General features: G+C 38.4%; 1 protein-coding gene across 1 annotated transcript; it reads left to right on the top strand.

Moving 5' to 3' along the window:
- The first annotated feature begins 88,570 nt into the window (after nucleotides 1–88,570).
- Nucleotides 88,571–141,354, top strand: MTPN (myotrophin). Its single transcript, XM_081038476.1, has 4 exons — nucleotides 88,571–88,931; nucleotides 119,895–120,008; nucleotides 120,874–120,957; nucleotides 138,130–141,354. The coding sequence occupies exons 1-4, from the start codon at nucleotides 88,860–88,862 to the stop codon at nucleotides 138,214–138,216; spliced, it is 357 nt and encodes a 118-aa protein (XP_080894602.1). The 5' UTR covers nucleotides 88,571–88,859; the 3' UTR covers nucleotides 138,217–141,354.
- The last annotated feature ends 2,825 nt before the right edge of the window (nucleotides 141,355–144,179 follow it).

Raw genomic sequence — 144,179 nt, 5'->3', positions numbered from 1 at the left:
CTCTAATGCCATCTGTGATTTGCATGGCAAGAACCATCTCACTGCTCCAGAATCTAATTCCTGCCATGGAAATTGGTTTTTAAAAAGCCCCTGAAAACTATAGAATTTGCTATCTTTTTGTGATCATATATACTTTTTCAGATTGATGTTTGATGCTCAGCAAGGACTAAAGTTTTCTTCTAGATTGACTCCTTGGATGGGAAGAAATTCAGATGCCACATGAGTGAGGCCAGGAAAAGAGAAACATGGGAAAACATTCTAAAACATACCAAATCATAAAAATTTGTAGCTTGTTAGTACCCCTTGTTTTAAACATGGAAACTCTGGGGACGGCCGGTTAGCTCAGTTGGTTAGAGTGCAAGCTCTTAACAACAAGGTTGCCGGTTCGATTCCCACATGGGCCAGTGAACTGTGCCCTCCACAACTAGATTGTAAAACACTGACTTGAGCTTGGAGCTGAGCCACCAGTGAGAGGCTGGTTCGTTCATTGGTTAGAGCGAGGTGCTCATAACACCAAGGTCGCCAGTTCGATTCCCACATGGGCCAGTGAGCTGCACACCCCACAACTAGATTGAAAAACGACTTGACATCCTGAAAAAACACACTGTTCCCCTAAATTCCCCAATTAAAATAAAAGAAAAGAGAAGGAATGAAATAACAAAGAGCAGAAATCAATGAAATTGAAAACACGAAAAAAATAGGGAAAATTAATGAAACTAAAATTATTCAAAAATAATCAATAAAACTGATAAGCTTCTAGCAAGGTAGATAAAGATGAAAAAGGAGACAATGCATAAATCACCAACATCAACAATGAAGCAGGATTATCACAAGAGATCCTATAGTTAATAAAAATAAATAAATAATAACTAAAAATAAACATGGAAACTCTGACATTTTGTTTCTAGGAGCCAATTCCTAGTCGACTGGTGGTGAAACCCCTCAGGAAAGGTAGGAAATAACGGTGTGTGCAACTGTCTCTCCCACCTCACACATCCCAGGAGAGGGCATTAGTTACTGCAGAATGCGACAGGAGAAGAAACGTGTCCTTTCCTGCTGTTGACAAATGGATCTTATAAGATGCCCTGTTTTCTTTTGAAGCCAATGTCTAGTAATTAACCCTTCCAATTGGCAGTGTCTTTTCCACACTTCTAGTCAAGAGACGTTTCACCTTTCTAAGAGCTGGGACTTCAGCAATCTTCTGCTAATGATACTTTTTGTTTCCGTTCCCACTTGCTAAAATACTTTCCTCTGATTTAGTGACCCGAGCAGGGATATTAGGAAAAGAGGAAAAAAATCATTCAGAAACTCATTAAAATATCTCAGCACAAAATGAGAGTGGCACGCATGACGAGCTTGAAAACACTGGAAAGGAATAATAAAGATCTCAGAGTCATTATCGCTGCTGTCAGTCTGGTTTCAATCAATCATAGACTTTGGAAAAAGAAAAAAAGTCAGCGTGGATTTTCAAAAAACAGTAGGAGCTACTAACTAGATGCTCTGTCTACCAAGAAATGATCTTTAAGGAGAAATCCACCCTCATCTTTATAAATTCAAATGCTATTAGTATGAAAAGTAAAATTGACTTCTGTTTTTTGCTGAAACGAATTCTGATATAGGCTTACAAGTACCATATCCCTGAAATGTGTCCACCTGGAGTTTTAAAGTCACCTGTTTAATCTCTGGTGAGATTAAGGGACCTCTGAATGAAGACAGTGGGATTTTCATCTCAGATGAATCACTTACATGTTTGACCTAAGTCAATCAGTTATCCTGTGGGAACTTTTCAGTGTTCCCATCCATGAAGGGTACACTTAACCACTTAGATTGCTGTGAGGATATTAGGAATCAATAGCATCTTTTTTATTTTAACCAAGAAAATCAAGGGCTTTTTTCAGCATTATTGAAATATAAATGACATATAAAACTGTAATATATTTAAAGTGTACATTGTGATGATTTGATATACATATACATTGTAAAAAGACTTCCACCATCTACTTAATTAACACATCCATCTCCTCACATATTTATTTTTTTTAGTGAGAACATTTAAATTATATTCTCTTAGCAAATTTCAATTATACAAAACAGTGTTATCCACTGTAGTCACCATGTTTTACATCAGATCCTCAGACCTTATTCATCTTATAAGTGAAAGCTTGTACCCTTTCACCAATCTCTCCCTATTTCCCCCATGTCCCAGCCCCTGACAACCACTTTTCTATTCTCTGTTTCTGTTTTACTTTTATAAAGATTCCACATGTAAGTGATACCATGCAGTATTTGTCTCTCCCTAACTTATTGTACTTAGCATAATGTGTTCAGGTTTCATCCATTGTTGTCAGAAATGGCAGGATTTCCTTTCTCCTGATGGCTGAATAAAATTCCACCATATGTACCGGAGATGCCAAAAAAATGTACACATTTTAGGAGATGTTATCTATTACTTTTCTAAGTTGAATTGAATTATGGTAGCAATGGGTAGTATGATGTTCGCTGAAAAGATGGCGTTAATCAGATGAATGCTAGTGTCATTCATTGTATTGCAATTTTAATACAGTGTTTTCCTTTCTTAAAATGTGTATATATATTTTTTGGCACCCTCTGTATATCTCATATCTTCTGTTAATGGATATTTGGGTTGTTTCCATGTCTTGGCTATCGTGAAGAATGCCGCAGTGAACAAACATAGGAGTGTAGTTAGACCTTCAGTATCCTGTTTCCATTTCGTCTGGATATATACCCAGAGTAGGATTGCTGGATCATATGGTAAATTCTTTAAAATAAAGGCAATTGTCCTTATGATCTCAGGTCAGTTGTCATGTCTTCAAAAATACATCCCTGACTACCAGTTTTCATGCACACTCCATCCCACACCAACCCCAGCTTCTATGCACGATACATTCTGAGAACAGCACTTATTTTCCTTCATAGCACATAACAGTTTGTAGTTACAATTTATGTATTGATGGCATTCCTCTAGTCTAAACTCCATGAGGGCAGAAAACTGTGCACTTTGTTTATGGCTATATCTCATTCATGTGCTCAGCACAATGCCTGGTATCAATAAAAGTTTTAAGCCTTCGATCTGGAAGGAAAGATGTTCAGAATCCTGATAAATATATGTTCAAAGAACCAATTCTTTCTTTTTTTCTTTCCTAGGTTTATACCATGGAAACAATGGCCAAAAATCCATCAAAACAGATCAACACAAGCCTGTCACTGCGGACTCCCTGATGAGCAATGTGACATCTGGGGCTCCCAAGCTGGCCTTGCCTATCCTGTATCCTGCAGGACTTACTATTTATTATTTTTCTTAGAAAAATCAAAGCTCATGAATTTTCATTCTAGGAAGGCCTTCCTTTGCTTATCCTAAAATAGAGAAAAGCAGCTCTGCCTCACCTATGCAATTCTGTCTTCAAGCTTTTCATATGTACATTATACTTAGCCATTCTAGTCTCTCTCTCTTTCGTTCCTACAATAAATAGATACATGCATCCATTGTTTTTTAACCAGCGAGGATTCAATACGTAATGTGTCTAAAAGAACTATTTTTGTAAAATGAGTAAGCTTTATTTATTCTGTCATACATACTGAAGCAGCCAACTCATTTTCTCAGCTAATTAAAAAATGAGATGGTAAATTGTAAAAATCCTATTTATTTGGTATCAAGAAAAATATTCAGATTGTCAATTGATCATTTTTTTAGGTAATAGAACCAGCTTGATGATATATTTTCATAATCTTGAAATAGAACAATTACTCTGGAATTATCTGGGGAAAAATGATTCTTTTCTAATCAACTTGTCTAATGACACAGTTGTCTGAACATTTCATTTTTCAGTCAGTTATTTTGACAACACTTGTTTTAGTCATCACCTTTAAACAGAGGATTCATGTTGGTTACTGGTCTTTCATTTGCCTAATCATTCATTCAGCCAACCTTTATGGACCGTCTGCAATAGATCAAGGACAATGCTACTATTCCATGGGCCTCGAGAACCCCTTTATGAAAGCAGAGTCCCCCTTTGACCAGAGAGCCTCCACTTTTACCCATTTTGTGTAGAACCTGAGTGCTTCCAAATTAGCATCTTTTTTATCACTTTAATTTTTCAATTGCAGATGACATTCATTAGTATTATATATTAGTTTCAGGTGAACAGCATTGTGGTTAGACATTTACATGATTTACGAATTATCTAGTCTTTCAAGCATGATTTTGTTCTTAACATCCAAATAAAATGAGCCAAACTTCCGTCTTATGAATAGGAAAACTAGTCACTGTCCCAATATTGCTGAAGATACCCTGGATGTGCTGAGATGTCGTGGTTGATTCTATTCTCCTTGAATTCCAAATGGCGGTTCCCCTTTCTACCTGATCACTCCTGGATGCCTCTCTCCTGCTTCTGTAGAAGTTGTCCTCTCCATAAGCAGCCATCCACCTAACGGGGACACAGTCGGCTGCTTGCAATCCCCAAGGCAGCTTGCAAACAAGACAGGTAATAGACTATTCAGCTTTACTGAATCCAAGGATATCCTAAGGGAATGATAATGGAAAAGAAAAATAAAAATCAAAAGCAATATTACTACTCCTGGAAGGGGTGGGGCTGTTGGGCCTCATTCCCAGTTAACCTCTGGGTAACCCTGCAAACCAAGAAAACTTCTTTTGCTGCATAATGATTCTCTCTTTACTCACTCCTTCCCTTCAGGCCGTGCTTCAACCTTGCCTTCACATAACCTCTTAATTGTTTTCTCAAACAAACAACAAAAAAATTCTTCTTCTAAGGTGAATTCTGACACAATTCTTAAAACGTAGAAACAATTGCAGTCAACATTTTGCCCCAATATTTGGATTTTCCATGTACTCTCTACATCTTTCATATTCTACTGTGATTTTGCTTAAACAAAGATTTATTGTCCTAAAAATAATAATAGCCATAATTCAACAGGCGTCATTGAAGGTTTCAGAAGAAGGAAGTGTGATAAAACTATACTTAAGAAAGATCAGTCTGCCTGAGGGGAGTTGTCCTGAAAACGAGTTTACTTTTGAGACAACATAACACTTTTATTTCTGGATGGTTTTAAGTTATCTCTTCATTGATTCTAAGAGATTTGGAGTGCAAACTCTTAGTGGGTATATGCAAATATAGTTTTACTTTAAGGACTTATGTGCAATAAACACTTAACATGACGCTAGGTCAACCCTATTTTAGTTGAACTGCTTTGTCCTAAATTAAGTGTTTATTTCTTAAGCAGAATTCTGTGAGAATGTTCCTGTTTCTTTCTCAGATAGCTCCCACCAGATCGCTGCTGAGCCCTAATTAGTAAGAAAGAAAAAAAGATATGGTTTTATTCATATGCCATATTATTTCCTTTAAAATCCTCTCTATAGCACACTGCTTTTACTATGTCAAAGCCCCTGAACAGAAAGCCAAAACTGCAATCACCTTGACATGTGGGCTATAGACAAGAAATGTACGCGATGGATGACTAACCACTTTTCACCCACAGAGCCAGGTGAAGAGAGAATAATTAGTGCTATTATTATCTCCATTTTATAGAAAGAAGGCATGGAGAGGTTAACAAATTAGTTAGGGTAATGTAGTAAGTGGGAGAGTAAGATTTTAAACCCAGATAATTGGTGTTAAGATTAGCAACATGACAACATCTAAATCGAAAGTAAACAGTTTAATCTACCACCTTGACATTGTCAATTTTGCAGAATTTTGAAGTTGTTTCAATGGACTGAATTGCTTTCTTTTTATCTAAGCAACATAATCATTATGAATAAAGTTATCACATAAAAGGCAAAACATAAAAATTACATAGATTTTGCAAATTGAATCATTTTTCATTCCTGGATAACTAAGTTCAGTTAAATAAGCATACAAGTGTATGAAATTCAAGCATTTGGATTTTGTATAACACAGGTCAATATTTATTGGAATAAGATTCGTGATATGAGTAAGCCCATTTTCCCAAACAAAGAAAAAAGGTATAGACTGAATTATCCTCCCATCAAGTCTTTGGAACAACATCCATTTTTTATTTTCTTGTTGAGAATTAAATCTGTATAAGGAAGGCATCATTTCTTCCCTTCCTCCGGTCTCCCATTAGCACATGGGGGTCTTTTAGGAAAGGTTCTGTGTGTTTTAACAGCCACCCTGCTCACAAGTACCACACTATCCCAAGAGAAGCTCATCAACCCTTCTGATTTCCACCTTCTCACTCCTCAACTCCTTTAATATTTTTGTATAGTCATGTATCTCACACAATTGCATTTTCTGTGAGCAAAAGTAATCAAAATATTCAATCAGTCTCTTTTCTTTTTCTCAATGCATTTTACTAAGTAACAATCATCATCAATGATATTATTAAAAGTAGATTCAATCTCTCCAACAAATGGAAGTATATGCAGAAGTCATTCTATTCAGAAGACTTGGTAATGGTAATAGGAATGGCCCTAAAACATAGGTTGCTCCCCCAGCTTTTAGAGGACAGAGGCCAGGGCTCCTACCTTGCTATTCCCAGTATCTACACATCTGGAGTTCTCAAAAATGTTGGTTGGAATTAATTCATTAGAAATGTGAACCCCAAAGCTAATAAACAGATAAGGTTCTTTGTGCTGCCAAACTTGAATCTGGTTACTAGATGTGTCCTGTTATGACTTCTAATTCTGGGGGAGCTTGATATTTATAACTAGAGAAAGAGGAGAGAGAGAAAAAAAAAATAGGCATAGGGTGGGATGATTGTGGAATCCTGGACAGGTGATAAACATGAAAAGAGCTAAAGCAGGGCGGAGAAAAATAAGAACATGGAAGACTCAGGGACACTGGAAGAAGTGCCACCAAAAATAAATGTGCTTGATGTGATGTTTTTCCTTTCTGTCTCTTTTCATTTGGACGGTTGTAACCATAGATGAGGTGGCTTAAAAAACAGACATTGATTTCTCACAGTTCTGGAGGCTGAGGAGTCCAAGATCAAGGCCCTAGCAGATTAGGTGTCTGGTGAGAGCTCCCTTCCTGATTCATAGAAAATGCCTTCCTGCTGTTCTCCCATGAATGAAGGAGGACAGGAGGAGCTCTCTGGGGTCTCTTTTATCAGGGCACTAATCCCATTCACGAGGGCTCCACCCTCAGGACCTAGTCACCTCCCAAAGTCCCTACCTCCTAATAGCATCACTTTGGGGTTTAGGATTTCAATATATGAATTGGGGGAGGAAGGATACAAACATTCAGTCCAAAACAAACCTTAACCTAGGCTTCCTTCCTAAGCTAAAGCAGAAAATAGTTTTACTGGCTATTTCCTCCTCCACACGTCAGCACTCTCTCCTCTCCTTTATACTCTGCCTTCAGCTTGAGATCTGTTGGATTATTATCACTTGTGTTTTAAAAGTATGGGTTTAAAATGCCCGTTCGGTCCATTTTCATTAAGCTATTCTCATAGAGCAGGTGTCTCAAGAAAGCATCTGTCCATTCCTTATGTAAAGAACACAATGAGTGCACATCTTAAAAGAGAAGAATAAAGTAGTTTGGATCAAGGAGCAGGACAGGTTTGTAAATGTGGATTTGACCCATAAACATGAAGCCCACTGTCAGCAAAATGTTCCATTCATCGTAGTACTGGAACAACTTGACTCTGTGATGTACTCCAAATCATGCCATGGTGAGGAGCAAAAATTCATTAGCTTCATAAACTGCAAAAATGATCTCAATATAAACAAAGTCTTAGAGCATGCGTTGAGGCTACAATTCCCAGAACTTGAAGTTCTTGAATTTTTTTATTGCTTCTTTTCTTTTCCTCCCCAACTTGACACTTAGCATAAAAACATGTAACTGACCCAAACAAGGATGAATTGAGTTATTGTAAGATATGAAGTTTGTATTCCTTCCTGTTCTTAAATATTTCTCCTTCCTTCCCTCCTTTTATTTTGACATTTTTTTTACTGTGGAATATAACATTCATAAAGAAGTATATACACATAATGTTTATACACATACATACAGTTTAAAGAATAATAAGACACACATTGGTGTAATTCAGCTTCCTTCCTCTCTTAATGGAATTTTTATAACACCTACTGGACTATTTGGGAAATAAAAATGAAAGCATTAAGTCTAAAGGAAAAAAAATACATTTAAGCCATCTGAGAAATAAAGTTAAGAAAAGTTCTTAAGACTGGAGAATGTTTCCTTTTTTAAGTTGAAAAAGAATTAAAATAGGCCCCAGTTGCCTGCTTTGACTGTACCCCCTTTTTTTCCTTTCTCTCTTCTTTTCCTCCCCCCCCCCTTTTTTTCCCTCTCCTGTCTATCTCCCCTTTCTCTGAATCTCAAATGGCAGTAGATAGTAAACAGACAATCCCCAAAGCAGATGGCTCTCTAAAGAGCAGTGCTGACAACTGCAATCATGAGAGTGGACAAACGATTCCGAGAAAGAGATACGAAGACACGAAATCTTCCCCTATGGTTCCAACCACACGTTTTATAGCAGTTTCAGTAAAAGGAAACTGCAACCTGAGATGAGCCCACAGTCACATACATACATACCTGATACTTCTGGTCCTATTAAAACTCCCACCCTTCTTATGCTAAGGATGTTACTAACCACCAGAGCCTCTCTACTGCTGTCAGCTGAACAGAGCCTTTAACCTCTATTTGAGTCGCCTGAACTCTTACATCCTTGCAAATTTAACGTTCAAACATCCACGTTTTCACCATTTCATCTTTACTTTCACCTGGAAGACACACAGCTTTCCAGCAAGGATGGGATTGCCCTCACAGACAGGTGGGACACCCAAGCTGGAAAATGTCTCAGCAGCCACGAGCTTTGCCAGTAGAGGGCAGGGGAGAGGTTAGAAGTAATACCCTGTCACTCCCTTACCCTGTCACTCCCTTACCCTGTCACGCAACTGTTGTGCGCTCTATCATCATTCGAATTTTCCTAACTTCATCTTTGGAAATGTCCCACCCCGAGAGGAAGGCCTCTCACTCCTCCAACAGGCCTTTGCTCTCCCCTGTCTCCCTGTCATCCAGAAAGAAAAGCAGCCATCAAGGGACTCTCTGGGGCGGTGTGGACTGCTGACCTCGCTGTGGAGCCAATCCAGATCCACGTGATGTGACCTCATTCCCTCGGGAGAAGAGCAGAATCGGAGAACGTGCGTAGTTTCCTACATTCATAGAGTATTAGAGTTCATGGCGCTCTGGAGATTATTTAACCAAATTCCTGCATTCCACCCATAACCATTCTGAAACTCAGATCACTGAACTGACCTGCCCAAAGCCGCAGAAATAGTGTCAAGGCTGAAATTAGAATCTGATATCCGTCCCAGACACTTATACTGAATATTGACTAGTCATGGTGATAATAATGTAAATATAATAACAACAATAAGAACGTCTATTGAGTACTCACTAGGTGCCGGGCACTATTCTACAAACTACATACATTAATTCCCTTAATCCTTACCAAAACCTCATAGACAAGAGATCATTATTATTTCTACTTTACAGAGGAAGAAACTGAAACTCAGATTAAGGAAGAGCTAGTGAGTGGTAGAGCCAGAATTTGATTCCAGGAAGTCTTATTTCAGACCTAAAACTTATAAAAACCACTGACATTTTCACTGCTCTGTGGTAAAAGGATGTGGTAATAAGGATGTGCCTTGCATTTTTCTTAAAGCTAGATTTATTTCATTTAAAATACTATCCTTTATAATATTCGGTACTTCCTATTTTAGAATATTAAAAAAGCCGCTTCTTTTATGAGAAAATAGTGAGAGTACATGGTAGTTGTTGCTGTTTTATGATTTTCATTTTTTAATAAAAATATATTTTGGAAGTTGTTTATGTATATGAAATTGCAAAGTCTGGAAGCCACTTCCTTGCATTATCTGCCTCCTGAAGGGATTCTGGGAGAAAATGCTCAATTGCTTTCATCCTTCTGCTGCAGGGTTCTCCTGCAAAGGAGGGTGGAGGGTGGAGGGGTGGGGAATCAGTAAAATTTATTGTACACCTTGTATTCGAGGACTTTTGATTGCAAGTAAATCACTTTAAGTAAAAATGAGCATATACTGGTTAATTTAGCTGAAACATTGGGGGATCAGTAATTCAAATTGTTTTAAATTATATCTCTTGGTTTCGCTGTCTACCATATATTGGCTTAATTCTGAGGCTCCCTGGAGGCAAAATGGCTGCCAACAGCTTCGGTCCTTCTCTATGTTCAAGTCAAGAGAGGGAGAAGGTATTTCTCCCCAGTAGCTCCCACACTGGTTTGTGCTTCAGTTGGACTAACTTATGTCATTCCCTGAAGGCATCACTACAGCCGGGGTTAGATTTAAGCTACTCATCCAGTTTTAAGTCATACACTATATACCTGAAGCTCCAAAGGCAGCACTTTCTCTGAGGCAGGAAGAAGATGATTCCCAAAGGGGAAAATTAGATATTGTTGTCAAAAGAATGGATGCTTGAGGATCGAGCCAGCAAATCTTCATTATTCAATGAATATATGTCATTCACAGGGCTCGTCATCCATCACTTCATTTAACTCTCCTAACAATCTTACTAGGCAAATAATAATTTACCAGTGAGGAAACGGAGGCTCAGAGAAGCCAAGAAACACACCAAAGATCAGACTATTAGTAACTTGAAAGATCCAGGAATCATCCACTATTTTGACCAACTCCAAAGCCCATGCTTTTGATTTTTTATTTTATAATTTGCATATCCTACCCATTCCTTTACTATTAAAACAGGAGATAAAATAAGCCACCCTGTGTATTTCAATTATGGCTCGGTCCAGGAGCTCAATAGCTACCTTTCCTAGGCATGGTCCTACAAAGGGGTAAAGCTCTAGAGACTGCTGACTGCTCCCCTTTCCCTTTACACCAAGAATAACAATTTTTTAAATATCTGTTCCTGTTTTCACCACAGTTGAAAGGGCTAAGATAAGAGATACTGATTATGTTTCACCTCTGGGTTGATGAAAAAATAGAATCCAAAACAATTCTAGAGGGATGTTCATAAAATAAGAGAACAACATTTCTTCTCAATTTGAGTTAGAATTTAACAAAGTGGTAAAGAGCCATGTCTCACAGAATACATTTAGGAGAGAAACTTGCCTCCCTAAGTGTCCAAGAAGTACGAGGGAAGCGAAGAATTGCACCACTCACACCATATATTCAAGAACAGTTTTCCCAGTCTCAGAGACATAGAGGAAAAACGGAGGATTGCTAGATGGGAGTGGGGATGGGTGTAAGGGGAAAGGCGAGGGGATTTGAAAACACAATCGGTAACCACAAGATTGCCATGGGGATATGAAAGTCAATTTTTGAAATATAATCAATAATGTTGTAAAGATTTGGTAGGGTATCCGATGGACACGTGTCCCATTAGGGAGACCACCTCAGGGATGGTGTAGATGCCTGATCACTGCACTGTACACCTGAAGCTGAAGCTGAATAATAATGAATGTCAACTACAATTACATATATATATATATAGTCACAAGAAGTGGAGTACAGCATAGGGAATAGAGACAGTAGGAATGTAATGGCTGTATGCGATGTCAGAGGGGTGGTAGATTGGTTATCACTTTGTGAGGGGTATAAATGATAAATGTCTAACAATTACCGTACTTTGTACACATGAAACTCATTTAAAATTTTTTTTAAAAAAGAACACTTTTCCGATTTGCTCTAGAGCAAATACAGTAATCACAATCACTCACTACAGTTCCAGGAAACCCTTCTTGAAACAGTAAATCTGTCCAATCAAAATGAAGTGTTCAGAGTTGTAAAGAGTATTTAATGCTTTACGCAAAACAAAAGGCAAAACTATCATCTGCAGCTCCAGACGCCACCAGGCACACAGAGACTCAGGTAATACATAAGACTGCTTTCCGAAAGTGCACAGGTATGGCTGCATTTCATATGGAAGCGATCTGAGATCATTCATCTCCAGATCTGCTCAATATTAAAGGGTAATTTTCACAATTTTCCAAGGAAAAGGTTCATATTTGAAGGAAAAACTAGTAGTCATCAAATAAAAATAATTGGAGGTTTTCATATTAATATAAAAGCAAACAAGTCAGGTTAAATCTCTGCTGTCACCTGCTATTGGGCAGGAGTACACAGCCCACCATAGACAAAGCTCTGTCCTGTGCCCGCTCAGCCATCAGGTCACACTATCTGATGTGATTCCAGAACGAAGGCTTGAGTTCATGCCTTCCTCCTTCTCTCCTTCTCTGTACCCCCCATGCCTCTAAGCACAGATAAGAACTATGTCCACTGGACATTTTAGCTCTAGTCACACACGTTACATGGCTCCATGTTCACATCTCCTTAATTTCCATTTCTTTATGGTCTGAAGAAGGCCATCCCCGCTTGAGCCTAAACTATGTTCACCACTGAATTCAGTTAGGTGTGGCCATGTCTGGTAAACTAATGGGCCATTTGCCAAGAAAGAATTGAGGGAAGAAAGACGAAGCACTTTTCGAGACAAAGCACATCCCAAGAGAAGAAGAGGCAGCCGACCACAACAACCGTGATCCAATTTTACAAAGCATTGGCTCCCTGAAAGCTCCTGGATATGGGCAGGATTGGCTGTGCCTGCTTGGAGACAGCAGGAGTGATGGCAGCTCCCAGCAGCAGGGGTCAAGGTACCCAGTGGGAGAGGGGGATATAGTGCTCAGTAGACTTTCAAGGTGCAGGTACCTCTAAGTAATGGTGCTGCACGGTGCTGGGGTGAAATTGCAAGAACAATGTGACAGCTAACCAGAGTCTTGATCAGACACTGGCTTATCAGTGTACAGGGACTCTGAAATGCCTGTACAGGAAGGAAAAAGAGCAGGGAGCCATCATCCCACACTGGGTACTAGCATAACAGAGATTATATAAAATGAAGGTATCAGGTGACTTCCTTAATACCTTCCAGTTCCAAATCTGAACGGTGATATGAGTCTAACTAGCTAATGGTCGGGAGAAGAAACCTTGCCTTACCCTGCCCCCGAACCTCCGCCCTCAATCTTCACCAGTAGCAAGGGAAGACTCCACAGGCAGGGACAAAGGCACTCACTGCTGAATAGGACACTCTTCCCTCCTCCTAGAAGGTTCAGGGTGCTACTGCTGCTCCAACTGACTTCCTGCTCAAGCTCTGCCCACCCCCATAAGGTGGCCTCTTCCCCAGACTGGATCTTCCCCTACCCATCACCTCCCAGCCCTGCCATGGACATCCCAGTGCATTCCTGAGAAGCCCCAGGAAAAGGGGCACCCCCATCTCTCATCTATTCCATTTACAGCACGTGCCTCCAGCCCTTTCTCTGGGTTGAGTGGTTCCTTGCTTAGCCTAGTGGCACCTGGGCAGCACTACGCTCCTGCCCCTCCCTTCATCTCTGTGTGGTCCCTTCTGTGCCCTCAGGGGCACAGGGGACTAGGGTGAGTGTGGCCCCATCCTATTCTTCTTCTTTATACCTTATACTACAGCCCCTTCTTACTCTGCTGGGGATAGCTATTCCTACAAGCCTCCTTGCTCTGAAATTCCCGGACTAGTAGTAGCCAAGTCTCCACATCCCACACACTTAAGAAAGCATGTGTCAGGCTCACCTACATCTTTCTTGTCCTGCTCTGCATCCCTCCAAGGTCAGTACAGAGTGGTCCTGCAGGTTCTAGAGTGCACAATACATACCTCAGGGAGAGGATACAGGTCACTCCTCTCAGATGTCCCCAACCCTATGACTGATTCTCCTTGGAGGGCCTTCGCTTGTCTTCTTGGGGAAGAGACAACGTCCCACAGTGAAGAGAGGGGAAAACCTCTTAGCTGGGCCCTCATGATACCCTCCATCTCAAACTCTCCTGAGGACCTCTTAGTAAACAAACCAGAAGGACCCCCAGTGGGCGTGACTCTTTGGAAACTTCAGGATGGCGGGTACTTTGTTGTTCTTGTCTTCAGCTTCATGCCTTTGCTATAATTCCAGCACAAAATCTTTCTCAATATGTTTTCATAAAGTTCAATGAATTGATGAGAACTAAACTGCATGAAAAAAAAAAAACTCTGGCACTGTGCCCGTTCTCCATGCACCATCAGTCACATCCCAGCCCTCCACCTATAAGGACCTTCCCACTTAGGGATAAACCTCACCCATAGTCAACTGGCACCAGTACAGTGAGACCTCCAACCATTTAGGGAGGAAGATTTAGTGTGTTTGTAAGCCAATATAACAATATATTTCATATGGTACCTTAACATCTAGAGAGAATAAGAATAACATGTACACAGACAGTGGCATGACTTACAACACTAGCCCTTATTCTTACAACCTTATTTCACGGAAATTGAGAACCATAAATTTCCAAATTGCACAGAACATTGTCAATCACTTAAGACCTCCAGTAACTTAAAGCGATTCCATAGCCCAGTGAAGAGCAATGCTTTTCTATTCCTAAATATTCTAAATTCCTAAAAGCAAGTTCTAAAATACCTTCCCAATGACATTTTTTGCTCATTTTTGCTAAAGGTTGTTGGAAGTCATCCAAACTCGATCTATAAGCCAGAAAGAAATTTCATGTTAATGGTAAGCCTGATGCATTCTGGGTATGAATATACTCGGAACTGACCATTTGTTAAGTTTCAGTTCATCACACAGGGGATGACATTCTTCCCTGAAATGTTCTTTCATTTTACATGTATCATCTTAGGGAATTTTATAGTTTGGCATAATCTGACACCCAGAAAAGTGCACGAGTGCCAAAATATTTCAGACACCATGTTGGTTACAAATACAATGTAGGCTTCTTGTTTATTTAAAAATAAATACAAAAGGTCAGAACCTATAGCAAATAGCTTTCTTAGCTTGTCTGACACCCTTGTAGACATTCTGTTGATAATCTGCAATTAGAACATGATTCATTTGCCCGTGATGGTAACGTGGGGGCCCCTATTTGTGCTTCTCTTAGCTACCTCCTAAGGAGATGGAAACATGCAGCTTCCAAATTAGAGTATAAAACCACCCCCTCAGAGGATGTTTTCAGAAGCCTAGATATTTTTTTTTTGTCTTCAAATTGTGTGCTAATGAAGGCAGTTCTCAGTAAGATCCCAGCCCCACAACATACCAAGGTTAGCCTAACACCAGGTCACTCCCTATATGGCAGTGCAAAAGTGGCCAACAAATCTTTCATGAACTTGTTTGTGCTGTTGAAGTCATTACTGCTGCTGTTTGTCCTATATTACGACACTGGCAAGCTTGGTGCCCAGCACCTGATAATTTCAAGATACTAATGCTTGGTTCAGTGCACCAGCCCCCGACTATAAGGCAGCTATGCTTGACCCTGCAGAGAGAAGAGACACAAAGGCAGGAAATATTGACTCCTAAATATGAACGGTTCAAAGTAATCAAGTACAATTTGAAATAAAGTCTTTCTTTCACTTTATACACTTACAGACAGTAGCACTGAGTTTACCTGTATGTGATGTAAAGTTGGGAAGGTGGATCAGGGCTATGGAATGAAGGACAGTGAATGCTGGGATAGGATGATGGACTCCACCCTTTAGTCACTAGGGAATCGCAGAAGGGTTGGGTGCCCAGTGATGTGACATGCTTAAGGGGATATTTTAGGAAGACCACTCTACCACCAATAATAGGATGGATAAAGAGGGAGAAAACCGAATGAGGGAGACCAATTAAGAGGCAATTAGGGTAGTCCAGAATAGAGATGGCAAGACATTGAGTACTGAGAGCAACAACCCCGGGAATGGAAAATAACTGTAACCATTGAAGACGAACAAGTTATGGAAGGAAGACTGAAAGTCGAGGTTTCAAGCCGAGTCAGAGAGAAATAGGGAAGTCAGGACGAGAATGTGCTTGAAAATTAGAGAAGACAGTTTTGCCATGGTTAGTGTGAGGTTATGGTGAAACAGCTGGGGAAATAGTTCACTAGGCAGCTGGAAATATGAGTCTGGGGCTCAATGGGAAAGAGTAGAGGTACCCAAATCAGATCTTTCCTATTCTCAAAATTGGAGAGGATTTACAAACAGGTCAGTAGTCACCAGACTCAGATCCTGAAAGCAAGAGTTATATCTCAATCATCTTTGGCAGGAATATCACAGAAGGGAAGCTCTGGTTATTATTGCATTTTTTTTTTCAGGTGGCATACGATTTTGATGTCTCGGTATTGGTGATGTCCACTTGATGAGATTATATCTACTTCACTCTAAAGTGCCTCTTTTTTTTTTCTGTCCTATAGTTAATAAGTACTTTTGTGGGGATTTTGAAATAAATTTCTCATTGCTCATCACATTTTCAAGGTGTTCATTGGGGAACCACTAAGAGTCTACATGTGTTGTGTTGTAAACTGTTACCATCACTAGTGGATGTGACAATGATGCCCAAATGTCCACTTCTTGGCTCGCAGGCCATCTCAGTGGAGTGAGCTAAGAAATATATGTGTGCCTGCAATACATACACACATTTAAATCCATATTGATTTCTATATATGTGTATGTTGAGCACCTTCAATTCCAGTTCAGCCACTACAGGATTCTTCCTAGGTTTGTCCTTCTCTACTTCGTAATTCTCTCCCTCACTCTGACAGTGGGATGTTTAGCTCCTAAATATCCTTATTATTATTTTTTTTAATCCAGAGCTCAGACTAGGTGAGATAACTTCCTCTCCCTGCAATGGTAGACTGTTTTCTAGATCCCACTTACATTAAGGGTACAAGTTCTTTGAGGGTTTTTACTTTATGCGAGTGACTCATTTACAATGCCTCATGTGACTTCCGGGGTGAGAAACTCTCACCCCAACCTATCCCCATATCAAGGACAGATACATCAGTATCTAACTAACACTCTGGTTTGGGTTCTTTCTTCATGTCTGATACCTGACACATTTTTCTTGTGACCAGAACTATGTATTTAAAATTATTTTATCTAGTATTTCTATGTATTTGTAGTGGGAGGTTTTGGATGTTGCTTTAGTCCACCTCTTCTCAAATGTCAATTCCCTGCTAGAGCAGGCACCTCTTATGTGCCACTTAAGATGGTTTCAGCTGCACTGCCCCCGCAGTACGGACAAGTGCTGCTTGGATTCTGACCCACTTCATCAGGCACAACTTGGCAAGTTTTCTGAAATCCCTCCCATTTTCCTCTAAATAAGGAAAACAGATTGGGCAATTGCTCTTCAATAATGGCAATGGCGTTAATAACAACCTCTAAGGTTTTTCACACATTTCCATGTTCTTTTACATGTACATCTTATTCCACGTCCATAACCACACCGGCTCTCGTTAGCTGGCTCTACCCTATGTCCTCCAGCTCGTATCAGAGCTCACAAAACCAACATTGATCCAGACATCCTTGCCACACAGCTTGAATACCACCTCACTTTCCTGTCTGGACACCAGACCTTCTCATTGTTTCCAGTTTTAGTCTACACTCCAGATTCTAACCTGACCTTCTTCTAAGTAATTATACTATCTTTATCCTACCTGTAGGATGGCAAGGAAAGATGTTCCCTGTCTTTGAAGGAAAGTTGACAGAAGCCAGGGCCTACCAGTTGCAGAATCAATGGGAATTTTTTTTTTTAAGTCAATGGGAATTTTTTTTTTTCACAAACTTTATTTCAACAGTAATTATGCTTAATGATTTGTCAGCTTAAAAACAGTTTTCCAATATATTTTTGGTAACTTAAACCTTTAGATTTATAATAAATTAACTAGTAGATATTTATCAAACACATGTCATTTCTAAGTAAGATAAAATACTGAAACAATTACTCAGCTTAAGTTTAAGTTACAAACACACACATGGTGTGATCAAAAAATACAATGAATGTTTAAATTTTTAAAAATTTATTACAGTAAAAAGACACATCGCCATTAATCCCCTTCAAATTACTCCTTTTCCCCCTCGCTTTGAATACTCTTATCCCATCTTTCTTGCCATTTTCTGAAGCAGTTCTGGAAGACCTCTTTCGTGTCTTTAGTTGTGCTGTTGTGGCTGCCTCGATGTCCTGAATCGATTCAAAACATTTACCTTTCATGGTCATTTTGACTTTGGGGGAGAGCCAGAAGTCTCATAGTGCCAGGTCTGGTGGATGAGGACACACCATAATGTTTTCCTTTGTGTGAGTTTCTTTTTTATTAGTTTCAGGTGCACAAGACAAAGTAATACTTAGATGTTTATCATTTATATCCCTCACACTGTCGACCCCCCTCCCCCATCCACTATCTCTCTGACATCGCACTGAGCCATCACATTTCCACTGTCTCCACTCCCAATGCCATACTCCGCCACTTGTAAGTATATACATACATATATATACATATATATATAATTATAGTTGGCATTCATTATTGTTCAGCTTCAGGTGTACATTGAAGTGATCAGGCATCTACATCTTCCCTGAGGTGGTCTCCCAAATGGGACACTTTTAAAAGTACATATTCTTGATGAAAACAAATTTAGATTTCTGAAACAGAACCCCCAGGACGACATCAAGTAAATTAGAACAAATTTTACTCACCATTACATGCCAGCATGCAGTAACTACAATGACCAGAAACTCAAGCAGTGGACTTCCCATCCATACACACATGTACACACACACACTCTGAATCTTAACGCTATGTACTAGCTATACATAAGAATTTCCTGAATACATTCTTAACAGTATGTACAAACTCCATTATCTATTAGCCCATCACCTTTCACTTGAGGGACAGTCCAACCTCTAAGAGAGTGAAGAATATACTATGCTTAAAGCAGTTCTGCTGATGATGTAGATACTCCTACATTCTTACACACACACACACACACACACACACACACACACACACACACACACACGCAGCACCCAAAAACTACTTTCTGACCAGGCCTCATGATTTCCATACTTCCCCCACCTCTAAGTCACTTTTCTTTCACTTGCGTTGAGAAACTGAAGGTCTTAGATCCCAATACAGATACAGATGGTGGGTCTGGCTGTATCATATTGTATCATGGATGTGTAGATATCTTCAGAATTGTTCCACAGACAAAAGTAGAGTTAGAGTTTCTGAGAGCAGAAAGTCATTATAGTTTTACATTCAGCTGGATGTCAGACTGGTCCAAGAAATCATCACAGAGTAGGGAAGAGAAATATGCAGGGCACAGTTGAAGGCAGAAATCTGAGAGAAATAAAGTTTTCTTATTCGTGTCCTAACCATTTCCCTGATTTCAACAATCCAGTAACTGCTATATGAAAAAAATACCAAAAGGCAAGAGAAGGAAAGAGGAAGAAACCAGAAAGAAAGGGAGAGAGAGGAAAGGATACAAGACATAAGTAAGCAGGTGAACCAATTTAATTACTGAAGTAGGAAGAAGTCAAGGCAAAAAGTCATTAAATTAGACTATGGATCATTTTACATTAATTAAAGTGCAACTCACAATAACATTATATCAGCTGTGAACCTAATAAATTAAATAGTATCACAGACATTAGGAAAAATGGAGGTAGGGCAAACGTAATCTTCCAAAACTTATTCTGAAAATATTAGCCGGAAGAGGTCAATAACCACAGAAGAAAGTGAAGGTTATGAAATAATTGTTTTCCATAATAGGCCTAAGTTAAAATATTTTATAGTGACATATCCAAATTCTTGAAGGAACAGATAATTCTCAGGCTGCAAAATTTTTTTTAAGGCATAGAAAATAGTTCAAAGTGATCCAATTCATTTTATGAGCTTAGCACAACCAACTATGATTCCATCATAACCAACTCTGACACCAAAATCTAACAAAAATAGTTTTAAACAAGAAAATAATTAAGAGGGTAAGATGAGCAGGGTGGTAGATGAGGGTAAATGGGATCAAACGTATGGTGATGGAGGGAGAACTGACTCTGGGTGGTGAACACATAATGTGATTTATAGATGATGTAATACAGAATTGTATACCTGAAATTTATGTAACTTTACTAACAATTGTCCCCCCAATAAACTTTAATTTAAAAAAAAGAAAGAAAATTATACACTGGTCTCATTTTTAGTATGCTCACTTTAAATAAAATACTAGTAAATTCAATTCAGTTGAACTTAAAAAAAATAATCCACTGTGATCAAATGAAATGTATCCCAAAAATGCAAAACATGATTCAATATTAGGAAATAAAAAGTATCCACTTTCACTGAAATTGGCAGTAAAAACACTCATTCTCTATTCAAAAGAAAAAAAAAAGTATCAAACTGATAAGCTGCTAAGAAATAAGCCATAAAATCATGATGATATATGCAGAATAGATAGGCATTTAATAAAATTTCAAGCTCATCCCTAATGATATATCTTAAAACTAAAGATGATACACTTAATAATGAAATGTTAGAAATATCACCATTAAAATGAGAAGCAAAGTACGTGATACCCAATATCATCATTATTTGACATTCTGGAAGTTTTAACTGATGTGAGGCATAGAACAGAAATAAGAGCCATAAATCTTAGAAAAGAGGAATCTCTCTTTGCAAATAAGAAATGGTAACATACCTAAAAATTTAAAGGGGATCAAGTGAAAATCTATTGGAACATAAACATGTAAAAATCTACCACCTTTATGTATAGCAATAATAACCAGTTAGAAAATATAATCAAAGAATATTTCCCTTTGCTATTACAGCAACAAAAACAAAAAAAAATCTAACACCTAGGAATGAACTTTTAAAAAGTAGGACTTACATGAAAAAGAACTAAACTTCACTAAAAGACTTTGCAGTATAAAACGTGCATTAAAAAATAAGAAATTAAAAGCACCCCTTGACCTATTAGTAAACCAAACACATAATCATTCATTAAAGAGAAAAAACAAACTCCCAAAAATATTTTTTAGAAAATAAACCTCATTAGTAATCAAAGAAATGCAAATTAAACTAAAAATGACACCATTTTTTTTACCTAGAAAACTAAAGGAGGATTTTTGTTTGTCCGACTAATTCTGTTTTTAACAGAACTACTCAATACTGGCCAATAGTGAGATAAAATAGATACCTGGTTAGGTGCTTTCACACAGTGCTGGCGCCAGTATAATTGGAATAGTGTTTCTGCAAAGCAATTTGGACATATAAATCATTAGTTTTATTTATGATATACATTTGCATTTACTAACTCTCCTAGAAATCCTTAGGAAATTTTTGGATATATCAACAAGGGTTTTGTTCCAAGATGCTCATAGCAACTTGATAGCAAATAAAAGGGAGGAGCGGGGAGAATATCTTATTTATACATTAGAAAAATGGTTAAGCACATTATATTTTATACATCATTTTTAATGGTCGTGTAACATTTCCGTGTATATACTTACCATTAAAAATAATGTCTACAAAGAGTTTTTAATTCCATTGGGAACTACTTACTACATATTGTTGAACAAAACAATCAGGATATAAAATTGTATCAATAGTGGAAGTTCAACACATTTTTTAAAAATTAAAACACAAGGATCAAACATAAATGTGTCCAAGCATTGTGAAAACTAGCTGTCTCTTGGTGTTGCAATTAAAGGTAATTTTTCAGCTTTTGGCTATTAAAATTTTAAGAACACGTAGTAATACTTAAAAAAGAAAAATATGTAACAAACATTCATGACCTGGGGTTGGTAGAAGGATAGGCCTTTGTGTGTCCTTAACTCTTCGAAAATTGCACATAATTTTTTGTGACTGAGTTTGCCTGGAGAGAGAATGATAATTTTCAAAAGGTTCCAAAATCCCAGAATTACTAAAACCCACTGATTGAAAATTTTTTAGACAGTGGTTTAAAAGAGTCATAAATATACATCAATCATGTTCCACATTCACAGTAAAAGGTATATGATATTTTAAATATCATTAAAAAAACTAAATCAGCAAACATTTTCCTGTTTGATAATCAAGTGAAAAGACTCAAAATATTTAAGAATATCTTTCTCATTTGAATTATCACTACTACTAAAACTATTACTCCATAAATATTTATTGACCACCTATATGAGCAAAATGCCATGAAGCATGAAAAGTTTTTTCAGATAAGAACTCCTGGTCCAAAAAACAGTGAAATAAGGAAAATGTACTACATCCTCATGTGATGATTTGTTTATTTATGTATGTATATGTGAGTGCACATGCAAGTATTGAGATGTTTATTGTTATTCATGCCTTACCTTGTCCAAAAATATATTGAAGGAAGCTTACCAAAACACATATAACAACATAAAATGAAATTTTAAATAAGTAGGTGAGTCAATTGGGACAAAGGCTGAAATGAAGTAGAAAAAGTAAGACAAAGCCAAGAGTCAGGTCAGTACTCCCAGTTCATGCCAAAGGTTTAAGTTTCCTTGTAGCCTAAACAAAGAAGTAAACATGATCTGTTACATGATTCTTGTTGCTCAGCGATAAAAAGAAACCAGTTACTCAGGAGAAGCCCAACTATTGCTAGTTCTACCACCAAAAGGAAAGTTCTCCCATGGGTCCTAATAAAGAGGACACTGTGTAATATAATGAACAACATCTTCACAGGATGAAAGCAGGAGTGACACCCTGATGTAAAATATTCAGCAAAATATGTGGGCCTCACGAGACATCGTTGGGGAAGATCACATTTAAGATCACAACTCCCCATCCCCCTTCCAACCTTTAATTGTGCCCATATCACTTATCATCGACTTGCATTTTACCTTTTTTTTTCATCTATCTTCCCCCCACTAACTTAAATATAAGTTCAGTGAAGGTAGAGATTTTTGTCTGTTTCATTCTTCAGCCTTCGCAGAATTTGAAAGAATATCTGGCATGTAGAAATTGCTCAATATATATTTATTGAATGAATGAATGAACTCATGAATTATCGTCCCATAATAAATAATAAGTACTATCATTATTTTTATTACCAACATATTACTATTAGCAGGATTCACAAAACTCTTTTATATAATATTCTTCAAGGTAAACAAAGGATAAAAATTCAAACAATTTATTAAAGGCAATTCTATGAAAGTCAAAACAGTATGGTATAAGAATGTAGCTTTCAGTAGTCACGACATGAATTTCATGACTAAAGTATAGGTATAAGTATAGATTTGATAATTATAAGAAGCCTCAAGTTGGGGTTATGTTTCTTGAAAGTACTTAGGGAAGAAGGATTCTATGTTCCTACGAAGTGTACAGCTCTATAGCTTTCTTCCGCTAAGTTGGGTTAGAAATTAGAACAAGGAGTCTAAAAACATGACATACGCCTGAAAAGAAGTGTTGATACCTGCAGGGACAGGCTAAGAGATAACCTCCAGCTAAAGCCAAGATACTTCTCAAAAGATTTGGTGTCCATGTGAATATAAAGACAATTAAATGATGATGGCCCCAAATGTTTATGCTCTAATTTAATAGCCAGTAAAATTTTAGTCTAGAAAAAATTTAGAGCAGTATACCCAGACAATATCTTAGTAAACCTCCCATAAAGTAGCATAAACTTTCAGTGTATTATAATTGTCGAATATACACTTAAATAGCAAATAAGTTTACCAGCTGGATAGGGATATTTTTCATAAGAGACTTAACTATCAAATAGAACTTTAGTTTGATAACAATTGTTCTGTAGCTATTCCTTCTGGAACTATTATATAACGGAATCAGTTGTCAAGTTGGTCCTGGTTGCTGACAATTAAACCATATACTTGGTGTCTAGAAGAATATCTTTTTTTTTCTCTTGGGGGTTGGGGAAGGGGAGACTATTCATTTAGGTCATCTTGAAGTTGCATCTTTTTTTTTTAAGTGAGAGAAAAGAAGCACAGAACCTCCCAGTTCTATCTCCACCAAGTACTATTATTTGATTCATAAAAGACATGCTCGTCTACCTGACTCCCACACTGACAACTAACAGGGATGCAAAATGGGAAGTGATTTTTAAAAACAAAAAATGTTGTCAAGTGCAGTACAGATCCCCCTCCTCACCTCTACTTGGGACAACTCTGAAGGGTCATCCAAGTTTCAGAGCTCCCCTTGGGGTCAACCGAAGTTTATCATTGATTCTGTATTTTAGCCCAACTTCTCTTTCTGCCCAAGATTGCTTCCTTCCCTACACTAGTCATTAATGACAAAGAGCACTCCCTAATAAACTTCTGGCACATAATCTCCCTCCCTCTTAGTCCACTTCCCTGGAAACTTGACCTGGGACAGTGCCCTAAGAATGGATAAAGAGCAGTTTGGCTGTAACATAAGGTGAATGACAAAATGAAATGGGATGCAGTCTTCAGAAAAAGGTTCAGGTCAAGTATATACAGGCTACAGTTAAAAGTCGTGAGGCAGACTAATTCATAAAACACACTTCGTGTTATAATTCGCAAGTAAGTACAGAGGATGCCAAAAACATGTATACACATTTTAAGCACAGAAGACTGTATTATAAATTGTAATACTCAATATATACCGATAACAAAAGATGAATATAAATCACGTCTGACTTCTGCAATGACAAGAGATGCTCAAAGTGGTTATTCAGGTCTTTACTCTGAATGCTGGTACAAATCATGTCTTCTATCTCATAATTCATTACTTCACATGTTTTCAAAAGTGTTTATCCCCCCAAAATGATTCCATTAGTGGGCTTCCAGGAAGATGTCCCTCAGTGTTCCCGTGGCTTGATATACTTTATGAAATCAGCCACTTTCTCCCTAAGGGCATTCTTATCCCAGGTTGAGGAACATAGCACAGCCTTTAAGAGATCTGTTTCCCTCCTTTCTCTCTAAGGAGAGTCTTGTCAGCCTTTCTTGAGTCCAGGATCACGTTCTCCCTCTAGTTTTCTCCTAGCCAAAAGTTTCTGCTTATATGAAGAAGAAAATTTAAAAAAATAAAAAAACAAAACTGTGATTGCAGGGCTTCTTAATTCTCCATTACTATTCTACACCAATTACAGGCTTGTTTAATAGGCATACAATGCCTGAGGTCAATGTAAAAACCTCTTATCTAGGTTGCCCTAGCAACACTTGGAAACTAGATTCAAAACTTGTATTGATACCAGGTCAAAAGCTGAAACATTTCATAAAACAGAGCTATCATTACTACATAACTTGGGTCACTTTCCCCTCAAGTTATTGTCTGCCACTTGCCCACACATAGAAGTTCATCTCCCACTTTTGTGAAGTTCGACACGTCCTGAGCTAGAAAAGAGCACAATTATGAATTCCAAATTATCTATGAAAAAACCATAATATAAAAAGTCCAGGTTCCCTTATTACTCCTTTAAGTTCCCAAATGTTACCACGTTGCCCTCTGAAAAAAGGGCCATTCATCCCTGCCCCTCACTTTCTCTTACTAAATCAAATCTCTATTAGACTGGTTTCATTTGGCTGCTGTAACAAATTACCACACTTTAGTGACTTAAACAACACACATGTATTATGCTACAGTTCTGGAGGTCAAAAGTCCAGCTTGGTCTCACTATGTTAAAATCAAGGTGTCGGCAGGACTGCATCCTTCCCTTCTATAGAGTATAATTGATAATCCATTTCCTTGCCTTTTTCAGCTCTGAAGGCTGTCCACGTTTTTGGTTCATGGCCCACTTCCTCTATGTTCAAAGCCAGCAACACAGCATCTCTCTATCCCTTCTTCCATCATCACATCTCTTTCTGATCACAGCCCAAAAATGTTCTTCTAAGGACATGTGTGATAAGATTAACCCCCCACATATATAACCCACGATAATCTTCCCATCTCAAGGTCATTAACTAAATGACCTTGAAAAATCCTGTTTTCCAAGTAAGGTAACATATTCACAAGTTCTTGGGGCTGGGGGGTTGGGGGTAGGCCGTTATTCTATATACCACATTTACCCATAACAAAATATTCTTCTCCATCCTGGGGTAAATTATTAACACAGACTCAAAAATATTTGGAGAGCTTGAAAAATAAACATCAGTGCTTCAGATAGAAAAAAATACATGAAGTTTACAGTGCGCCATCCCAAGCTCCGCTTCCTACAAGGTTTTCTTCCCTGTAAAAAATGTTGGTTAGATGACCAGGATATAATCTCTCCTTGTAGAAACCCATCCCCAACATTCTGCATGTGTTAATGCAATTTCTAACAGTGTACCAACGAATCCTGAATGCTACCAGTTGTTCCATGAAGGCTAAATCTATGTAGAATTAACAAATTTTATTATTACCTGTAGAATTTTTCTGAAGATGAAAAAGCAAGAGTGTTCATAGACTGTGAAATGAGTCCTGTGCTGAACTGAATGGTGTGTAACTGTCTCATCTACAGGAAAATTCTTCAAAATGTTAAGATAATTCTAATTTCAAAGTTTGAGCTATGGATGTGGCTTATTTTGATATGAAATAAATTTCTGTCATCACCCTGTCAATGCAATATTTATATTCCTCATCAAGTTGAAGTAGTAGAGGGACATCTTTCTTCTGAAGCAGATAGAAATGAAGAATGCTTATACCTCTGGTAATTTGCAAAATGTTAAGATAATCTTCCATGTGGAATATCATGAGAGTCCTAGAAAAATAAATAATACAATATTTATCTTATGAGGGGAATAGTCGTCTATGTACTTTTCATGATATAAAAGATATTCTGTTCCAAACTCACTTCCAAACTCTGTGCCTTTTTCAAATTTCATGAGAAATCTATATGCAAATTCTTAATCAGGAGGCAGCTTTTGCAAATAAATATAACCAAGATTTATTTGTTCACCTTCCTCTGTGCAAATCTATCATGCCTATTTGATTTTCTAAAAGATTTTAGAAAATAAACCTATGTGGGCATTTTGGACGTTTTTAATACAAAGTTATGAGCAATTATTTCCAATAGACATCAGACACCTCCTCCTCTGAACATGTCCGTGGCACTCCACCATCACCACACGCCTGCAAGGATTATCAGGAAGCTAATATAAACAGTAAAAATGAGTCTCAGAGAGGAGCTGATAAAGAAAAGTGTCAGAAAAAAGGAAAGTCACCGGGAAAAATGAACATGAATGTCACTCTAAAAACATCAATGCCTAGAGCAGAGCCTGGCATGCAGTCGGCACTCAGGAGACAACTATTGAATGGTGAGGTTCTTTGTTTTCTATTGAACAATTTTTCACTACACCCGTAAGCAACCTACCACACAACGTCCAGACATGGCAATGTGCGTGGAAAAGGAGTTGGTGAGGTGGGTAGCTGGAGACCTGTAGTCTGGTCACTGCTCTGACACAATTAAATGTCTGATTTGGGGAAAGTTGCTTCAATATCCTGATCTCTGATTCCTCAGTTGAAAAATGAGGGGATTAGACTAGGATCTGTAAGGTTTCTTCAAGTGCAAATTTTATGATTCTCAGGACACAAGAAGGGATGTAGTTATTAGGATACTGTGTCTTGGCCTTAGCTGGCAATCAGGTTTGGCCCTTCTTTCTTTACAGTCTCTGTGGCTGTGACTTCTGACCCTATCCTACAGCTAGTTCCAGCCCTACCTTACTTTCTCCAATCCCAAGGTCACCACCATCAATAAGGTTAGTGACTGGCCTTCACAGGGACCTACAGAAAACTTCTCTCCCCTCAACTCATATTCTCAAAGGTTTTTATGATGTGCATTTTGGACCTATGGTTTTGTTGGTGTTGTGATTATTTTGGTTTGTTTGGTTGGTTTGGCTTGGTATGGAAATGATCCTGCCAGTAAATACATACCTTTTTTTTTTTTCAGTATGATAATAATGAAATCAAGAAACCCAGGCAGATTTAGCTTCTCTGTGTTCTATACATAGACACGGAACTCGAATCGGAGCTACCTATCTCATTAACTGTTAGGGATTCATCATCAGAAGACCAAGGGAAAGAATTCAGGCATAAACCAAAATCTATCCTGGAGAAAAAGGTTCCAAAGAATATTCTCCATTGTTGAAGGTGAGTTCTAGCAGCTGCACAGAAAAGGAAGTACATTTTTCTCATTTCTTCTCTTTTACTTAACCCAGCACCAAAACAGCAGGTACCTAACAAACAGACTGAAAAAAAATCACATATCATAATAGGGCCAAATTCAAGAAAAGAATACATTTATGTAAGCCAGTTCCCGAACATTCAGCTTTTGGTAACAGATAGAAAAGCTCCCGAATGTTTTACCCTAAAACTCCCAAGACACAAATACACAAAAGTCATGTTTAAGAATCCTCACTAAAGGTGATTAACCCAGTCCTTCGATCCAGATTGTCCCTGAGAGATGATCAAGAGAACTCATCACTAACATACCTTTTTTAATGATGCTTTTAAAGGAAACCAGACAAGCAGATGAGTGGTTGCACCCAGGTCCACCATTCGCCTCATTTTTTCTGATCAGCCAGTAACCATTATAAACACTCAATAAACAACATTGTTTCCTTAGGGAGGAAATACAATGGGAAGAAAACAAGCTCTTATTTTATGTATATGACTCTTTCTAAACAAATTCGAGAAGCAAAATCCTTGGTTCATTAGTTTTAAAATCTGCTGAAATGTTCAATTAGTGGCAAAGTACTTTTAAGTCTAATTTATCAACACAGAATCTAAGTATGTAAATTTAAGGAGACCTAAGTCAATAAGGTTGACTCTCCACTAAATTAGTAATCAATGAGTTTTTCCAGAATTAAAAATGACTAAAATCAAGGCGTTTTCAAGAAAATACTGTGATGGATATCAAATAATCATTATTGTGCCAACCCAAATTCTCTTGGGTTCTGCCTTCTGCCTGAGCAGAAAACTCATATACGTTTTCTCTACATACAATTTTGCACAGGGTCATGAAGCTGAAGCTTTCCCATAGATTAAGGTGCTAAATCTTATTTGATGCAATGATTCTCCAAGAACATTGAGGGATTTAAATCAGTGGTCCAGATACCCTGGGACTTTGTTTGCTGGAGCAAAACAAAAGTAAGATTTTGAAACCATCTAACTTTGATTTTACAAAATGACCTCCTTCAGGTCCTTATTATATTTTAAAGGGAATAATTAACTGAAAGAATGAAATAAATTGCTCCTCATTAGATAATGAAGGGCATTTTGCATTAAGCAACAATAAATGAAACCTTGTGTAATAAGTGAAAACAATGGTAACTTTAAATTAATTTCTAGAATAAACCAATGTGAGAGGGGAACGCCCTGAAGTAATGTGATACCAAATTGGTATTTAGAATCCACAAATTTTATAGAGGGTGCATCAGTGCAGACATTGGGTATTTTCCTGTATCCAGCCTCAGCTTACATTTGAGTTTACTGTCATAGAATGGAAAGGGAAGGTTTTAGTATCCCGAACAGACTACTGAATTGGGCCAAATACAAAGCAACCTCAAACTCATGGCAAACACAAGTACAAATTCATTTCATTAGGTTACTTTACTTCTTCGCCAAATCAATCTGAAATAAGGCACAATCGCAACGGGACTTGATGGAGGGTGATTCTAAGTGTTAAAAGAGAGGTCAGCTCAAAATAGGGAAGGACTGGGCGGCCAGCAGGCATCATGGGAACTGAGGTTATCATGGGTGCTGAGGGCCGTAAAGAAGGTAGATAATAAAGATCAGCTTTCCCCAAATCCTTCCTGGGGCTGGTTCCACATGGAATGTTTCCAAATCTTCCTTTTGCTTCACCCCCACCAGCCTCCCTTTCCTAAAGTTTAATTTAGAAGTTATTTTCTAGCAACACTTGTATGAGGAGTAAGGAGGCACACCCTTCTCTTCTTCTATTACGTATCTGATACTCATTTGTGTAGACTGAAGCCTTAGAAGCCATCTTGGATCATGCAGATGAAAACATAATCTAAGTTTAGTGAGACCTAGAAGCCTTGGTCCCTGAGGGCTTCAGAGAGCTACATACCAGGCCTGCACTACTGACTTCTCTTATTTTACAGAAGAAAGAAATAATGTCTGTATTGTTTAGGACTCTTTCATATTGGAATTTAATGTTATGCAAAACCTAATCCAAACTGATACATTGAAACAAAATTGTATGCACAACACACACACACACAACATCACACAACAAAACAACAAAAAAAGCCCTTATTCCCTTAGGTTGTTCAGCCAACTTTTCCACTCACCAGTTGCCTGACTTTCCTAAACCCAGATGACACAGCTCTGCTACATTTAAGTAATGTTTACCACAAACAGAGCCCCTGAGAAATCATCTTCAATAGCATTGTCGAAAGCAATTTTCCAGCATCTGATTTTGGTGTAAATCATTAAGATTTTTGCTTCGGCATGCTGCAATTACAGCTAAGCAGGGCTGCAGCTTGGAATTAATCAATACATAGCAACCAGGTCAATTTCAAAGGACTTATTAGTTCCAGCAGGAGATGATGGCAAGGACAGGTGAGCGAGTGGCACTAAAACTTAACCAGCAGATAAAGAGTTGCTATTTTCCCTAAGCAGGTATAATAACATCTAAATAACATTAACCCTGGATTTAAAGGGACAATTGTGCAGCAAGGTGAAACCCTGATATTTATTTGCAAAACACAATCTGTAGTCTTTTGAATAACTGCAGGAAAGAAGGTTTTGTGGTAGGAGCTCCATGAAATATAAAAAAATGAACTAAGATACACAGTAGTAGACAAAATGGAGTTTGGGAAAGGGTGGTGATGATCAAGAACGTCATGACCGAGGCAGCTGGTTGGCTCAGTTGGTTAGAGCATGATGCTCATTCACACCAGGGTTGCCAGTTTGATCCCCGCATGGGCCAGTGTGAGCTGCGCCCTCCACAACTAGATTGAAACAACTACTCGACTTGGAGCTGCTGGGTCCTGGAAAAGCACACTTAAAATAAATTTTAAAGGTTAAAAAAACAAAACCATCGTGACAGTAAATAACCAATACGTGAGAAATTCAGCACATCCCATCCAGTTCCCCTCTTCCCTGGGGACCTGAGTGGCCCCAGAAGTTATGTTAATATTTGCCAGTGATTTTGAAAGTCTCTTTTGAAAACGAGGGATAAGGAGTGAGAGGAAGGCAGCGTTGCCTTCTAATTACGGTACTCCCCACTGAACACTTCACTGACTCAGTCCATGCTGAAAACTAAGGCCCAACCTCACCTCCTCACTGGTTTCTTATCCACTGTCTCCACTATCAAAAGTATCAAAATAAAACCCACATGTTTATTATGATTACAAAGCACGTCCACACATATCTTTTGACGCTAGTAACAATGCCAGTGAGGAAACTGAGTCCCAGAGTTCCATTTAATTCACAACCATCATTGAGTGATTAGATTTTTTTGCCAAGAGTCTGTTCCAGGTGCTGAAGGTGCAGGACAAGTTTGCTGATGGAAAGTGAGAAGGAAGGAAGCGAGGTAAAAGGAAAACAGAGGCCGCATGAGCAATGACAGAAGCCAAAGAGTATAAGGCACACTTGACAAGAGTTGTTTGGTTTGGATAAATGTCGTTCATCTAGAGGAGAGGTCAGGATGGAAAAAGAAGTGGGGTCCATATGATAGAAGAAAGCCTCGAATGCCAGGCATAGAAATTGTGTTTGGATTCCACGGTACTATGAAGTCAGGGAATACGAGGTCTGACAATTAAGTTCTTGAACTTGTTACAATGATGTTGCTAACTTTTTTGAGATCAGAGGGATTATTCATTATGGATTTGTACCAACTAGACCAACAGATAACCAAGTTTACTAGTTGGAAGTGCTGAAAAGTCTACATGAAAAAGTTAGACGACCTGAACTTTTCGCCAACAATTCATGGTTCTTGCATCACAACGCACCAGCTCACACAGCACTGTCTGGGAGGGAGTTTTTAGCCAGTAAACAAATAACTGTATTGGAACACCCTCCCTACTCACCTGATCTGGCCCCCAGTGACTTCTTTCTTTACCTGAAGGTAAAGGAATATTGAAAGAAAGACATTTTGATGACATTCAGGACATCTGGGGTAATAAGACCACAGTTCTGATGGTCATTCCAGAAAAAGTTCCAAAATTGCTCTGAAGGATGGACTAGGTGCTGCCATTGGTGCATAGCTTCCCAAGGGGAGTACTTCGAAGGTGACCCTAGTGATATTCAGCAATGAGGTATGCAGCACTTTTTCTAGGATGAGTTCATGAACTTAATTGTCAGACCTCGTATATCTGTGCAGTTAATCACACACCTTCAGAATTGGCTTTAAGAAAACTGCTCTGATAACGACAGGTAGGTTATAAGTCCGTGGAGAAGCGTGAGACTAGGCAGAAAGTTGGAGGGGGGGGAAGATTATGAGGTGACAAGTATAATTTTCTCTGTCACACACGTATATAGCCACATTATTTTGTTTACGAGCAAAGCTATTTCTAAACTGAGGTTTCCTTTCCTTTTGAATGATAATCATGACAGGCTCTGTTCCTGCGTGCAAAGCCTACGCAGAGCCTGACAGTTTGCGAAGCCCATGTGCACATCACTTAAGGGACCCTAATCCTTCTCTAGCAGCTGCCCGGCATCACCACAAAACAAATATGTGTGACTGTTGACAGAAAGCAATAACCCTTCCTACAGCTGTTGAATAAATTGCCTATTAGCAGTCCCACACCATAATTCATGTCAGATCATGTAGATTCAGCCCTTATAAATGACTGGAAAAATCTTATCATTAAATGAAGTTCTATACCAAACCCCTGAGCTTTTTCTTATTATTTCCTAAAGCTGTTCCTCCTTCCGGCTCATCCCTGAACTTCCTGAGAGCTGGCAGAATCAAAGATAAGCAAAAAGTTCATACTCTCTGTATATCATTCCTCTGGGGAAGGACCCCTTGGCTCCTTAGGATTTATATTTTAGAATGACAATTTAAATACAGATTTTTAACTCCCATGTTAACGAACCAAGAAAGAGGTTTGACTTGATTAAAATACTGATGCGTAAGTTTAATACTTACCATTTTTCTTCTGTAGCATGAACTCAGCTAAGTAGGACGGTATTGAAGGGATATTTTTAATGAACTGTCAGGTCATAAATGAGGTCTTCAAGAAAGTTTAGTTTCATTGATCAGTTTTCTAAGCCTTAATGGAACAGAATTCTGCCACTTTTTAAATAGTATTTTTAACCACATCTCTTACCAGTATAAGCCCATAAACGGATGGGACATATCACTACTTGATCTTGTGGGGCTGGGGGATGGGGGATGCAGGACAGTAGGAGACAGGAGATGAAATGTAGGATTTGCAGTCAAGCTGACCGGTGTTCCGCCATTTGGGGTTGGGAAGATGTCCTAAGCATTTTGGGCCTCAGTCTCATCATTTACGAGTATAAAGTGGGGGTTGTTGCCCTGATATGAAATGAGATAGCAGTTGGGCAGAGCCCAAAACACAGAATTCTGTCACACAGTGGACATGGGTTCCTCACTCCTGCCCTGCGGGCATCTCAGTTTGCCATTTATTTATTGAAGTTGTACAAATCACTTCACCAGTCTGGTCCTCAATTCCGTCCCTTGGAAAAATGAGAAAGGTTAGATTAGATGATCTAGGCACGTTCTAGTCCTAAAAACGATGTCTTTCCAGTCCTCCTCAAAGCATCACAACCACTAGGTAATGTGGATACAAACACTGTAAGTGGCGGGAAACAGTAATAGGTGGCTCAAAAACAAAAGTAGATAGCAAATAGTATGAGAAGATAAAAAGCCTGAGAGAAGGGGGAAAAGCAAATGGAATTGAGCTATTTCTTCTTTCCTTCTCCTGCCTACACATAGGCCATCACTTCAAGGAAAAGAGAGAAAAGAAGATGAAGGGTGGGCAGTAGGAGGATGTTATCGGGGTGTGGTGAGGAATAGAAAAAAAAATCAAGCAGGAAATTAAACAGAAGATACACTACATATACCTTAAATACTATGTAAAGTGTACCCTATAACACAGAATATATACAAAAATTCTATATTAGAAGCAGCAGACCCTCTTAGTTGCAACCCCAAAAGGCCAACATTTTTTCTTCTCTTTTCATACTGAAAGCCCTTATAGTCATGAATGCAAGCTCTGGATTTGAATACAAATAATTCTCTCAAGCAAATGCAGTTCGAACGCCAGTTGAGCTTATCACAATAACTAGGCAATCTAGCAGACAAAGAGGATGAATGTCATTTGGGTTCCCCAGCTGCCAGAAGCAGACTGTTGGTGAAAGATTTTAAAAATCACAAGGGCCATCCATCCCCACTTCTTAGGACGCAGGCCTTCCTTCACTGTGCACAACAATATTCCTGGGAATTTAGCAAGAGGCAAGCCTAGATCCCAGGCAGCATTCAAGCAAAATATACGTGGTATTCTCCAAAAAAAGTTCACCAAAGCCATTCTTGGCATATTATTGGTCTAGTACAGACAATTCAAAAGGGAACCTGTTAGTTACACAGAACTCAAGTATAACAATTACAGTAAGGCCAAGTAACCAAAGAAAGCAAGAGTTACTCTTACCTTCAACCCAACCAGGAAAAGGCTAAAACCATGTTGATAACATGCTTCCAGAACTTAAGCCAAAACATGTACGGAACTCGGTGGCTTATAAAAAATCCCTAAAAATTACTTGTCTAGTCATATTATAGAGGTACTTCATAATCCTCTGCCTCCTGCCATTATTTTCATACCTCTCTCTACCAAGTAGCTTTGTCAGTAGTTGTGCTTTGTTTTGCTTTAGTTTTACATGAACTCACATAGTCTGCTACTTCTGTTTTTGCCTTTTGCTATTTGTGAGTCTGAATTTTTTGCAGTGAAACTTCAGTCTGCAATCCTGCCTCTGATCGCAGCTGATTCTGCTACAGACCTCTCTCTGCAGATACAGGCTTTTCCCAGCTCCCTATCTAGTAGGACTGGAGCCGAAGGATTTTCAGGTGTCTGCACTCTGCCACGTGGAGAGGCCTGGCTTCGCTGCATTGGGGCACTGTGGGAGAGTCTGCAAGGTCAAAATTACATTCCTAATAATACTTAGGACTCGCTCACTATTGAAACGTGCACTGATGATACAAAAGCAATAGTTGATACAACTGCTGACTTAGCACAAAACAAGGCCATGTCACCAAATTTGACTACTAGTTGCTATATTCTTTACCATCTTGTACTAACAGGGTTTTGTTTGTTTTGTTTTGTTTTGTTTTGTTTTGTTTTAACGCCAGATTCATTTTTAAATGTCCCTGATGAATGAGTATAATTACTGATTTCATTACATCTCAACTCTGAGTACATGTCTTTTTGACATTCAGTGTGACAAATAGGAAGTACAGAGAAAGCCCTCACTATGTTCAGAAGCACCCTGTTGTCTCAAAAAAAAGCGCTTTTGTAAATGTTTGAGTTGTGAGCTGAATTAGCCACTTTTCCCATGGAACACTAGTTTAACTTGGGACAACTGAGAGATAAACTATAGTTATGCAGACGTGGCAGATATTTTCTAAAAAATGAACAAAGGGAGCCTGTCACTTCAAGGAGGACCATGGATAGTGTTGGTTCCCAGTGATAATATTTGAGCTTTCAGGCAAAAAATAGAATTTCAGAAAACTTGAATTCACTGAGTTTAATACTTCCCATTTCTTAATTTTTTTTTTCTGATAAGGTCAGTGGTGATATTGATGAATAAGATTTTTTTATATTGCATAATGAAATGTGTAGATATTTGGAAAATTTATATATAACTCATTGAATCAATATTTTCCAGATCACCAATGCATGATGTTATAAAATCATGCATGTGTAAAAGAGCCATTTAAACTGCAAGACAGGCCAATATATTTTAATGTCATAGAGCAGGAAACGTTCACTAATGTGGTTTTTAGACTTCACATTGCAAATAACCTTTAAGGAAGCACAACTTGTCCAGTTTGGGTATAGTATCGAAGAAAAATAACCACAATCATCTGAAAAAGTTCTAAACATTACTTCTCTCATTTTCAACTACTTATCAGTGTGAGGCCAGATTTTCTTTATATACCTTGATCAAAAATATAACTGCAACAAATTGAATGCAGAGTCTGTGCCCTCAACTGTTGGCCTGACTCCCCAGCTCCTAGGTCACCCACCCTTCCCCCAGGAGCCTCCTCACTTGTATTTGCTGTAAAGGCCCTCTATATCCTGTATTGACCACTTTCCTTTGACCATTTAGTCAATAATTCAGCAACACTTGGCATTAACTATTGTCATTATTGCCGTTAATCTGAGGCACAGGTAATTCCCATTAACCTGGCTGGTAAGTGGCCGCACAGAGACCCAAACCAAGGTAGACAGAAACCAGCCACCCACCTATCACATTTCACTGTTTCTGTTCTGGAACACTTGGCAGTTGAGAGACATAGTGTATCTTTAGTCCAGAGTGGGTTTTTTTGGTTTTGAGATAAACTCTCTTCTCTAAACTAGCTCAAAAGACCTCTTGTCTCACTGTTAGTTCCTTGAAACTGAAATTTATCTTTCTAATCTTGCCAGTAAACTGAAATATGGGCTGAATTGTGATTCCCCCCAAACTCATATGTTGGAACCCTAAACCCTAATGTGATGGTATTTGAGGGTGGGGCCTTTGGGTGATAATTAGGTTCAGATGAGGTCATCAGGGTGGGGCCCTCATGAAAAGATCAGTGCTTGTATAAGAGACACCAGAGAGCTCGTTTCTTCTCTCTTGCTCCTCGCATGCGCAGAGGAAAGGCCATCAGCAACCCAAACAGGGAGTCTCACCAGATACCAACCCCGCCGGCACCTTGATCTTGGACTTCCAGTCTTCAGAACGGTGAGAAATAATTTCTTATTGTTTAAGCCACCTAGCCTGTGGTATTCTGTTAGGGAAGCCTAAGCTGATTAAAACATGAGCACAGTTTTATTTTTTTATTAATTCTTGACCTCGCTCGACCTGCAATGAAGGTGTCTCATGGTTCAGTTTTTCTCAGTAACGCATGACTAACCAATGCTGGCCTGAAAATGGATAAGAGCTGATAGAGGACGCCGTCTCGATGTCTCAATAGAGTGGCTGTCCTTCCCCTGTAGGTCTTCAGGCTCTGAAAGAGCCACAGCACTGGTCCCAGTCACAGAAAGCCAGGAGAGATTCACCGTTAGTGTTTTTACGTGCATGTCACATTCCTGCTGCTTTTAATCTGTCTGTTTTTCAACCTCCATATTCTCCTAAATTTCTTGGGAAACATGTAATGATATTTAACTTTAATTCCAAGGCAACAATGGATTTTGCTGATTAGAAATGGAAGCTGCTTGATGCAGTACCTTAATCCTCTTTGTAAACAGCCCCTGGGGCTCTCTGCAGCTGTAAATCATAAAAACAAAAGCAGGACTTAAAAAATACACCTGCGCTCTGAATAATTATCTAAAGTGTAACACATCAGGTTTAAACAGTAATATGAAAGCATTGTTGGGATAAATGAGGCATTAGCAGTATAAGTCTCAGTTATGGGTTACTCTTTTCCAATGTTATAGGAACAACTCTGAAGGGAGAAATTAACCCGTACCTGTCAATTCTTCGCCAGAAGATAGACACAGACAACAGACACAAGGAACCTTCTGCTTTTGTTACAAAAAGCAACATGCCCACTGTCTCCATAGCTCCTGTGTTACCTGCACTTAGAACATTCTTTGCTTTCTCTTCTCTAAATGTATAACCACACATGCAATTCTTCACCACTATATTGTGAGCTCTATGAGGACAGGCCTGCTGTTTATTTTTGTCACAATCGTGCTCCTAGCCTAGGGTGATGGATGATTGTGGGGACAAAGTCCCAGAGAGCAGTTTCCAGGCTCTCAGCCTCACGTGGAAAGGTGCTGGCTTGGGTAGTAGATGGCCATCAGCTGTCACTGGTTAGCCATTAGCCACTGATGTAACTGCCGTGGCTGAGCTAGCAAGCGCGGATTACGGTTAGCACTGGGTTGGTTGTTTGGCAGAGAAGTGGACGGAGGATTGTGGATCATGTGGCACCTGCTTCCTGTGTCTCCAACCCAGCCGCCAGCAAGTGGTATGAACCGCCCATCCATGGCTCCGTGGGTGTTCCTTTTTGGCCTCGCCATATCCTGCATTCTTATGCAGAGAGCAGGACCAGAGACCCCCCCATAACACCCCGCATGACAGTGATCCCAGGTTGCTTGTGATCCCCCCAATTCATATGTGGAAGCCTTAAACCGCAATACAACATTCATTTGGAGACAGAGCCTCTGGGCGGTAATTAGGTTCAGATGAATTTCCCAGTTTCAGCAATAAGTCTTGCATCCCAGAAACCCCCTCAGTTGGTCCCCGTACTCTAGCACCTAGTTCCATCAACGGGTTTTAAATAAAGGAACAGCCATAAGAAGTCGCACATGTCATTCCTAAAAGAAATACCATGAATGAAGGATAGAACGTCGCTGTTAAAGTGACTGTGGAGCTAGATAGCCTGGGTTCAACTCCAGGCACTGCCATTTACCAGCTGTGTGAACTTGGGTTACTTATCTGTGTCTCTGTGTCCTCATCTGTAAAATGGAAATTAATGGTAGCAACCACAAAGGGCTGTTTGAAAATCCAGGTAGTTAATATATGGAATGCATTTAGAACAGTACCCAGTGCATGTGGTTAAAGATTATGAAAACATAGGAATTGGCCCATAGATGTCAGTTTATTTAAATTAGTATGGGCAGGAATAACCCTAAGCCAAATGGCAAACTAGGCAAAATTATTCTTCAATTTCTTTTTTTTTTTAATTAATTAAATTTATTGGGGTGACAATTGTTAGTAAATTTACATAGATTTCAAGTGTACAATTCTGTATTATATCATCTATAAATCCCATTGTGTGTTCACCACCCAGAGTCACTTCTTCCATCACCATATATTTGATCCCCCTTACCCTATTCACCCACCCTCCCTCCCCCTTACCCTCTGGTAACCACTAAATTACTGTCTGTGTCTATGAGTTTTGTTTCTCATTTGTTTGTCTTGTTCTTTTGTTGTTTTTGGTTTATATACCACATATCAGTGAAATCATAGGGTTCTCTGCTTTTTCTGTCTGACTTATTTCACTTAGCATTATACTCTCAAGATCCATCCATGTTGTCACAAATGCTCCTATATCATCTTTCCTTAATGCCAAATAGTATTCCATTGTGTATATGTACCACACCTTCTTTATCCATTCATCTATAGAAGGACATTTTGGTTGTTTCCATGTCTTGGCCACCGTAAACAAAGCTGCAATGAACATTGGAGTACACGTGTCTCTATAGAGAAATGCTTTCAGATTTTTTGGGTAGATACCCAGGAGAGTGATTGCTGGGTCGTATGGTAATTTTATTCGTAATTTATTGAGGAACCTCCACACTGCCTTCCATAGTGGCTGCACCAGTCTGCATTCCCACCAACAATGTATGAGAGTTCCTTTTTCTCCACAGCCTCTCCAACACTTGTTACTATTTGTCTTGTTGATGAAAGCCATTCTGACTGGGGTGAGGTGATATCTCATTGTGGTTTTCATTTGCATTTCTCTGATGATTAGCGATGTTGAGCATTTTTTCATATGTCTATTTGCCATTTGTATATCCTCTTTGGAGAAATGTCTCTTCAGGTCCTCTGTCCATTTTTCAATTGGGTTGTTTGTTTTTTTGTTGTTGAGTTTCATGAGTTCCTTGTATATTTTGGATATTAGCCCCTTATCAGAGGCACTGTTTGCGAAAATCTCCTCCCATTCAGTTGGTTGCCTCATTATTTTGTCAATAGTTTCTTTTGCTGTGCAGAAGCTTTTCAGTTTCATATAATCCCATTCGTTTATTTTAGTTTTTACTTCCATTGCCTTTGGAGTCAAATTCATAAAATGCTCTTTGAACCCAAGGTCCATAAGTTTAGTACCTATGTTTTCTTCAATGCAGTTTATTGTGTCAGGTCTTATGCTTAAGTCTTTGATCCATTTTGAATTAATTTTGGTACATGGTGACAGATAGCAGTCCAGTTTCATTCTTTTGCACGTAGCTATCCAATTCTGCCAGCACCATTTATTGAAGAGGCTGTCTTTCTTCCATTGTATGTTTTTAGCTTCTTTGTCAAAAATTATCTGTCCATATTTATGTGGTTTTATTTCTGGGTTCTCAATTCTATTCCATTGGTCTATGTGTCTGTTTTTCCGCCAATACCAAGCTGTTTTGATTATTGTAGCCCTGTAGTACAAGCAAAAATCAGGGAGTGTGATACCTCCAGTATTGTTCTTTTTTTTTTATATTGCTTTGGCTATTTGGGGTCTTTTGTGGTTCCAAACAAATCTGATGATTTTTTGTTCTGTTTCTTTAAAAAATGCCATTGGGATTTTGATGGGGATTGCATTAAATCTGTATATGGCTTTGGGTAATATGGCTATTTTAACTATGTTGATTCTTCCAATCCATGAGCACGGAATGTCTTTCCATTTCTTTGTGTCTTCTTCAATTTCTTTCAAAAATGTTTTATAGTTTTCAGCATATAAATCCTTCACATCCTTGGTTAAGTTTATTTCTAGGTATTTTATTCTTTTTGCGGCAATTGCAAAAGGAATTGTTTTTTCTATCTCTTTTTCTGAGATTTCATTGTTGGTATATAGGAAAGCAATGGACTTTTGTACTATTCTTCAATTTCTTTCACCTCGGTTCCTAGGCTTGACTCAAACCAGAGTGTCAAGGCACCAAGTGCCTTCTTCCTGGGTGTTCAATATAAGCTCTCGCTAACTGAGCCCCCATTGTAGAGCACAGTACTCTTCCTCTCTAATAGGGTGGCACATTCTCTGGACTTGTCCCTTCTTTGCTCATCAACATGCAGTCTGCATCTGCCACTTCCTTTGCTCCGTTACGGAACTGAGTTGTTGGTTGCTGATGAATTCATTTGTGATGAAATGGTTGCTCCCCACCCTACCTCACCTCCTATCCATGGCGATTTAATATTCAGAGGGAAATCTCAGAAACCTCCTCTTTTAATCTAGGGGAACTAATCTCTAATGATTGGGAGTTGAGGCTATGTGGGAGGGAGGAGAGAATTCGGGAACAGGGTCATTTCAATGGCATCTCACAAATCACCATGAGGACAACTGCCTGATCTATGGAGAATTTGTTTTCCTGGATGCTCTCACTACAGATTTTTGCTTTGAAACACATTCATCACTAGTTATCTACATACCTATGCTGATTATGTTGGAAAGCTGAAAACAGATGAAAACGACTCTTACATTTGAGTAGAGGTGCAAGGGAAAGAAGCCCAAAGAGATATTTGGAGGGAACTGAAGCTACCAATACACCACTTCTTTATCAGGGTGAATTTCTGGATGCGGACAACGCCTAAAGAGAGATGATTGAAGGTGAAGCTCAGGATAAATGACAAACACCTCCACTTTGACCTTCACCTTTACCTGGGAAAGGAGTCTTAGAAATGCCCAGCCAGACACAAAATTATGAAATAACCCAAGATTAATTGATAATTTCCCTTTCACTGCTGACTCCCTCTCCTTTTATAGCCTGGTCTCATGCATTAGATATCAGCCAGACCCACCCAGACGACCCTCTTAAATCTATCCTCCTCTATGGTATCTCCAACTTCTAACAGTCAGCTGTTTGCTAGGGTGAGCTCAGCCATGCATATGTCTCCTGTTACGTAGAAGGCTAGCCCAGGCTTCATGTGGCTGCTCGAGTCCCCAAGAGCAAAAGGATGGCAAGGCCTAATGTACAGGTGTTTTGCAAATCTCTGCTTGTGTCATTTTTGCTACTGTCCCTTTGACCTAGGTGAGTCCCATAGCCTAGCCCAGATGTAAGGAGTAGAGAAAGATTCTACTTCTTGATGGGACGGGCTACAAGAGGTACTGCAAGGGGTATGGATATAGGTAGCAAAGGAATTCGTGACCATCTTTGCAATCTCCCACAGACAAAATGCCTTGTATAGATATCTGAGGAGCTTCCATAAGATGTCTGAGCACCATTAAAGTCGGAGGTGCCAGGTAGCTTGCTAGATAATCGAATGACAGGCTAGCTCTCAATGGACACAAGGTAATTCCTAAGTTTTGCTTGCTAAGTAAGTTTAGGAAGCAAAACGTGTAGCTTTTACCTTTGATCAGTTAGAAATTTTTGTTGAAAGATAAGGAAAAGGTTTTTACAAAATCCAAAAATACATTTGTTACCTTAAATTGTTCAGATGTGTTATCATTTTTTCCTTGCCATCATTGATGTAGTAGTATTAATTACTAAAATGGGTATCTTCTACTTCTGAGTATATGTTTTCACACAAACACATTCTTCAAGGTTCAGCCTAGAGATGTTAACTATAATCAATCCAGGAAACCATTTTAAGCTAAGCTGTCATTTCCTTCCACCAAAGACCAATTAATTGCCAGCCTGAAGACTACACAAGGAAAATATTAATAGCAATAATTACTGCTTCCACATGAAAGCAAACCATTTTTCCAAGTAAATTATGGGTCAAAATTAGTCATTTTAATTTCAGTAATAATTCATAAAATTCTTTGTAAAATACACTTTATTAAATTCTACTTTATAAAAAAAATTTTTTTCTAATAAAGGAGGGAATTATAAATAACCTCAGGGGAGAAACAGTGCCTTGAATTCATTAAATTGAAAGCAGCATTTCTGACTGCTGAATAAAATTTAGTCTGTTCAATAAAGCCCAGAGAGGCTGGGGGGGCATTGCCATGACATTGAAATAATTCTTGTGCTATTGTAATTGCATTTATTTCTTATTAAATGGCTACATACTTCTAAAATTTTGTTAGACCCTGTGTGTAATGAGGATCAAAGAATTAAGATTTGAAACTCTGCCTTCCGGGAGGTGACTGAGAGGACCTCGGGTGGTGGTGACAATCCATACCCCATATATAAAAGTCACCACAATCAGCTGGAGCAAGACTCAGAAAGTTCCTATTAGAAATGCAGTCACCATCTCAGGACTCAGGGCAGTGCCTGACATAAATAAGTATATGAATGGTAGGACAATTAAGTTTGCGAATTTAGTTGTCCGACTTTATATCTCTCTAGCATCCATATAAAAGGAGAACAACTCAGTTTCTTGCCAGCCACAGGACAACTGCCTCTGAGCCTTCTGGAGAGACATCTCTCCAAAGCAGGGCTCCTATTTTAGGTACCCTCTCTCACCATGGAATCCAAGAGGAGAACTCCTTTTCGGGCAGAGCATAAGGGAAATTTCAGGTATAAGCAAACTCTGGGTTCCCCTCCTCATGTCCAGAGGCAGATTAACTGTACAGTGAGATAGTACAGAGCTAAAGGGAGGGTGACCATGTCATTTATCATCCAAAACAGGATATTTTTGCTTATACTAGGACAATAGGCATAAACCAAGGCTGCCCCCAGTTTGGGCAACTTCTATATGGGAGAACTAATAATTTATCTGATGACTTAGGAAGATTTTTTTTTTCTGGCCTTATGAGAGAAACTGATCAGTCCGAGGTATGACAAAACAGAAGTAGGTCTAACCTATCACAGGGCCTCTTTCAGCCCCCTGCATCCCTAGCAGACTGTCACGAGCTCCACATACAGTATTGACCCTCTGTTTCAAGTAAGCAAGTGCAGCTCCAGGTGCCAACCAGGCACTGTCTCTGTGACTTGGGGAGAAATCAGAAAAACATGGGAGGTTCTTCATTTCCATCGTGGTTCTTCTACTCCCAGTGTGAGGCACTAGTGGGAGAAAGATGATTTGTGGTGTTCCCATCTAACACCAAGGCTCCACGGGGCCAAAATGGTGGCTTGGCATAAGTGTTCAGATACTAAAATGCTCTCTGAGGAGTCTCAAGAATTCTGACCTTCCCTCCTCACTGTACAGACCTGGGGGTCTTTTCGATATTTGTCTTCCTGTTCGTGTCATAGTTCCTTCCCTGTCCCTTTGATCTGAAAGCATTTATCTGTATCTTGCTGGGGTCAGCTCTTGCCCTCACAGGCACGGAGCATCTCCGTTACATTAACTATTCCCCTAGCTTTCCTCCAGCCTTTGTGTGTTGACCTCTGGGGGCTCAGACAACAGAAAAGACTGCACTGTGGTTTTACACCTCTCTCCCTTTCAAGACAAGAGAAGGATTAGAATCTTAGTCTTTTTTTAATTATTATAGAACTTGTTTTTATCTAGGCACTTAAAGGGAGGAAAATCACACTCCCTCCTGCCCTAAGTGAAGGCTTACAGCACAGATGACAGTTGAAAGATCTTAGAGAGGCTCAATAAGTATTAAAGTATTAGTTTTATCTCAGTTGAAACAGAACTGACTCATGTCTTCTGCATGCTGAGTTTCTTTTCTCTTGCAACGGTACCAAATAGTACTGTATAAAAACAGGTGTACTGACATGACGCAAATACCATGAACCCTTTATGGCTAATATTCTGTCACTGTCAGACACCAAGGATACTGACCCTGTCCCTCATACTAACACTGGCCATTTGAGATAATACTTTCTTTACCCCTTTCCTTCTCTCTGCTCTCCAGTCACCTTAAATTCTTAAGGGTCAGCCCCTTCCTTTCATCTCCACTTACTCCACCCTGGCTACTAAGCTCTTGACCTCATATTAGCATTGGAGCAGAGCCTTCTGCCTGGGCTCCCAGTCTTCAGTCAGTCTCCCCCCTCTCCTCTCAGTCCTACCCACCAGTCAGATTAACCTTCTCAAAACAGTCGCCTGAAACATCCCATCACCCTGGTTACAATCTTGAGAGGTTCCTTCTTGCCTTGGAGAGAGTGTCCAAATGCATCAGATCTGCCAAAATCTGATGTCAATCCAATTCCCCATCATATCCCTTACTAGTCACTCCTCTCCCTGAAACCGGTCATGGAGATCCCTACATTCCCACTGTGGGTTTGGACTGCTTTTCACCAGGAATGCTCCCTCCTCTTCCAATGTTTTTCCCAGCTAGGTTAGAGTCAAAGTGGTGGCAATTGTTGGTTTTGAAGATGAAGGGGGCCCACAGGCCAAGGAATGCAGACAGCCTCTAGAAGTTGGAAAAGGCAATAGATGGAATCTCCCCTAGAGCCTCTAAGAGGGAACACAGCCCCGCCACAACTTGATTTTAGCCCAGAAACATCCATTTCAAACTTCTGACCTCCAGGACATAGGATAATGTGATATTGGTTTAAGCCTCTGGTTTGTTGGAATTTGTTAGAGCAGCATATCCTAGTTACTTACCACGAGGCAGCTTATCCTCTGCTAAGACCTTAACCTTCATTAGTTCACTCTGTCCCACAGCTTTACGGGGTATTTATTACTATTACTCCCAGTTTACAGGTAAGGATGTGGATCCTTAGGAAAGTTACCCAAGGTGTCACACACACACACACACACACACACACACACACACACACACACACACAGTTTGTAAGTGGGGGAGCCACATAACAAATTCAGGATACTTATGCCAAATCCTACGCAATTAATTCATCCTTTCAAACTTTTCTCAAATGTGAATAAAGAAAGGTTCACGAGATAACAATGATAGAAGGAGAGAAAGAAGCAGCATTGCTACCTCTTAGCTGGCAGACTCACAGGAAAGGAAGAAGTTATTGCTCGTTTCAGTAGATCTTACATAAAAAGAACAGGCTGTGCCCCACTAGAGCCTGGGCAATCAGGCAGCTTCTTGGAACTCTCTCTCATAGTTTCTCCCTTTTGTACTTGCACTTTCTTTAAAAAAAAAAAAAATCTCTTTATCTTTCTGTAGGCTATGGGAATAAGGGAAGGGGAGGACTGAGGTGACGTTCCTCTAGGCGGGAGTTTGACTCTTTCCTTTGCTTGACAACCTTCCCCTATCAGGCAGAGGATCCCAGGCTTGAGGAAATGGAAGGTTCCTGCCACGTATCGCTGCAGATTTCGATTTTAGTCCAAAACAAGCCTTCCCTGATCGTCCTCACCCAATTGTATCACGTCTTTCAACCTCTCAGCACTGAAAATCCCTCCTTCAGAATACTGTCACTGTGACACAGGTACTTATGGGGTTATTTAACTAAGAGGTCTCCCCAGCCTCTGTGAATTACGGGTGAGGTCTACCTTGGTTCCCATTCTACCCTCCAGGAGTCATCCTTGAGTTCTTGCCTCCCTAAAACCCCCCACATAGTTTCTTATCAGCAAATCCAATCAACTCTACCTCCTAATTTATGTCCTGAATCCTTCTACTACACTCTATCTTCATCGTTATCATCAGTGGCCAACCCTTCATCACCTCTCATTTGGGTCATTGTCACAGCATCCTGCTATCTAAAATGCCTCTCTGCACAGTAGCCACAGAGCACAATGACAATAAACCCACATTTGTAACCTGATTTCCAAATGACTGCAAAATCTGACCACTGCCTTCCTTTCCAACCTCATGCCATGTCAACCTCTTGTTTGGTACTTTTTTCTGCTCATCTGAGAGGTCAAGCATATCCCAGCCTTAGCGCCTTTGCCCTCATGGTCTCTGCCTGGAATGCACTGTCTACCTGCCCCCACACTTTCCTGCACATAGCTGATTCCTTCTCAGCATTCAAATATCAGCAAATGTTTCCTCCTCTGATGTCACAATCTAAAGTAGCCACCTAGTCACTCCCTGTCGTATTCCCCTTTATAAATTTTCTGCATGGAACTAACTACCATATGATGTTTTTCTTACTTATATATTTCTTTGTTGATTGACTTCTTTCATTTAAATTAAGCTTCATGAGAACAGTGACATGGTCCTTCTTGTCTCCGCTGTATCCCAGGGATGAGAACAAGGTACTCACTAAATGTTCATTGAATAAACATGTGAATGCGGGACTTCCTGGCACTTTGCCCGATACATTGTGTGTTTTCAGCAAGTATTGGTTGAATGAAAGAATGCATAGCAATTTGGTTTTAAGTTATTAAAAGCTTATGCATTTTCTATTCATTTGATGACAGTTAACAGCTTAAATCGTTTTGAATTCTGATTTCAAAGCACTAACTTGACATTGTCAAACAACTTCACTTTGAGCAATGAAAAACTGAAAGCTAGCTGACTTTGGTTCCCTATTTTACACGTTCTGAGGTCTACTTAGCTGATAGAAGCACAAATGTACTTGTAAAAGGCCTTCCTAATGATCCCTTACATTTGTAGTATTTACCAGATATTTGAGAAAAACTATGGTTTTTAGTTTTCTGCGTCTATTGAGATAATCACATGATTTGTAGCTGACATGTTGTTAATGTGGTATATCACATTGATGGGTTTGCAGATGTTGAACAATCCTTGAATCCCTAGAATAAATCCCATTTGATCATGGTGTATGATCCTTTTCGTTGTTTTGTTGAATTTGTTTTGCTAGTATTGAGGATTTTTATCTATGTTCATCAGGGATATTGGCCTGTAATTTTTTTTTTCTTATGGTATCCTTGTCTAGTTCTGTTATCAGGGTTATGCTGGCCTCAAAGTGAGTTTGGATGCATTCCCTCGTCTATTTTTTGGAAAAGTTTGAGAAAGATTGGTATTAATTCTTCTTTGAATGTTTGGTAGAATTCACTAGTGAAGCCATCTGGTCCTGGACTTTCTTTATACATCTTTAGTACTACATACAGTCTGCCTTATACTGAGGCACACAAATTTTTTTTTAAATAAAAATGTCAATTTCAGGAATTTTAAGTAACTGGCCTTCTGGTCACACCTCCTTACAGTCTAGTCCATATGGAAAATACCTGATATTTCAATGCCATGCTGACACCCACCTAAACAGAGCTAGCTAAGCTTCTTCTAAAACTTCCCTGAGGGCAGCAGAGAGTGAACAGTTTGGATTTCAAACAACTCTTGAGTGAAACATACTTTTTATAAAGACAGTGTCAATAGGGAGCTGAGACGATGACAAAGCTAGTTATAAAAATCGGCACAATAACTCTAACTTGAAAGTAGATTTCCTCTACTAAACAAAAATGCAAAAGAGTCACCCAAAATTCAATTTCACTGTTTACAAAGAGCCATAACTATAAAATGATCAAATTAAGGTTTACTAAAATTTAAAAAGTGAACAACAAAAACAGAATGGCATAAAATAAAACATGATGAAATAGACATAGTAAATAAAAAGACAACAATAAAATGGTAAACCAAGGGTATTAAAAACAATGCAAATGGACAATAGGTGAAAGAATATTCCAGAAGAATTAAGTAGTATGAGGATAGTTTTACAATAAACAAATCAATTAGGGAATACCAGAAAGAAAATAAAATTAGGAACGGTTCTAGAAATTCACAAGCGCAGTGATTAATACCTCATTGAGAAGTAAATAGTAAGTAGGGTCCCTTGTAGCAAGATGAATGGTGGTTCTCCCCAAACTGGAAGTCACTGATGCAGTTTCATGAGGCTTGATAACCCCAAACAGTCATCCCTAAACAGATGCAGGTGCTGCATAGAGGATCTCAAAGCAAGGTCTGTGAAACATTGTTCCAACTGCTAATCAAAGCCAAAAAATGACATCATGGACAACACAACTTCAGTCGCCAGCCAACTTCTTGGCAGACTGCTTGGGGAGGGAAAACAAGGCTCTAACAGTCATCTGTTAGAGGTCTGGATCCCCAGCCTGAAGCACAGAGCCTGAGAGAAACTCTGTTGAACCTGATAGCCCTGAATCATACCATAAACTTCAAGCCTTAAGAAAAGCGCATGCTAACAACATAATTAAGCAGTCCCTTTAATCTCAAAACACTTCTCCGACTTGGTTCTCTTCCTCAATGTGCATCATGGAACTCATCTTACCTCAAGCTATGAAAGCCCTGTTCCTTCAGGTTCAAGACCTAAGTGAGTCGTGAGGATAGAAATTGGAGGTGGACCAAGGCCATATACTGGAATTAAGCGGGGCCAGGGCATCATACTTGGCTGTTGTGTTTCAAAGTGCAGTCTTGGGGCCACCTTCCTCACAATCTCTAGGGGTGCTACTTCCAAGGGAGATTCCTGGGCCCCATTACGGACCGAACATACTAGAATCTCTAAGGTGCAGCCCAGAAGTCTGCATTTTGAAACAACATCTCTCCCCTCAAGTGATTGGTACACTCATTTGCATGAGAGATTTACTGACTTCGAAGGAAAGTAGAATTAGGAGAAACCGGGAGTGAATAAGCCAAAAATGTTTACTCTGGGCAGGAGCAACGATGGAAAGCAGAGATTATGGGTAAATCTAGCAGGGACTCAAGAGACAAGGCCACAAAAACAGGAAGGTAATGTTAGAGCCTCAATACATTTTCTGGACCTACTAGCACCTTTTTGGAAGAGCTGCAGTCCCCTTTCCCCTATAGGCATGGCTCTGCCCCTATTAGAGGCATGGTATGCTGACAGATACAGCTCCTTACTAATGCAATTGTAAATCTTGTTTCAACTGTTTAAAAAAAACCAAAGACACTAAAATGAAAGCATCTCTAAACTAGAGTAGAGTGGCTGTCTTAATCTTGAAGGAACGCAGCACCCCAATCAAATCCACATCAGAGGGAAAGCAAAGAGTCCTTGTGAGCTGGACAGGGGAGCTGTTAGCCTGACAGAGTGCAGTTAAATGTTAACAGAACAAACGGTACTGAACAGAGCCTGAAGTCTCAACAACAACCTGAGAACCTCCTTTCCCAATTTATAGCCTATTTAAAAGGTCTCACCGCCACATACCCCTAATTTTGTGCTCAATTCTTCTAAAGACCTGGGTCTCTCACACTTCTTGAACCCTGTCAGTATTTCTTAAATCCACTAATTTTAATAGAGTACAATTAGCTGGAATCGTAGATCTAGGCGTTTCCAAGGCAGTCAATGCCGTGTGGCTGTACTTTAAGGAAGAATGCAGCTACCAACATGTGTTTACAAAAAAGTATCTCTGTATGTCACACCACCTCATGCTAGGGATTCAAATAAAAGTGGTCCCAACACCCCCTTTCACACACACTTCTTACCCAAGTGTCTGTTTGTTATGAGGAGGAAGAGGGATGAGAAATGTTAGAGTTGCAGTTGGTGAGGGCAATCTTAACTGGTTTCAGGTTGTCACAGAACATCATCAGTGGAGCATTGGCGACATCTCCCCACAAACTCACTTATTTTTTTTCTATGGTGGGTGGAATGATTTATATGACTAGTGAGTACCTCAGCCTCACTTCTTATGCCTCTACCTGCCCACAGAGCGCTCTAGTCTGATCCTTTACGTCCTCAGGGTTGCAGAAAAGTCCCCTGTTTTCCAGTCCTGCCTACAACTGGGTAGGTGAGTCTCCCTATTTTGGGGTAAGGTACTCAGGGAGTTCACTTTTGCTATGTGCCTAAGCCACATTCTCCAAACCAGCCTTTATTACTACTAAAGGGGATAGTTACAATCCCATTTGCCTTATTCTTTATCTTTTAATTCTTTCAAAACTCCATGCACAGACATTAAAGTGGAATCATATGTGTTTGTTGCCCTCAATTCTCCAATATATGGTCTCTACTTTCAGTTTAGGAAAGAACACTGACCCCTCTGGACAGAGAAATAGAGGGCTCCCCTCCGACCAACCGCATTGGTTCAGACTCAGGGGGAGAACAGCGTGCCAGCATGGCTACATTACTTATATTTCAGAGTGACTTGGGAGAAAAAGGAAAACAAACCCACACTGTACCAGTTGCACAGGATTTATGTAGCACGTATGTAAGGATTACTCTTGGATTGTAGTTGCCGTCGCTCCATGAGCTATCTTCTATTTCTGGTTCTGAGTGGACCAAATAGAGGTATCCTGTTTGCCATTTCCACAGCGTTTGATATTTTATCACCTCCATACCTTTGCACATGCTGTCCTCGCTGGAATGGCCTCTTTCCTGGCCCCAACAGGGGTCCAATAGAAAACTCTTGCTTATACTTCAAGAGTTAGTTCAAACTTCACTTCAACTGAATCTTTTCAGACAGAGTTAAATACTTCTTTGTGCTACTGTAACATCTTACGTATACCTCTATTAAGTGCTATGGTTATTTTTTTCCATGTCATTTCCTTTCTTTCGATTCCTACCCTATCAGACTGAGTACTCTGGAAAGCATAAACTGTCTTCTTTGTACTCTTTATAATCCCCAACCCCTAATCCAGTGCCTGGTACGTGGTAACATGTAATAAATATGTGAAGAAACAGGCAGCTGAACAAAAGAAGAGAGAGGAGACAGGAAGACACAGATACAGAGTCAGATAGAAGAGCAGAGAGAATTAGAAACAAAGACACACAGAGAGACCAAAAAAGGAGGGGGAAGGTCTGAAGGGGAAAAATGGAAGAAAAGAAAGATTACATCATAAACATAACTACATAGTGCTCTTGCTTCTACAAAACTATTTGCTAAATTCTTACTGAACGCGATAGTTATCAATGGGAGAAAACTAGACAGCAAAACTGGGGACAGTGACCAATGCAAGTGGCTACGAAGCAAGGCAGTTGCTTGAAAATGTCTAGGCTCTGAGTAGACCTCCAGAGCTGTGCTTTTATTGCTACTCAAAGTATAGGGGAACAGACAGTTTACTTGCTGAAATTATTCATAACCCTCCCACGCATGGAAGCTTTCTTCTTCAGCTGTGTTGTGAGTAAATAACTTGTCTGCTTGCAACAAATAGCATCTCCCAAGCCTTCTTAATGGCTCTCATTGTTTAAATAAAGAAAGCAGCTTAAATGGATTCCTTCTTAATTTTGACCTCTAAACCACGTGGCCTGGTTGTGGGATTTTTAGGAGGTCGTTTAAACCTTAATGTTTGCATCGTAAGCCTTTTTTTTTTTTCCGTAGGCACGCCATAAATCTGCAGGATGAACTATGATTCACTCCCGTAGGTGTTCGTATGTGATTATATAAGCATTGCCAATAATGAAAAAAAAATTCCTAGAAATGATTGCAAAGAACAAATAAATGTAGCTATATTATTTTTTCAATTACAGTTGACATTCAATATTATACTAGTTTCGGGGGTATAGCCTAATGTACAAATGCGGTTAGACATTTATATTAAAAAAAGCAGCTGTATCTTTAAAACTCTTATGTCTCAGTATGATAAAAGATGGTCTGTGCATAGAGGAATCATTTATAATAGCTAGTAAGCAAATAAACATTTTTAGATGATTAACCAGTTAGGTTATCATGTACCAAACAGAAAAAACACACAAAACAAAACATAGCCACATAAATAACTAATTAGAATTTCTCCTTTCTACACTGTTTCCTCCAAAGAGTTAGGTTATTTCTTTGCATAGTAGGGAGGCCCGTGATACATACAAAGCATTTCCTATGTCTACTTTGGTGTGTCCCTATTAGGCAGTCAAGTCCTAGAGGTGAAGGACCAAAGTAATTTCTTGGTTAGCATTTAGGACAACAGCATATGTAAATAGGCTATTAATGTTTCTTTCTTGGTGATAGTGGTGGTGGTTTTGTGGTGCTGGGTTTTTGCTATTGTTGTTTTGTTTCCAACTCCATCAACCAACATTTACTGAGTACCTCCACTTTGGCAAATGCTGTGCTAAGCCCTGAAGAAATGTTTTAAAAAATAAAATTCAGGCCCTATTTTCAAGGATCTCGCAGGTTAGTGGATTTGGGTGGTGCTACAAGTATACAGATACAGACATTCTGTCATCTATTAGCCGAGGTCCCCATAGCGCCTACAGGGGACTTAACAGAGAATGAGCATAGGGGTCCCATCTGCCATCCTCTACCTCTCACTTTCCCATTGAAGCTTGTATCATTGGGTTCATACCACTCTTTCAACTCTTATTTTACTTGCCTTTGTATCAGTGCCATATGTCTATCTCAATATCCTCTAAGTAGATCATAAGTGTCTTGAGTATAAAATTAGGTCTTATTTGGTGTTATCCAGAACAGGGAGCCCAGTGCCTAGATTCATAAACCATTTTGTCTCATCTTCCCATTGGCATCATGAGTTCTTTGAAAACGTGAACTATGTCTGATATTTTTTGGTGGTAGCCAAATACTCCAGCATAGTACAAATTCCGTTGCATTCTCTTAGGAGAGAATTGTTGAATGAACTGATAGGAATATCAACTACCCAGAACAGAAGCACTTTGTCTGTTAGCCTAATCCCCTTCTCTTCTGGCTATGGAATTTCGTTCTGCTATTTTGTTTGTTCCTCTATTAATAAGAATGGTTTTATCTATCTCAAAGTATATTATAAAAGTGAAGCACTTTGAAATTGTTTGTACAGTTCTTGACACAGAGATCATGGCAGTGTGGTAGATGTTATATAATGTAACTCTCAAAACTAGAGAAGTAATCTCAGGGTGTAAGGACAGCTTTAACTCTTACTTTGAGGGGTGAGAGCAATGAAACCCTTATCCTCTGGCCTTAATTGTGTATTCTCTATCAAAAGTGCTTGATTGGTCAATTTTATTTGTGGAAACTAAAGGAATTTGCCAGGGTCTATGTGAGAGCATTGCCAAACAGTGCTTTTAGCTTAGGGATCATGAATGGGCCCGTTCATGAACTCATATATGTTCATCCAAAGGTACATGTATGCATGTATATGCAATTTTCTATCCAATGATTACACAGTGTTGATTTAGATGCTCAAGGAATCAGTGGCTCAAAATGCAATTAAGGACTCCTGCTATTGAATAATCTTAGGATAAGTTCTGCTTTTCCCTGAAAGTCAGTGGAGAGAATGTTCTTCCATGAATTAAAGTATCCAGGAAGATCTTTGCACCTAGAGTGAATATCAAACTTAATAAAACCAGGGAATGGTTAAAAACAAAACAACAACAAAAGAGAGACCTGAGAAAGAAGAGGCATATCTTATACCCAGAGGCACAAAATAGCAACATGCCCTATGAAACAAATGAGTGCCAATGATTAAAACCTGCCACACGCTCAGTTTAACACCTAGGCTTGCAATATGTTAGAAAGAAATGTCACAGCAATTAATAAGCTTTTACCCCCTGCCCATATTCATTAGGAGAAAAATAAACAGAAGTTTAGCAATTATCAAAATCAGAGAGCAGAGTTTTGTTAGTGCTGCAAGAAATTCCGAGGGAAACATACTTCTTTTTTAATGAAATTGCACCAGCAGCCAAATGATAATGTAAGGAAAATTTTGTGGCATTCAAGAATATTGTTTCAGGGAGCCAGCTCCATAAGTCTGATTTCAACCATCTCAGGTTTCAGAGGCTCCTAAAACACCACTTTTATAGAGTCCTCTGTTAGCTTTCCTATTTATAAACTACCCAGCTATTTTCTTAATTAAAAATGTACCACCACTTTCTCTGCCATTCAACTGATCAGAGAATATCTTACCTACAGAAAGGAAAAGATTGTTGAAAAACTGCCTTTATATAAACTGTCGCCGAATGTCTTATTCATTCATAAAGCCAATTGAGCCAGGCACTGTAATAGGTGCTAACGATAGAAATGCAAATAAGATAGACATTGACCCTGACATCAGGGAGCTTGCAATCTGGAAGAGAAAAAAGATAAGGGGTCGGAGGGAAGTCAAATAAATAAAACAGTTTCGTAGTTGTGTGCTATGTTGAACACTATTTGAGAAATAAGCAAGAAGCTTACATATAGAATAACAGTATAGAATAGAATTACGTATAGAATAATATTCTATTACGTATAGAATAACCTTATGTTAGATAGTCAAGAAAGACCTCTATTAAGAAATATCACTTAAGTTGAGACTAAAAGATGAAAGAGCTATGGGCACACATACGGTGAGAAAAGGAGAATCCAAGTTTGAGAAAACAGCAAAGACTAAGAAGAAGGGAAGACCATGGCATTTTTGAGAATGGGAAAAAGTATGGTGAATTCCCTCCATTGAAGGGGAGAAAGGCAAGAAGAAGGGACAGGATCATGCAAGTCCTGGAGGCTACATATGGTTAGGAGTTCAGAGTTTGTTCTGTTACTGAAATAAAAGGGAACTTGTTTGCCTGTGGTACCAAAGCCAAACGAGATATGAACGTGGGTTTGCAACAAAGATAGTAAAGATTTAAGGAAATGGTGCCAAGCCCAGAGACACAGGTAAGCTACGGCTCAAAGACCTGGCTTTCTAATGGCCTCTAGGGGATGGGTATACAGGGAAAAGATCATCAGTCATGGTAGCTAAGGGAGCTGGGGTCGTGGGCTCTGCTGTTTAGTTAGGGCCGGGTAGGAGGCAGCTGATCATAGCATCAGACAGTCATGGCGTCTGTCTGTCTGGTTCTGAGGCGATGTTGCCGGTAGGGTCGGTCCACCTTCATGGGTCTGGAGCTAAAATAAGATGTTATCTTTAGTTTAACTCTGTTTCTGTGATCAACAGATGTGAGGCTGTGTCCCCAAGACTGTTTGATGCTGACCAGAATCCCATGTCCTGAGGGCTTGATGATTAAGGGAGTGGTTGTACGAGGGTAGAAGGATAGAGACAGAAAAGAAGCAAGTGAGTCATGGTGCTATTAGACAAGGCCAGTTGGAATCACGGAGACAAAAAAGAAAAAGTTATTTTAAAGAAGTGAAGTTTTCTTATAGTTACTGTTCTGGCTATAATGGTAAGTCACTGAGGGTTTTCAGCAGCAGGTGACTTGATACAATTTCTGTTTTAAGAGTGTCACCTGGAATTATAGTGTGTTAATATGGGAAGACTAGAAGATGTTGACCTGGAATAAGTGGTAGCAGTGGAATCGGAGAACAGAAAGGACACTGAGACATATTTAAGAAATAGAATTAACAGAATTTTCTGATAGACTAGACCTGGGCGAGAGGAGAAAGAAAGGAGTCAAGTATTAGGCCTTTTGTTGAAGAAACTGAGAGGATGGCAAGCTATTTACTGAGGTTAATTTGCAGAAGGTGTCAAGAATCCGTTTGGAATTTGTTCATCTTGCCATGTCTGTGCTACATTCATGTGGAAAGGTCTGGTAGGCAGCTCAAGCTACAGTTTTGAAGTTCAGATGAGAGATTAGGGCTGGAGGCATTAATTTGGTCTTCAGCATTACAATGGTATTTCAATCTCTTAAAAAAGGATGAGATTCACATAGCGAGAAAATTTGTAAAGGGAAAAAGGGGGAAAAAAACAACCTTACAAGCACTCCCCAAAACAATCAGAGGACTAGTGGAGGAGGGGAAGCAAGCAAGCGTCTAAGGGATAATTATTGAAGTGGGATGAAAAATAAGTTAAGTGAGGACCTCAGAAAAAGGAATGCTCTTTCTTCTAACCGTGTTGCCCCGAAAATAAGACCGGGTCTTATATTAAGTTTTGCTCCAAAAGATACATTTGGTTTATGTTCAGGGGATGTCCTCCTGAAAAATCATGGTAGGGCTTATTTTCCAGTTAGGTCTTGTTGTCAGGGAAACATGGTAGTTCTCAATGTAATGCTTCAGAAGGCCTGGATAGAAGTCCATTTGTTGATTTGACTTAAAACATACCTTAAACCAGTGTTTTCCAATCTTTCACATCAAGACCTTGCAGGAAATAACATGTTTTATGGCATAGTGGGCAAAATAGAGGTATTTGGAGCCCTGCTGCTCATGGCCTGAGGTTTCCAGCTGCAGAATCCCAAAGCATGTGGATGTAATGCTGTTGGCTCTTCTGGTTAAAAAACAACTTGAAAACAACTTGAGCTAACTTGAGCAAAAAATGTGTAGAACTTATTTTAACACTATAGGGGTAACTTAGGAAACAGGACTGGAATCAGTCAGATCTGGGAAAGGACCGGAACAGAAATGGAAATTCATTGAGTGACAAGGGTTCTTCTCTCTGCATGTCTCATTGCTGCTTCTCTTGGTAACCTGCCTGCTTTGTTATTTTTCTCTTGGCATAATAGCCCTCTCTGATGCTCTATATGCCTGGCATGCTGTCATCCCTCCCAAGTTCAGAGAGTCTGTCTCTATGTCCCAATTCCAGATTCCTGGGGAAGGGACTCTGGCCCAACTTGAACCAGGGGTGCAGGCCTGGTCTGATCAACTGAGGCCAGAGGAGTGGTGTTACATTGTGAAAAATGGCTGCCAGAAAGGTGTTATGAGCTAGACACACATTCCAAAAAGAGATTGCTGTATTCAACATGAAATTTTTAGTCATCTTGACATTACATTATATTATATTATATTATATTATATTATATTATATTATAATATTATATTCTAAGACATCATCCATTCTAAAAAGCATCAATTTACTGGCAACTCTTCCAGAAAAAGTAAATACCATACTAAATATATCTGTATGATTTAAGAGCCTACAAAGTTTGCATTTGTCCATACCATCGCATACCACTTTCTGATCCAGTATTAATATGACCATCAACACTTCACTTTATGCTTATTTTACAAAATATAAATATAATTCTGAGATCCTTTTGGATCATAAAGATACGCTAAATTTCATTGCCCATGCCCATTATCTTGATAGACACAGCAATTTTGGGATTGGTGATGTAATTCAAAAGCATAACAAAGAATCTAGAATTTTGTCTACATTTCTGCTTTGATTACGCTTATAGGATTTTTAATTGAATTACCTGTCACTGGAATTTAAACTGCTTTGCTTGAAAGTCATCTAAAAGCTTTTATCTGATGTCCAGAGCTAGAGTGATAGGCCTTCCTTAATTGGTGATAGTCACCTTTCTTCTAGCTTTGAAAGTTCTATGATGTATCCTGCAAAACATGGTCTTCTCTGATGTCTTTAATTGCATTGTCTGATGTGTGAAAGGCAGTCTCCTGCATACACAATAAGTTTTTGGTAAGATTTTGAAAACATGTCCCAATTTCAGAAATGTCAAAATGTGGAAAATGTATATCTTGCCATCAAGCAAATATATAGTAGTCTTTTATTGAGATAATATGATAGACCTTTTTATAATAACTAAGTGCTTCACAGGGTTTAATTTATTTAATCCTCACAGCAATCTAGCAAGCTACAGCTCGTATGCCCATTGTATAAAGGAAAAAACAGAGATTGTAAGATTAGGTCATTTCCCCACGACCACTGAGCTAGTAAATAACTGAGCCAGGATTTGAGGCCAGCCCATCCGACTCCAAATCCCTTGGGTTTAATCAGTGTATCAAAAGGCTTTCTAATTAATTGTGTAGTAGCAAAAGCCATTAGATAAGATTAATTAATAAGCTAAATGATAAGATTAATTAATCATATGAATTAGTCCATCTTGCTATTATTCAATTAGCTGAGCTATCGCTGTTTCTCCAGGAAATGCAGACAAGCTACTTAATAAGTAGGTATTGTATATGTCAATATCACTTCTGCTACCAAATTGGATAAATTACTACTCACATGTACTTGATTTTCTCGTCTTTAAATTCATGGAACCATTTCAAGTGACAATACTAATAAGTGGGGAAACAACTTGCAGTTAAGGTTTTATGAGGTACTGAGCTCTTTCCCTCACCGCCGCTAGTCCTGGCGACCAATGCCCAGTATACCTGAGCAGTTACAGGACAATACCATCCTCACCGTCACACTCACAGGAAAAGAGACAGAGCAGATGAACGAGAAAAGTGTCCTGTTACATTCGATCCCTGATCCTTTCACATTGGGATTCCCCCTCTGGAAATGGTGCCAAAGGGTAGATAGTACAGGACAGCAAGGTGTCACCTCAAAATGTTGAAGGACAGCCCCATTCCCTGCAGCTTTTCTAAGGAACATTAATATCAGTGAGAAGCTTATGTCCTTGATTAGGAAACAGTGATGCCCTCTCCTAACCTGCCAGGATTTGGGGAGAATGCCTTATTCTAGCTGTAGCCAATAGCAAACTTCTTGCTTATTGAGTAATAGTAGACAAATAAAGCTCACAATTAATATTATAATTACAACAAGAGGAAAACTAGCTCATTCAGGGCACCATCGAGCTCATAGGATTTCCTTCTCTGATGCTGAGAAACCCACCCTGAAAAAGCCTCGTTGACTTTCCAAAGGCTGTGGTTGGCTTTTTTAAAAAGATTATTTAATGAACTGAAAACGAGAAACCCATGATTATCGTTTAGAGAACTAAATAGAAGACACAGAAACCTTCACAATGTGGGTTTTTAATGTGTTTGCCTTGGTTCTCATTTCCTTCTATTACTTTCAGGCTCAGAGATTGCTCTAATTCGCCATCAGTGTAGTTTCTTTCCCGTTGACCTTATTTTCACTGCCCTGCTGCCAGTCAGGTTCGTCTGTGTGGCTTTTAGGTTAAAATCGGTCACCATCTGGTTGCTTATCCTTTTCACGCATTCATTTTTTTTCGTTCATTTGTGCTACAAATGAATTAGTGCCACTTCAAACAGACACTAGCTCTATTTAATAACAAACAGAAAATTCAGTTCTATTAGTCCCCACAATGACAGTTGGCTTCTGAGTTCCTCTTGGCGTACCTTGAGAATACAATCTAAATCTGTCCCTCCTTATGTCATCATTACTGCTCTTCCAGGAGAACGTCAGCACTTGGAGGATTGTGGATTTGGGCAGGGGTCAAATCTGGTCCCAATTCAATTCACTTATTAGGTCTGAGACCAGAAACAAGTCTGATCCATTTTCCAAGTCTCAGTTACTAAATGGGAAAATCACATCTAGTATCTCCAGGGTGGTTCTCAGGCAGTTGAAACTAGTTATTGTAAGTAAAGGAATGCAAAAGAGGCAGTCAGTAAATATTACTCTCCAAGGCCACACCCCTCTCCTATTCACATATTCATCTTATTTACATTGTGTTACATATTCCGTCTATCTAGTGAGTACCTATTATGTACTAGGCAGCCACCCATTCTTCATGTATTATTGGTGACAAAACCTTTTTTATTTTCTTTGTGTTAAATTTTCTAATTTGGAAGTGAAACAATTGTATGGGTATGTATACCTGTTTAGTAATTTTCAGGCCACATTTCACATACACTATCACATTTACCTCTTACAACAACCTTGAGATACAGTGTTATTACTCCTATTTTGGAGGTGAAGAAATCAATTCTTTATCTGAAGATTAATCTGAAGAGTAATATGTGAAAAGGGGCTTCAACTCCATATGCTCTTCCCATTATCCCAATATTGAAGAATTACTACAAATATTTTGCAAACAAATTCGCAAACATAGTAGGATATAAAAACAGTATGTGCAATTGCTAACCGATGCATGCACTGAAGTTGCCCTTATTTTTTATTTGTTAGATGTTCAGTCGTGAGCAGTTGGGCATCTTCTATAGGGAGCAGTTGAGTCTAAATTTTGAAAAGCAAGATCGCCACTAATTCATCGCTTTCAAGGGGCTAGTTAGCAGTATATTTTGTTAAGCATCAGTAGGCCAGAGGACTTTATGAAAGTAACAGAATACAATTATTACCATATACATCCATTTGTTGTGTCTGTATTGTATTTATCTACTGACAAAGCCTTTTCCCCCAGTGTCAGCACTATGTCTTTAATGTAATTTTAGAAGAGAATTGTATTCTCCTCTGACTCATACATCATTAACAAAATGACTAGTAAAGATTTAATTCTCAATGACAAGCACAAAATAGTCCTACATGTTAGCCTATTTCAAGCCCATCTAGTTCAACAACGAGGCTGACAGTGATATATTTCAGCAGGATGGGCCAAGACATAGAAGACCTTGTAAGTTCCCCCTTCTGTCATATTTCAGGTTGTATTTTTCTTTTAGATGTTCAACTTTTGTCTTGTCTTCACATCATAAAATCAAGTGACCAGTTTTAAAGCCAATTTTCTAAGGGAGGTGTGACTTTGAAATTAATACTTCACTACCAAAGTGGAAAGCCTTCACAAACTTGGCCAAAAAAGTTTCCCTCGCTTTTTTGGGGGGGCTGGGGGGAAAGTTTCGCTCTGCAAACCCGTGGTTTGCCTTCACTCAAGATTCCAAATAACTTCATTTGGGGATAGAAGAGGAGCCTTATATAACTTGTTGGCAGTTGGCAATGCTTTTGGGTCCTTTATTTGGCGGGGAGAGTTGGTAAAATGATGACACTATTTTTGGAACATAAGTAACTGCCTTTTAGAGTGAAAGGGTAACAGGATAGAAATGTAAATTTTCAGGCATAGCCCCAGGACCTTAACCAGGAGAGTAATGGAATGTTCCATTGGCCAAGTGACCCATTGTAATTTATAAAGAGTTGCAGAAGGCACTGAACATGGGCAGCTCTATTAAAACAGGTTTGTCCTTGGACCGAGGAGGCCCAGAGAGCCTTTCAGAATGCCTGAGGTAAGAACTTGTTATAACAAAAGACTGAAAGGACAGAAAGCAGAGGCCCATGAGAGCCTAGGTGTCTTAATAAAGATATCGATTTCTGATGTATTTAGGAATTATAATAAAGATGAATATATACAAAAATAAAAAGTTCCCCTCATTTCCTCGATCAGGTTTCCTGGGGCAACCAGCCTGCTTTATTCTCTTCCACCCTAGTAAATAGTCAACAATATAGCATATCCTAAACGTCACAATATAAAGACCTGTCTTAGTCTGCTCAGGCTACTGTAACAAAATACCATAGACTGGGTGGATGAAATAACAGACATTGGGAAGTCCAAGATCAGGTGCTGGCATGGTCAGGTTCTGGTGAGAGATCTCTTTGTGGCCTACAGATGGCCACCTCCTTGCTGTGTCCTCACATGGCAGAGAAAGAGTGTGCAAATTCTTAGGTCTCTTCTTATAAGGGCATCAATTTCATCATGAGGTCTCTACCTTCATGACCTCATATGAACCTGATTATCTCCTAAAGGCCCCACCTCCAAAATCCATCATAGTGGGGGGTTAGGACTTCAACATATGAATTGGGGGGGTGGGAGGTACATAAACATTCAGTTCATAATAGTGCCCTCATCACGTATGATGTAATCTGTCTAAAAGGCTTTAGATTGCTGCACATCTCACTGGCTTGTATGTAATCCTAACCATAGCTAAGGTATCATTTTGTTCATCATAATAGCAACAAAAAGCCAGGGTATGAATAGGGAGGGAGAGTAGAAGAAGGGAATAAGTTAGGATAATAAAAAGAATAGATAATTATGAGCCCAGGGACCTGGGATCTTGTACAAGCTCTGCTACTAACTCTATGATCTGAAATAACATCATTTCCTTGGGCTGCATCTTGCTTACCAGAAAAATGAGTGAGGCAGAACAATCGCCGAAGTATCACTAGCTTTAATAAATAAGTAAAGAATGTATGATGTATGAATAATGTATATCCTGAGATCATTAAGGAAACACACCATAAGCATCATAGAGAAAAACTTGACAGAATGAATGTGAACAAAGCAGGTGGCTGAAATGGTTATTTTGCTAGCTTATCTCTCTGTTTCTAAAGGGAATGAACCTAAGTGAGATCAACTAAACTACCCTATTTAGAACAGATTAATTCTTTATCCTAAAATATTACTTTCTAATCTATAATACTATACAAATAACATTTGTCATTTGTTGGATGGCTACCCGGTGCCGGACACTTTATATACTTAGCTCATGTAATCCTTAAATACCCCTGCAAAGCAGATCTCATCATTTCCTTCTTCTTTGCATTCCAGTCACACTGATTTTCTGACCATCCCTCAGATATGACAAGCTCACTCCCACATTTCCTGGCTCATCATGCATTTGGCTTCTTCTCTTTATGTGGGTCTCAGTGCAAATGCCACGTATCCTCAGAGTTTCCCCCTGGTCACCCTGGCTAAAGTGCCACCCAGTCACTTTCAGTTCCATTGCCCTGTATGCTTTATACCACTTATCATGGTGTGAAATTATGTGTATTCTCTTTCTCCGTGCCCCACCCTTACTACACTGTGAGGTCTAGGAAAGCAAGTACTTAGCTTGCTCACATCTGGTTCCTCAGCAATTGGAACAATGCCAGCTGAGTTAATAGATGTTGAATAAATGAATGTCATCCCCACTTTAAAAATACAGAAACTGTGGCCCAGATAGGTTTGATGACTTTCCCAAGGTCACACACTAAACAGGTAGATCTAGGATTCAAGTCCAAGGTCGCCTAGCCCCAAAATCCTTGATCTTTCCAGTATTTCCCAAATTGGCAGGTGTCTGACTGCTCTCTACAAGAGTTGCTTTTAGTTTTGTGTTTTTGTTTTTATGATAGTCTAAAAGTAAGAATGTTCAGAATGATATTGAGTATCGATCGCTCTATCACTTTACAAATGACTACTGCTCCACAATCCTAGGGTCTGCATTTGCTTTAGATTTGCCATTGTGTTAACACTGTCTAAGCAAACACATAAACGAGGTTTTTTTCCCCCAAGTGAAAACTAACTGATATCATGATGCACTGTAGGAAATAAACATTTTTTTTAAATTAATTTTATTGGGGTGACAATTGTTAGTAAATTTACATAGATTTCAGGTGTACAATTCTGTATTGCATCGTCTATAAATCCCATTGTGTGATCACCACCCAGAGTCAGTTCTTCCATCACCATATATTAGATCCCCTTTACCCTCATCACCCACCCCCCACCCCCTTACCCTCTGGTAACCACTAAATTATTGTCTGTGTCTATGAGTTTTTGTTTCTCATTTGTTTGTCTTGTTCTTTTTGGTTTATATACCACATATCAGTGAAATCATAGGGTTCTCTGCTTGGAAATAAACATTTTACAAGAGTTCAAATGGGGGAAAAAATGGTGGGATAATTGAATTGTCGCTTAGCTAGTGATGACTGAAACATACCAAATTCACAGGAACCTGTATCATAGCATGTAGCACTGTGACACAACAAGCAGATTTGTCTGAAAATGGTCCTGAAAAATCACTGTGGGTCACAAGCCAGTTGGAACTGCACCAAACAGAATTTTGTAGCCATCTACCCTCCCCCAGCCGGAAAATCTGTGTCCAAACCTAACTCCACGTGAACCCCAATGTCCCCTGGTAGCTGGGTTTCCCAGACAACTCTTTTAGCACTGGAAGCAAAATCCAGATATTCCAAGAGCTTAAATTATCCATTTGTCGCCCTTCTAACCTAGCCACTTTGTTGTGTTTATTCTATGAAAAGGTAAAGCAACAGGGGACAAAGAACCTTCCCTCAAATATACATTCACAGCATGTCTAGCAAAGCTCGCTAGTTCCAACCCATCTCCCTCCATAAGCAACCATATGTCCTTCTCCATGCTGACTGTGACCTTGTAAGTGTCCCCCAATAAAGCCTGTTCCCTATTTATTCTGGCTGGCGTTGTGAAATTATTTTTGAGCTCTATTCCAAGTCAGATAGTGATAATAAAACGATCCATCTTGAATAACGTGGTAGCCACAAAGAAATTTACTCTGAACAAGTACTATATTCACATGATGAAAGGTGATTTGGTTTATAACAAACCAGCATTAAATAAAAACCAAAAAAGTGGGTAAAATCCATAACTCTTAGAATACATATATATATATATATATATATATATATAATAATCCACATATTTATAGGCATGTATAATATATACACATTGAGAGAGAGCATGTACTTTCTCCAAAATGATACTGCTCATTTCTCTTGATTCTGATGTTTACATATCCAATGTTTTCAATGTAAAGAAATCCCATTCTAAGAGAGTTCTGTATTTTACCCAGTCTTTTGCCTCTTATATTTGAGTTCTATAAATACAGAACTCTTATATTTGAGTGCTATTGGTTTTATAGGTTGTTTATGTTTAGTGTGTGAATTTGATTTGGATTGTAATTATACTATAAGAGTTATAAGCATACAGTGTTTATATCTGGTTCTATATTCGTATTTAATCAACATTTTAACAAAATCACTTAAATCAACACTTGGGGTTGAAAGACATTGTTGTATTTGTGAGTTCTAGGCTCTGCTCAAGCCCAGGTCAGTCACTCCAAGACTTTGACAAGCACATTTTTGTTTTCCCATGGAAAGAACTACCGAAGAGGGGGCATCTGGGCAAAAATAAGTTTCTGTTGTACTATAGTAGCTATTAACTAAGTAGCATTTTGAACACTTGGGTTTGAGAAAGCCTGACTAAGGAGGATGTTACTCACCTTCCAATATTAGAAAGTGTACTTTAGGCTGACTTTCCCTATAGAGTCATGAGTTGTACTGAATCACACGGGCTCCCTTTGTTGCCCTAGAGATTAATGGGAAGATCCCTTGGTATAAAGCTTTTCTTAACCCTACACTGCTTAGACAAACTCTGAACTTGTCAAAATGAAAGACCCACCTGGAATATGGGAAGGGAGGAGACATACTACGATACTGTGTCCTTACTAAAGGACTCAGAATGGTCCCTTGAGTTTCCTTATAGTCAAGTAGTCCCAGGCCTACTCTATGGCACTAACATTGCATTCAGGTAAGAAACTTATGACACTGAGAGTTACATCAGACACCAGAATCAAACCAACTAGTAGCATAAAGAGGTAGGATAACGTCTCTGGACACACTCAGTTTTCTCTCCTTCTTTGGAGTTGGTCCCATTTCCACTTCTCCATCTGCCTTGAGGGAGCTCTTGACAAACATATGATCCCTTGGAAATTACGCCATAATAACTGCATCTCTAGTCAAGTTAAATTGGGTTCATTTGTTTTCCATAAACCATCTGAGCTTTTATGTTTTCCAACAAGCATAATTCATAAATTCATTTGCTCTCGAGGTTCTCAATAAAATTTAATTTCTATGGTTTAATGAATTGGCTTATAGCAACATTCTGAAGCGATCAAATCTCGCCATCGATCATCTCGTGGCATGCTGTGTTCACCTCACTGCCTACCTATGTTCATTCTTCCAGAAAATTACTAATGAAGTCAAAGTTCCAGGAGAGAACAATATTTCAGTATTTAATCCCACTATTGTTTGTAACTTGAAACAAATGCAGTAATTTTTTTATAAAGAAGGAGCCAACTATAATATTAGTATACCACATTATCAAAATGTATATGTCAAGTGCAATTTTAAAAACCTGATTAAATTCCAAATATTATCAAATATATTAATGCTTACATATAGTTTAAATCAAGCAACCATTTTGCACTCTTTTAGGAAAAGGTTTATATAATTGATTTCCTGTTTTGTGTTGAATTAGACTAAATGGACCAGGAGAAATCTCAGAGGAACTGTTCAGACACCTTAGGTAAGAGCTAAAAAATAGAACTATACTCGTCAGTGTTTATTAGAAAACATTTCCCTTAAGGTTTTGAAGAGAATCATTTGAAGAGCAATAGCAGTTTAGCTATTATTGAAATAAGGTTTCATTAAAGTGAGAGAGAAAAACAAAATGTACCAAAGACATGGAATTTAAAAGGAACTTTGAGTAAAATTTAAATTTAATTTTATGTCACAGTTCATGGGATTGTTAAGACTTCCACTCAAGTTTCAGTCATGACTGAAAATATGATAATAGGATTCTGATGACCAACCATACGCTTCTCCCCTCTGACCCATCACAGGCTTCCCTCCCTGCTCATACCCTTCATTTGGAAAGGTCTGTGGGAGAAGACTCTGTCTTCATACCTTCTTTCAGCGTGTGGACATGTTAAGAAACACCAAAGTGTGTTTGTGAGGTTTTTATTTCTGTGTACCCAATGAGCTTCCTGAAAGAAATTAAGATGTAACATGTTAAGATGTAACAGTTAGGGAAGGGGAAAAGACAAAGGCTCTAGTATGAGAGAGGAAAAAAAAACAACCTCACCCAAAGATAAATTTAAGTATTTCTAAGAGGGGATATATGTGTGTGTGTGTGTGTGTGTGTGTGTGTGTATTCACATATATATGGGTATATATACATATATACACACCCATATATATTTATACACACACACACATATATATCATAATCCACATATTTATAGGCATGTATAATATACACATTGAGAGAGCATGTACTTCAAAAAGAGTCTGCTCATTTCTCTTGATTCTGGTGTTTACATATCCAATGTTTTCAATGTAAAGAAATCCCATTCTAAGAGTTCTGTATTTTACCCGGTCTTTTGCCACTTACTGATTTATGGCTAGTATTATACTGAAACAATTTTTCTCTTTTGCACTTAATCTCAGCTCCCTCCACAGCATCTATTCAACATTTCTTCACCCCATCAAATGCACAAAAAAATTTATTGAAATAACCTTATATTTAGTGAAACAGGAAGACCAAAGAAAAACAAAATGTTGAATGAGAGGGTGGTTATTTTGTACGAACCAACATCCCTGCTAAATTCTGTGCATGTGCAGCTATGCTTCGAGGATCGTGCTTGCACAGGACTTCTGACCGTTGGCACATAACTGAAGATGGTTAGCAGGGAGGCAGTGGAAGTTTGTTTGCAGTTCCCTGGCCTCCCTTTTCTTATTTCTTTCCTTCCTCTCTGCCTCACAGCCTTCATGTTTTTGTTCCTCCTGCTCTTGGGGGAAGGGTCCATCCCCCAGTAAAACCAGAAGCCACTTGGTGGCACTCACTCACTCCCATCTGATATGCATTAGTAAATGTGAGTCCAGGTTCATTCTGCAAGCTTTTACAATGTAAACTTTTATAAAAATTAAGAAAAGAAAGGCTTTGTTTCCTTTTAAAGGTTTTGGGAAGCGTAGGAAAAGCCTCCATAGTCACAATGGTAAAACATATATAGTATTCTTTAAGGATACATATTTTCATATCCAAGTATATACAGTAAACACAGTAGCTGCTTATGGTGGTGGAAGAGGTAAGTTAAATACCTATTTCTTTCTAAAAAAGCAAAAGGGAATTGTTGATTGTATTCGTCTCCTTTTACTGCTATAACAAATAACCAAGATTTAGTAGCTTAAAACAACACAAATTTAATTCTCTTATAGTTCTGGAGGTCAAAAAGCCAAAATGGGTCTCACTTGGCTAAAACCAGGTGTGGGCAGAGCTGTGTTCTTTCTGGAGGTTCTAGAGGGGAATCCATTCCTTGTCCTTTCCTGTTTCTAGAGACAGCCAGCCTTCCTTGTCTGGTGTTCATCTTCCCTCTTCAAAGCCAGCAATCTCATAACTCTGCCCTCTGCTTCTGTCATCACATCTCCTCTGATTCTCCTCCCTCCTTTTATTTATAAGGACCCTTGTGATCACACTTGATCATCCCAGATAATCCCTCCATCTCAAGATCCTTAATTTAATCATGTCTGCAAAATCCCTTTAGCCACGTAAGGTAACATATTCTCTAGTTGCAATAATTAGGGTGTATGAGTTCAGAACGAGTCACCTCCAAGATATGCCTGTATGGTATGCGGCTTATTTTTTTTTTTTGACTGACAAGTTCTTTTATTATGTCTGTTTATTTTAGTTTTTTGTGTGACACAAGTAATAAACACACACACACATATTCATTTTCTTTGGAAAATGAGAAGATGCCGATAAGCAAAAAAAGAAACAAAGTACAGATCCCAGAGAGTCACTGTTCACTTTTTGGTGAATAATAATTCAAACTTTTTTTTTGGCATTATATCACATGTAAATGTACATTATATATGTATATATAATGTTTTGCAATGTGTTTTCACTTTACAATATACAATGAGCATCTTCCCATGCAAATGAATAAAACATCCTGTTAAACGAATGAGATTGGGTCAAAAGACGAGATGTTGGTACCAAGAGTCATGTGTAAATTAAAGGAACATTGCAGGATTGGAGTAAAATGTTAGCAAATATTTAGCAAGAAAATGGTATGCGGCTTATTTTGAGCTAAAGACAACACAGACCCTGCAGATTCAAGAGAAACCCTCCCCTTTTCCTCAACTATCTCGAAGAATTTTAATTAGGGGCCTTGCCCGTAATAAGATTATTAGAGATCATCGTTTTAACCTACAGATATAGCAGGGCAAACTACTAATTACTGAACATGTGCTGTCCTTGCAATGACCTGAAGCCCTCAGGTGCTTTACCTCAACCCAAGCTCAAAGTGTTATATATACCTCATTTTTCCTTTCTATGAACCTCTAATGTATGTGGGGTTGCTGTGCACATGAAATTAAATTTGGTTTTCTCTTGTCATGTTGACTTGATTATTCAACCAGCCAAAAGAACCAGAGGAGGGAAGGGGAAATTTTTTCATTTCTCCACAAGCATATGGACATCTTTGAGGGTACAGTGCAAATTATTAGGTTGGTGAAAACGTAATTGAAGTTTTTGCAATTCTTTTTAACCTTTTACACTGCAATTACTTTTGCACCCACGTAATACTTTGCCTACCACAGTGATGAAGGGAGAAAGAGTACAGTAGAGCAAGAGAAAGATGAGTTAACAACCAGAAATAATAGGGCACTTTTTAACTCAACTCTATGCAAGAAATTCCTTGTTTCACCAGAGTACAATCCCGGGATTCTCAGCTTTAGCTGCACATTACAATCACCTAAGAAGCTTTAAAACCTTCCAATCCCCAGCCCACACCCTAGACCAATTAAATCAGAATCTCTGATGGTGGAAAACATCAGGAATTTTTCATGTTCCTTGGATAATTCCATTATGCAGCCAAGTTTGAAAAACCCTGCTATAGGCATTTGGTCATTAGCGAAGGGCTCTTCCTATGGGTTTTGATTAAAGAGGAAGTATGCCTAATGGGTGAAGGGACCTGGTGCTGTCCTGGTTGGTTGTCCCCTACTTCCAGATACTTTTCAACCCTGCACTATTTCCTCCATTCCCTGCTGAAAGGCACCCTCCTATTCCCTCTCTCCAAGTTCTGTCCCCTCATTCAGACCTGAGTCTCCAAGCTACGAGGATCCAGTACACCATTTGTCTCACTGAGTTCTTAACCCTACCTCATTATAGAAGCTGCTGCCTAAATCTCTTCCCAAAGTGCTTTTGCTTTCTGGAAAGATCATTTCTGCTTACTCGGCTTGATCTCTCTTTTAGCCCTCTAGTACCCAGAGTATCCAGAGCAGAGCAGTTGCAGAAACACTTAGATGTTGATTACAGGTCCCTGGATGGAAGTGAGGATATGGAATGAAATACAGCAAGAAGAGGTGCACAGGAACTAAAAACTGAGAGGTGAGCTTTGAGACTGAGAGAGAAGACAGTGTGTGTGTTAAGCTGCATGTGTCAAAAGTATTAGTGGTTTTTGTTTTGAATAACTAATGCAAAGAAAAGCTGTAACATTTTGTCTTGACTCCATGAAAACTAATACCAAGTAATTTTCATAAATTGCTTACATTTGCATAATTATGTAGCATGAAGATTATATATGGTGTATATATATCATTTTGTGCTGCAAGATGATGTGTGTGTATATCAGATTATAAATTTTATTTAATACTGATGCTTTCTGCTGCTTTTACTCATGTTAGAGGTTATAGGTTATAGATTTGTAACATCAGAAATTTTGGTTGAGTTTGGAAGTTCATTGTTTGATGATCTACAACATATCCAATTAATGCAAATTCAGTTCTGCCCTATCCAGTGATTCTTCACAGAGCTTTTTACAATATTCTGTCCAATAAGGTACCACCCTTTTTCTGTGACCTGGTCCAGAAACAGAAGTGATTAACTGAAATATTTTCAATACACTGTGCATAGCTCTAGACTAGAAGAGTGTATGTATATAAGATCCATTCTTCCAGCAGGGGGCTCTCTCACCATTAGAAGTATTGATGGGGAAAGTGTATAAAAAATTATCCACTCAGTTGTTCATTCATTCATTTACTCATTCACCTAAATATTGTGGAGTTCCTACTAACTGCCAAATTCTTCTACTTTCCAGGGACAGAGTAGGGAGGTCTTTGTCCTTATGGAACTTAGAATCTGATATCTAATTTTCAGCTACCTCTACTGGACATAATCATTGTTTCCTAAGTAAAGGCTGTTATTACTAGGACATTCTTTTGGAGAGTGAGTGTTCTGGTTGCCGAGAACGTAAGTACTTTGGAAAAACTTTGAGTACACATTACATTTGATTTTGCTCTCCTCTGTGCTTTAAGGGATGTATTTCCTCCTGGAAGTGAAAGAGAAATTGCATATGTCTCTCCTGAAATGCAGCCAATGCTGGATTCTGAGTAGTAGAAGCCTTTTATGCCAACAATTTCACACTCCTTGTCTTAGAATCCATTATTCTAAAAGCGATGAGGGAATTAGAAAGCAATGTCAAGATGCAGAGACCATAAACATCATCTAAAGCAATGGTAGTCAAATGGTTTTATACAAGGACCAATTCCAGAAAAATCAAGATTTTCCAAGTACATTTTTGTTTTCCTTCCCTCCAAATAAAAATGACATCATTGCATCTTATGAGATAAAACCATTCTTACAACTTGGATTATGCCCGTTAATGAATTTTTTAAGTGTGAGTGAGAAGATTTGTACTGTTTTATGAACCACTGAAACATTAACATCTGAACGTATTTGAGAGGTAAAACATGATGGCAGCTTCTAATGTTTCTTCTTTACATTTCAGGCTGGATGCGGCCCAACGGCCAAGGCATGTACACCATTGATCTAGTGTCCATCTCATTTTGCAGATGAGGGATTTAGAACCCAGAGAGGAGGTAAGACTTGTCCGTGTCACACAGTGAGTTCTCAGGGCTTTATTTTTGTTGTTTTTTTCAGGATTCGTTCTTAAAGATTGTGAATCATAGCACCTCAGAGTTAAAATGAATCTTAGGAAGTCAACCAGTCCAACGTTCTGCCCAAAGTGGAAGCCATTTCTGTAGCACCCCTGACAAGGCGTCATGCAAGCATTCACAGATTACTACTTGCCTTCCACCCCTCAAAAGGACCCACTCCATCCTGAGAATTCTCATCCTATAAAAGTTGTACTTCGGACCCAAAGGTAACTTCTCATTGTTTCTAATTTTGTTGTCTGCCTCTATATAAAGGGTGGCACTGCAGTTATTGAAGAACAGTGATCGTAACTCCATGTCTCTTTTACAAACTCAACATTTTTCATGATTTTTGAGCCATTTTCCATAGGCTATAGTTTCCTCCTGATATCCTCTGATTCCATTTGGATCCTAAAATGTGATGTCAAATGTGGAGTTATTTCAGATGAATCTGGCAAGCAGTGAATACAGCGGGATGTACACAGATGCAAAGTATGTCATTTCCCACAAAACGTATTTTATCTGTGGATGAAAGAAGAAAGAGTGCTCCCTCTGAGCGACTAAAAGAAAAACTGCCTTTCGTGCCATTTCAACCTATAAAAGACTTTTTCCGTTTAGCCAGCTCTCCAATCTAAAGAATGAGTTTATTTAGAAAAGAAAAATCCAGACATTTCATTCATATGATAGCAATTTGAGTCACACCAGAAATTCCAAGCACTGCTCCCTTCACCCCAAAGTCTTAGTGCCTGGGCTCGAGGTGAACTGGTTCCAGTTGCATCAATGAACGCCTAGAGGTTCAGTGCTCTCTTGGCGATATTATATTATCATGAAGCACATATTCTCCAGTCCAGAGATGTAACTATCAGGGCTCTTTGAGTTCAAATTATAAGCATACCAAGAGACCCACCAAGGACTCAATAACAATACGTATTGCTTCCCTTAATAAATAATACATGGATATATTTATGCAAATCAATGACGACAAACTACCCATTGCAACAATTTCAAAATAACGTCCAGTTCCTAAAACGAGTTTAGCTAATTGACCATGGTAAAAACGAATCCAGTCCTCAGTCCTGCTGAAACTCTTTATGACACTTTGAGCCGCTCAGCAGTCACTCAAAACAATCCCAGATTGAGGCCAGAAAGTCACTATCAGCAGATGCTCAGAATTTCATATTAGCCCCCAATTTACAGGTATTGCCCTCTGCGTCTTTTCAGCCAGAAACCAGCCACATGCTCTCATGATTGTCAGTGTGTCAGAGGAGAGTTTCAGACGTTTAGAGTGAACACATTCCCTGGGTCGGAAATAAGTTGACTTATGCAAACTATGGCACAAACTGTTGGAATTAGAATCCTCAGAAAATTTAGAAGTCACGTTACTAATACTTGTCTCTGTTTGGGTGTGGGCCACGTTCTACCTACAGAGACTGTGTCTTCATGTGTAAGCTATTAAAATATTTCACACACACATCGTCTTCTTTTCTTTGGAGGCATTTTAGTCCCTCAAATGGGATTTTAAGATAATAGATTGTAATATACCTGATGCAATTTGTTGTGTACCTTTACATAAACTATTTCATTCTGCCTTCATTAAAAAAAAAAGTATCTTCACATCCGTACTTCATCTGTCCACATTCTGCAGATGAGGAAACTGAGTTTTAGAAAAGTGAATTCACTTGTCCGTGTTTGCTTAGCTAAGAGGTGACAGAACTGGGAATGGATCCCAGGTCTGCCTCCAGAGTTTATGCAAAGTGCCACACTTCTCAGAGTATGCTTCTCATTAAAGAAGAGAGGACATGTGCTATGGCTCTATATCTTCTACCTAGAAAGAGTAAAATGTACCTGGGCTGCAAAGGACTCATTTCACCGTTGGCAATTTTCTTAAACATCAAACCAAATATCTACCTATTTCCTAAACACTTATTATTGCAAATCCTAAAATCATCTTAAACGCAATGTTAAGATCCAAATCCATTAGCTTTTCTTAATCTATTATCTTTTTTTCCCCATTAGTTCTATGTGAAGGCAGCTTCGTGTAATAAAAATTGTACAGATTTGGAAGCCAGAAAACTGGATTCAAATTCCAACCCCATCATCCACTATTGTGGGTAAGTTTATCCTTGGAATCTATTCCCTCAACACTAAAATGAAAATGATTTTATCAACTTCCTAGAATTTTTACAAGTATTAAATGAGAACAATATATGTGAAAAATATTTCTCAAAATCTTATGCAAACATTATAATTATTACTGTTTTGTGTTTATTGATGTAGTTTTCCATGTTAGTCATAATATGTAGCCATCTGAAATAGTTTCATATTTCCACCTTTATTATGACTAAACAATAATAAGATGTCAACAGAATGAAGGACTTTCCAAGTGTTAATTTTCATAGTTTGCCAAACATATGAAAATGCTGGAAGTCTCATGTTCCTATCACTTTAGTTTACTTGCTCTAACACGTACAGAGAAGAATGAATTTAGCTAAGAATGACTTTATATTAACTTCTCTAACATAAAGCACTTAACTTCTGTAATATCTGTGAAGAGAGTAATAGGCACGGAAATGTGTAATTGCTTTTAAAGAAATATTTGTTTTCAATTTAGGTTTCAGGGTAATGTGGAGAACTAATTTATATTATTTTAAATGGCCTTTAGTAAAACTCGCAGCATCAGTAATAGATTAGGAAATAGAAGCATAGTCACAGAAAAAAGAAAATGAATTTTTAAAAGCACTGGACCTTCAACGCTATCATTATTTCATAAACCGTAATGAAGACCACAACAGTCTATTATTGAAGTAAGATGATCAATCCCATTTTGAAGTATTTCTACATACAGTTAGATGTACTCTGTTATAACATTTTTAAATGTAGCTTTTAATCCAAGGGTTTTTTTTATAACCAAGAAATAAAATGCATATGTGTTCACTTTGATGGTAACTTATCATTGATTTTTTTTCACCCCTGTACCTTTTTCGTCTCTGAAAACAAAATTATGTTTAGGAAGTGCTATTCAGTTTACCCCTGCAGGGTCCTTCCCAGCCCTCCAGTCTGACCCATGTGTTTGGGTGCCTCACACCGTCTCCTCTGATGTCACGCTCATCCTGAACTATATTCTCAGAATGTCCTTACTGGCAGTCTGCTGTTATTTGCGGTGTGCCTCTCTTAGTCTGGCTGTACCCCAGCTGTGTGCCTTGTACATCCAGTTATCTGCAGGCCAAAGTGCTCCCTTCATGGAGCTTATGAAAGGCCAGGCGGACAGGATGTCAGCAGTCTTCCTCCTTGAAAGAAAAATCTGGCTTTGAAAATAGTCTTAGAACGCTCCGAGTCCAAAAGCAGACCTGCCAAGTGGTTCTTAGTACAATCATTTGTGCACGTGGTCATTCATGTAAAGGCGGTGCAGCCAAGTGGTAGAAAGCATGGTCTCTAAAACAACATTCCATTCCCAACTCTGCCCCTTATTCACTGTGTGACCTTGAGTGACTTACTTAACCTCTCTGAGCCTCAGTTTCTTCATCTATAAAATGTGGGAAATGACTATTTCTATCATATTCTGACATAGTCTATCAGAATATGTGTGAAGTGCTTCCACGGTGCCTGGTGCATACCATATGCCCAATGTGTTTCCTATTAGTATCACTGTCATTTTTGTTATTATTTTTTCATTCAATATTTACTGCTAGTGCTCTCTGCTAGTGCTGTTACGTTAGGCATTATAATACAACACTGAGCAAAGCAGACCACAAACAGCCCTCATGGAGTCCACAGAGAGACAAACATAAACCAAATAATCTCCCAAATGAATAGTAATAAGCACACTATACATGCATGAAGGGTGGCTATACCCCTAAAAATCATGGGCCTATCTACCAGATTTCTTCATGTCTGCAGTCGCTCTGTTTTTCCCAGGTGTCAGAAAGGAGTCTGCCGGATGAGTGCAGTCAGTGAACCAGGACTGACTTGCTTGTCTGATTCCTTTGTGCCCTGTTTTCAAGAAAAGCCCTGGTTCCCACTCTTCCCCATCTTGTTTTTGAACAGCTCTGTTAAACAGTACAATCCACATTTCATGCTTTCACCAGCACTGAGCTGCCCCTTTGAAACTCAGCCCAGGCCCTGATTCTGTTTCAGTCAGCAGTACTCAAGAGCTCTGCCACATCAATGGCAGTTAAGTCTTGTTGTTGGACATATTACTCCAACTTCTGCTTCCCCACGTTGCCCATATTTCTGCTACCTTGTACTCCACCCACTTCAGAGTACCTGGATCCGCCTCAACTACTTATTAGCTGGGTGAGTTTTAACAAGTTACTCAACCTTTTTCAGTCTTTGTCATCTTATCTATAAAATGAGAATAAATATATGCAATAGAGTTGAGTGGCTTAAATAAGATATAACCTCTTAAATAACTTTTAGTATCCAACAGTCAACAAATAAACTCCTTTACCCAACAAATATTTATCCCCAGGCACTGAGGATATTTACCCAACAAGTACTTATCCCCAAACACTGATAACACAAGGGTTAAAAAAAAAAAAAGATATAAATTGGTTACTTCGTTTGTGAAGATTATATTCTATCAGGAGAGGCAGCTAAAAAGTAAAATAATTTAAATTGGAGTAAGTGCTATTTGGGAAACAAAAAAAATCGCTGAGCTAGGAAAACAAGGCAGACTTACTATAGGTAGAATGGTCAAGCTAGGGGGGAAAGAGGCCACCAGAGGAAGGCGTATGTGCAAATGTCCTGAGGTGAGAAAGATTATATGTCTGAGGGCCTGAAAGACCACAGTGGCTAGACCCTGGTGAGCCAGGGGTGTTGTGGCACAAGATGAGATTGGAGAGGTGAACCTTCTGGGCTTCCATGTTGCATGGTTTAGAATTTTCTTGTAATTTAATTCCTCTCTTTCCTACCACCAACACTAGCCCCCAGTTTTGCTTTTTAAATAACAGACAGATACTGCTGCACAAAAGTCTAGTCGATCTCCCTCTTAGGAATGAATCTTTTTAGTGCTAACCCAGTTCTTCATGAAATAAAAAGAGAAAGGGAGAGAAGAACAATGTGATATGCGTCGTGTTCTTCCGTTTTCTACCTCCTCTTCAAATGTTGGCGTGCCCTGGGGGCTCAGTTCTATCTCTGCGCTTCCCCTACTGCTCTCCCTCCCCCCATAATCTCCTTTAGTCCCATGACTTTAGGGAGCATTTGTCTGCCAGGGGCTCCATTTTATATCTCAGGCTCTGACTTCACAGAACTCCAGAAACATAGCGAAGGACCCACTTTACCTCCCTACCTCGATGTCCAAAAGGCATCTCATATTTAACACGACCAGAAGAGAGCCATTCATTTGTGCCCTCTAGACCTGTTTTTCCCCCAGTCTTCCCTATCCCTACCACCATCCAACCTTTTCTTCAAATCAAAATCGTAGATACAATCCTTGACTCCTCCATTTCTCATGCCCTCCCCCATGCAATCCATCAAGTCCTGTCAGCAGTGCCTCTAAAATAGACCCCTTGTCTATTTCTCAATCTCAACCACCCTCCCTCTCTCCAGGTCAATCTGTAATCACCTAGGCTACGGCAATAGTCTCCTGAGTAGTCTACCTATGTCTCCCAACAAGCAGTTGTTGGCTGTTACCCCCAACAATCAATTCTCCACACACCAGTCAAAGTGGTTTGTTGAGAACATCCACATAAATCACATCATGTGACTCCTCTGCTTAAAACCTCCAAAGCTTCCCATGTAGACTACAATCCAAGCCCCGGACCCTGGACCATGAGACCCTAGCGACCAGCCCCTTAGCTTCCCTGTCCTACCTCACCTATGCCTCTCCTCCTAGGAAGATCACACCATACTGTCTTCACACACATCATAATAGTTCCCACCTGACGGGCTGTATGCATCTTGTTCCCGCTGCCTCGTGTCCTGTCCCCCCCCATCTTTGCAGGTCTGACTTTTTCTTGTCCTTCTGGTCATACCTCCAATACCTCTGTCTCAGAGAAGCCTTCCCTCGCATCTCATTCCAAAGTCCTTCATTGCCCCAGTCATTGTCTGTGATTGCACTGCCCGACAGAACTTCCTCTGATGGAAATGGAGTATCATCAGTGCTATTCAATACAGTAGCCAAAGCCAAGCCACCCGTGCCAATGGGGCACTTCCAATGTGGCTCCTGCAGCTAAAGAACGGAATTTTTCATTTCCTTTCATATAAATAATCCCATGTGCAGTTAGGGGCTACCTACACAGAGCAGCCTCCAAACAGTTTGTTTCCCTCAGAGCACTAATAACTACCTGCAGTTATAGGGTTCATTTCTTTCCTGAGTTTCGTGAAGGCAGGTACCGGGTCAACCTAGAAAAAGTGCTAGGCACACAGAAACGTGTTGTACAGATTACCGAGTGCTGCATAACAAATTATCACAAACTCAGCAGCTTAGAAAAACACTCATCTCCGATACCACAGATTCTGTGAGTCAGGAATCCTGAACATGGCTTAGCTGGGTGCTCTGCTTCGGTGTTTCACACAGGTCTGCCATCAAGGTGTTAGTCAAGGCTGCAGTGTCATCTGAAAGCTTGACTGGGGAAGGATCTACTTCCAAGCTCACGTGATTGTTGGCAGAGTTCAGTTCTCTTAGAATGAAGGCCTCGGTTCCTCGCCGTATGTTGTCTGGAAGCTGTCTTGTGTTCCTGGCCACGTGGGCCTCGCCCACGTGGCAGCTCATTCCAGGCCATGCAAGCCAAGAAGGAAATAGAGTTTGCTAGCAAGACAGAAGTTACAGTTTTATGTAAACTACTCAGGGAAGTGATATCTCATCACATTAAGGGTCGTTTTAGGAGTCTGCCTGTCACAGGTGGTTATTAAATGTTTGCTGAATGGGTGAAGGAATGATAACTCTATTATGGCTGAGTAGTTGTGCCAGTTGTAGCTCTTTTATTCTTCACTATGAGAGGTAAAGCCTCTTGAACTAGATGATCAAGGAAAAAAATAGAGGCTCTTTCCCTGAAGAAATATGAAAACTTAAAAGAGCAATGGAAAAGGGGGTTTCTTAGCAAATACGGCAGATATTTGCTTGATAACTATGAAAAACATGGGTTCTGGCATCAAATTGCTCACATTCAAAGCCCAGCTCTGCATTTTTACCAGTCATGCATGTCTTCTGTGGCTGAATTTGTGATAGGATTGGTGTCAGGATTTAACAAGTCAATAAATGTGGCAAACTTAGAACAATGTCTGGAAGAGAGTAAGAGCTTAAGAAGCAATAACTATTACTGTTGTTACTACTACTGCCACCATACTGAATTTTGTGTTGAAAAAAAATTCTGTTTCTATTGCTGTTAATGTGATTCTTAGGAGTTAATGATTGTATCCCTTGGAGTTCTTAGTTGCAGACAACAAAATACAACTCCGGCTGACTTGAGCAGAAAATGGGATTTATTAAAAACGTAGGAGTGCCTCCGAGAACTACTGGAAGAACTGGCAAACTGGCATGGGGCTGTACAGCCGACATCTAAACTGAGAAGGCAGAGCCTGTCTGGTGAGATCCCCTTTCTCTCTGTTCCCCCTACTGCCATGATCACCATTGAACCTCAGAGGTTATAGTTTACACAACCAACACCCCCTGTACCAAATGCTGCATATGGCCAACTGCCCTAAGGAACTCTGTTTTCCTTCAGCGATCACCACAATTCAAGTCTCATAGCTGTCTCATCACCGGCTCTGGGTTCTCAGCTGGCACCATCTGACTTATGGAGACTAGGTCTCAGAGTGGTGCCAGAAAAGCAAGGATTTGGCATTTTCATGTCCTGTGGTGTGAATAGGACTGCTTCCCCTCGTTAGAAGGGGGGTTTCCTCAACATAAGATGAGCATTTCAATGCTGAACAGCCAAAATAATTTTTAAAGGCAGGTGTCCACCAAAGGGGTCATTAATGAATTCTCCATGATGAGTATAATTTTTGAATCCATGCACTAAAAATTCAGTAGGTTCCAGCAAGGAAGTTCTCTCAAGGATTTACATCCCTCATTATATGCCTACCTAGGTTGGAATGGTAGTCTTGGAGCCAGGATGAAAGATTGGTTAAAATACTGTGGTTTGACTGATTTATTTGCGTTCTTCTTTTTCCAATGATGGATTTTCCACCCCCAGAAAATCATTAATTGCATATTATGTTTTTCTACCAAGCCTCGTACTCTTTCAACACTCAGAAGCCGTGATGTTACCAGCATCTTGCCCTTTAAAAATTAAGTTGTCTCTGTTTATGACTTTCTTGGAAGAAGTATAAAATCTTACTGCTCGTGGTATTTTTATTTTATTTATATAGGAGACAGTCATGAGAATTTCTCTCATCAGAAACTTCACAAAGGACAGCTCTGGGCCCTTGTGATTTGGCACCAGGGAGCTTAATATGAAGTAGAGTCTCTTGCACACGCTAGAGAAGTAGTCTGTGACACCAAGGTCAAGGTCAAATGGTCCTCCAAAAGGATTGTACCATTTTGCATGTCTACCAACAGCTTACACGTGATGTAAAAAACAGGAGACCCAGGAAATTTCTGCTTCAGGTAATATTCTACTGCCATTATCTCAAGAATCTGGGATATTTTCTTGAATTCTTTTATTTTCCCCTCATATTACACATCCATAGACGTTTGCTCAATAAGCATACATTTGGCAAGTTGAGCACATTGCTTTAACAATACATTAAAACAGTGTGAGAAAAAAATGTTGAGATGCAATCTGTGTACAAGTTGGTAAACTTGAGGTATACAACCTTGGTTTCTTAATTCAGCTTGATTCACCTTAAATAATGGTTCTCAACCAGGGGTGACTTTGCCCCTTGGAGAACACTTGGCAATGTCTGGAGACAATTTGGTTGTCACCACCGGGTATGGGGAGGGACAATGCTACTGACATCTAGTGGGTAGAGACCAGGGATGTTGCTAAACGCCCTGCAGTGACTGCTCCCCACAACAGAGAATTATCCCACCGAGGATATCACTAATGTCAAGGTTAAGAAACCCTGATCTGAACACAATGACTTTCACAGCATTTCTAGTTCTCCTTCCTCACTCCACAGGTCTTTCCCTGCGTGGCCTAGAGACATCTCTTCCTGCTCTCAGCTCTTTAAAGAAGCAAGATTCTTTGAGTGGTCGCCCCAGATCTCATCCTCAAGCCTGAACTGTGGAAGATGAAGCCACACCCTGATTCCCCGTTTTGAAAATTCTTTGAACAAATTTACCTTGGTAAGTACTCCTTGGTTTTAAGCCTTTTCTGAAATGCTTTTACTTGGTTATGTGAATTTGAACCTGGGACTTTAACAAATCCAACTCCTATTCTCACCACACTGGGTAAGTCTGGCCCCAGTTTCTCTAAACAGTATCGACCTAAAACCCGGACGGGCAACCAGCTTCTCCACCCAATGTGGCCTTGGCAAGTCTCATCACCTCTCCCCACTTTACTTCCTCACCTGCAAAATGACATAATAAAACTAACTTCACAGGGTAGTTTGATCAGATGAAATAATGTAAAACCATTTAATAATCTATAAAGCAGCAGAATGCTTGTTTTTACCAGTATTATTTGTCTTCTCCACAACTCCTTTCCATGTCCTACTTCCCTTTGGTTAATATGTGTAGGTCTCCCTGATAAGGATGTCACACATTATACCAGTTAAGCATTTGCTTTTAGCCACAAAATCAGCATTTCTGTAACATGCATTTTTATTACACTTGCTCCTACCCATATAGACAGTGAATTTATAATAGTCATATGTTTTGAAGAGTAGGGAAGGGATTACACTGCAATTGGACCTTCCCCAAATTTAGAAAGAAATAAATTACAGGCGGTTCAGTATTTTTACTATTTTTACAGTGCCCGTGGGTAGCAAATAAAATGAATCATTAAATACCGTATTTTCTCATAAGAACAATCTTATGATTTGTGGTTGAAAAAAATCTATGGCATCAAATAAATCAAAGAAAGAACAAATAAACATCTGTACTCTTTTAAACAGAAATATACTTAAAGCCATAGAAAATAAACATAAATGTGTTGCATACATTGATACATGATATTTTTGTCAGTCTTACCATTTACAAGATCTTTTTATTGACGACTTGGATACTTTATGTTTTACGAAAACACAGCTGGTGGAAGTTAGAATGTATGTCCTCTTTTTCCCTTAGTACATTTCCTTCAAGTTAGCAGAAATAATCAAAGTCTTGCCATCTACCTTGGAGTCCCTGGCAATGTTGAGACCATTATTCATAGAGTCACTGTAGGATCTAAGCACTTGAAGGTTTCCCAAATAAATTGAGTTCCCTGTTGCCTCTACCCTGCAGTATTGGATGGAAAACAAACCACCTAAGGACAGCTATAATGAAATGAGAATCATAAAGGACAATTACAGTCCTTTGGCTTTGAGCATTGGATGGTATTAATGAGTTGATTGTTGATGAAGTGCACAGCTCTTTGAGGGGGAGATCATGGAGACCCACTTCTCTTGCCTCCTCTTATTGCTCCCCTGAGTGAACTGCACAAAACACGACGTCAGAGACTGTGGAATGAGTTAGTCTATTCACAACAAAGTGCTTTATAGGCATTAATTACCCAGTCACACACATTACTATTGTCTATCTTTCCTAGTAACCTACCTTTCAATTTCATAAAATGGTTGCTTTGCCCCATAGGTATTCTTTAGTAAGTGTATATGAAGCAATACATTTCAGAACTATTATAGTTGGCAGTGTTATAAATACAGACATCTTGACGTGTGAATATTGAATCAAAAATCCATTTCCCTTCAGCTACAGGCATGTTTCTGGAAATTATTCCTTATGCACAGGATCAGACTTTACACTGTCTCCTATTGTCACTGTAATCAGCACCAGCAATCCACTGATGCCTGTTCTTGAACGAGGATTGCTGTTTAATAGTCCAATGAGATTTTAGCTCTTTCCTCTCAGAGGTCTTTAGTTGTGTCACAAACTTAACTCAGTGAGACAGACTTTGCAAGCTAAGTCTGTCTCTTACTCCATCCAGTCTGGGATAGTTCCCGAAAGGTCCATTTTAGCAATTGCTGTCCTTTGTGACAATGTGACATTTGCCTTTTCTATTACAGGTTCAGGATTGCACAACTTACACTTCAGAGGCTATTCATTTCAACCCAGGGATGTGCTCCAAAATTCAGGTACTGCCAAAGGTGAGGAGCGGTTCCTGGCATGGGAATCCACATAGGTATGCATTAATAAGAGGAAAAACAGCATGATTTTCCATTGATAGTACTTTGTCTAAACCATACATTTGTTTCCACAATCAAGATGATGATCTTTAATAGTTAAATATAAAAGGTGACACGTAATTCAGAACAAAGAAGAAATTCAAATTTCTCCGTGGGGTAAGTTCTGCTCACAAATACGTGTCTACAGTAAGTCAGGATCTCTCCTTATCTCTGAATTAAACATCTCTGGTCAAGTTCACTCACCATCATCCTAAAATGGCTCATCTCCTCTCAGCTAAGCCAGCCAAATGCTGTGTCTGCTGCTGCCATTATGACCCAATCCTAGGACGAGAGTTTCTGGAGGATCAGAGCCATAATTTCCTGGCCCTGATGTGCACCTTCCACAGCTGAGGCGGCTTAAGCTCAGCCTACTCCCATTCTAAAAATGAATCTAGAGCCTTTGAAGTTGACGTACCCAGGCAGCTCTAGTATCACACTCTATCACTCTAGTTGTGTGCCCAGCCCAAATGCTGTGGCCTCCCAGACTCATAGCTACCACTGTCCCCTGCATACACATGCACACACATGGTCTGAAGGCTGCGCCAACTCTGGTCCTGGACTATTGCTCACTGATTCATCAGCACGTGTTGCCTGGAACTCACTGCTGATAACTATGAATTACTGTTAGAGGGTTTAATCAGGGCGCAGTGAAGAACAGGGTTCTTTGAAACCTCATCTCAAAACTGTCTAGCTATCAGGGTCTTGGCTCTTTGTGACAGTAAGTCTGCATGAGGCACATGACCTAAATGAAAACTTGGGAGATGCAAGAGAAATAGGAAACTGAATTTGATACTCCTGTAGACTTTCTGTGTGATGTTAATGCCGTTTTAGCACTGCATTGTTCTGACCACATTTGAAAAGTTTGTCGGTAATATTCTATAGGTCGTACATTCTTCTCCCCCAAGAGAATCCCTACAACGCATTCAGTAACTCTACGTTATTGTCCTGACTTGCCCTGACGTTTCACTTACATATTCCTACTAGTCCCTGATTCTGCCAAGCCTCTACCTGTCTTGGCCTTTGCAGTTACTGTTCCTTCTGCCTGGAATGCTCTCCCTACAGAAGGTTGAGTGACTCATTCTATTCAAGTCTTAACTCAAATATTCTGCTCTCAGAGAGGCTGCCTTTGACTGCCCTATCAGCTAATGTTACCCCCCACCGCAACAATATTCACTATTATAACATCCTTCTTTAGTTTCTTTGTAACACTAAATACTACTGAAATTATCTTATTAATTTATTTGTTTATTATCTGTCTCCCCTACTAGAATATTTATCTCCCTGGGAATGAAGATCTTTTCTGTCTTAGTTACCAATCCCTTGTCGATTCTTAAAATAGTGTCAGGCACTGAATTAGTATTTATTCAGTGAATTATTTCTTGTAAATTTCTATTATGTGTCAATATCTGTTAGAGCTACATCTACTTTTTACTCTTTCTTGTCACCTCCCTTTTATAAAGTTCTTACCACAGTGAGTAAAATTCCTTCAATTCAATTGGACATAAGTTTGGCTCTACATAGATATGACTTAATAATTTTATTTTTCTGATTCTTAATATTTGTTAATAGAAAACTTAGAAAATAGACAATAGTATAGGGAAGAAAGCAAGAAATAAGTCATAAGCCCACAACTCAGAGAATGGCATGATTAATATGTGATTCCTTCTAGTATTTTTTTCTAAGTTTATATATGTACATAATTAAGGGTTCTGCACCCAATTCCAGCATTTGAATATTGTGGGGAGGGTTCCCCACACTAGCAAGCAATGCTCAAACGCCAGCTAGGTGTTCTGCCATTCAACACAATTCTGACATAGAAATATTTGGGGTAATGCAAGAGAACTCCCTTAGAAGGTTTGAAGGCGGAGCAAAGGACCACAGAATACAATGCAGTGAAGGGGGCACCTACCATGGATCAGATTGGAGTCTAATCAGGGAATATTTCTACCCTAGGGTAGAGACCCTTGCAATGTGTGCCTGGCAGGATTCCAGAATTGCCACAGACTATTGATTGCTATCTGTATCCCAGTCTTCTCCATTTTGAGAAGTGTTTGTGGTGAGTATCCTGTTCCAACTCTACTATTGTATATTTGGTATGGAGGGCGGTGGGGCACAGATATTTTGTTTATTTAGTTCATGTGTCTCCATATCAAGGGAAGATATATCCCGGTCCAACTATTGTGAGATTATAGACTTTGAACTTGATACTGTGATAGAATAGAACTTTGGGGGTTATTTCCCTGGTAGAGTGGATGCGTATATTTTGTGTGAAGAAAGGTAAACCTAGTATCTAATGATCAGAAGGACTGATGGTGGTCGTCACTAGTCTCGCCTGCTCAAGCTTCACCCTTTGGAGCACTCTCGCCCCCTAGTGGTTGGGTGGGGCCACGTGACTAGTTTTAGCAACTGGGTTGTGAACTTAGTAATTATAAATTACTTCTAGGTGAGAACATTTACTTTTCATTGCCATTGTGAGTTCCTCCGATGTACTTTTCTCCAATAGGGTGGCAAATCTCAGCCTGGGTTTCTGAGTAACTATGAGAAGCAAATTCCCCTGCAATCCATGTTAGATGGAAAGCATCAATAAGAAATAAACCTTTTGTCTTCAGCCACTGTAGTTAGCGGGGTTATATGTTATTGCAGACTAATCTAACCTATTCTGAATAAAACACCTATTTATTGTCTGCCTCTTGCGTTAGAAATTAGGCTTAATGAGGATCAGAATCTTGTATATCTTGCTTTACGTTATATGCCAGATATTTATCACTATATTGGCTCATCGTAGGTGCTCAATAAATAGTTCTTGAATTAATGAAGGAGAGAATTCTCTTAGCACAATTAAGGTTTTTGTGCTAATAAATGCTCCCTTCTGACAAAAATTTCTGTATCAGTCAAGATTCACTCAACGTTGCTACAGTAATAAACACCAACATCTCAGTATCTTGAACCAAGTTTAATTATTATTTTACTACATATCCATTATGAGATAACAAGGGAGCTCTGCTCATTCTAGTTCCTCAGGAACCCAGATTGACTAGCCACTCACTGCTGCTGTCTTGAAAGTTGCTGGTTGCTATAGCAGAGGGATTAAAGAGCTCTGAGGCATCTTGCATTTGCAAGCCTGGAAGTGATTCATATTACTTCTCATAACTAATAGGTCAAAATTAGTTACATGATATTACTCAACCGTAGAAAGCCAAGAAGAGCAATTCTCTCTTGTGCCCAAAATGGCAGACAAAAGGAAATATTTGTTGAACACCATAAAAAAAAATAGGTTTCAAAAAAAAAGTAATGAAAATATTTGTGATTATCGAAGTGAAGAGGGAAATAAAACTGGGCTATATGTAATTGAGTGGCTAGATGTAATTGAGTGGGTGATCTGGGAGGCCTCTATGAGGAGGTGCCATTTGCATTGAGACCTCAAAGATCAGAAGGAGTGAGCAAGATTTAAAAGAATATTCCAGACATGAAACAGCAAGCATAATGGCCCTAGGGTGGAGTGAGCTTGGTTTTTCCTGAAACTGGAAGAAGATGAGATCTATGGGAACCAAAACGCCATGGAAGTGGGAGGGGCATGTCACGAGATAGGAGAGACCAGGGTCAGATCATGGAGTATCCTGAAGTCCATAACAAATAATCAGGATTTTATCCTAAATGCAATAGGAAGCCACTGAAAGGTCTTAGGACAAGAAGTCCACGCTTGATTTATGTTTTAGAAAGGTAACTCTGGCTATGTGGGGAATCACTTGGAAAAGAGGAAGAGTGAAAATGGGGAGACCATCTAAGAGGCTCTGTAGCAGTGCAGAGATGATAGGGCTGGAAACGGGTGTGGCAGGGAGGGGTAAATCAGTAGTGAAGATGGCAAGAAGTGAACGATGTAAGATATGTTTGGAAGTACTTACTGATGGATGGAATATGAGGGAAAGACAAGAGTTATTTATGATTTCCTTTGTCAAAGATAAAGCAAGACACTAGTTGAAGCGGCAAGGACAGATTTTTATCAGTAATAACTACTGCAATAGGGGAAAGAGTCTGCTGTGAACTGAACTCAGCTTTGCTTGGACAGGGATGAGTAGGTGTTTTAAAGAGAGAATGAGAAAATAGCATGAGTACGGTATCAGGAGAGTCATGGAAGTGAAAAATTAAAAAAGGTTAGTCAGTATAAATGTGACTAGGCCCGCTGTGTCTGCTAGCTGGCAATTATCGAAGTTAGGATTCTACCCTCCTACATAGACTGGGAGGTAGACAGACACCCTATCCTCAAGGGTTGGCTGGACAAATGGGGGAAAAATTATATATGTATATATATATATATATATATACATATATACACACACAGAGATATATATTTTTTGGTAGCTTTGAGTTTTATCAAGCAGGAAATTGAAGGAGGACTAGGGCAATTTTAGGGATGTGGTCTTGAGCTGTTAGAAACTATGTTAATCTTTATAGATCAAGGTTGAGGCCTAGTCAAGAGAGGACTCAAAGGAACCTGGCTAGAATTTGGCCAAGGAGAGAATCTTTGCCGCAATGTGTTTGGTTTTAGTGACAGGATGAATGGTGGTGTCATTCACACAGATGGGGAATTCTAAGGGACAATTAGGTTTAAAACTCTAGCGGAGATTAAATCCTATTTTGGTCATGTTAAGTTTGAGACATTCAAATGAGTAAGAAGTTAAACATAAGAATGAGTCACTCAGAAGTCTGGACTAGAGCTATAAATCAAGAGCTGCCACAGTGATCTACATCAAAGATCACACAGGTAGGCGTTAAAGAGATGGGGACTCCAGGATTTACCTAACAAATTCCTCCTTGAAATTTGTTTCCAGAAGCGTAGCATCGTTAGGTATACAATTAATTGTATTTCTAATGGTCACAAAGTACAGTAAACAGAATGACAATCAATGCGCTGTTAAATATTTGGAGATTTTTTTTTTGTCTTTTGATTTGAAACCTATCTCTATTTGCTGTCTCTAAATGATAGCCTCCCACCCCGCCCCCCAATTACATTTATTGAACACTATTGTTTGCCATTTTACACATGTGGAAAACTGAAGAGAGAAGTTAAGTAACTTGCCTAAGGTGACACAAAATTAGTTAAGGGTTGGGTCCCGTATTGAAAACTAAGCAATCTGGTTCCAGAGTCTGTTCTATGGCAACAAGCATAGTTACGTAGTTTGGTTTGTTTAATGGAACATAGTGACTTTAAATATATAATAGTTCAGTAAGTGTTTTTGTTGGATCTCTCTATGCTCCTGTGTGTGTGTATCGTTAGGGTGGAGGCACAATTCGTCTGGTGGCTGTGCCCCAAGGTATTACAGCCAAATCCTAGGAAGAGTAGACTGGCTTCCCTAGAAAGGTCCTGAAGCTTCAAAACACATGATCACAGAATTTTTAAAAGGCAGTTGTACGGGACAGTGAGGTTTGTTCTGCCCAAAGCATCACACTGATGTCCTGGTCCTGGACATCATTTGCTGTCAAGGAAATGAGTAAAAAATTCTCCCCACCTCGGTGAAGTTTTCCTTCCGCAGAACATAGTATTGGCACACTAAATTCACATTGCTGTCCTAAGTATTATGGAGTTTCTTGAGCACAAGTGTCCTTTTTTATTTTTTGGCTATACCATAGATGATTTGTAAGAGGTCAAATGATGCTTGATAGAAAGGGAAGCGAGGAAGAGAGAGAGGGAGATAGGGGAGGAAAGACAGGAGGGAAGGAATTCAAATCAAAGAGTCCGACTAGCCACTTTTAGGTGAGCAAGATGCCCTCCAAGGTTTTTTTTCTTTTTTGTTGTTAAGTTTTTCCCCCTTCCTGTGTGTAGCAACATGCTGACATCATCTGAGATACTAGCTGTCCAGCGTCACTCGCTTTCTGCCCTCCCAGACCTCGGATCCCCGCCCCCGGCCTCCCAGCCCCGCCCCCGGCCTCCGAGCCCCGCCCCATTCCTCCGCCTCCACGCATTGGCCCGCGGGCATTGCCACTGCGCCTGCGCACACGGGTGGCTTCCCCGGGGCCCTCGGGGCGGGTTCCTGAGAGCAGGGAGGGGAAGAGGAAGAGGAAGTTGGGGGCGGGTCCTAGCGGGGCGTGAACCGGAAGTGCAAACGCTCCTGCTGCTTCTCGACCAGGCGGAACCTGTTCGGCTGGGCCCGGTGGCCGCGAAGAACTTTCTCCCGCCCTAACGGTTGCTGCGGCCAACTGCCTCACCCGCCTGGCAGCCTCACCCGCCTTCTCTTCTTCTCCCCTCAGGCTCGGCGCGGCCCCGTCTCCCTCACGCCCGGCGGTGTCCGCTTGCTGCCGCCGCCGCCTCCTCTTCTGCCCCGCCAACTGGCCCGCCCCGCTGCAGTAATGTGCGACAAGGAGTTCATGTGGGCCCTGAAAAACGGGGACTTGGATGAGGTGAAAGACTACGTGGCTAAGGTAAGCGGCGACGCGGGGGCGAGCGCGCGGAGGTGGGATGGAGAGGAGGCTGATGGCCGCGGGGTGAGCGGGGTGGGGGTGGGGCGGGGAGACTCCCTGGGTGGGGGGGGCAGCGAGGCGACGGGGGTCGGGGAGCCTCTCGGTGCAAGGGGGTCCTGACGGCGCGGCCGCCCTGCGGGTCGGTGACTGCCGTGTTGCTGCCGCCGGGCGCCCCTTCCTTCCTGAGCGCGTGGGGGAGGGGAGGGGGGGAGGGGAAGGAGGGGAGGTGCCGGCCGTTGGGGTCACTCCGAGCCCCGTCGTGTGCGCGTGGCCCTCTTCTCCGCCCGTGGTGAGGCTTGCTTGGAAGGAGGCGGTTCTCCATCGTGAGCCTGCCCCGACTGAGCCAGGGGCGACCGGAGGAGCTTGCTTTCCGGCGCGCCGGGCCGGTTCAGGACCGGCGCGCCGTCGTTCGCCGGGGAAAGGGACCCAAGGCAGCCCCGGCTACGATGCGGAAACCCGGCACCGCTCCACTGCGGGAGCCGTGACGTGGGGTGTGGCCCTTCTCCGTGTCCCCCGCGGCCACCGGTGCAGACCTGCCGCGCGTGTCCGCGCCCGGGGCTCACGGCCTCTGAGCGGGTGTCCGGCGAGCGTGTTCACGGCAGTCACTGCGTCCTTCCCCTGGGTCCCCTCGGAAATGCCCGCGCGGGTGCTGAAGGGTCACGCGGCGGCGTCACGGTGTGTGTGCGGGTACAGTCGTGACGAAGGCAGCGAATCACGCGGCTGAGCTCAAAGCGTGAGTCTGCACCCCCGTCGGAGAGCGATGCTGCCGTTCCGAGCAGGCCCTGCCTGTGGACCCTGACACCGTGCCCTGTAGTGATGGGAGAGCGGGAGGTGACTCGGCTGCCTGCGGCCGTCCGGAGACAACTCTTCCGGAACAGAGGTGTCGCTTGGGGACAGAGCCCTGCAGAGCGCCTTGCTCACCGAACAAGTGTGGAAACCCCGTCCCGATTTCAGGTCTTCAGAGGCTGTGAGCACGAACTAGTGTGGAGCTGTGTTTTCGCTTCCCAGGTCCCTGTTAGGAGACAAGCAGAAGCGGAGTTTCTTAAAACTTGTAGGATTGTGCAAGGCAAACTGTTGATCGTTTTTACTCTGTTTAATAGCATCACAATCAGACTCACTGCGTGCAGGTTACCTGCTTAGTTGTTATGTGCAGTGGATTTTTAGGACACTGTTCACTGCTTTCGCAGCTCGCGGCGCTCTGACACCCGACTTACTGGGTGTGTCAGGGTAGGATTAAAGGAAAGAAATTACTTGGAACACTTCAGTCCATGGTAGGCTTTCTGGTGGTGGGACGTTGCAGCACTCTGGAAGTGAGTGGGCTTTTGTTTTTCTCGTATTGTGGAACCTTGGAATACGAAAAGTTCATCACCACTAACTGAGCTTACAGTTACAAAAATAACACAATTTGTGTAGTGCCTTCCTGATGGCATTATTTTACATCATCGCTGTGAGGCTTGTGAAGTAAGTCCCATTTTACGGGTAAGATTACCGAGATGAGGGTACTTAAGGAAAAAAATCCAGTTACAGAGATAACAAGTGATGAAGCTAGAACTAAACTGCTGACTCCAAAACTTACTCTTATCTGCTCCATGCAGTCTCTCTCATTCTAAGATGTAATCGCGAAAGCATGATACCAAGATTTCTAGTAGGACATTTCCGTGGTCAACATCCAGGCAGATAAATTATATATGAAGAGTTCTCAGTCACACAAAAAATGTATGTAAAAATATGTACCGATAATGACGGATTAATTTGTTTTCAGGTAGTTTTTAAATTAGGTCATTATATGTTCACTTTGATTTCGTGTTTTGCCTATAACTACCAACTCTTAATAAAAAAAGATATATGTGAAAGGGAGGATAGACATTCAAAGAAAAGTAAAAGGGAAGTATTAATTGGTTTATGCAGAAAGGTTTGACTATAAACTAATCCTACGAACAGATCATTGAGCTTTTTCCTTTCTTAGTTTTTATGAGTAATTCGAGTCTCTTAAAATATCTTTTGCTTTGTTAATGAAAAATAACAAAAAGTAACCCAAAACTAGCACTCCAGCTTTTGCTTACTGAGCTCCCTTATTGACACTCTCAAGTCCTTAGAACAGTGTCTTCTGCTTAGCAGCCCCTGCTTATTCATTGACTCATCTTTTTCATCCACCAATTTATGAGCACTCATTCCTGTTTTCCGAGTTTATGTAATGTGCATTTATCTAAGTGTGTACGAAGAAAGTCCATGAAGAAACACGTGGACTTGTCTAGTGTTCCTTCTAAGGCATGAGAATCTTTAAAATGTTCTCGTCTATACTCCTGTGAAGATCCCTCACATTGTTAACATATAAGAGTGGACCTGCAGGTGAAGCATTTTAGTATTCTCCCTTTCTAAATTAATATTTTAAAAAATCAGTGATTGTGTTTTTCTATCTGTTTCTGACTTCTGTACGGAAATCTGAAGTATGGCTAGGCATAAACTGTCAGTTTTGGGTAAGTTCTTGAACGCCAAAAAATCAGTTCCAAGTTCCCAAATCATTGAAAATTGTGTGGTTCTAAATGGGAAAAGCAGCGTATAAAGAAATTTTAGATTACTCAATAATACATGTTTATCTTTAACATTAAAACAGTATTGGAAACAGTTTGGCTTCTTGACCAACCTAAAGATCATACTTAGTTAATTCATCCATTGTTGTTGGGCACCTTTCAGGTCCCAAGTACTTTGCTAGCTAGGCCTGGCATGATCGTGAAGAAGTTGGACACAATGCTCAGGAAAATTAAGCATCTATATTCAGCAGACGGGTGTGAAAAAATTTTCATTTTTTTAAAGTACTATGCAAATTATAAGTAACATCTCACAAAATTCAGTTTGTTCAATTGAAAAACAAATGAAAGCCAGTAAATAAGATATTCATGAGCAGCCACAGTAGATTTTCATAGCCCCATTTCCAATGTATATGCTTCCTCTGGGTGACATTATTTTTGCCTTTGCCTCCCATTTTTGCCTTTATGTTAATTTCCCCCACTGGAGTTAATTCAGCCCTTGCCTAAGCTCCAGACTGCCTAATGGATAGCTCTCTTCAGATAAATTCCAAATTGAGCTCATATTTTCTTCTTTAGAACTGTTTCTATTTCTGTTGTCTCCATTTTGACTGATGACATCATGATCCAACCATTTGCCCAAACTAGAAATTCGGGAATTTTCTACCTTTTTAGTTTCTCTAATTTACTCCTTACTCTCCATTCTTACTGTTACTACTTTAGATTGGTTGTTGGCTTCTTTCCCACCTGGACTGTCTTTTTCTTGACTGTAGTTTTCCCCTCCTGCCTGGTTAACATGCACATCTTAGCTGGAGGGATCACTCTATCATGTGAATCTGAGCAGGTTATCCTTTTCAGCCAACCTCCTTCACGCCTCTTAAAATACTTTTGTGATTCCCATTATTTATTCTAAGAATGGCCAGCTCCTCCTTCCTTTGGCATGCTTGGTGTTAAGATGTGGCCTCTGCCTACCTTTCTAAACTCTCTACCAGCAGCACTCTGCTCCAGACCCTGTCATGCTATTTCTTACTTCTATGTATATCTTTACAGGTGCTTTGTCACCCTCCTCATCCAAGTCTGCTCACCTCATTCCCCAACCTGTGAGCTCTTGTTTATCCTCTTAGCTTAAATATCACCTCTTCCAGAAAAACATTTTGACTTCAAGTGGAGCGCTGCTGCTTTTACTGTTTCACTTATCAAATTGTTGTGTTTTGTTTACATGTTTGTTTTTAAATAGGATCTGAGCCTCTGGTGTGTTGCTACTATATATATTCTTTTTCATCTTTGTACCTCCGGTACAGTGCCAAGAAATTTCACACATTAAAAGCATATGTTCCAAATAAGAAATTATTTTTATTTTTAACTTAGGTATAGTTACAACATACTTTGTTTGTTATATAATGATAATTATCATTGACGGGATGACTTATATTGCCAGGTACGTATAAAGCAGTCTGCGAGATTTTTACCTAAATTTTCATTTGCTTTTTACCACAGCATTTCAAAATAGGTAATATTATTACCATTTTAAGAATGAGGAAATTGAAGCTTAGAGAAGTTAAGTAATTTAACAAGGTCACAAAGTAAGAAGCACAACTGGAATTTAAACCCAGAGCTGTCTGAATCTGTAGCCCATATGTTTTTCACCATATCATTCTGCCTTGAAATGGTTTCTTAGCTCACAGTAGGTTAGAAGCAGCACATTAAGAAAATGAGAACGGGGATTGCAAGAGCAGGCACAAGTTATCTCTATGAATGAAGAGTAGAAAAATGGCTACAATTTAAAAAAATTAAATGTGACAACTTGAAAATAAGTAGCAACAAACAGCTCTGTAAACTTAAAATCTCATCATAAGCTATCTTTGCTCAGGGCGTTTCCATAAAGAGACTATTTGATAGCTTGTGGAAATTTTTATAGTTGCACATAATCTTATTACAATTTATTTTTATAATTCTGATCCTGTATAGTACAGAAAAAATCAGATTGTGTCTGTTTGCCTTGGGAAGAAAAAAAGTAAAGTATTGTGATTTCTATTCTTAATAGTTTAAATAGCACTTTTTTTCAAAAATTATGTTCTTAAAATATTATATATTTGAGCACTGTAATGCTGTGTACAGGTATAATATCATTTATTTATCACATCAACCCTTAAGCATAACCCCATTTTAGAGATTTTAGAGATGGAGAGGCTGAGGCAAAGATTAAATAACTTGCCCGAGGTCATAAAGCTCTTGAGTAGTGAAGCTGAGATTTTAACTGAGTCTCTGACTTCAAAGCTCCTTGCTATTACACTTCATACCTTTCACCTTCATTTCTCAGTAATGGCAGATAATCTGGGGATACTGTGTTATTGAGTACATAAGTGTTAAAAAGAATCACAGCTGTTGAAACCTATGGAATTTTACTAACCATTGTCACCCTAATAAATTTTAATTTTAAAAAAAGAACTCATAAATAATAATCACAGCAGGATGGTAAATCTCCATTGAGACTATTTAGAGGTGACCTTTGTGGAAGGTTTTGAGGATCCAGCTCTCTTAAGAGGTGAATGCTTGTGAATTGTATTGATAAGTAGTCCCATACAATCTCCAGTAGGTCGGATACATGTACTCTTTGTTTACATGTGCTTCCATTTCACTTGCTGTGAAATACTATACACCAGGTCTCTAACTTCCCTTTCTCTGTGGTTTCCTTTCCCTCTCCAACCCCCCATTCTAATTACATCTGCCTTTGACACTGATAGGTTTGAAAAGGAACAATTGTGCACCCGGTGAGAGGATAGGATCTCTTGAACCTGAGAAAAGTATCAGCTCCAATCTTAAGAAATTGCAAGACTTATTGGGATCACTTTTTACTTCCTAATAAAACGGGCAGTTTAAAAGACATCCCTGTTTAGTCTATCTTGCAATTATTAGTTTTATTCTGTTTCCTTTTTTCTTTTTTTAAACTATCAGTTTCATATCATAAAAATTTTTCATTGTGTTGTGCCCTTCTTAAAGCAGGGCTGGTGATTCAGAAAGCGAATATATCATCCTGTGTAAGACATGTGCTCTCAGTAGAAACAGAAAGTTCAGTCTTTCTATTAATCTTTTACTCTCCTTTCTTTGAATATCAAATAAAGGAAGATCTTTTTTATGTTAGAAGGCAAGTGTTCACACAGATATCTGTAGTGTTTTGTAGTGTTTTGTATATGTAGTGTTTTGCTTTGAGATTTTTAAACACTGTCCTTTAATGTGGGCAATTAAAAGTGTAATAAAGCTGATTTAAATTATAAAATAATATATGCTTATTAAAAGATAAAGTTGCTTTGAATAAAGTGAAACAAAGTGTCCCATTGCCTATTCCCCCTACCCAGGTAGTATCTTTCTTTAAACTATAAAACTTACTAGGTATTTGTAAGACAGGAAAGTATAAAAAAGATAAAAATTGGCCCACAATTCTACTATCTAGATTAATTCCTGTTAACTTTAAAAAGTAAAATTTTAAAAAAAATTAAATAAAAAGTGAAATTAATTCAGCTACAGATTAGAAAAGGTAACGCTGTGACTTCTTTCCCAGTCCCTGTGAACAAAGTGGAGCCATTCTTAACAAGGTCACATAACTAATTTCAGGAAAACATTGGAAATTCACTCACTCATCCACTTCCCCACTTAAAAATTTTATGCAAGCTTCTGCACTTTGCTTTTTTTAAATTCTTTAATAATTCACTTTAGGTTCCACATTGAAATTGATTCATCTGCCCCTGTTGTTTTAAAGTGGTACATAGTATTCCATTTTGTGGACATACCATAATTTAACTAGTGCTCTATGATACACGTTTTCTTTCCAGTTTATTTTTGTAATTAAACAGTGTTACAGTGATTACCTTTGTATATATTCCTGGACAACTTTGAGACTGTATCCGTATTACTCTCCTGATGAGTTTTATCAACTTAGGCGCCATCAGCAGTGCGTGAGACTGGATCATCCCCTCACAATATCTGTAACACTGGGCAGCATCAAACTTCAGTTTTTGCCATTTTAATAAGTAGAAAATGATATGTTGCCATGATTTGCATTTATTTAATAAGGAAATCAATATCTTATTCAAACAATTAGCATTTGTATCCTTTTTTCCAGATTTCTTGTTTATATATTTTGTTCATTTTTTTATTCAGTAGTTGGTTGTTTTTTATTGATTTGTATGGCTCCTTTACAAATTAAGGGAGTTAGTTTTTTATCATATTTTTTTTGCAAATATTTTTCCCAGTTTGTCTTGTGACTTCATGTATTTTGTTGTTCTGCAACAGACTTTACCTTTAATGTAGTTAAATATATTACTTTTTCCCTCTTTTGTGACATGTATTTTTGTGTCCCGTTTATAGAGACCGATTTCTTCTGATATTTTAAATAAATATTATGGTCTTCTAGAATTTTCTTTTTCATGTTTTTTGCTTTTTAGGCATTTGGTTCTTCTGTTATTTATTTTAAAGTAAGGCATAAAATAGGAATATAGTTTACTTGTGTATTTGTTTTTGTACTAGTTGCCACACCATTTATTCTGTAATTCTTCTACCTACTAATCTGAACTTTATTATAAACAGAATTCTAATATGTGTTTGGATTTCTTACTCTTTATCTGTCCATATTAAACTGTTGTAGTGATCATAACTTCATAATGTGTTTTAGAATAGAGCCACTTTGTCTCTTACATTCTTTTTAGAATTTTTGCAGATGGTTCCTTTAAGGTTTTTTCCTTTTCCTATCATCTCAGAAAAAATATAAGGATTGTTTGGACCTACCTTACATTGAACCCATATATCTTCATAAGCATTAAACTTTTTTTTCCCCCTGGCATGCTGGCATCATGTTATCTGAAGAACATAATGCTTTAGCTTTTTAATTCTTTATGAAGTATCTTAGGATAGGAGGATATGGTGGTGTGGGAATATTCTATATCATAGTATTTGAAACAGTGAAATATGTCTACATAATGAAATCATATCAGAATTGATAATTAAGAGTTACTTTATGGTATTACATCAAAAGCCGCCTTGTGACGAGAAATATTGCTGAAAGTAAGTTTTTTGCAATTGTATCTTTATTACAGTTGATCCCTGAACACTGTGAGGTTTATGGGTGCCAACCCCAGCACATTAGAAAATCCATGTATAACTTTTCATTCCCTCAAAACTTAACTACTGTCACCGCTCAGTATCCTCAGAAATTGGTTCCAGGACTCCCCATGGATACCAAAATCTGCAGATGCCCCAATCTGTTACATAACGGGCGATGAAGGGCTGACCGCATATTTATTGAAAAAACTCACATAAAAGTGGACCTACATATTCAAACTCGTGTTGTTCAAGGGTCAACTTATCAAGTTCTGATAAGCTTGGAAGCTTGATTTTTTTTTTAAGTCCATAAAACATTACAAGGGTGGAAAGGAGCTGTGATTCCTGAAATCAGTAAGAGAAGAAATCAAAACAAGAAGCTGACCCAAGAAAACAAAGGGGCAAAAAGTCATGTTACTTTCAAGTTCCAGAGGCCTGTATGATAATTAACATATAAATGCAACCTCAAGCTTTAAGAAAAGTTTATATTTGGTCTACTTTTCTCTCATTTAAAAAGTCAGAGATGTGTGTGATATATTTTGGAAAGATTTCTATTTGACTATATAAAATAGTGGAACATTTTAATACTTAGGTCAAAACTCTTGGCCATCTAAAAAATTAGATATCAAAAAAACCCAAAACATAGTACAATATTATCCTTTGGGGATTTGAAAGTGCATTGTTGGTGAAACTGTAGTGTAAAGCTTAAATGTATTGGCTTTGGAATTAAACCCTACAGCTCTGGGTAGCTTTGGGTGACATGGTTAACTGCTTAGAACTTGAGTTTCCTTAATTGGGAAAATATGAGGGTAAGAGTAGTAATACCTACTTAATATGTGTAGACACCATTTTCCCTGGTACACGGTGAATGAATGCTGATAAATGTTAGCCATTGTTACTGATTCTAACCATAAATTTGGAAGCAAAACTACTTAAAAAGTCATCTACTTCATCTCCCTTATACGGTCGATGCGGAAAAATTAGCTGTTAAAAGTTTGGCCAGGATCATACTGCTAATTAGGATTAGGACTTTAATTCAGTTTTCATGAACCTGAACAGGTGCTTTTCCTACTCCATTATGGTGTTTTCTAATGAAATACTTTGTACTAGCTATTAGCTTCTATTAGAATATTCTTTTTTGCCCCACCCCATCTGCTTGGTAAATTTCTGCTTGTTTTTAAAGTTTTTGTTCTGCTTCGCATTCCCTGACTGTGCACATAATCCCTCATTTAATGCTAGCATGGTATCTAATGTAGAGCTTTCCTGTTATTGTGTTTATACTCTCGTGTAGAGTTTCTTAAACTTGAGAGCTATGGGCTCCTGACTTGACTGGCAAGTCACTGGACTTGAATTTGAAAAATAGGCTTAATAAACTTAGATCTTTTGTGGAATATGTCTTAAGTTTTGAATGTTCAAAAAGAGTTTTGTCTTGATGGCTGGTTTAAAAAAACAAAGGTTCATGTAGAGATATGGATCATCTGTTACCATTTAGATATGTGAATAGTGTCTCTCAAACTTGAGTGCTCAGAGATTCTTCCCCCCCCAAGAATTCTGCAGAGACTGATTTAAGATACAGTGTTTTCACTGGAGCATTTGTCTTTGGATGGGGAGTGGGGGTTTCCCAGCATTTGAAACCCCTTCTTGTGTTTGAGGAATTGCCTGGTGTGAATCTTGGTGAAGTGCAAAGCCTGACTTGGACCACAACAAAAGCCAAAAAAGGACAAATATATCACTTTCTCCCGCCCCCATTTAGGAAATGGGTCTGTAACCCAAACACAACTAATTAGATGCATCTACAAAGACTCAGGCACAGTAAAAGATGTAGCAGCAGCAATAAAATATAGTTACTAAAAACATAAGTAGTGGTGTCCCTGTTGTAGCATCTCTTCTGTGCCCAGGTGGTTCTTGTGACAGATTTTCATTTTATTTCTTACTTTCAAACCGCCCTGGTTCATGAGCATTTACTGAGCCTGGTTCTTCAACATTCCCAGCAATTCTGAGCTACTTTTAACATCTGTTTAGTGCATTGCATTTCTGTTCATCGGTATGAATTGGTTTCTGTTCTTGCAATTAAGAACCCCATATTAATTTTCCCTGCCTGTCTCCCCTGTTGTACTATGAGCTTTTTGAAGATAGAAATTATCTTTGCATTCCCAATATTTATCACATTGTCTCTTGTCTGCCGTGTAGTTTAGTTAAATTTGGGTTGAGATGGTATTTCTAGGAATTAACCCTTTCGTTGTTTTCAAAGTCGTTTTTACCATACACCTCTTTGTAACAGATGTTCTTAATATATTTTCTTTCATTTCCTCTTTTGGAAATAGCTCTAAGTTTTCAAATTCTTTATTGTTTTAAACTCAATGAACTTTGTCCAACTTTTCCACATTACTATAATAGTTGTGGAATGTAGTTTTGACAATAGTTGTATAAATATTAACACCAGCTTCCACTTGTAATCTCTCATGGCCATCATTTTAGAATTTCAGTTAAGAATTTTTAAAACCAACACATCTCAGTAAAAGTATAGATGATTTTTATGCTTGTTCCTTTGTGAAGAATAAGAATCACCAGTGCTTTTTCATTGTTATTAATGAGAAAATATTAAAACCTGTACTTAATGCCACATATAACAATATAAAAGTATGTGGACCATCAAACCAATAAAATTGAAAGCTTTCTAGCTGCAAACTAAGTCCTTAGAGAACCTTTATCATTTGTTCTTTTAAAGCCCTCTGTAGAAGAATAATTATATTTTCACTTCAGATTCCAGTAGACCTCGGTCTAACTTTCAACCTTACCACTTATGGTAAAGTTATTTAATTGCATCAAACTTCAGCTTTCTCATCTGCAAATGGGGATTATACTAGTACCCTAAACATATTTTGTCTAATTTTAAAAAGAGATAGTGAATGTAAAATTCACAAAGCAATGCCTAACACATTGTGACTGTTTGCTGTTTGTTTTTATATAGATCCTTTCCTAAGAGATGAATAGTTGTGATTAGAGACTGTATGGCTTTATGAGCCATGTCTGCTGTTGTGCAAAAGCAGCCATAGGTGATACATAAACAAATGAGGATCTCTGTTCCAGTAAAACTTTATTTACAGAAACAGGCAGAGGCTGGATTTGGCCAGTGGGTCATTGTTTGCTTACTTCTGAATAACATTGAAGTTGCAAAAACTGGGTTGTCTGATAAACTAAATTTCATTTATTTCCTACTCGAGTTTTCAGATCTAAAATAATTTAAATGCATAATCAAATAAATTATTTTGGGGATCAGCATTTCCAAAAATATGATTCAGAAATCTTTATGGTTGAAAGGTACTGAACTGTAAGGAAAAGCAAGGCATGGAAAGCCATGTGTGGATAGAAGAGAAAGAGAAAGGTTGAGTGAAATTTTATAAAAGAAAAAGCATAGGATCTTTACAGTAAATTTGAACCTTAGGCAAAAGGCAAAGATTATTCTGAAAATTAGGAATTGTTACTTGTAAATATGTGAACAGGAACTAATTTAGATCCTTAAACTGAAAGGGACTTCTGCAACATCTTTTCAGTTATCAAAGGTCATCCTTCATGATCGGAAGTCTTCTCTCCCCAGCCTTAGTGCCAGCCCTGTGCCCTGGCTTGATTTCCAACTACAGAAGTGAAAGAGAAGGCAGTTAGCACAGTTTTCACTGGTTCATTCATAATTCATTCAGCAAATATCATTTGAGCACCTACAGTGCCTGCCATTGTATTCAGTAGCCATGGAAATACAATAATGAATAATTCTTCTGAGAATGAGTTTTCTTTGGTAGGTTCAGTTAATAGGGTATGTAGGACAAACAAGAAATAAGATAGTTGTATGGATTCTGGATAAATTATTTCCATTTGATGCATGACATATAAATAAAACTTAGAAAGCAACTGTATATGTATTGGGAAAACATACAACTGTATATATAAGAATAGACTGAGAGCCAAAAAACAGCCATATTTGGTTGCAGTATAGAGGAGAATCAACATCAAATGGAAATTTTAATATAGAGAGGAATCAACACCAAATCAAACATTATATTCAAAATGGTAGATAATGGGAACAGAATGCTTTCTCTTTGAGTACTTCTCTATGCCAGGCATGGTCCTACATAATAAGTATAATATAGATATACATATAATTTAATCCTCACAACCACCCAAGTAGGTCTTCTCTCCATTTTATAGTTAGGGAAATGGAAATTAAGTAACTTGCCTGACATCCTACAGCTGATACCATAAGTAGAAGGACAGGATTTGATCTTACTCATTCCAAAAGAATATTATTCCCATCATTTTAATTGAAATGTTTCAGAACTACTAATGAACTACATAGGTGAAAAAAAGTGAAAATTAAGATTATAGTAGATAAAGCATTGAGATCGAACCAGCAAAAAATAGGGACGAACATAGAAGTTTGAACTGATAAATAGAAATTGAAGTTTTTTGAACTGAGAAAAAGACCCAAGATTGGAAATAGAAGGTCTCCACGTTTCTATTCAAAATTAATAAGCACAAATGAGGAGCAAGACACATCCTAGCTAAAATGATTAACTACAAAGATTTTTTGCTTTAGTCTATAAATTTCTGGGCAAAATATTCAAGTTGTCATTCATATATGATGGCAACAGAAAAACAATCTTAAAATATATATCATCTCTTCCCACTCATTAGCTTGCTACAGAGATCACGTCTGAAAATTTAGGGATTGAATTTTTCTTTCCCTGTTTCTCGTTCACCCCTCCCCCTTTTTCCTTCCCTTCTCCCTCTTTATCTAGGGCTTATTTACAGATATAGCCTTAGGAATGTAAACCATTGGGTTGGAACATGAGATATTTCCCTGGCTACATAAGAGTTTTAAAAATAAATTCCAACTCTGGAGCCATGAATTATAGTTTCTTGAAAATAAAGCTACTTTTTGATCATATTAATCTTTTGTCCAAATTGAGATACTATTATACTGTTTTGAATGAATTTTCTTAATTGTGGTAGTTTTTCTTTGTAAAAAATACATACATTTTGTTAAATTTTTAATTTTATACCAGTAGTAAAAATTTTTTTATATACTTCACTATTTACAATTAGAAAATGTGTGACTAAAGAAAAATAAAATTTGATTTTAATAAGTAAATCAGTTGTATAAAACTAAGTCACTAAAGTAGTCACTTAAAAAAAAGCTTAAATTAAAAGTTCTATGTAGATGTATAGATGGAATATACTACCATGTTTCCTCGAAAATAAGACTTCGCCGGACCATCAGTTTTAATGCATCCAGCTAGGTCTTATTTTCGGGATACATGGTATGTAGATTTGGGGCCTTAACGATCACAACTTCCATTTAAAAACTTTTTGTTAGTAAGAAAGATAGAGGCGTAACCCCTTTTAGTTGAAAATACTTTGAATTACGCATTACTTTTGCACTTAAATTTTGTTTTCTAGCTCACATTTCTTTTACTTCCATTAGTTCTGTGTGATACTGGTAAGTAAACTAATGAAAATGAACCTATAATGTGAATATATATTTCAGAACCTTGAATAGCCCTGTGTTAAGAATTCCAGAGACAGAAATACGTAATCATTTGTATAACTATGTTAAAAACACAGGACTTTTGTAGTTTTCATTCTTAAACAAGGTATATGTATTTTGCTGCGAACATTTTTTTTTTCTTTTTGGCCAGTCTCAGCCGTCACTGCCATTCAAATCTGTTGTGTAAGTAATTTTGTCAGTGAAAATAACCCTCAATTGGGAACATGTCGGCCATGATTTTAGAAGGCGATCACTTTGGTCAGATTCAGCCTGGTATGGAGTTTAACTAGTAATAAGAAATTATTCTTCAAAGCACATGTTTTATGAGGATGCATTATCATATATTTCTTAAATAGGTGCTCATTAAATAAATGATTATTTGTTATGGGTATTGTTCATTACTTTGAAATAAATTCATGTTTATAATATGGAAAGTTTGATGCATTTGGTGGGACAGACCTTTCATTTAACTTTGTAGAAAATATGTAGAGTAAGAGCAAGTTGATTTTATACTTCTCAGACCTACTTTTCTGTTGTGCCATCCATCAGTTTTTTCCTATATTATAAAGTTCCGGATAAAATATGAAAGTGTTATCACCTTTACGTTGCTTTGCCTCTCAGTGGTGGATTACACATTAGAATCCGTTGCTTTGTTGTAATTTAGAATTCTGGTACTGGTTTACCCACTTGTGTCACCAGTACAGTAATATTAGATTCTTTTGGCAAAATTAGATCCTAAGGTAAGGACTTTTAACCTTGAGGACCAGAGTAGAGAGCAGAGCAGAGGGAGGATTGTTGGAAAGGAGAGTCCACAGCATTCATCCAATTCTCAAAAGGATCTGTCATTTAAAAAATGTTAATAAACACCGCAGTCTTAAGGAATTCTGAATTCTAAGTGGGGAATTGTAATACTTAGCTGTATCTAATTTGTTTAGGGACATTGACTCAATTACATAGAATTTGTTAACTTTAATAGTTTTGCAATAGTTTTGCTGCCTTCTGTCAGTCCGGGGTCTAGTGTTAATTTACATGCTGTGCTACAAAATGGTCTACTGTTTGTTAAGTAGTTTTTGAGGACACTGGTTTCTTATGACAGTACAGTATGTACTTATGCCTCAGAACTTAGTTGCAGCACGTGTACATATCTTGAAGATCAAAGGAGAAGAATTATTTGTTTCTTTTTACCTGAAGAAAACCTTTAAAAAGTTCTCTGCAGGAGTCAGGTGACCGTTTCATTTAGAAATAGTATAAAGAATGCTATCCTGTGTGAATGTTTATTATTCAAATGAACCAGTACTGTGTAATAAAGTCCTGTAAGAAGTACTGGACCTAGTAAATATCCTCACCAGATCACACTTTTGAGATGCATATAAAAGATTTTGCTGTTAAGGGCAGGAAATCTGAAATTATTAAAAATATACCTCATATTTGTAAATAAGTTTTTATTCCATGTTAAAACTATTTAGGAGAATAGTTTCGGGAAACCAACTAATGATTGGAAAAAAAACTGAGAAAATCTAGTGAAAGGAAGAATGAGACATCTAGAAAAATAAAAATACTAAGCAAACTAGACTCTCTTCCTGACCTACTCTGTATTTGAGTTGTGGGTATCACAGGGCCTGTACCTCATCTGTTACCCCTTCTTTACCTTAAACTTCCAGAAGCTGTACTTGCAATGAAGCAGTAATAGCATAGCCCACCATAAGAAAATGTACTCTCTGGGCCTACAAGTGATTGGAATAATAATATCCCTAGCATATAGATAAAGCAAACCGAAGACCTAATATTAGCCCTGTTTTATGACATAAATGTAACAATAATAATCTAATGGCCACCATTTAATGTTAGGTTTTTGCTGAGTGCTTTGTCTACATTTTCTCTTGTAGTAGTCATAAAAGTTTGATTTTTAAAAAAAGAACCCCATGAAAGATTGTTTTTGTAAGTGAGGTACATTAGACTTGAAGAAATTTAAGTAATTTATCCAGAGTAACCGAGCTAGGAAATGGCAGAGCCAGGATTTGTCTCTAGATCTGTTGTTAGAGTCCAGAAACCACTCTCATTCCATTACATGAACATGAGTACTTTTTAAAAGATTGAGAGGGTAGAGGAGAAATGAAGTTTTAGTTTTTGTTTGTATGACTTAGCATAAACCTACTGTCAAAAGAGAAACTGTTAGAACCATAGTCCAGCTCATGCTGAGTGCGTTTGCAGCCAGTTACTTGACCTGACGAAATTATTTTTTTGTTCACGTCTGTATTTCTACCACTTAGAATAATGCCTCGCTCATAGTGGGAGCTCATAAATACTTGTTGAGTGAATGACTGACCACATACATTCTTTAAAGCTTCAGTGTGTTATAAAACGTCTGGAGCTGTGTACGCCAGGGTAAGAGGAGTTTGCATAGAAAGCCTGCAGTTATTCTCTACCCAGAAGGCAAAATTAAAATCAGATTAAGCAGTATCGGTTCCAGGTGAAAGTCACTGGCAAAATTTGGAGTCTAAATGGCAGGAAAAGAAGATTGTCCAAAGTCTAAATAGGATAAAAGGGACTAGCAGGGACAGTGTTCAGGTGAAGCAGTTCACCTCCATCTTGGCATTAGCAAACTGCTGGAAAAGAGATCGGAATGGGGCGGGGGGAGAAAAAAAGGGTAATGTCGTCCCAGGATTTAACTTTTGTCACCCAGTGCAGTAGGGGTCTTCTGTGTACTTGGGTGCTGTTGACCTCTTCAAGGTGCAGCACAAACGACAAAGAGCTCAAATAAAAAAGATGCGAGGCCTCTTTGAGTTAATCGTGTAAAAATCGTTCATCAGTTCAAGCTTCATAATTAAATAGTAACTTAACTTAAATCATAAGACTGCTTTACCTTTGCTACAGAACATTGCCCCTTTTTTTCATAGTTTATTATTCAAGAGGAAGCAATCAAATTATTACACAGTACTACCAAAGACAGATACTAGGTGGCCAGTTTTGTTTAAAATGAAAGATGAATTCAGCAACTACCTTGGCTCATAGACTTTGACTCAAAATATTAAGGCTGATTTTTTTAAACTAAGCTTGGAGATTTTCTGCCGATAGTCCTGAAAGTACTGTGTGTTGTTAATTCTTTTGTTTCTATTCTTAATATTCATTTTTATAGAGATGTACTTTCAACAGTGTTACATTTGGGAATAATTATTCTAAAGGAAATAGTAGGGGAGTGTATGTGTATGTATGTGTGTGTATATATACATATACACATGTATTACATCATAAATATTTCGTCTTTTTTCCGCAACCATTAGAAGAACGCTGATAAATGAACTGTTGATACTGATTTTTACAAAATGCACAAAATAGATCTTTGAATTTGAATTCAGATGTTCTGAAGTTAATTTTCTTATAAAGGTTTCCAAAGTCTAATGTGAAGGGAAAAAAACTGGCAAGCTTTATTTTAAAAGCCATGTAATTTCATATTAATTTCTTGTCTCACAAAAACGTGCTTGGTTTTTCAGTCAGTCTTAGTTCTATCCATAAGTAATATTCTTACCATTAATATAATAATTTAATATTTTGATCTTCATTTTCAAAATAGTCTTGTAATTCTAGTATTGAGTTACTCTTTGCTCCATCAGTAATTAAGGACCTTTAGTATTGGTTGTGTGTGTGTGTGTGTGTTCATGTGTATTTGTGTGTTTTGTTTTTGTTATTTTTATCGGATATTCCTTTGGTTTTCTTGTTCTGTGTTGTGCTTGTGCTTTTGGTATTAATTTTTAGTTTTATTGCATTGGAATGCAGTAAGTTCTATAAGATTTTATATTTTGGAATCATTTAGGTATTCTTTGGTCTGTTATAATTAAGCTTTGTTAGTATTCAGCGGAAGTAGAAGATGTAGTTTCTGTAGAGTCCCAAGTTTGATATATATTAATTTAACCTCATTAATCATTATGCCTGCTATTCCTTACCTGCCAAAGACTGAGGTTATTATTAGGTAGTCCCTCACTGTAATGCTGTTTTTGTCAGGATTTTTTTATTTTTTTCTATTCTTCAGATAGATTCATGCTTAAACTCTTAAAAATGTAAAATGAACGTCTTTTTACCATTTACTTTTTTTCTACTTTGTCATGTATTAATACTATTTTTAGTTTTTTAGATGTGTCCCTGATAATATTTTTGCCCATTCTTTCACATTTTCTCGTCTCGCTTTGTTTTTAGGTGTATTTCAGTAGCAGCTTCTAGATGGATTTTTGTTGCTTGTTGTTTATAGCAAAATCCAAAATTCATTCTTTATCTTTAAATTTGATAGTTGAACCTATTTATGTTTGCCATTAACTGATCAATTTAAATTTTCTGCTTTTGGGGCTTTGATTTTACTTAAACTTACTTTCATTTTGCCTGTTTTTCAGCTGTAGGAATTTATTTTCTTGGCTTCTTTTTTTCCATGACTTGAAAGATATTCTTTTTTTTTTAGGTCTGCTAGGACTTCAGTTTTATCAGAAAACAAACTGAGTTTAAGTTTTGCTAAGGGAACAAATAAGTTTTAGTTTTAGTTTTTCAAAACAAAAATATGTGTTTTTAATTGATTGTAAAAGTAATGTATGCTCATTTTAAAAAATATATAATGAAATTCAGAAAGTGAGAGTATAATCCGGTTCTCTAAAGATGAGTATTAATAAATTTGTTGTGTATATTCTCTGAAATTTTATTATATGTAAGCATATGCTTCCTTTAGGTAAATGGGGTCATACCTGCTTTATTCATTCAGTAGCATGGTCACCTCCCCATGTCAACCATACGGAACTTGAGCAAGTTACCTTCTCTGTGCCTCAGTTTCCTTGTACAAGAATAGTAGTAATAGCCGCCTAAAATGCTTTTGTGATAAGTGAATTAGTATCTGGAACGTACTTGCCTGACACATAATACTCATTCAAGGAGTATAAGCTATTTTCATTTTAAATGATTCTGCATAGTATTTCACTGAGGATATACCATGATTTGTTGAAAAGCCTCCACTATACAGCATTTAGTTGTGAGTGTTGCTTAAGATTGTGACTGACAGAATCTAGTACGGTTCTTATGTCCTCACCTACTTTGCATTATATAAATGTGTGATTGTGTTTGCTTGTTAAATTGTATATCTTCTCTCTCTAGACTTATTTTTGACATCTACATCTAATTTGCAACCATATTTGCTTGCTTTCCTTTTCATCATTAATTATTTTATGCCAGAACTTCCTATTCTTGTGTCATAACTTTGAATTTATCTCTTTTGTTTCACTAGAGCAGGGGTGTCCAAACTTTTTTCAACGGTTTTCACCAAGGGCCATATGCGGTAAAATACACAAACAGCCGGGCCACTCACTCGAGGTGAAGTACGTATTGCCTCACCTGGTTTATTTAAGTAAACTAAATATATTTGTGGAATTTGCTGCGGGCCAATAAAGCGTGGATCGTGGGCTGCAGTTGGCCCGCGGGCCGCAGTTCGGACAGCCCTGCCCTAGAGGAACAGTTCTCAGTAGTGTAGATCTCTGGGGTCGCTGAGACCTTTTCAAAAGGTCAGTGAACTTCCTACTCTGTTACCTTAAATCTATCAGTCTGCTTCAGTCTGCTTACACTTTGAATGGATCTTTCATCCCTGCATGAATTCCAAACTATTTTCATAATATAGGAGGATTTTTATTTGCTCTTTTCACTGTAATGCCACTTTTACTGATGATGTGAAAGCAAGAGTAAAACTGCTGTGTGAATCCAAGCAGCGGTACCAAACTGCCACTGCCAGTGACCGTGACCTTACCCGCCACTCCTGTGCACTTAGAAATGTGCCAGACTCACTTCAGAATGCCCTTGATGAGGCACTAAAACTTTGCTTTTCTTAAGTCCTGATGATGTGGTACGCTTCCTTAACATTCTGTTTGAGGAAATGCAAAGTGTTCATAAAGCACATCTGCAGTTGTTGGAGGTGCAACCTGAACTACTTTTTTTATTAAACCCTATTTTTATTTGAAAAACACTGACAAACTATAAATTCGGTTATTCAGTCTTAGACATTTGGCTGACATTTTCTTAAAAATGAATTTAGTGAGCCTGTCAGTTCATGGAAAACAACTGAAACTTTTTCTTGCCAATGGTAAAATTGGAGCTTTCAAAAGAAAATTCAGATTTTGGAACACTTATTTCTGCCATTTTGATCCTGACAGCTTCCCAGTACTTAAAAGACTTGTGATGAGATCTGAAGTAATATCAATGAATGTAATCGTTTTGATAATGTATAATGAAATTTGGAAGATTATATAACTCAGTAAATCAGTATTTTTCTAAATGACCAATGCATGACATTACAAAATCATGCATGGATAAAAGATGCATTCAAAGTATAAATAGACTGATAGATTTTGATTTAACAGTATAAAATTCATCGATAGTTTCAGATTCCACACTGTAAATAACTTTAACTACCACTTACTGAGTTTTGGGGTAGTATCAAAGAAGAATATCCATAATTAACTGAGAAGGCTGTTAAAAATGTTTTACTTGTTCAATTTACGTATCTGCAAATTTTCTTCTTATAGTTCAGCCAAAACAATATATCAAAACAAGTTGAATGTAGAAGCAAGTGTGAGAATCCAGCTGTCTTCTGTTAAAAACATTAAAAAGATTTGCAAAAAATATGATACAGTACCATCCTCACCTTTGGGGGAGAAAATATAGTTATTTTTTATTTTTAAAACTCTTAGTTAGCATGTAATGTGTTTCCATTTGTTACCGTGTTTCCCTGAAAATAAGACCTTGCCGGACAATCAGCTCTAATGCGTCTTTTGCAGCAAAAATTAATGTAAGACCCAGTCTTATATTAGACCGGGTCTTATATAATTATTATATAAGACCCGGTCTTATTTTACTCATAGTGAAATAAGACCGGGTCTTACATAATAATTATATAATTATATGTATTACATAATATAATTATATATATTAATTTTTGCTACAAAAGACGCATTCGTGCTGATTGTCCGACTAAGTCTTTTTGGGGAAACACGGTATTTCTAAACGAATTAATAAGTATTTAAAAGGTTTTCTACTTTAATTCCTAGTTTGATAAATACCCATACATATAACTCATAAACAAACTCCTCTTTCGGGTCCTGTGACCCAAATAAGAATTACTGCACCAGTGCTCCTCTCTTGGTGCTCCTCCCTTAGGGCCTCCCACCCTCAAAAGAGTATGGGTGGTGTATTTTCTGATAGGCAAGGCTGCCTTTTTCACATGAATATTTATTGACTTGTGAAATGCACAAGTCAGTTTATTCTCTCCAAATTGTAGATCGGAGATTCTCCCCCTTTTGCCTGCCTCCAACATATTTAAAGGACACCTCACACATTCTCCAGCTGGTATGAGTGTTGCGTAACTCTCCTCAAGCCCTCTCCAAATATCATTACTATCGTTTCTCTCTCGTCCTCCGGAATTCACTGTTGTAGAGTGGTCAAAAATAAGAGACCAGGCTAATTTAATTTTCGTTAGCGTTAATGTGTTCTTTGCTCTTCTTTCTTGCCTCCTTATTTCCCTCCCTTTTTGCAAAACAGAAAATGCAAAGCTGTATTAATGGGGGTGGAGGGTATATCTATTGAATTTCAGTACTGTGGGCGTTTATGATATGCAGGCTCAGGTCTTTGTTGATCTCAAAAAGTTTACTTTTATAGCTATGTATTTCTGTTCCCTTTATTCTGGTTATGTCTTATTTATAGGTTTTAACTTCACACTTGTTATAATGATCTTTTTTTAATCATTTTTATTTCTTTGTTTATAGCCTCAGTATTCGGGGATAGCTTCTTAAGCTTGTTCTCAATTCTTACTGAGTTTTCTTAATTTGAGTAATGTCACCCAACTCTACTGACTTTAATGCACATTTTAATTTTGCAACTGCAGTTTCAATTTCCTCACTATATTTCACTTTCTCAGCCAGCTCTCCCTTTGCTGATCTGCCTGCATTTCAGTTTGTTCACTCTGTGTATTTGTTCCCATCTTAAGATTACTTTTTCACAGAAACCATGTCTTTTGGATTCCATTTTCATTGTGCTATAAATGCTTTCTAAAATTAAGTTTCTTGAGTTTTCAGTTTAATATTCCTTTATTTGCTGTATGATTCGTTTTTTTATACCCCTCAGTTGTTTCTGTTTAGCTTTTTTGAGTTATCTTATTCTGTTTGTTTTCACAGGAGTTGGGACAGGCATATCAGGGAATGTTTCCCTGAGAATATGTTACTTATACTGGAGGCCAGTTTGCTTTCCTTTTCAAGTTTGTGGACACAATTTGGGTAGTCAGAACTTCCCAGACATTTAGTATTAACATTGGGGTTTGATGTGTTCCTGTTGGTTTTAATTTATTTAATATCTTCATTGCATAGTTAAAAATATGAGATACTCTATTTAATATTTAGTTTCCGAACTAAAATTTGTGGCACACCGACCCAGTTTTCATGAGAATAATATCACCAAGTCTTACTTTGTTAACTTCACCATTTTACATTCTCCAAATTTAGCATAATCTAATTCTTTAGCTCACATTCGAGCATCTTAATCCAATCACATAGTAGTTTCTGTAGTAAAGCCAGGCATAGGCCATAACTATTAGTATTTTTGTAAACCACATGATCAACCCGCAAGTACCCTTTCCCACTCACTAAAGCAAAGTGTTAAGCTTTTTTTTCTGTTTTGTGACTTGATTTCTGAAATGTTGAAGTACAGGAAAACATGCTTTGGAATCAATGAAATATGATACTGTTACGTTCTATAAAATAACTTTAATGTTACAAAGTATTTGGTATTAATCTGCATATCCAGAATTAGGAGAAAATCTAAGTAAAGTATGGCATATCTACTTGACAAAACATTATGTAGCTTTCAAGAATGATAGCAAGCTATCTCATGTTAAATAACAAATAATGTGATTATAACTTTTTTAAATGACTTTCATAGGAAAATAATTAGACAGTAGTAATAATGGTTGTATTTTGGATGGCAGGACTCGGTAGAAGAAACGTCTTATTTTCCAAATTTTATTTAATGAACCTGTTACTTTTTAAATGTGTGCATGGTGGCAGTGATGTTTGTGACACTTATGAAGGGATTACTTAGAAATAAGTCCTGCTATACTGATTTTCTTGTTTTACAGTTCCTAGACTGTTAGATAAAGGAAATCTCAAACAGTTCCTTGAAATTTGGATGTTTCAGTGATGTGCTTGGGGGGATGATGGGAAAGGATGGTTGGATGAGGGTGGAATGAACTGGATTTAAGACTGGTTGAATGGTAGTGCCCAAATACACTACCTCTTTGTATAGCAAACTGAAGGAAGTTTCCTGAACACTGGTGGGGCTTATACTTCAGCGTTTTCTTATTTATATTATAAATATATTAGGTTATATGATAATGAAGATAGGTGAGGAGCAGCTGAAGGTCGGGTGGAGAGGCTTAGGACCAGCATTCTTTTTAATAAAAATCTAGAAAGAACTTGGCAGCCTGGAAAAATAAGGTGACCATTATAGGATGAAATTTAATAGCAGTTAGTATAATGGACCTACATATATACTAAGAAAAATCAGTAACTGAAGTTCAGAATAACAGCAAATCACATAGAAAAAAATTAATTTTAGTTATAATGTGATGTGATTGCTAAACACAATTAATAATTTAATGTGAAAATATGGACTGCTCGTTTTCATGTGTCCCTAAGGAATCAAACCAGAACCAGAAAAACAGTGCTTTTCCAGCATTTAAAGCAGGAAATGACTGACCAGTAAGGTCTTGAGTTGCCTTTCATTAGAGAGGTTCAGTTTTAGGTTGGGCATACACAAGCAAGGATTCAAACACAGAATGGGTGGTTGAATTAGATGGCATTCAGAGTCCTTTCCAACACAGATGTTGTGGCCTTTCAGACACTCGACGAATGTTTTTAAAATACCTCTTTGTGAAGTGGTAGTTGTTTTGGTAAGCAACAGGTTACACAGTGTGACAAAGATGGTGTAAGTGACGAATTCATTAAATTGGACTGTGATGGACAAGTCGCCCATAGACATTGGAGGTGATATATATAAACATTCCAAATAGCCAAGGAGAGAAAAATGCGTGCTTCTCTGAGTCTAAAAGCAGAATCCCAAACAGGCAAACCAAAACTTCATATAAATACATCTGTATGAATATGTATGTATTATATGAACATAAGTGTTATTTTACTATAAAACCTATGACCCCGAATCCACTTCCCCCTTCCCCACCAGCCCATGGAAGCTTCAGGAATCTGAGCCCTGTTTACTCTATGGCTTAGAGTAAATCCTTGGAAGACAGCTGACTTAAAGAGCACAATACCCTAAAATCTAATTAGTCTCGTTTATTTCTGATGCCATGGATATGATATAATTATTGATTCTATAATTTCTTTGAGATCTACAGACCATTAGAAAATCTATGAACAGACTTTCAAAAAGCCCACAAATTCTTTGTATGTGTACACAGTTTTCTAGGTAAAGAGTCCATGTCACTTTTCATTAGATTTTCAAAGGGGGCTATGACCCTTGAGACTTTAGGAACCCCTTCCTCTATTAGAATGCATTTCCTAGCTAAGTCATACCTATCTTTCATGGCCTACTTCAGTTCTAATTTTATGAAGAGAAGTAGTATTAAATAGTGGAATTAACACCAGACAGAAGTCCTTGACTCTTACCTCTGCTACTGCCCATACTGGAGAAGTAATAAGCTTGGCAGACAGTTTCCTTACTGAAAAATCAGTGGCCGGAGTAGATAACCCCTAAAGTCTTTTTCAGTTAGTTTTCATGCTGTTTACTTTGATGGGTTAAAGGCATCTGGTGATGATGTCAATCTACAATTGTTCCCCCACTCCGTCTTACATTCTAGACCAAGAAAATAGGTTTCTCTGCCCTTCTGGCAATGAAAACAAAGTAGTTCAAGAGACTGGGTGCCGAAAATGGTTGCTACAATATAAACTTTCCACACAACATAGAACTCACCAACTTATGAAGTTACATGTAGAGTTGTTAGAATATAGAGTAATCATATACTCATTTTAGGTCCTATTTGATTTAGAATTTCACAGACTTTCTCCTTCCCACCATAATCTAAACAACCTTCTTACTTGAGGCACCAGGAGCATGGTTCACCACAGTGCTTTTGGGGAGAGTATATTTAATTTAAACTAGTCACTAGAAAATATGAAATAATAGTATTTATATCTGCAATATTACATATGTTATATGTTACATATCTGGAATGTACCATATTTAGAGAAAATAATAGCTTCAAAAAAACTTACAGGAAAAATATGGTAAAAATACAATTTTAATATAATAAATATCTATGTTGAATATTTAACAACCAGTAGGCTTCACGTTGTAATGAAATGAAGGAGAGTAAAATGAAACTGGATAAATTATTCTTGCTCAAAGGGAAAGGGAAAGCCTAGACAGGCCTGGATGTGATGACAGGTTAGGTCTGTCATCCTGCTTTTACCTCCACGGTATATGGCAAATAGAAACCGTGTGCCGAGTTGTTTGTGTCCCGCCTGCTTATTTACACCATGGCAAGAATGTTATTGCTGCCAAACTTTGTGATGCATGGTATTACTGCATGACGACGTCTTTAAAAACATGTAAACTTTATTCCCAAGGAAGTAGTATTCCCCCAAAATTCTACATTCAGGAATTTCTGTGTAGATATTATTAAAAGACTGTATGGGGATAACCATATAGTCATACATTTATCAACTGTTTGAATTATATGTGGTGACAATCTGAAATCATAACTAAGACTCCAAAAATTTGTTTTAAACATCTTGTAGAAGTGGAGGAGTCAGGAGAGGAAACAGCGAAGCAGTAGGCAGAGAGTAGGAGGAAAACTAGGATAATGTGGTGTCAGTAAAGCCAGCAGAGTGTTTAAAAAAAGGAGTGATGAACTTTGTCACTGTTGGGAGGTCTAAGATAACCTTTGCACTTGACAGCATAGAGGTCATGGGCCGCAGCAAAAATGCTTATGGTACGGTGTTGAGGGTGGAAGTCAGACTAGAACGGACAGAGAAATTGGAGATAGCAAATATAGACAGTGCTTTTTGGAAAGTTTGCCATGAAAGGAGAAGGGAGAGAACAATAACTAAAAGGTGGATGTCAGGTCCAAGGAGAAGTGTTTTTGTGTTGCTGTTTGCTTTTTTAGTGGAAAAGTTATGAATGCCATATGCTGATGAGGAGGAGCCAGTAGAGCAGGAAAGATTGAAAACACAAGCAAGAAAAGAGATAAACAAAGGAGTAAGCTTTCTAAGAAAACGAGAGGATATAATGTCCAAAACGTAGGTGAGGAATTGGCTTTAGGTAGGAGAGGATTTATCAGTAGCAGGAAGGTGTGATGGCGAGAAGTTCCTGAGAGAGTTGTCTGAAAGCAGTCTTCTGTGCAAAGAAGGGTATGAGGTTATCTGCTGAGAATGAAAGAGTAGGAGGAGATAGAGAAGTTTAAGGTTTATAAAAAGTAGAAGAGACTTAAAATAGTCTCATGGAAAGCAGAAGAGCAAGATAAAAAGAAACATTGTAAGATTGTCATGTAATGAATGCTAAAGGACTTGGAATTGTGCAGAAAGTTTCTCTCTTCTGTCCCCAGAATCTGGGAGACAAAATGAGGATTAGATTTTTCTCTTTAACTGGTGATGTTTTATGAAGTTCAGAATCAAGATTACAGAATAGGTATCTAACTTCCAATCTGGTGGTGTCACTAATGCCTAGATTATGGGTGGAGGGTAAGGAGAAAGGCACCAGATAGAGCATTATCTTCCTTTTTGATTTCACCGCCACTACTGAAGTTGCCATCTGTCCAGACTGCTGAAAACCTGGTGAAATTGTCGTTCAAACCCCCTGCATCGGTAAACATCATTGATCTCAAGTTACTGCTACTCTTACTAGATAACTAATGCATTATCCTCGTTTGCTTGAAATGGAAGATGTCACGTGTGACTTCCAAGTCAATTGCTTGAATGATTTCACCATTTCCTCAATTAAAAAGGTTCTATTACCGTGTTTCCCCGAAAATAAGACCTAACCGGAAAAGAAGCCCTAGCATGATTTTTCAGGATGCTCATGATATAAAATAAGCCCTACCATATTTCCCCGAAAATAAGACCGGGTCTTACGTTAATTTTTGCTCCAAAAGACACATTAGGGCTTACTTATTTTATATTACAAGCATCCTGAAAAATCATACTAAGGCTGCTTTTCTGGTTAGGTCTTATTTTCAGGGAAACACGGTATATAAAGGTTTACTGTGTGTCAGAAACTATCCTGGGTTTTAGAGATGCAAAAGTAAATAAGGGAGACATGGTACCTGACCTGTGTTCCTGGAGGACACAGATATAGTCAGTTTGAATAGAATGTCATGTGTTATGACACAGGGAGGGAAGTACAAGGTACTTGGCGCACACCTGTGAGAGTCACATTGCTCAAAGTTGAGGTGGTTAGAGATGATTTTCCAGGGGAAATTTTAGTAAAGCTCAATTCTGAACGATTAGGAGTTAGCTAAACAAAGGGCAGGGGAGAGGAATGCTGTGAGAATTGAAGTTGGAAAGGTCATGGGCTAGATCCTCCAGATTTTTCTAAGCCATGCTAAGTTGTTTAGACTTTATCCTCTACGAGCAATGGACAGTCATCAAAGCACTTTTTAAAAGGAATGATGCGATCACATTTTGTGTTTAGAAAGATCCCTATAGCTGTAAAAAATGGAGTAAGCAAAATGGTGCTGAAAGTTGAGATACCAGTGGGGAGGTTTTTTCCAGCAATCCAGACAATTGTTTTGATCTCAGAAGCCCAGCCAGCTAGTAGGGTTGGGCCATACTGATCCTCTCTTATCCCATTTTAAAACTTCTTGTTCCATCTAGTTAGTTGAGTTACAGTATATAGAAGTCAAGAGTTTCTCCTTCAGCACTGACAGTGAAGAAACTTGACCTCAAATAGCTTTTTGCTCTTTAAGTCTCCATGAAGGTACTGCTGGTCACCCCTGGCTCCATCCTACCTCAAATATTGATATGTAAGCATCTCATTTGTAAGAAGAGAGCCACAGAGATTTGATGTCAGAAAAATCTATTGAAGTATAATTGAAATTCAACAGACTGAAGATCTTTAAAGTATACACAATTGGGTAAGTTTTGATGTGTATACACCTCTGAAACCATCACCACTGTGAAGATAATGATCGTATCCATGACCCTCAAGTGCGCCTTCATAGTCTCTCCCTCCTATTGCCCTTCTTGCTCCCTTTCCCCAAGGCAGCCACTATAATCTGCTTCCTATCACCATAAATTAAATTAGTTTGAATATAATTTTATGCTTATACCACACTTTCTTGATTACTGAGGTTTTTAATAATTCTTGAAATCAGGTAGTTTAGCCCTCCAACTTATTCTCTTTCAAAGTTGTTTTGGCTGTTCTAGATTGCTTTTGTTTCCATATGAAACTTAGGATCACTTTAGTTTCTAAAAAAAAAAAAAAAACCTGCTGGGGGAGAATTGACATCTTTGCAATATTGAGTCTTCCCACCCACTAACATGATTGGTTGGTTGGTTGGTTTAGGTTCTCTGTTTTCTGTCAGCTGTTTGGCAGTTTTCAGTGTATAAGTATTTTTGTTAAATTTATCACTAAGTATTTCATATATTTGGTTGCTGTTGTAAATAATACTGTTTTTATTTTTGATTTGCAATTATTCCTTGCTAGTATATAAAAATGCAGTTGATTTTCTATATTGAGCTTTTGTCTCGCAACATTGCTAAAATTACTTACTCTGGTAAATTTTGGTGGATTCCTTTGGATTTTCTACATAGACAGTCATGTCATCTGCAAATAAAGAGTTTTACCTCTTACTTTTCAAAATGGATGCCTTTTTTTTCTTGCCTAATTGCACTGTCTAGAACCTATTCCAGTACATTGTTGACTAGAAGAGGTAAGAACAGACGTCTTGTTCCTGATTTTTTAAGGAAAAGCATTCAGTCTCTCAAATTATGTTAGTTCTGGTTTTTTCTGTGGAAACCCCTTATTAGGCTGAGGAAGTTTCCTTCTACTTTGCTGAGTTTTTATCTTGAATAGATATTGGATTTTGTCAGATTCTTTTTCATCTCCTGAGATGATCATATGGTGTGTTTTTTTTTTTTTTTTTTTCAGTTTGTTAAAATGGTGGATTATATTGACTGGCTTTTCAAATATTTAACAAACCTTGTATTTCTGGGATAAACCTGACTTGGTCATGGTATATTATCCTTTTTATGTATTGTTGGGTTCAGTTTGCTAAATTTTATTTAGAATTTGTGTTCATGAGAGATACTAGCCTCTGATGTTCTTTTCTTGTAACGTCTTTGTCCTATTCTAGAATCAGAATTACAGAATGAGTTGGGATGCTTCCCATTTTCTGGGAGAATGTGAAGAATTGGTATTCCTTTTTTCTCAAGTGTTTGGTAAAATTTATCAGCCTTGCTGTCTGGGGCTTGGGAACTTCTTTGTCTCTTCACGTTTTTTTTTCCCCCTGATCACTCTGGCTAGAGATTTATCAATTGTATTGATCTCGAAGAGTTAGTTTTTGATTTCTGTTTTTCATTTCAGTGGTTCCTTCTCTGTTTTTTTGTCCTTTCCCCTTGTTTAAGTTGGATTTAATTTGTTTTTAAGTAGACTTTCTTTTTAGAACGTCTTTAGGTTTGCCAGCAATATTGAGCAGCAGAAGGTACAGAGATTTCCACATACCTTTTTTCTCCTAGTTTTTGAAAGTGAAAGTACAAAGATCATTAATTTGAGACCTTTTTACTTTTCCTGCGCAAGCGTTTAGTACTATAGATTTCTCCATAAACACTGCTTTTGCTGAGGCCCTGCAGAGAGGACCTTTCTTTCCTGTCAGTAACATAAAGCTTTTCCAGTATTGTCATTTTCTGTCTGCTAAAATAAGAGATGTAAAGCCAGTGTCTACAGGGATAAAGGAGAAAGCTTAAACACAACAGGTCCATTTCCTATGCATTTTGCATGTTTGTATGAAGTAGGGAAGGAAGCTGTCAGATATTTTGATTTAGGAAAATACCTTTTTGACAGAGCCATTTCATGGATTGCACACTGCAAGCATTTGCTTTGTTTCACTGAAAAGACCTACCTAGTTAATATTAATAATGGAAAGGAAGTCTTAATAATGAAAGGAAAACTTTTATCTGTGACTCATTTAAGCAATATCTACCTTTGCCCCAGAGCCTCACATTTCTGCAAGTGTGAATAAACACTAAGGTGGTACACCAAATTGCCCTTACTATTTCAGTTTGTTTCTGAACATAAAGTATATTACATTAAGTCACATCTTTGTTTATAGTTTAGCTGTTATGCAGAAACCTGCCTTTACTCAGATTTGTATAGTATTTTAGAACCAGTATAAGCTAACGTCAGGGATCCAGGGAAATAGTAGTTAATCTTTAACTTTTTACCCTGTTTCGGGTAGTGTTAGATACTCTGAGTTATCTCTTTTGATTCCCAAGATTTGGCAAGTAGCCTAAGGTTCCCCAAGTGAGTGGTAGAGTGGGAGGGCCGACCCAGTCTCCAGTAATTGTGTGTTACATACCTGCCTTCTCCATCATATAGGGTATGTTTGAAAGAACAGCTGGTAATGGTATAGAATGATAGGGCTCTGAACCTCTCAATTCAGGCTTGATGAGTTAACCAAACCAAGCAAGGTGAATAACATAGTAGTTAAGAAAAGAAATTCTTTCAGACATTTTGCTACTTGGTAAAATCTGAAATTTCTGGGCAAATACTGAATAGGAGGCAACATGGTAGTATAGAAAGAGAATGGTTTTCGACCTCTACTTTGTTACTAACATTATGCAGTTATTTAACCTTGCTTTCAGCTTTAGACTTTTCATATGTTAAATGGAGATTTTTCTCCTTTTAGGATTATTTAAAGATTAAAAATAATACGTGTAGCACAGTGCCAAACCGGTAGCAGCTGGTCAGTAGAGAAGGTAATTGTATTTGTTATTGGTAGAACCTCTGTTAATCCTTAATGAATGAAAACTACTTTCTGAGGCCTTAAGTTCATTTTCTGATGCTGTATACCCCCATCCATCCCCAGGATGAAGTCGCGTTTCTCTGATGAGTATTTGTATAGCACTGAATTTCTTTCCTTCATAGCAGTTATATTTTGAAATTATATGTTGAATCATGTGATTGCAGGAGATGGTAAGTGCCACGCAGTCAGAAGCCATGTCTGATTTTGCTCACCATCGTCCCCTTTGTGTACAGTGCCTGCCATACCATCAGGCTTCAGTAAATGTTGAATGAATAAATGAGTGAATTCTTAATAGCTAATACTGATTCCTGTGATAATGATGTCTGACCCCATCAAAGTAGTGATGCTTTCTTTGGCGAATTAAAATACATGTCATATGGTCTGTGTAAAATGCCAGTACTTGGACTCATTCATTAGTTCTGTGTGGCCACATCTTGACATTATGCTGATTGAACTTAGCAGTAGAGCACAGTACTATAAGTCATTACATTTAGCATTATCGCGTATTGTTTTCAGCTTGACTAATCATGATTTGCATTACCCTCATACTATATGTTAACTGCTGTCTCGTACAAAGTTTCATTACAGGTTTTTGCTACTTATATCACTTTGCAAGAAATGCAGTTATTTCATGAAACTCACAGTTTTAAGAAAGTAAAACTATTCCTTCTTCACTCTACTATCCACATAAAAGTTTTCATCTGGCTTCTCTCTTTAAGGGAGAAGATGTCAACCGGACACTAGAAGGTGGAAGGAAACCTCTTCATTATGCAGCAGATTGTGGGCAGCTTGAAATCCTGGAATTTCTGCTGCTGAAAGGAGCAGACATTAACGTATGTAAAGAACGTCATTCTAGAAAAAAATTCCTGTTGTATGCTTTTGGTAATTATTTTCTGTAGATGTGTAAAATAGTTACTTGTGGAAACAGCATTTTAAATAAGAATACAGTCTGAAATTATACCAAAATTTCTGTAACTTAGAAATATTTGGGATTTTTAAGAATAAGCAGAACAAACTACATTTTAAAGCTGATGGTCAGGGTGTTTCCTCCTTGGCTGTTGCTTCTCAAGTTCTGGCCCTGAGAGTTAGCACTAGTTGGAGGTAGCAAGTGGCTGTCACCAGTGGAGCACAGGACTCTGCAGTCATAGGATGAACTGAAACTAGATTTGCAGACAAAGGTCAGTGGGCAGGTGGGCAGAAGGCCTCTCCTTATACTTGCCTTTTGTAGCTTCTGCATTTCAGAGTTCGGGGAAATGTTGAAGTAACCATGACAGCAAGTGAAATGAACATTTGAGGGGACACCATGTCACCTGGCCCAACTGTGACAGTCTTTGCCTCTTCATTGTTCTATGTTCTGCTCTGCCCTTCCAGGACCTCATTGGCATTTCTACACTAGTGGGGAGTAGAAGCTCACAGAGATTAAATAACTAGTTACACAGTAAGTGGCAGAGCCAAGATTTGAGCTGGGGTCAAACCCTGCTCTTTCACTCTGACTTCCAAGGAGAAACCTTGCTGTGGACTTGGGCCTCTGGCATCCCTTAGAGGCTGGGAACTTGGAGCTGTGCAGTGATTTTTGTATAGGAAGGCAAATAGGTAAACATTGACTAACATATTCACAAGAGCCCTAATTAGATCTGGAAAGGAGGGGGAAATGAAACATGGAGAAGGTGGTTTATCTCTTTATTTATTATTTCATAGGCTCCAGATAAACATCATATTACCCCTCTTCTGTCTGCTGTCTATGAAGGCCACGTTTCCTGTGTGAAATTGCTTCTGTCAAAGGTGAGGTCCATTGCTAATTTTTACTGCTTTTGCCTTTACTGTGTGATTGTTTAAGCTAAGTATTTGATTGTTAAATTTATGTAAACTTTGTTGGGCATCAGAGACAGAAACTGGAAGTAGTATCTAAACTTGAGGTCTGGAACATTGTTATCCAAAATAGCTGGTCTGCAAATTGTTACCAGTCTGCGATGGGTAAGGAGCTTGGGCTAGAATATAAATCAACACAGTCTCCTTCATCAAGAATAGCTTGCTGTGAGAAAAAAAAAAAAAAAAAAAAAAAGATTAGCTGAACTAAGCGTTGTGCTTGATGTAGAAAATGTCACGGACTAGTAAGAATTTTCAGACGAACCATACTTTGAGTAGAACCATACTTTGAGTAGCCCTGGTTTGGAATTTGTAAACTTCCTTTTTTGTAGTACGGACTGAGCAAGATTATTAGAGGCAGTTTGCTATAAGTCAGGGCTCCTCAAGTCATCTGATTTCTCGATATTACTGAGATCATGGTAAATCTGGAGTTTCCGGTGTTCTGTCTTTGCTATTATAAGCTCTGAGATGGAGCTCAGAATCCAGCCTCAGGGACCAGCAAACCAGTTGCATCCATTCTAGCTGTATTAGACAAGACTTGGACATGTTGGGAGACAAGAAATCTTAATATAATATGGCACCAGTATTAATACCAAGCTTATTTCATGGCCTACTCTGGGAAGTGTTTCTAACATTTCATTTGGTATTTTAAAATAAGCCCTGCTGAAAGAAGAAATAGAAATTAAATGAGTAAATGTACATACAGCATTTTGCCACAGTGCCTGGCACATGAGTGCTCAATAAATAACTTTTATTATAACTAAGACTGAAGAGGATTTTATGCTTCACAGAGTCAGCCACAGAGTCAGCTTCAGTAAGATTTTTAAAAAACTGGGAATGAAGGCAGCACATTTGTCTCACAATAGAGAGTGTTTCAAAAATACTGTTCTGGAAGCAGTTAATTCAGGTCCTCAAAACTAGGTGTTTTACCCATAGCTTCATGTTAAACACAATTACTGGATTTCTTTAAATGTGTAGCTGTTGTTTTGCTAGTTTTATGGGGATTTTTGGTATATGTCAACAGTAATTTTTCGATACACACACCATACTGATATAAGTGATGCCAGTTCTCCAAAATCCAAAATAAATGGAATTATTTTGGCCACTGTAGTGGATTCAGAATGTGTGGTAGGATGTGCTCAAAAAGATTTCTAGTCATTGTCTTTCCCTTTACAGTCCATTCCTCCCCCACACTCATGAAAAGATTAAAAAACACCTTTGTAAACTACTGAATAGTTTCATCTGGGGGAATATAGTTGCTTACTGTATTAAAAACTGATTGTCACAAGCTACAAATATTGATTGATAGTTCATGAAAGATTTATGGAATTCCAATATTTTATTAGTTAGGACTCTATTGCACATAACTAAATCCAGCTCAGACAGGCTTAAAGAGATCTGTTGACGCGCATAACTACAGTTGAGGCACAGCCTGATGCTGGGCTTAAGCCACAGGACCAGGATCTGATTTCTTTTTGCCTCTCAGCTCTCTTCCTCAATATGGATTTAATTCCCCTGGCCTCAACCTGTTTTCTAAGTGCATAGTAAAAGAAACAATTAAAAATACTGTATTGTATATTTGAAAGTTGCTAAAAGTATATCTTAAAAGTTCCCATCACACACAAATTCTAACTATGTGAGGTGATGGATGTTAACTAAACTTATTGTGATAATCATTTCACAATATATACAAATATTAAATCATTGTGGGGTACACCTTACACTAATAGTGTCGTATGTCAATTATATCTCAAGTAGAAAATGAGCTCGTCAGAATAAAAAAACAAAAAGAAATGAATGATTCTTTCCCTGACCTTTTCTACCCACCCACCCAAGGGTTTTGTTCTCTGAAAATAAAAACTAACCTGGGATCCTTTTTAGCTTAGATCCTTAGGTTCTGGTCATTTACTAAATGAGATGCCTCTAACATGTTCTTTTTAGCCATATCTCAAACTGTAGATCTGACTATATTTCTTTCTGATATGCCGCTTTCCTGTAGGACAAACAAAATAAGACATAATTATTGTGCTAGAGAGGGCCTGAACCATTCTATATTCCTTATTCCCTAAACATGATGTTTCAGGTCATGGATATCTTGTGGTTATGAGAATACATTGTTAAAGAATCTTCTGGCTTGATTTGCATAGACATTAGGCCTTAATATGTTAACCTGTAACTTTTAACTAGCTTATTTTTTCTTTTACTTGTGCCTGTAATAGTGCTCTTTTGTGTCTCAGCCTTGATTTTGGTCGCTAAGTCAGTGACATTCAGAGATGGCTCTGTTGATGGCAGATCAGTTATAACCATGTAGAGCTGTTATTTATTTTGATGAAAGATTTTTTTATAACCTGTATGAAAACAGCATAGTAAAACTTAATTCTGCTTTTTCAAAATTACTTTGATTTTATTATTGCGTAAGCTTATTGCGTAAGCTTTTTTAATGGATACCCTATAGTTTTGCTAGCCACATTTTTTGTTTTGTCGTGGTTTTTTGGAAATTGATTGTGCTCTGTTAAAAATCAATAGTTGCTAAAAATCAGGCTATTTCAGTGCATTTTTTTAAAGTTACAATCAATGTTTGTATTATGACATCTAATTTGTTCTACGTTTTATCAAAAGTAGAATTCTATGGATTATTGTGAATTCATTTTAAAAGTACTTAGTTTAAGAAGTTTACCAGATTCATTGACATTCCTAGTGTATTATCCAGCTCATAAATCATTAGCCAGGAAAAACACCAAAATAACCAGAAATTTATGATCAGTTAATAGGGAAAAATTACAAAAACAAAAAGGATTTGATTGCAAATATTCTAGCAATCTTCTGTGTGACATGCTGTGTCACTTATGGACAATATTTTTGTAATGTAATGCAATGGAAGATAAAATTTATGATGCAAGTAGGAATTTAAAACATTTGATTATTGATTGTCCATAAAGCAAAAGAGGAAACTAACATCTATGGAAACTATAATACGTATTAAGTATTTTGTGTATAATCATCTCCATTGTATGGATAAGGAAACCATTTATTTCATTTCAGGAAGGTTAAGTAACTACCTGAAGTCAAACAGAATATAATGGAATCAAGGTTTGTTCCAAGATTACAAGTCAGAAGTCCATGTTCTTTTCTACTACTTATAAGATTGCCTTTCAGAATTACTTCAGAGACAGTTACGAGAAATGGAACATGCGTATTTCTGTAGGTAAAAGTTATTTGGCGTGATTTTTAATTGCTGAGCTAGTTAGTAATGAAACAAATGTAGAGAACACATGTGGGACTTCCACTTCAAGATTGAGGTCTGAGCAAACGCTATGACATTCGTCTCCTCCACCCCCCATGACAGAAAAAATGTTTTTAAAATGAAGCAGTATTTTCTTTGGTCCATAAGAAGGGGGTTCATTAGACAAGAAATTGTAATGAATCCTTGAGATACAGAAATCAAATGAGATAGGGAATTATTTCTTCAACACACAAACATGAGCAACAGAGTATTTGTTGCAAAGGTGGGAGCTGACCCAAGGCTGTTCTAGGCCCAGACTGGTCAGTGCCCCTGAGTAACAAACAAATGAAGAGCCTGATGTACTTGGGGAAGAAACACATTAAACCCAAAGGAAAAGACTGAAATGCAAGAAAGATCGTAAGCAAGAGATTAGTGTTTGTTTTGTATTTTAATTTTAAGATTTATTCACATACTAAAGTTTTTTTAATAAGCTAAAACTACACAATTGTTAAATAATAACTTACAAGCTGGAAGATAGTGATCAAAGCACCTGGTACTTTTATCAAATCCAGAGGATATGAAAAACATTAGTAAAACTGGTAAGAGATAAGGGAAAAGCAGATAGATAAAACAGGTAAAAAAGCAGCCTTGAGAAGAATGCTGGGAAATTTAGCAATAGCAGAAATTAAGAAGCCCAAGGTCCAAGTTAGAGTATGAAACAGCCATGATAGAGAAGAGGCAACTGAACAGCTCAGCAGCCAGTAAAAAGGCCAAGCCTAACGACTAGCCTGTTTTTATCAAAGCAGAAACAGACTATAAGTACGTGTCATTTTGAATTGTAATTATCTCAGCTAAAGAAGATTCCTTCGCTCTAAAAACTTAACCAGGAAAGTTTTGGAATAAGCTATATAAAAGGCACTATCTATTAAAACATCCTGTAGTTCAGAGGCCAGTTGACATTTTCTTAAAGGGTCAGGTACCATTTGCAGACCATATGATCTCGCTGTCATACTTTTGCCACTGTGGCTCTAAAGCTGCCATAGACGATACAGAAATGAATGGGTGTGACTGCAGTCCAGTAAAAGCTGACTTCCAAAAACAAGCATTCTGGGCCATAGTTTGCTGACCGCTGCTCTAACTCATGATTAATTTGGAATTTATAGTGCACCATTTCACAACTCTAACCCTGAGTGGTAAAAATGATACTTCCTAAGTGATACAAGATGAGTGTGTATCGTTCTGGAGGCTTTCACTAGATTATGCTACGTTTTTATTTGTTGAAAAGTTAATTAATGTAGCCAAACAAGAGCTTACAGGACAGTGATAAGCTTTCATTGTTCGTTACTGAGCTGGTCTTCCTGTTAAAATCTCAAATACCTGAGTGATAGCAGTGTTGCAGGAACACATTAATCAGGAAATGGTACTTTTGAACTATGATACCGTCAGCCAGGGGATTGTCATAAATCCAAAATTTATTTTTCACAGATACATATATAACTTGATATCTTAATCTAGTTTCCATGGTTAAAGAAAGAGTTTTATAAGAGAAATAATAATAGTTTGCCTGTATCATTAATACACAATGTTACACACTGCGTAATACTACCATTATTATATGTAGTATTAACATATCAAAATTTCTATACTATGTTTCCCCAAATAAGACCTAGCCAGTCAATCAGCTCTAATGCATCTTTTGGAGCAAAAATTAATATGACTTGTATTATATATCATAAGACCCAGTCTTATAGTAAAATAAGACCAGGTCTTACATTACTTTTTGTACCAAAAGATGCATTAAAGCTGATTGTCCGACTAGGTCTTATTTTTGGGGAAACACGGTATTGATACTTTTCCTTATAAGTTGTATAATGCCTTATAATTTATATAATTAATAATAATGGATTTAAGAAATCAAGTAGCTAAAAAGAAAAAGAAAGAAATCAAGTATTTTTGTTCCCTAAACCTAATGAAAACCATTTCTAAATAATCCACTGTAGCATATTTTGGGGCGAGGGGAAATATTTAAATCTTTACGCCTTTTAAAGACATTAAGTTTGCTATAATTTAGACAGATAAACTATGTAATTTACTCTAGTATGTATTCATATTCTGTCCCTTATATGGTAATATACTGCCTTAAAGATAACCACTCAACTTTCTATATAAAAACAAGTTTTTTGAATAAAGTTGTACCCCAGAATGAGAGTCAAAATTTCAGGAATTGAAAATTTAATTTTAAAACATAGTGTTTTATTCTTAGATTATAAAAATAAAGTGACAACATATTTAAATTAGTGTAAACTGTCATTTGCTATTAATGATGTTTAGCATACTAAGCTAATCTGAGAGAGGAAGTCCAAAAGAAACTGCTTTCCCTGTTTCATACTATGTCAAAGACTTTACTTCCTTAGGAAATCTACTATAACCTTAAAACAACAGGAAAATATATAACCACTGATTATTGTGCAACACTAATTTTAGTGACTCATACCTGTTTGACCACTCTGAAGTTAACTGCTGCTTTGAGTAGGATAAATGAGAGGTTTACTCAACTGCCTTCCTTTTATAAAAAGTCAAAACATTTTAATGTCTTAATGTACAATTGCTGTGCGGAGTAAAACATTAGTTTCTAAGAAAATGTAGAAAACCACATCTGACAACATTGATGTTTTGCTAAATGTGTTATCTGTGCTATATTTTAAAAAGGTGGGGTGTACCGCCCCGACCAATTGCACACCCGATTGGAGCCACTTCCAGCGGCTTTCCACACAAACAGCCTGTCTTGGCTCACTCTGCAGATGTTCCTAAAATCCCTCAAAGGTCCACAAAACCCACCCAGCTGTGGCTCACCTCAGCCATACCCTGTATGTCTTTCTTAGCATCCCCAAGCCTGGCACAAGCAGCAACCAGTCAGAGCTTGCACTGTAACTCCCTTCAGGTGGCCCATGCCTGGCACAGCTGTGGCCAGTGTTAGCGTTGCCTGAGCTGCCACAAGCCCAGTACAAGTGGTGGCTGGCCTCTGCTCACATCGTGTTGCCCACCAAAGGATCCTAAGCCTACCACTAGTGGCAGTTGGTCTCAGTTCACAGCATAACCTCTCCCATGCACCTCTGAGCATAGCACAAGTGGCAACCAACTTCACATCACTTTAGTTACCACTAGGTGGCCCTAAGCTAGGCACAAACGGGCTGACCTTGACCTGCACCGGAGCCCCTCCTCAGATGCTCCAGAACCAGCATACCCAGTGGCCAGCTTCAGATCATACAAAAGCACCACCCAACCACCTCCACAAATGATACATCTAAAGGGTGGACTCAGTTGGCACCAAAGCTGTGCTGAAGAGACTCCCACTCTGTAGGATCAGCCCTTTCACAAGTTTTTCTGCTGTAGTCATGGCAAGCCTGAGGGCCAATCCCACCCACAAATGTGCCATAAGCAATCAAGGCTCAACTACACCAGGTGGGTACACACAACCCACACAAGGGACAGGCCTGGAGCACCTGGCTCAGGTAAACAGGCAGACTGTGCCACTGGGTCCCTAATGCATAAAGCCACTCTGCCAAGACTGGGGGACATAGCAAATCAACCTAATACATAGAAACAAACACAGGGAGTGAGCCAAAATGAGCAAACATGTCCCAAATGAAAACAGGAAGAAAAAAAAAAGGCCCTCACCAAGACATAGCATAATTAAAATGCCAAATGTTAAAGACAAAAAGGGAATCTTAAAAGTAGCAAGAGAAAGGCAGTTACCTACAAGGGAGCTCCCATAAGACTGCCAGCTGATTTCTCAACAGAAACTTTCCAGACCAGAAAGGACTGACACAAAATACTCAAAATAATGAATAGTAGAGACCTACAGCCAAGATTATGCTACCCAGCAAAGGTCTCATTTAGAATTGAAGGAGAGATAAGAGCTTTCCTGACAAGTAAAAGCTATGGAGTTCATCACCACTGAGCCAGTACTATAAGAAATGTTAAAGGGACTTCAAGTAAAAAAAGAAAAAAAGTACGAATTAGGAAAGGAAAAAAAAAGTCTCATTGACAAAGGCAAATACTTAGTATAAAACAGTGGATCAACCAACTGTAAAGCCAATACAAAGGTTAAAAGGCAAAAGTAGGAAAAGCATGTGTAATTATAATAAAGGGATACACACATACAAAAGTAAAAAATGACTAAAACATAATGTGAAGGGTGTGAGTGATTGTAGTGATTTTAGAATGTGTTCAAACTCAAGTGAACATCAACTTAAAATAGACTGCTATAAACATAGATATATATGAAGCACATGCTATCCACAAACCTAAAATTTACAAGATATACAAGAAATGAAGAGAAAGCAATCCAAATGCAACACTAGAAAGTCATCAGCATATAAGAGTAGAGAATAAGAAACAGAACTGCAAAAGTAATCAGAAAACAATTGATGGCAATAATTACATACCTGTCAATAATTACTTTGAATGTAAATGGACTAAATATTCCTAAAGACATAGGGTGGATAAATGGATTAAAAAACAAGACCCGTACATATGCTGCCTACAGGAGACCCGCTGCAAACCAAAAAACATACACAGACAAAGTAACGGGATGGAAAAAGATACTTCATGCAAATAGAAACAAGAAAAAAATCTGGAGTAGCAATACTTATGCCAGACAAAATAGCCTTTAAAGTAAGGGCTGTAACAAGAAACAAGGACATTTCATGATAGGGATCAATCCAACTAGAGGACATATCTCTCATAAACATACACCCAACATAGGAGCACCTAAATATATAAAGCAAATATTGACAGATATAAAGGGAGGATTGACAGTAAAACAATAATAGTAGGGGACTTTTAACATCCCACTGACATCAATGGATAGATCATCCAGACAGAAAATCAACAAGGAAACAGTGGCCTTAAGTGACACATTAGACCAGATGGACTTGATATTTTTAGGACATTTCACCCAAAAAGTATTAGAATGTACCTTCTTTTCAAGTACATCTGGAACATTTTCCATCATAGACCACATGTTAGGTCGCAAAACATGTCTCAAATATAAGAAGATTGAAATCATACCAAGCATCTTCTCTGATCACAATGCTGTCAAACAATTAGAAAAAGAACGGAAAAACTTTTAACATGATACTAAACAGTGAATGGGTTAACAATGAGATCAAGGAAGAAATCAAGATTCCTTGAGACAAATGCAAGTGAAAACACAATGACCCAATATCTGTGGGACACAGCCAGAGCAGTTCTAAGAGCAACACAGGCTTACCTCAAGAAACTAGAAAAATCTCAAACAATCTAACCTTATGCCGAAAGAAACTCGGAAAAGAAGAACAAACAAAACCCAAAGTGAGTAGAAGGAAATAAAGATCAGAGTGGAAATAAAATAGTTTAAAAAAAAACAGTACAAAAGATTAATGAAACCAAGAGCTGGTCTTTGAAAAGATAAACAAAATTGATAAATCTTTAGCCAGACTCATCAAGAAAACAAGAGGACCCAAATGAAAGAGAAAAAATGACAACAAACACCACAGAGGCTTGTAAGGAAATACTATGAACAATTACATGCCAACAAAATGGACAACCTGGAAGAATTGATAAATTCCTAGAAACATAAATCTTCTAAGGCTGAATAAGGAAAAAGCAAATTCTGAACAGACCAATAACTGCTAACGAAATCAAATCAGTTATCAGAAAACTCCCAATAAACAGAAATTGGGGACCAAATGGCTCCATAGGTCAATTTTAAGGGGGTGGGGGGTGGGTGATGAGGGTAAGGGGGATCAAATATATGGTGATGGAAGGAGAACTGACTCTGGGTGGTGAACACACAATGGGATTTATAGATGATGTAATACAGAATTGTACACCTGATATCTATGTAAATTTACTAACAATTGTCACCCCAATAAATTTAATAAAAAAGAAAAAGAATCAACACCTATCTTTCTCAAACCATTCCAAAAACTGAAGAAGAGGAAAGGCTCCCAAACTCATTTGACAAGGCCAGCATTACCCTGACACCAAAACAAAACAGAGACACTACAAAAAAAATAAATTATAGGGCAGTATCCCTGATGAACATAGATGCAAAAATCCTCAACAGAATTTTAGCAAACTGAATTCAGCAACACACTAAAAAGATTGTATATCATGATGGAGTGCCAGAATTGATGTAGCTGCAAAATTTACTACCTATACAGCTGAAGAAACCAACTGTTACACTATTTTGATATATTTCACAAATCTCACACACAAATATGCCCATTGTTGTTGGGAATTTAGATCTGGAGTGCTTCATTAGGTAGTTTTTGTTAGTAATGTGTACCATATGCTGTGCCCCCACCTCCACCCCCTATTTTGTTCTCAGTTCTGCTTAATAGCTTTTTGACTTTAAGCAAGTTCTATAACATGTAAGCCTTAACTGTCTCTTCTGCCTGTGAGGCCAGTGTTTACCACATGGAGTTGATAAGAGGATGAAATATCTCACAGTTAAAAACATTTTTTGTGCACAAGACCTGTTTTAAGTGCTTTGCATTTACTTACTCATTTACTCATCCCAGTAATCCTCTGAAGTGGGTATGTTTGTATTTCCCATTTTTCCATTGGGTAAACCGATGCATGGAGTAGTTAGGAAACTTGCCTTTTACCATACAGCTACTAAGAAGGAAAGTTGGAATTAGACTCAATCACTTTGGTTCCAGAACCTGTGTAACTACAGCCTGTCAATGTAGTGAAATGAGATAATGTATCCAAGTCATTTGCTGCAATACTGAACTCATTATAAATGCTCAATAAATACTAAGACCAGTTAGGATGGAAGCAGGTAACTTTGATATATTTCTCAGAAAATGGAAGACTTGCTCCAAGAAGGAGGGTTCTCTGGAAAATAAGTTTTATGAAAATAACTGTTTCAAATGTATTAATAGACTTTTTCATCTAAAACTTATGACGTACTACCTCATTATAATAGCTCCATATCTGCATGTCTTTGGAGAAAATTAATTTGAAGGTTCATTTATACTTTATCTCCCCCCTTACTTCCATGATGTTTTCTCTGAAACATTGCAATGATCTTTCTATTATATGACTGTATTAGAGATACTTAAATCGTTTTTTCACAAGAAGTAACACACGAACAAATCCAAGACAATTACATATGCAATTAAAAATGAACTATAGTCACTGTATTCAAATAAGAAATAAAATGAAAAGAAATGCAGACTGTCTCATTGCTCGTGTGTGGGGGTCTTCATTTGTTAGTTTCTATTATGTGAATAACTTGGAGTGGCTACCTGCCTTTTAAAAGTTAATTGAGGTTTTGAAAATTTTTTCAGTGAAAGATATTAAAACAACAGCAACACTGAGCCACCAGGTAAGTAAAAGTTCTCAGCAAATGTTGCTCATAGATGTCATACCCTAGTGTTCAGTTAGCATTTTGCACAGAGGCAGAGTGGGGCAGAAAGGGGAGCGTGGCATGGAAGTTAGAAAAGCGAGATTTAAGGCCTACAACTTAATAGCCAGTCAATAATCACTTGACATCTGAATTCAGAGGGATTAACAGTATTGCCATCTCAGGATTATTCTGAGAATGAAAGAAGATAATGGTCTGTCCCTGTTTTTAGTACTTACCACACTGAATTACACATATTTGTGTATGGGATTCTTTCCTTTGTCCCCTCTAGATTGTGAAAATATACAGAGAACCAGTCTCATTCTCCTTACTGCACTTGAATAGGAGTTGACATTTTTTGAGAAGGACCAAAGAATAGGCTTCACAGGCCATATGGTCTCTGTTACAACTTCTCATCTCTGAGGTTGCACAAAAGCAGTGGTAAACACGGCTGTGTTCCGAACACTTTATTTACCAAAACTATGTCTGGCACTTAATAGAAACACGATAGATATTTGCTGAATTGACTTGTGAATTGGATGTCTGTGAAAATGTTCTTTAGCTTGAAAAATACCCAACAGATGACAAGGTTCTCCATTTTCTAAGAGGCACCAAAAAGTTGAGAAGACCTAAAGGTAATAAATTCCAGAATCTGGGTCTCATCCTAACATTTTAGAGGAAAAAACCATAGGTAATTTTTAACTAAGGATAGCATAGAACACAAGATTTGGAGTCAAGTCTCTAGTTTCTACTTGCTGACTAACTTTGGGCAAGTTTCTTAACTTCTCTGAGCTTAAGAATCTCTGTAAAATAGAAATAACAATGCCTACTTCACAGGGCTGCTGTGAGGATAAAATGAGATGGTGTATCTGCAGTATTATGTTAAAAATTCAAAACTGCTACAAAAATGTAAGGAACATAGAACATTCACTGTGTTGAGTATTATATTAGATGCTATAAGTATTCAGAAATTCTTTACTATGGCTCCTGTATAGATATGTAAATTAAGTATGAAATTAAATATGCTGTGAAATCCTGCACTAGTAAATAAAATTATATAGTACGTGTAACTGTAGGTATTTGAATAATTTTAAATTTCACTGTTCTTAGCAAACTCCAAAATTGAATTATATCAGTTCTATGGTAGTGGTGATATTTAAGTATATAAACAGTTGAAACTTCTCAGGTTCTGAACATTTTATACTACTGTGGAACTATAAACAAATGCTGCAGATCATGAATTAATGGAGTTTTCTTGTGAACAATTTCTGAGAACTTCTAAAATGCATATGAATTGATTTCTAAATATTTTGCAGTATTCTTTCTAATACGGTGGTACATCTAAATATTCATTCGCACTGTGACCAAGATATGAAGTTTTTTTTCACCTATTTTACAAATATTTGTTCAGTGTTTGCTGTATACTGGGCATTATCCTACAGTGTTTCCCCCTAAATAAGCCTTTTTTTAGGATGACATCCCCTGAACATAAGCCCTAATGCATCTTCTGGAGCAAAACTTAAAATAAGATCCAGTCTTATTTTCGGGAAACCCGGTAGGTGTTAAAGGTACAGAGATGAATATAACAAAGCCCCCACCCTCAGGGAGCTCAGCCTCATTTTAGGGGACAGGTCTATTAAGAGATAATTACAGACTGTGGTGAAGTGCGATAAGAGAAATAGAGTTAAGCTGTTTCAAAAGCTCCTACAGTGATTTAAACAGGAAAGTGGCTTACAAGGCTGAGAAACTGGCTACAGTTCTCCCTCATTTCCCCAATCCTTACGGTCACAAGATGACTGCTGAACTTCCAGGCATTGTGTCTGTGTTAGGGGCAGGCAGGAAGAAAGGAAAAGAGCTAAGGACTCTCCTCCTGGGTTGTATTGGAAAAGGAAAGCCCTCTCCGGAAGATGGCCATGTGTAGCTTTAAGGGAATCTGGGGATTCAATTTCTGATTTTCCACCTGAGTAGTAGAGGAAAGTAGAGACGAGTGCACTGGATATTGGGTGAGCCAGGCTAGTGTCTCCCTTAAAGTATGACCAACAACATACCAGGAGCACACAGGAGAAGGGGACGCCATCTGCCTGGGAGATTCCAGAAGATTGTCACAGAGAACATAACCATCGAAGAAGAGTTCATTGGGTGCTTACAGGAAGAGGACAAAGAATTTCTTTGTTGCTTTACATCTTAAGAGTCTTTAAGAGACATTTATACCAGATAAAAGGAAGTACACTCATTCAGGCAGTCATTTGTGTTTGATTCTAACCTGCTTTCTTTCCAAAAGTGAATTGACTATTTCAAACCATGATTGCAGAATTTTTATTTCCAAGGTGATGGTGCTATTCTAGCTCTTAAAACAGTGTCTAGCACCAGATGTAGAAACATCCACCAAGACGTTTTCTGCATCAGTGTGTGTGTGTGTGTGTACATCCAAATACTAATTTAATTGAATGTATAAATTTGCATTGAAAACAAAGCTGCTTGGTATAAATCAGCATCTTCACCACAAAAGCCTTTTGTCAAGATAATGTCAGATAACCTCAGTACAAGTGGCAGTGGAGAGGGCTGTTCAGGAGGAAAGAGGCAGGCTAGACAGACAGAATTTGGAGATAATACTGTCATTAGAGTTAAGGCTATAATGAGTTAGGAATAAGACGGTCATCACTGTTCAGATACCATAAATACTGATTGAACTTGGCATTTAGGTGACATTAGTGACTTATTCCAAAGTATTTTCAGGACAGTATAGGTTAGGCTGCAAATTGTCTTCCATGTCCATTTTTCACTCTTCCTTTTAGGAAGAGAACCCCATGTTGTAGTTTGGCACACAGCAGCCTTGCTGGTCCTTGGAGTGGGTATGGCTGTGTGTCTAAATTTGGGCTGATGGGATATGCACAAATGACATGTGCCACTTCCAGCTCATCCCCCCTAAAATGTGAGGCCACTTGCTGTGGACTTTTTCCCACCTCCAGCAGACTGGAAGCAGATGTGATGAGCTAGCTTCAGCCAGATGGATGAGAGCAGTAGCATAGCAGATCCTTAAAGAGCCTTACAGGACAGAGCCACCCACCCACCCTAACACACAGCACTAGACCACTTTATGAGAGAAATCATAGAATTCTGTAAAGTTGCAGGATACAAAGTCCATATACAGAAATCAGTTGTTTTTTGACACTATTAACAAACTACCAGAAAGAGAAACTTGAAAAATAATCCCATTTACACTTGCATCAAAAAAAATAAAATACCTAGGAATAAATTGAACTAAGGAGACGAGACCTGTACTCTGGAAAATATAAGCTATTGATGAAAGATATTGAAGACACAAGTAAATGGAAAGATATTCCATGCTTGTGGATTGGAAGAATATTGTTTAAAATGTTGTATTGCCCAAAGCAAAGTTCAGTGCAATCCCTATCAAATTCCATTGGCTTTTTTCACAGAAATGAACAGTCCCAAAATTGGCATCAAATCACAAAAGACCTCAATTAGCCAAAGCAATGTTGAGAAACAACAAAGCTGGAGACATCACACTTCTTGATTTCAAACTATGTTACAAAGCTATAGGAATCAAAACAGTATGGTATTGACATGAAAAACCGGACACACAGAGCAATGGAACAGAATAGAGAGCCCAGAAATAAACCCGTACATATATAATCAATTAATTTAGGACAAAGCAATCAAGAATATACAGTGGAGAAAGGACAGTCTCTTCAAAAAAGACTAAAACCAGACCACTATCTTAACACTATACACAAAAATCAACTTAAAATGGCTGAAAGACTTGAACCTAAGACCTGAAACGATAAAAATCCTAGAGGAAAACAGCAGGTAAGCTCTTTGACATTGGTCAAGAGCTATGAAAAGCAACAATAACAAATGATTAAATATGGTTTCCTCATCCCTATGACGCCATAACTGCATCAAGTACCAAAAAATCATTTTCACTTAATGTTCTTCTCCACATTGACAAAACTGTTTAGTCTTTTTTTAGAAGAACTGGTTTGACTTTGTTAAAATTTATTTTTAAATATTTTTGATGCTATTATAAATGGAATTGTTTTTCTTAGTTTTGTTTTTGAAATTTGATTACACCTCTTATTATGAAACGTTCCTCTGTTTATTGTAATAGTTCTTTGTCCTAAAGTTTTCTTTTGTCTGATGTATAGTCACTGTAGTTTTCTTATTATTTAAAAAAAACAAACATATATATACACACACATATTTAGACCAAAAGAGTAGACAAACACTGAAGTGTCAATAGCTGCATCTGGCTTATAGAATTAGGAGTTTTGTGTTTTTTCTCTGTACTGAGTTCTGTGACGAGTTTGATTTATAATTAGAGAAAAGATCATATACATTTTAAAAATACTTTATAAGCTAGATTTTTGGGGTTGCAGATAGTAGAAATTCATTCTAACAAGTAGAAAGAATTTTGAAGATACTGGATCAGTCATAGAAACAACAGGAAAGCTGGAGGACCAGGCTCAGAGGAGGCCACAGCTGTGGCAGGCGTAGGACTTGACAGCAGAAACTTCCCAACTGTCTCGTCTGGGTGGTGCCACAGAAATAAGTAAATGATCTCTAGCTTCCTGTGCCCTCCTCTCATCGCTCCAATCAAAATCCAGAAGTGAGCATTCTGCTTGAATTGAATAAATCTTTGGCACTTGGCAAAGAAAGTACGTGACACCTTGACTTACAGCCCCAGGACTCCACAATGGGGACAAATGAGTCCCCAAAATGAAATTAGGATGCTGTTATCAAAAGAAGGGAAATAAACTCTTAACAGCTAAAAAAAAAAATGCAACAGATTTTTACTATAATATTTAACTTTGTGTTAATGCATAATTGTAGTTTACAATGCTAGTCATAAAAGCTGTTATCGAAATGATAATTTATTTGAATACATCAATCCCAATTATTGTCGCTTAACCTATATTGGAGGATTTACCACGTTGAAGTTCTCACAGATTTCTGTCCCATTTAACTTAGTTCTATGTATTCCATAAAGCAGTTAAATTAAATTAGAAAATGAGGAAAACAGTTATAGTCATACTGAAGAGGACTTTGTGATCATTTAACCCTTCCTAGAATCTGTCATCTTTTCCTTACTGGTTTACCTAATCAGCTTACTCATCAAGAGTCAGCTCAAGCATTCCCTCATCTAGAAAGACTTTTTCTTACACCTCCTACCACATCCCATGCTGCTGTACAGGCCTCTCATCATTGTGCATGACTGTTCTTGTTCCCATCCACTGATTCATATGAGTTGATTTGTCTGCCTCCCACACCAGTCAGACTGGCAGACTAGCTTGCTTTTGTTGATTTTCCAGCCCCTTACACAATGTCTACACATCACACATTCAGTAAATACTTGAGTGATTGGATGGATTTGCCAGAGAAAAGGGGGTAAGGCATGCCATACGCAACCTGGCATGGCACACGGTATGTTCAGGAATGATGAGAAATTCCATAGGATTAGAGCATAGAAAGATAAATGGGAAGACAGACTGGTGAGTTTGGCTCAAGTTGGTCTCTGAAGGACCACCTGTGCCAAGTTTAGACCATTCTATAGGCCTTAGGAACAGAAGAATGACAGATTCAGCAAGGGGAGGAGACGTCCCTCGAGGCTATTTGGGGACTAAATGTTGGTTGGGCTGGAGCTGGCAAAGAGAACCCTCAGCTGGGGGTACATTGCTGTCCCTGAGTTCAGACCTGCTTTGGGAATGAAGTCACCTCCATGCAGTAGGCGCTTTTCTAGGTCCTGGGGAAACAGGTCAACAATACAGACGAGATTCCTACTCCCCTGGGGCTTTTATTCTAGTAAGAGAAGACAGGCAAAAACAGTAGGTGGATACACACATGTCCACATTCTCAAACCTGAAACACCATGTTGCAAGTAAAAGTTTCCAGAACAGCGCTCCAGGTGAGACTGGAGAGGATTTCCCCAGAGTATCGCCCACGTCCCAGTCGTTTACTGCTAAGTGTTTGTAAGTATAATGACCTGTATTCTTTAGGAATCGGTGTAAAAGTTTTGTAAGCTCTGAATGTTACAAATCTGTGTGTAATACTTATGCACTCTCTAAAATGGGTTGAAAAGAAGAAAAATTAATAGTTTTGTCACCGTACTACTTTAGCAAAAGCGATTTTCCTATTTTATACCATATAGTGGGATATTTCTAAAAGCTTAATTGGGTATATTTATGATAGTACAAGTATGCCGTTGCCTGTGTTTATTGGCAGTTGTGTGTGTAGTTTACAGTTGCTAGTGCCTGAAAAATAATCTGGCATTTTCATAATTCATAACCTTGCCAACTATTTGGGGTTTTGTTCTTCAATACAATAAACTGTTTAAGGAATTTTTAATTCTTGTAAACTTGAGCCGATGCCGAGTCATCTGGTCTTTGGTTCTCTCCTCTCAGTTGTGGACTCGTTTCATGATAAAGGCCTTTCCGCTCCTTTCCAGGGTGCTGACAAGACTGTGAAAGGTCCCGATGGACTGACTGCCTTTGAAGCCACTGACAACCAGGCAATCAAAGCTCTTCTTCAGTGATGGACGGACGGGCTGTCAGCTCCGGAAGAATGACTCTCCTGTGGCCTCACACTGCTGCCTGTCTGTCTGTCACTCTCTATCTGCCAGCTTCTTCAGCTAAATACTTTAAGAGGGGTGAGGGGAGAGAGAAATTCATAACAAATCAAACTACCAGGAAAAAAAAACACCAGTGTTTTGGAGGAGAGGGAAAAACACCATGATCAGGTTTTACTAGGATTCCTGATCAAGTCAGTCTCTGTTCCATTTCCAATAATATACACAGTTTATACCCAAGAGAGAGCAAGGACAAAACATAACGGTACCATTTGACCTTTTCAGCTCCCTAGCTCATTATTGATAGATTGTGTCGAGGGTCTGATTCTACAAAGGCCAACTCTACATACTTGGCAGCCCTACCTGTGCTAGCAGTAGTGGCTGCTGTGATGTAACTTAGGGTGCTGAGATAAGCAATTAGCTAAAGCCTTCTGCCTTAAGACGCACTCTACGGGGATCTGGTGGAGGTAAGAGCCCCGCCTGTGGCTGGTGACCAAACCTTCCCTCGGTGACTTCCAGCTTCAGGCGAAAGAAAGCTCAGTTAAGGCGGGGGGAGGGGGGACACACTCCTAAATTGCTGGGTGACTGAACTTTGGATTTCTTCTCCCCTTTCACATGCATTTCATGCATCTTTAGGTAAGACTGACTAGTTTTATTTATAAAATCTTAAATTTTGAAAGTCTAAAGGAGAAATCATTCCAGTATGCATATTTTTCTTTCTCCTCTAGATTCACACATTTATATAACATAGAAACACTTTCCAATTCCTGCTGGTAGTAAAAGGGGATTTAAAAATAGAATCATAGCCATAAGCCTGTTAGTATCATATAAAGAGAGGGCAGTTGTCTTAGTACCTCTGGATTTTCTTCATTTGCTATTTGAATGGATTGGCCTCGGTTATGTTTGGAGAACCAAGGAACATTGTTTGGAATGCCTCTCTCAGATCCATCTTGGATGCTGATTACTTACTGCACCAAAGCGATCGCTGGGGTGAGATTTGCTACTTGGACAAATTTAACCCATCCCTTCAAGAATATGCTTGTTACCAGGTTTCCCTGAGTTGATCAACTTCTGCTGAACATAAGCCAACCCGCTTGCATAGTATATTTTTGTTTCTTTTCTAACTCAGGCATTGATAAAGTGTGACACCTTCAAAACAAATTCTGTGTCCTTAAAATACAGTGCCCTAAAATGGTGTTCTTATGACCTGCAGAAAATATTTAAACACATTTTCAGATGCATATGTCATGAGCAGTATGACTAATTAAAACATGGACCCTCAAATTTTGCTATCTTGCATTTAAAAAGACTTAAGATTCTTTTGACTTGCCATCCATATAAGCTTACTAAAAATATTAAGCTTTTTTTCTTAGCCACGTCATGCAATAATTGAATGTACCTCAAATTTTTAAAAAGGGGGGAGGGTGGGTTTAGGGTCTTGTATTCAGATTATGGATGATAACGAATTAATGATGTTTTTTTAAGGCAATGTAGCATTCGACAGCAGAGTTAAACTAGTATCAAGAACTGTCCGCGTGGCTAATAACAAATCTTAACTGATCAGTTGCTGGTTGGTTGGTTGGTTGGTGTGTGTGTGTGTGTGTGTGTGTGTGTGTGTGTGTGTCCCCGTGAACCCTTTTTTTATCCTGTGGTTTTTTCAATTATAACTAACCCTATAATTTTTCTGCACCCAAGAAAACAAAATGGTGGTTTAAATACTTCGATATATTTGGCTAATTCTGCTGCCTTGGTGCAGCCTGTAGAGTTGGATGAAAAGTCAGTAATCAGTACTTTATTACATCGCTGAATTAAAACTCAGAACTATCCTCACTGAAGATGGAGGGCACTCTAGCTGTCTTTTAACTATCAACATAGTGATGACAAGGTGTTTTGATATTTTTGTTTCCACTTCTCGGCACAATGCCATCTGAAAGGCTTGGATTTTTACCTTTACATTCTAAGTGTTTTGTTGTACTTGGCTGTTGCAGAGAATGTGCTGTCCTGTCATTCCTAAACCTGGTCTGCTTTCTCCAGTCACCTGGCACAGAAACCAGGTGATGTGTTTTGTACAGTAGTTAATCCTGATGTTTCTTGTCATGCAGCAGAGGCTCCTTCGCCTTTCTTCTTTCTCAGCCATTTTGTAAACCCCATAATTATGAAGAGGTTGCTTGAGAAAACATGTAAACATAGAATAGACTGACCAAGATGGTTTACAATTTCTTCTTTTTTTAACTAGTTTATTTATAATGTATTTCTGAACCACTTGGTAGAAAAATTCACAACACTTAAATGTTCATATTTTAAGTAAAGGAAGCTAAAATCATGTCTGCTTTTTGGTACTACATGCCTTAGTGAAAGGTTAAGTATTGTTCTCCACTGAAGTAATATTTAACATCTCAGCAGAAACCCTGCATGTTCTGTAGTTTCGTATTCAGTCATTTCGTATGCACTAGAGCAAGTCAAAACAGGTGGTTTGCCTGTTTGCATTAGTAGACTAACCACTTCCCCCTTGCAGTGTCAGACTGTTAACTATAGACTCGTAGTTCAGGTATAGCACCTGAGTATACCCAGGTAGTTCTACGGTAGCTCACCTTCTAAACCCAGTGGGGCACGAAGGAGAGGTAGGTAGGCAGGTGCAGTGTGTGGAAGCTGCAAGCCAGCGGGCCCTTTATTCATTGATTTCTTTCTTCCAGATAATGGATTTTAAATCTGTATGTACTTATTTGATTTTTCCCCCTAAAACTTCAACCAAGCTGCTGTTTTCTTCCATGCAATATTGTATGCTTGATTGTAGAAGAAGCTGGTGAGAGTGCCCTCCTACATAAGCAATTGCAGTGTTTTGCATGCAAAACTTAAAAAATTTAAATTGTCCTGATTCTATTTTGTAAATGGAGAAACAATCATATCTTTCTAAGCAGTAATGGAGGAAGACTAGTGCTTTGTGCATTTTGATATATTTGAGTTCATTTTTTTCCACAATGTAATACTTTTGACACAATTGGGTTTCTCATATTATCCTAGTTCATGTACATCAGAATGCTAAATAATACTGTGTTTAAGTTTTGTGTTGCAAGAATAAATGGAATAAACTTGAATTGTGCTACATCTAACGTGTTAGCAGCATTTTTCTCCCTTGGTTACTATCACCTTCCTTTTCAAATCTTCCTACAACTGGACCAGTACTTCGATTGACTCAAACTTTTCATTAATCTATGTTTTCTCCCTGTGTCCCACTTCTGGGAAAACATAAGTGGAAAGAAAATAAGCTATAGAAATGACTGAATTGAAATAAACTACTACTGATTGGGGTGCATTCCTTTTGTGACAGTCTCCTGCTCCAAATTGTTTTGCTGTAAATGTGCTAGGAGCAAGGTATAGCCAGCACTTCCTGGATAATCAGGACCTAAATAGGTAGGTGTTTAAGAAAATAAGGTCGTGCTTAGAGTTTCGGCCTTCTCATGCTCATTTAAGTTGCCGCTGGTTCCTTGGAGGGTCACTTTTATCCAAACTTACTTGACCATGAGCGCTTTTTTAGGGTGTACTCTTCAGGACAAATGTTCCAATTTAACATGAAATCACTTTGAACCTCAAAGCTGAACAAAATTGTAAAATTAGTTTGACTCTGTTGTCATCTTTTTACACTCTATGACTATTGTATAGTTCACTTTTGAAATGCTCCATTCATAATATAAAAAGTATATACAGATGCTAAAATACACCAAAAGCTATTTTTTGGAACATTCATGTTGCCGACCGAAGTATAAATGTGGGGTAGCATGTGTGGCTGTAGATGGGGTTACAAGCAATGAAGTTCTCATTTTAAGAATTAGGGTCTATAGAAGTATTTAAATCTGGCTACATATGTTTCAAAGGGGACAGAGCCCCTTATACAATAATTGAAGAGCAGACCAGTGGGTCCGTGAAGGGCACACATACAGAGGAAAGAGATCTCCGGGTGAATTACTGTGAAATTCTTTTGTGATTAGAGAGCAGCTATCACAGGGTGTTCACACAGCACACTATATAAGAATGTGACGAGATTTGCCTCTTTCTGCAAGACCAGTGATTCTCAAAAGGGGATCCCTGGACTAGCAATATCACCAAAATCTGGAAAACTTGATAGAAATGCCCAACCCGGTGGGCACTAACTAGGCTAATCAGGGTGATCGCTGCATAAATTACATAAATGTCTGATCCCATGCTGTATGCCTGAAACTAATAGAAAATAATACTGTCAGCTGTAACTGAAAAAGAAAAATGTTCAGCTTGGGCCGACCGAATCAAACTTGGGCTGGGCCCGACAACCTGGCTGTAACGAGCCTTGCAGGTGATTATTCTGAGGCATGCTCAAGCTTGAGGACCGGTGGACAAGACCATAAAGAGAGGAGGAAACAGTCTAAGAACCGGTAAGTAGGATGCCATCGAGGCTGGCTTCCTGGAGAGAGATGGAAGTAAATGGAAGCCTTTAACACCAGAGACATGTAAAGCTGGTCAAGTCCTGAAGCTCGGGACACCCAAGAAAATCTTAAGATGATCTTCAAAGTTATGTTCGGGGCAAAAGAAAAAAGTCACAAAGTTATGTTCGAGGCCATAAGATGGCACAGTGGCTCCAAAGACCTAACACTAGTGAGAACGACCATTCTTTCTCCTCGTTCATTATTCTTAAGGTTTCCCCCGAAGGATGTCCTCTCCATTGCTGTGGACAGTGTAACCATAGTCCCAGAAACCCCGGGGTACAGTCCCCACAGCTGAACTGCTGAGACTTAAGCCCTGCCAAGTCCTTTCCTTGAATTCCAAAGGGTATTTTTCTTCAAGGCTTTTCATTGAAATATAATTACTGATGGAGAATAAAATTTATCAGCAACTTCACTTGCACCTGATACATGGTAGATATTCACTGTATTTGTTCTGAACTAATGTCAAACCATGATACAGTCAAATGAGAGAGAAGCTTTGTTTCAGTAAATCCTCACTAAAGGATACTGGTGGTTAGAACCATGGGCCTGCCTACACGTAAACATTATTATATCCAAATTGCCTCATGAGTACTATGAACGTTGCAAACCCAAATCAATGAAGTAAAGACAAATAGCACAGAGTCCCAAGGATTCATTGAAGAAATGCTGACCATGGGGTAAAGTGCAGGTCACTGAGTCATTGTGGCATCGGCTGAAGCACAGCTGCAAGCAGGGCAGCAAAACAGGACTGTCTGACCACCCTGGCAATGTGCGTGCGTTCTGCAGCTGCAGCAGCAAGAATACTCTCATTTACATGGTTTGAATGGAATGATGGGTCACACGTCAGGCAATACTCAGCCACAGCTCCTTAGCACGCAAAGGAAAAGAATGCACAGACAATTCCCGACCAGGGGATGCCGTTTTGAGGATATTACTAGATAACTAAAATCACTTTTTAAGGAAGCTATCTTTTTCTAAGCTTTTACTAACAAATCTGAAAATCTATTATACCATGTTTCCCTGAAAATAAGACCTAGCCAGACAATCAGCTCTAATGCGTCTTTTGGAGCAAAAATTAATATAAGACCAGGTCTTATATAGCATTATGTAATGCTATATAAGCATTATATAGCATTAATTCATATATTAATATAGCATAATATATAGCTTATATAGCATTATATAAGACATGGTCTTATATAAAAATAAGACCATGTCTTATATTAATTTGTGCTCCAAAAGACGCATTAGAGCTGATGGTCCTGCTAGGTCTTATTTTCGGGAAAACATGGTATATTTGGAGGTTTCTTCCTGACAATAATGTTCCATATGTTTCTGCACATCCCCTGTGGCAGGCTACCAAGGCTAGCTATGTTGCCGCTGCTTGGGATTTGCTAGTCAGATTGAAAGTACTCAGATCTAAGCTAATGTATGTTAGTTTTACAACAAAATTTTCTAATTAACATGGATTGT

The sequence above is a fragment of the Rhinolophus hipposideros genome (assembly GCF_964194185.1).
Source record: "Rhinolophus hipposideros genome assembly, chromosome: 25".
Classification (NCBI taxonomy): Eukaryota; Metazoa; Chordata; class Mammalia; order Chiroptera; family Rhinolophidae; genus Rhinolophus; species Rhinolophus hipposideros.
This window is presented reverse-complemented; position numbering and strand designations above follow the sequence as displayed.

What these genes read in the sequence shown, in the direction of transcription:
- MTPN (XM_081038476.1), top strand. Translation starts at nt 88,860, where the DNA reads ATGTGCGACAAGGAGTTCATGTGGGCCCTGAAAAACGGGGACTTGGAT. An exon ending in TGAAAGGAGCAGACATTAAC is followed by an intron (nt 120,009 to 120,873) that starts GTATGTAAAGAA and finishes ATTATTTCATAG; the next exon opens with GCTCCAGATAAACATCATAT. An exon ending in TGAAATTGCTTCTGTCAAAG is followed by an intron (nt 120,958 to 138,129) that starts GTGAGGTCCATT and finishes GCTCCTTTCCAG; the next exon opens with GGTGCTGACAAGACTGTGAA.